This window comes from Salmo salar, chromosome 17 (genome assembly GCF_965601325.2).
Source record: "Salmo salar chromosome 17, fSalSal1, whole genome shotgun sequence".
Classification (NCBI taxonomy): Eukaryota; Metazoa; Chordata; class Actinopteri; order Salmoniformes; family Salmonidae; genus Salmo; species Salmo salar.
Genome location: NC_138307.1, coordinates 5727261 through 5871439, shown reverse-complemented (window position 1 = coordinate 5871439; position 144179 = coordinate 5727261). Strand labels below are relative to the sequence as shown.

The following is a 144179-nucleotide window of genomic DNA, read 5'->3' as shown; positions in this document are numbered from 1 at the left end:
ATTTCAACATCATAGATTTAGCCGGTGGTAATTTGTGGAATAGACACCGGTTGGAATGCGGTTTTAACCAATCAGGGCCCAGGATTAGACCCACCTGTTGTATAAACTGTAGCACTCAACAGTTTCTCTGGAAACGTACATTTAAAAGTAAAGGCAGGAGACGTTCAGTCAAATAATTGAATTGAAGTATTTTGTTCACAATAGTAACAATGGAACAGCTGTAGTAAGAAGGAATATAAGTGAAGTCTATGTGCTATTGGATAACGTGAACCTGACTTGTACAGGCCTACAGTACGGCCTGTAACAAATGCCAACCCAGTTGAAAATATAAAATTAAATCAAACATGGAATATTCACAATAGCATCCAAATCCTCATAAAATACCTAAAATGAGATGATCTGTCCTGTTTACGGTTTATTGAGGCGATGCCAGTAGTCTTTAGCATAATGACAGATTAATGAAAAAGAGCTTTTGGTGAAAAGAACCTTTGACATGTAATACATTTTATCCAACTGGCTACATTTTTTTCCATCTCAGAAAGCAATCAGACATACAGTACTGAATCACACAGTTATGGATGGTAGCTATAGACACTCACAAACACGAATGCCATAGGAAATGTTATCGTTATTTGTTTTGTTTCATTGTATAGCAACTAACATGTAGAATGATTCATGACCGTCTCCCAAATGACACCCTATTCCCTATATAGTGCTCTACTTTTTTACCAGAGCCCAATGGCCCCTGATCAAAATTAGTACACTATGTAGGGAATAGGGCTCCATTTGGGATGGAGACTGTGGCTCTTGTACTGTTTTATTTTTATCAAACAGACAGCTCTTAAACACACAATTCACATCCCAGACCTATCGCCTAGGCTATTTGTTGGATGACGGAGAGAGTTTTCAGTCCTGTGAAATATACTGTAGCACTCAACAGTGGGTGGGCTCCCGGGTGGCACAGCGGTCTAAGGCAATGCCTCTCAGTGCTAGAGGCGTCACTATAGACCCTGGTTCGATTCCAGGCTGTATCACAACCAGGCCGTAATTGGGAGTTCCAGCGCACAATTGGCCCAGCATCATCTGGGTTTGGCTAGAGTATGCTGTCATTGTAAACAATAATTTGTTCTTAATAAACAAATTAGGCACATTTGGGCAGTCTTGATACAACATTTTGTACAGAAATGCAATGGTTCATTGGATCAGTCTAAAACTTTGCACATGCACTACTGCCATCTAGTGGCCAAAATCTAAATTGCACCTGGGTTGGAATAATACATGATGGCTTTTCTCTTGCATTTCAAAGATGATGGTACCAAAATAAAAAATAAAAACGGTTGGTATTTTCTTGGTATTATTGTTTACCTGATCTAATTTGTTATATTCTCCTACATTCCTTTTACATTTCCTCAAACTTCAAAGTGTTTCCTTTCAAATGGTACCAAGAATATGCCTATCCTTTCTTCAGGGCCCGAGCTACAGGCAGTTAGATTTGGGTATGTCATTTTAGGTGAAAATTGAAAAAAAGGGTCAGATCCTTAAGACTTGCCTACTTAAATAAAGGTTCAATTTAAAAAAATTATAATAATAAACAGTTTCTCTGTAAAGGCTTTCATAGCATGCTAAAAGCAGGAGACATTCAGTCAAATAATTTAAATAAGGTGTTTTGTTCACAACAGTAACAATGGAACAGCTGCAGTAAGAATTAATATACAGTGTATTGGTAAAGTATTCAGACCCTTTGACTTTTTCCACATTTTGTTACTTTACAGCCGTATTCTAAAATGGACTAAATAAAAAAAAATCCTCAGCAATCTACACACAATACCTCACAATGACAAAGCGAAAACAAATTTTTTAGAAATGTTTGCTAATTTATTTAAAAAAAAACAGAAATACCTTATTTACATAAGTATTCAGACGGTTTGCTATGAAATTGAGATCTGGTGCATCGTGTTTCCATTGATCGTCCTTGATATGTTTCTACAACTTGTTTGGAGTCCACCTGTGGAAAATTCAATTGATTTGGACATGATTTGTAAAAGCACACACCTGTCTATATAAGTTCCCACAGTTGACAGTGCATGTCAGAGCAAAAACCAATCCATGAGATGGAAGGAATTGTCCATAGAGCTCCGAAAAAGGATTGTGTCGATGCACAGATCTGGGGAAGGGTACCAAAAAATATCTGAACACAAGAACACGGTGGCCTCCATCATTCTTAAATGGAAGAAGTTTGGACCATGCTTCACTGTGGGGATGGTGTTCTCGGGTGATGGGAGGTGTTAGGTTTGCGCCAGACATAGCGTTTTCCTTGATGGCCAAAAAGCAACATTTTAGGCTCATCTGACCAGAGTACCTTCTTCCATATTTTCGGGAGTATCCCACATGCCTTTTGGCGAACACCAAACATGTTTGCTTATTTTCTCTGGCCACTCTTCCATAAAGCCAAGCTCTGTGGAGTGTACGGCAGTGGTCCTATGTACAGATACTCCAATCTCCGCTGTGGAGCTTTGCAGCTACTTCAGGGTTATCTTTGGTCTCTTTGTTGCCTCTCTGATTAATGCCCTCCTTGCCTGGTCCATGAGTTTTGGTGGGCGGCCCCCTCTTGGCAGGTTTGTTGTGGTGCCAAATTCTTTCAATTTTTTAATAATGGATTTAATGGTGCTATGTGGGATGTTCAAAGTTTTGGATATTTTTTTATAACCCAACCCTGATCCAACCCTGATCCCTGACCTGTTTGGAGAGCACCTCAGTCTTCATAGTGTCGCTTGCTTGGTGGTGCCCCTTGCTTAGTGGTGTTGCAGACTCTGGGGCCTTTCAGAACAGGCGTATATATACTGAGATCATGTGACAGATCATGTGACACTTAGATTGCGCACCGATGGACTTTATTTAACTATTTATGTGACTTCTGAAGGTAATTGGTTGCACCAGACCTTATTTAGAGGCTTCATAGCAAAGGGGGTGAATACATATGCACGCACCTGTCACGACTTCTGCCAAAGTCGGTTCCTCTCCTTGTTCGGGCGGTGTTCAGCGGTTGACGTCACCAGTCTTCTAGCCATCGCCGATCCATTTTTCTATTTCCATTGGTTTTGTCTTGTTTTCCCACACACCTGGTTTTCATTCCCTCATTACTTGTTGTGTATTTAACCCTCTGTTCCCCCAATGTCTTTGTGTGGTATTGTTTATTGTAAGTGCTTGTGCACATGTTGACTGGTGCACGACGGGTTTTGTACCCATGTCTTGTTACTCTTTATGCCATTGGTTTTGCTATTAAACTGCTTCGGCTATTACTTAGTTCTGCTCTCCTGCGTCTGACTTTCCTGCCACCGGCTACGCACCCCTTACAGAATACCACACCTGAATATGGAGTCAGCAGGAGCAGGTGCCCCTGGTATGGGGTCAAGGAGCGCGTCCAGGAACACACAGCGATGCTCCACCATCTCGGCGCCGCCATGGACCGCATCGTCCAAGCTATGGACCGCTGGGAGAGACGGAGAGTTCCTTCAGCACCTCCACCAGCACAACAGGGGCCTCCACTACTTGCTCCCCCTGCACCCTTTTCCAGTGGGATTTGCCTCGTCCTCCCCGGGGAGTACGATGGGACGGCTGCCCACTGCTAGGGTTTCCTGCTGTGGTTGGAGTTATACCTGGCAACCGTCCACCCGCCTCCTTCGGGCCGTGAAAGGGTGTCCACCCTCGTCTCATGCCTCTCGGGGAAAGCCCTGGAGTGGGCCAACGCTGTGTGGGTGGAAGGAGATGCGGTGCTGGACCACTTTGAGGAGTTCACCTGTCATTTCCGGGAAGTCTTCGACCACCCGCCCGAGGGTAGAGCGGCGGGTGAATGTCTTTTCCACCTGTGGCAGGGGATGAGGAGCGCACAGGAGTTCACTTTGGACTTTCGGACCCTGGCCGCCGGAGCGGGATGGAACTACAGGGCCCTGATCGACCACTATTGCTGCAGTTTGCGTGAGGACGTCCGTCGAGAGTTGGCCTGCTGGGACACCACCCTCACATTCGACCAGCTGGTGGACCTGTTCATTCGGCTGGTTAACCTGCTGGCTACCCGCGGACAACCAGATCGGGGTCTGTCAGTTCCATCCCCCATCCGCCCATGTAGCGGGGAGGTGCTGCGCTCAGGGAGACCGGAGGAGGTTCCGTCTCGTGCACCATCTGTGGCCGCAGAGGTCACACTGCCGGTCGGTGATTAGGGAGGCCACCGCTCCTCTGGGCATGGTGACGCAGGGGGGGGGGGTCACACGGAGAGAATCAGTCTCTTTCTCATTGACTCTCCTGCATTTCCCGTGGTGCTAGGCCTACCCTGGTTATCTTGTCATGACCCCACTGTTTCATGGCAACGGAGGGCTCTCACGGGGTGGTCACGAGTGCTCGGGGAGGTGTTTAGGGGTTTCCGTAGGTGCTACTACGGTGGAAAGTCCAGACCAGGTCTCCACCGTGCGCATTCCCCCCGAATATGTCGATTTGGCTCTCGCATTCTCCAAAAAGAAGGTGACTCAATTACCACCCCATCGACGGGGGGATTGTGCGATAAATCTCCTGGTAGACGCCGCACTTCCCAGGAGTCACGTGTATCCCCTGTCACAGGCGGAGACGGTGGCTATGGAAACATATGTCTCCTAATCCCTGCTTCAGGGGTACATTCGGTCCTCCACTTCATCCGCCTCCTCGAGTTTCTTTTTTGTGAAGAAGAAGGAGGGAGGTCTTCGCCCGTGTATTGACTATTGAGGCTTTAATCAGAAAACTGTGAGGTACAGTTAACCGTTACCTCTTATCGCCATGGCGATTGAGGAAATGCACGGGGCGCACTTCTTCACCAAACTTGATCACAGGAGTGCTTACAACCTGGTGCGTATCTGGGAGGGAGACAAGTGGAAGACTGCGTTCAGTACGACCTCAGGGGATTATGAGTACCTCGTCATGATGTACGGGTTGATGAATGCAACATCAGTCTTCCAAGCCTTTGTAGACAAGATTTTCAGGGACCTGCACGGGCAGGATGTAGTGGTGTATATTGATGACATTCTGATATACTCCGCTACATGCGCTGAGCATGTGTCCCTGGTGCGCAAGGTGCTTGGTCGACTGATGGAGCATGACCTGTAACGCCAAGGCTGAAAAATGCCTGTTCTTCCAACAGTCCGTCTCCTTCCTAGGGTACCGCATTTCCACCTCAGGGGTGGAGATGGAGAGTGACCGCATCTCAGCCATGCATAATTGGCCGACTCCCACCACGGTAAAGGAGGTGCAGCGGTTTCTTGGGTTTGCCAATTACTACCGGAGGTTTATCCGGGGTTTTGGCCAGGTAGTGGCTCCCATTACCTCACTGCTGAAGGGGGGACCGGTACGTTTGCAGTGGTCGGCTGAGGCGGACATTGCTTTTGGTGACCTGAGGGCTCTGTTTACCTCGGCTCCCGTGCTGGCCCATCCGGATCCCTCTTTGGCGTTCATAGTGGAGGTGGACACGTCCGAGGCTGGGATAGGAGCCGTGCTCTCTCAGTGCTCGGGTACGCCACCAAAGCTCCGCCCCTGTGCCTTCATCTCGAGGAAGATCAGCCCGGCGGAGCGAAACTATGACGTGGGGGACCGGGAGTTGTTGGCTGTCGTCAAGGCTTTGAAGGCGGGAGACATTGACTTGAGGGGGCTAAACACCCTTTTCTCATCTGGACTGACCACCGCAATCTGGAGAACATCCAGGCGGCGAGGAGACTGAACCCTCGCCAGGCAAGGTGGGCCATGTTTTATACCCGTTTTGTTTTCACCCTCTCTTACAGACCAGGTTCCCAGAACGCTAAGGCAGACGCACTGTTCCAGTTGTATGACACAGAGGAGTGGCCCATGGATCCCAACCCCATTGGGATCCCCTCCAGTGTCCCGCTGGGCGTCTGCACATTCCGTCAGCTGTCCATGACCAGCTGATCTATTGGGCCCAGACGTCACCCTCCTCTGGTCATCCAGGCATCGGTCGGACGGTGCGCTGTCTGAGTGGGAACTACTGGTGGCCCACTTTGGCTAAGGACATGAGGGTTTATGTTTCCTCCTGCTCAGTGTGCGCCCAGTGCAAGGCTCCTAGGCACCTGCCCAGAGGTAAGGTACACCCCTTACCCGTTCCACAATGGCCTTGGTCGCACCTGTCGGTGGATTTCCTTACCGATCTACCTCCCTCACAGGGTAACACCATGATCCTGGTCGTTGTGGACCGTTTTTCTATGTCCTGCCGTCTCCTCCCGCTGCCCGGTCTCCCTACGGCCCTACAGACTGCGGAGGCCTTGTTCACACATGTCTTCCGGCCCTACAGGGTGCCTGAGGATATAGTGTCTGATCGGGGTCCCCAGTTCTCTTCGAGGGTCTGGAGGGCGCTCATGAAACGTCTGGGGGTCTCGATCAGCCTTACCTCGGGTTTTCACCCCGAGAGTAACGGGCAGGGGGAGAGAGTTAACCAGGATGTGGGTAGGTTTCTGAGGTCTTATTGCCAGGACCGTCCGGGGGAGTGGGCAGCGTTCGTGCCTGGGCAGAGATGGCCCAGAACTCGCTCTGCCACTCCTCCACTAACCTCTCCCCCCCAGTGCATACTGGGGTATCAGCCGGTTCTGGCTCCTTGGCATCAGAGTCAGACCGAGGCTCCTGCAGTGGACGACTGGTTCCGGCGTGCAGAGGAAACACGGGACACCGCCCATGTTCACCTTCAGCGCGCCGTGCTGACCGTCACCGCAGTGAGGCCCCGGTTGTTCGCACCAGGGGACCGTGTCTGGCTCTCGACCCGAAACCTGCCCCTCAGCCTGCCCTGCCGGAAGCTGGGTCCGCGGTTTGTGGGGCCATTTAAAGTCCTGAGGAGACTGAACGATGTGAGTTACAGGTTACAACTTCCCACTGATTACCGTATTTACCCCTCATTGCATGTGTCTCTCCTCAGGCCAGTGGTGGCTGGCCCGCTCCAGGAGTCGGAGGTATGGGAGGTTCCTCCGCACCCTCTGGACATCGAGGGGGCCCCGGCATACTCCGTTCGTTCCATACTGGATTCGAGGCGTCGGGCGAGGGTTCTTCAGTACCATGTGGACTGGGAGGGGTATGGTCCGGAGGAGAGATGCTGGGTTCCGGTGGAGGATGTGTTGGACCCTTCAATGCTGCGGGAGTTCCACCGTGTCCGTCCGGATCGCCCTGCACCTTGCCCTCTGGGTCGTCCCCGAGGCCGGTGTCGGCGCGCTGCTGGAGCCGTGCGTCAAGGGGGGGTATTGTCACGACTTCTGCTGAAGTCGGTTCCTCTCCTTGTTCGGGTGGGGTTCGGCGGTCGACATCACCGGTCTTCTAGCCATCGCCGATCCATTATTCATTTTCCATTGGTTTTGTCTTGTTTTCCCACACACCTGGTTTTCATTCCCTCATTACTTGTTGTGTATTTAACCCTCTGTTCCCCCAATGTCTTTGTGTGGTATTGTTTATTGTAAGTGCTTGTGCACATGTTGACTGGTGCGAGACGGGTTTTGTACCCATGTCTTGTTACTATTTATGCCGTTGGTTTTGCTATTAAACTGCTTCGGCTATTACTTAGTTCTGCTCTCCTACGTCTGACTTCCCTGCCACCGGTTACACACCCCTTACTTTTTACATTTTTTATTTTTTCAAATTTTTTGAAACAAGTAATTTTTTGCATGTCACTACACCAATTTGGACTATTTTGTGTATGTCCATTACATTTCATCCAAATAAAAATCTATTTAAATTACAGGTTGTAATGCAACAAAATAGGAAAAATGCCAAGGAGGGTGAATACTTTTACAAGGCATTGTACAGAAGATAGCCCTGTTTGGTAAAAGACCAAGTCCATATTATGGCAACAGCTCAAATAAGCAAAGAGAAATGACAGTTCATCATTACTTTAAGACATGAAGGTCAGTCAATGCGGAGAATTTCAAGAATTTTGAAAGTTACTTCAAGTGCAGACGCAAGAACCATCGAACGCAATTATGAAACTGGCTCTCATGAGGAACGCCACAGGAAAGGAAGACCCAGAGTTACCTCTGCTGCAGAGGATAAATTCATTAGGGTTAACTGCACCTCAGATTGCAGCCCAAATAAATGCTTCACAGAGTTCAAGTAACAGACACATCTCAACATGAACTGTTCAGAGTAGACTGCGTGAATCAGGCCTTCATAGTTGAATTGCTGCAAAGAAACCACTACTAAAGGACACCAATAACAAGAAGAGACTTGCTTGGGCCAAGAAACACGAGCAATGGACATTAGACCGGTGGAAATCTGTCCTTTGGGATATTTGAGATATTTGGTTCTAACCCTAACCCTAACCCCAGTGTCTTTGTGAGACGCAGATTAAGTGAACAGATAATCTCTGCATTTGTGGTTCCCACAGTGAAGCATGGAGGAGGAGGTGTGATGGTGTGGGGGTGCTTTGCTGGTGATACTGTCTATGATTTATACCCTGCATGGCTACCACAGCATTCTGCAACGATACGCTGCATTTATTTTTCAACAGGAAAATGACCTGGCCTCCACAATCTACCGACCTCAACCCAATTGAGAGGGTTTGGGATGAGTTGGACCGCAGAGTGTGGGAAAAGCAGCCAGCAAGTGCTAAGCATAATGTGGGAACTCCTTCAAGACTATTGAAAAAGCATTCCAGGTGAAGCTGGTTGAGAGAATGCCAAGAGTGTGCAACTCTGTCATCAAGGCAAGGGGTGGCTACTTTGAAGAATCTAAAATAAAGAAAAACCCCTGAATGAGTAGGGGTGTCCAAACTTTTACTGGTACTTTATACAGTATGAAGTGAAGTCTACGTTCTGTGACACTCTGGATAAGTTGAACCTGACTTCTACAGGCCTACAGTATGGCCTGTAACAAATTCCAACCCAGTTGAAAATCAAGCAAATATGAAATGAATTCAAAACATGGAATATTCACAATTGCAACTAAATCCTCATATAATACCTAAGATGAGATAATCCATCCTGATTACAGTTTATTGAGGCGGTTTCAGTGGTCTTTAGCATAATGACAGATTAATGAAAAAGAGCTTTTGGTAAAAAGAACCTTTGACATGTAATACATTTTATCAACTCAATACATGTTCTCCATCTCAAAAAGCAATCAGACATACAGTACTGAATCATGCAGTTATGGATGGTAGCTATAGACACTCACAAACACGAATACCATAGGAAATGTTATCGTTATTTGTTTTGTTTCATTGTATAGCAAGTAACATGTAGAATGATTTATATCTGCGTCCCAAATGGCACCCCTTCCCTATATAGCGCTCTACTTTTGAACAGAGCCCTGTGGGAATAGGGTGCCATTTGGGACATAGCTTATATTATTTTATATATATGGCGCAGTGGTCTAAGGCGCTGCATCTCAGTGCGTCACTACAGTCCCTGGTTCGACTCCAGGCTGAATCACATCCGGCCGTGATTGGAAGTCCCATAGGGCGGCACACAATTGGCCCAGCGTCATCCGGGTTTGGCCGGGGTAGGCCGTCATTGTAAATAAGAATTTGTTCTTAACTGACTTGCCTATAAAGGTTTAATAAAAATAAATAAATAAATACATATTAGAAGTATTGCACCCATAGAGTATGGCGCTGCATACTAAATGTCCAGTGTGCTGATATGGGCAGCAGAGGAATACTGTGACCCACATATTGCAGTCAGAAAACATACAGTAAAGCCACACACACACACACACACACACAGAGCTAAACCAGCTCCCCCTTCCCCACCATGCAGAGCCGCCTAAAATTCTGGAATATTAATCAAGCAGAATGCTGTTAGTGTGTGTGCATGTGCGTGTGCTCAGCCAACAAGCTGTCCACCTCCTATTCTACCTCCTCAATGCAATCGCTAGATTCAGAACATGTCATACCACGTTATATAAACTGTAGAATGGAACACAAACTAATACACTTATGGCAATATAAAATGTCTACCAGGAACAATACACTCAGAAAAAAAAGAGTTGCAAAAGGGTTACTCGGTTCTTCTTTTTTCTAAGAGTGTAGGTTTATCAGGAACTATATTCATAGAGCACCACCAGTAGGTGAGGGAATCTTATCTAACGTAACAGCATTCTAACAACATAAGGCCTCCTCTCAGAGCTAAAGGGTGAAAGAAACCACAGGCTGGGTGAGTAGGTAGGGAAGCCAGTTTTGTGGTGCTATTGTTGGTATACCAGCAGAGGGGGCTAGAAGTGCCAGAAAGCATAAGATTATTATGACATCAAAGAAACCGTGCATTGTCTTGTCTGAACACACAGATGACTCTGACTAGGGTAGGAAACAGCATGTACAGTATGAACAGATCGAGGTCTACCTGGAATCGATAATGCTGTGGGACGCTGCCACAGTGAAAAGGTTCCACATAGACCGTATAACAAGCCACGCCCTGTAAGACGGAGTAAGGGAAGGAGGAGGAGTGAACCATTTAAGGTTGGCGGACAACAAAGCTCACATGGTGGACTTTGGCATAAAGCTACCTGGATGAAGCTGAGAGAGCGTGGCTGTCACTCACCGGGTATTGATACAGCCATGATGCAAATAATGAAATTACCAAAAGTTCATTGCTCCCTCCAGGCCTCCTCTCTTCCGGCAGCGCAGGCAGCATGGCAGGCCCTGGGTGCATTTCACAGTGCACTCTATTCCCTATGTAGTGCACTACTTTTGACCAGGGTTTATTCCAACGAATATGTCTATGCTAAGAGATTGAACAATTAGATGATAGTCTAGCACAGATAATGTCATTGTTTTGCAACACATTCGTCAACACCTTTGGGGAAGGATAATGATCATTATTAAGACTGGAGAGGCTGTTATCACTAATCTGATGGATTAAAATGGGATTCTGTCTTTTTATGACATCTGGAGGACCTTTAGAAAAGGAAGGAGTGAATAAAGCAAGTACACAATGAGGATTGTTAACGAAATCAAATCAAATCATCAAATCAAATCTTATTTGTCACAAACACATGGTTAGCAGATGTTAATGTGAGTGTAGCAAAATGCTTGTGCTTCTAGTTCTGACCATGCATTAATATCTAACAAGTAATCTAACAATTTCACAACAAATACCTTATACACACAAGTGTAAAGGAATGAACAAGAATATGTACATAAAAATATATGGATGAGCGATGGCCGAACGGCATAGGCAGGATGCAGTAGATGATATAGAGTACAGTATATACATATGAGATGAGTAATGTAGGTTATGTAAACATTATATAAAGTGGCATTGCTTAAAGTGGCTAGTGATACATTACATCAGGATGGCAGGATGCAGAAGATGATATAGAGCACAGTATATACATATGATATGAGTAATGTAGGTTATGTAAACATTATACTATATAAAGTGGCATTGTTTAAAATGGCTAGTGATACATTTATTACATCCAATTTTTAATTATTAAAGTGGCTAGAGATTTGAGTCAGTATGTTGGCAGCAGCCACTCAATGTTAGTGATGGCTGTTTAACAGTCTGATGGCCTTGAGATAGAAGCTGTTTTTCAGTCTCTCGGTCCCAGCTTTGATGCACCTGTACTGACCTCGCCTTCTGGATGATAGCGGGGTGAACAGGCAGTGGCTCAGGTGGTTGTTGTCCTTGATGATTTTTTTGGCATTCCTGTGACATCGGGTGGTGTAGGTGTCCTGGAGGGCAGGTAGTTTGCCCCTGGTGATGTGTTGTGCAGACCTCACTACCCTCTGGAGAGCATTATGGTTGTGGGCGGAGCAGTTGCCGTACCAGGCGACCAGGGAGTTCAAACGTTATCATATGTGATAATATATATGTCTGTAGATACTGAACAATATCTTATCTTCCTCTATATCTTCTTATCTATATATCCATACCTACTTTATACAGTTGAAGTCGGAAGATTACATACACCTTAGCCAAATCCATTTAAACTCAGTTTTCACAATTCATGACATTTAATCCTAGTAAAAAAATCCCTTTCTTAGGTCAGTTAGGATGACCACTTTATTTTAAGAATGTGAAATGTCAGAATAATAGTAGAGAGAATGATTTATTTCAGCTTTTATTTCTTTCATCACATTCAAAGTAGGTCAGAAGTTTACATACACTCAATTAGTATTTGGTAGCATTGCCTTTAAATTGTTTAACTTGCGTGAAACGTTTCGGGTAGCCTTCCACAAGCTTCCCACAATCAGTTGGGTGAATTTTGGCCCATTCCTCCTGACAGAGCTGGTGTAACTGAGTCAGGTTTGTAGGCCTCCTTGCTCGCACATGCTTTTTCAGTTCTGACCACAAATTTTCTATGGGATTGAGGTCAGGGTTTTATGATGGCCACGCCAAAACCTTGACTTTGTTGTCCTTAAGCCATTTTGCCACAACTTTGGAAGCATGCTTGGGTCATTGTCCATTTGGAAGACCTATTTGCGACCAAGCTTTAACTTCCTGACTGATGTCTTAAAACCTGTTGTGGATAGGGGGCAGTATTTTCACGGCCGGATAAAAAACATACCCGAATTAATCTGGTTACTACTCTTGCCCAGAAACTAGAATATGCATATAATTAGTAGATCTGGATAGAAATCACTCTAAAGTTTCTAAAACTGTTTGAATGGTGTCTGTGAGTATAACAGAACTCATATGGTAGGCAAAAACCTGAGAAGATTCCATGCAGGAAGTGGCCTGTCTGACAATTTGTAGTCCTTCTGTTTCATCTCTATCGAAATTACAGCATCTGAGCTGTTACGTGACACTTTCTAAGGCTTCCATTGGCTCTCTAAAGCCTTCAGAAAGAGGACGCGCCTCCTGTCTCTGAGCAGATAACAGGAGCAGAGTTTGTAAGTGGTCTGCCTGGGGACAGAGAGACTGAGGATGCGCGTTCACGAGACCTTGCCATTTTTTTCTTTCCCTCTTTGAATGAATACAACGTTGTCCGGTTGGAATATTATCGCTATTTTACGAGAAAAATAGCATAAAAATTGATTTTATACAGCGTTTGACATGCTTCTAAGTACGGTAATGGAATATTTAAAAACAAAATGTCATTAAGATGTTGCTTCAATATATCCACATAATTTTCCTTCCCTCATGATGCCATCTATTTTGTGAAGGGCACCAGTCCCTCCTGCAGCAAAGCACGCCCACAACATGATGCTGCCACCCCCGAGCTTCACGGTTGGGATGGTGTTCTTCGGCTTGCAAGCCTCCCCGTTTCCTCCAAACATAACGATGGTCATTATGCCAAACAGTTCTATTTTTGTTTCATCAGACAAGAGGACATTTCTCTAAAAAGTACGATCTTTGTCCCCATGTGCAGTTGCAAACCGTGGTCTGGCTTTTTTATGGCGGTTTTGGAGCAATGGCTTCTTACTTCCTGAGCGACCTTTCAGGTTATGTCGATATACAGTAGGACTCGTTTTACTGTAGATATAGATACCTTGGTACCTGTTTCCTCCAGCATCTTCACAAGGTCCTTTGTTGTTGTTCTGGGATTGATTTGCACTTTTCGCACCAAGGTACGTTCATCTCTAGGAGACAGAATGCATCTCCTTCCTGAGTGGTATGACGGCTGTGTGGTCCCATGGTGTTTATACTTGCGTACTATTGTTTGTACAGACGAACGTGGTACCTTCAGGCATTTGGAAATTGCTCCCAAGGATGAACCAGACTTGTGGAGGTCTACAATTTTTGTAAACCTCCTGAGATCTTGGCTGATTTATTTTGATTTTCCCATGTTGTCAAGCAAAGTGGCACTGGGTTTGAAGGTAGACCTTGAAATATATCCACAGGTAAACCTCCAATTGACTCAAAGGATGTCAATTAGCCTATCAGAAGCTTCTAAAGCCATGACATAATTTTCTTGAATTTCCCAAGCTGTTTAAAGGCACAGTCAACTTAGTGTATGCAAACTTCTGACCCACTGGAATTGTGATACAGTGAATGATAAGTGAAATAATCTGTCTGTAAACAATTGTTGGAAAAATTACTTGTGTCATGCACAAAGTAGATGTCGTAACCCACTTGCCAAAACTATAGTTTGTTAACACGAAGTTTGTGGAGTGGTTGAAAAACGTGTTTTAATGACTCCAACCTAAGTGTATGTAAACTTCCGACTTCAACTGTATGTCTACATACAGTGCCTTCAGAAAGTATTCATACCCCTTGTGTCACGACTTCCGCCGAAGTCAGTTCCTCTCCTTGTTCGGGCGGCGCTCGGTGGTCGACGTCGCCGGTCTTCTAGCCATCTGCCACGCCCTGACCATAGAGAGCCCTTGGTTCTCTAAGTTATAGTAGGTCAGGGTGTGACTAGGGGGTGTTCTAGGTTTATTAGTTCTATGTTGGTGTGCTTGGTATGGTTCCCAATTAGATGCAGCTGGTAATCGTTGCCTCTAATTGGGGATCATATTTAGGTAGCCTGTTTCCCACCTGTGTTTTGTGGGATATTGTTTTGAGTTTAGTGCATGTAGCACCTCTGATGTCACGGTTTGTTGTTTGTTTCTTTTGGTTTGGAAGTTTCGCTTTTAATTAAAGATGTGGAACTCAAGACACGCTGCGCTTTGGTCCCGTTCTTACAACAACTGTGACAGAATATCCCACCAAACCAGGACCAAGCAGCGTGCCCAGGAGGAGAAGGTATCCTGGGCTTGGGAGGAGATCAAGGAGGAGAAGACATCCTGGACATGGGAGGAAATCATGGAGGGACACAAAAGCCTTCCTTGGAAGCAGACGCAGGGAGATAAGGGAGGACAGCGACGACGCCGGGGTTCGCGGCCACAGAAAGCCCAAAGACAATGGCAAGATTTTTGGGGGGGGGGCACAAGGGGTGGCCGGTCGAGCCGAGGAGAGTGCCAGAGCCCGAATGGCAAACTCTGGAGGAGCGTGTTGTCAGACCACGGCCACAGAAACCCCAAGTTTTTTTTTCGGGGGGGGGGGGCACATGGAGCTGGCGGCTGAGCAGAGGGAAGAGCCAAAGACCACCTGAGAAGAGATAGAGACGTGGTCAGTCGACCCAAGGAGAGTACCAGAGTCCTCCTGGGATTCGATGGAACAGTGCGAGGAGGGATACCGGAGAATGGAGTTGGCTAGGAGTATGCGGCAACGCAGGCGTTTGGAGGAACGTGTCATCAGTCCGTTGAAACCTGGGACGGCTCCACGTATCTGGCCTCCAGTGCGCCTCCCCAGTCCGGTACGTCCTGTGTCTCCTCCTCGCACTCTCCCTGAAGTGCGTGTTCCCAGTCCGGTGCCACCTGTGCCGGCTCCATGCGCCAGGCCTCCAGTGCACCTCCCCAGTCCGGTCCGTCCTGTGCCTACTCCCTGCACTCGCCCTGAAGTGCGTGTCACCAGTCCGGTGCCACCTGTACCAGCTTCACGCACTAGGCCTCCAGTGCACATTCACAGTCCAGAGCTTCCGGCGATGGTTCACATTCCAGAGCTTCTGGCGACAGTTCCCAGACCAGAGCTTCCGGTGACGGTTCCCAGTCCAGAGCTTCCGGCGATGGTTCCCAGTCCAGAGCTTCCCGGCGACGATTCACAGTCCAGAACCTCCTATGACGGTCCACAGTCCGGAACCTGCTGCGATGGTCCACAGTCTGGAACCTCCTGCGACGGTCCACAGTCCGGAACCTCCTGCAACGGTCCACAGTCCGGAACCTCCTGCGACGGTCAACGGTCCGGAGATTCCAGGCACGGCGTCCAACCCAGCTCCAAGGCCAGAGCCTTCCTCTGCGCCGGTGGCCAGTCCAGGCACGGTGTCCAGTCCCACTCCATGGCGGGAGCCTTCCTCTGCGCTGATGCCCAGTTCAGGCACGGCGTCCAACCCAGCTACATGGCCGGAGCCCTCCTTTGCACCAGTGCCCAGTCCAGGCACGGCGTCCAACCCAGCTCCATGGCCGGAGCCCTCCTTTGTGCCGATGCCTAGTCCAGGCACGGCATTCAGCCCGGCGCTATGGCCGGATCCGGGGTCTGGGCGGGGGCTATGACCTGTACCGGAGCCGCCACCGACACTTATCACCCCCCCTACCCTCCCCAGTTAGTTTCAGGTTTTGCGGCCGGAGTCCGCACCTTTGGTTCTCTATGGTAGAGCCCTTGGTTCTCTATGGTATAGTAGGTCAGGGCGTGACTAGGGGGTGTTCTAGGTTTATTATTTCTATGTTGGTGTGCTTGGTATGGTTCCCAATTAGAGGCAGCTGGTAATCGTTGCCTCTAATTGGGGATCATATTTTGTTAGCTTTTTTCCCACCTGTGTTTTGTGGGATATTGTTTTGAGTTTAGTGCATGTAGCACCTCTGATGTCACGGTTCGTTGTTTGTTTCTTTTTGTTTGGAAGTTTCGCTTTTAATTAAAGATGAGGAACTCATGACACGCTGCGCTTTGGTCCCATTCTTACGACAATTGTGACACCATCGCCGATCCACTTTTCATTTTCCATTGGTTTTGTCATTGTTTCCCACACACCTGGTTTTCATTTCCCAATTACTGGTCATGTATTTAACCCTCTGTGTCCACCATGTCTTTGTGTGTGATTGTTTATTGTTAAGGCCGGTACGTTTCTGACAGTTTTTTTCCAGGTGCTGTTTTCACCCGTGTTTTGTGACAACCGTTATTGTTCGCACATTGGTATTGTTACTTTGTGCTATTTTCTTAAGTAAAGTGCGTTGTTCACTCATCTCTGCTCTCCTGCGCCTGACTTCATGCACCAGCTACACCCACCGCCTGACACCTGGATTTATTCCACATTTTGTTCTGAATTCAAAATAGATTAAATAAATACAAAATGACACAATACCCCATAATGACAAAGTGAAAACATGTTTTTAGACATTTTAGAGAATGTTTTGAAAATGAAATACAGACATATCAATAATTTGTCCATTTTTTGTCAATACTTTGTCGAAGCACATTTGGCAGTGATCACATATGTAAGTCTTTATGGGTAAGTCTCTAAGTGCTTTCCACACCGGGGTTGTGCAACATTTGTCCATTATTATTTTCAAAATTCTACAAGCTCTGTCAAATTGGTTATTGGTCATTGCTAGACAACCATTTTCAGGCCATATATTTTCAAGTAGATTTAAGTCACAACTGTTGGGAACATTCACTGTCTTCTTGTTTAGCAACTCCAGTGTACCGTAGATTTGGCCTTGTGTTTTATGTTATTGTCCTGCTGAGAGGTTAATTCATCTCCCAGTGTCTGGTGGAAAGCAGACAACCAGGTCCATAACAATTACAAACATATCCATCACTTGATGCAGCACCACCATGCATGACAATATGGAGAGTGGTACTCAGTAATGTGTTGTATTGGATTTGCCCCAAACATAACACTTCGTGTTCAGGACAAAAAGTAAATTGCTTTGCCACATTTTTTGCAGTACTACTTTAGTGCCTTGTTGCAAACAGGATGCATGTTTTGGAATATTTGTATTCTGTACAGGCTTCCCTCTTTTCGCTCAGTCAATTAGGTTATTATTATGGAGTAACTACATTGTTGTTGATCCATCCTCAGTTTTCTCCTATCTCAGCCATTAATAAAACTGTTTTAAAGTCACCATTGGCCTCATGGTGAAATCCCTGAGCGGTTTCCTTCCTCTCTGGCAACTGAGTTAGGAAAGAGGCCTGTATCTTTGTAGTGACTGGGTGATACACCATCCAAAGTGTAATTAAGAACTTCACCATGCTCAAAGGGATATTCAATGTCTGCTTTTTTTCTTCTACCCATCTACCAATCGGTGCCATTCTTTGTATTTGTGGACTCCGCAAGGCAGTTCTCACTTCTCTCTGTATTGCATATTCACCAGTGACAGTCTGTCCTTGCCTGCAGAGATGGAGAGAGAGTAGTCAGTAGATTTCTCCTGCTTCTTCTCTGTTTTTCACATTACATAATGCCTCCCTCAGGCCCAATGTTCAAGGGTAATAATGTTATCAGGCACTAAATTACTTTTCATCACGCCAAATGCTGCCTGTAAAATTACTCCAGGACTATTGATGTTTAGATGGGCTGCTTATGAAACTGGAGACGAGAGGTGTGGGGCTAGCCTTAAAAGTGTCCAGACAGCCATGGAGGACTAGCGTGATCATCTGATCCTGTCTAAATCTCTCTCTCTCTCTCTCACAAACAAACAAACAAACAAACAAACAAACAAACAAACAAACAAACAAACAAACAAACAAACAAACAAACAAACAAACAAACAAACAAACAAACAAACACACACACACACACACACACACACACACACACACACACACACACACACACACACACACACACAGAGAGAGTTGTGTATATACTGTATCACACAATATAAGTGTTTTACTGCAGTGTGCGTTTAATCTTCCATATTTAACAACTTGGTCCTATTTCGTGAGCTTGGGGAACTGCATTTGCTTAATTACAGTAGAGCCGAGACTAGAGAGTGCGGTCTGGGACCTGGGAAGCTGGGTAGAGGGGGGGGGGGGGGTGAGGGACTCTGCTGTGCTCCGACCTCTTCAGAGAAAAGTGTCTCATTATGGTTTTGTTGGAGAAACGAGGACTTCAGGAAACCTTCATGCTCTGCAGGCATGCTCTATTCATTGGATCATTTCTCATATTATTGACTTTTTTATATACTATTTCTAAGCATCAGCTCTCCTCTTGAACATTACTAACAGCTGTAACAAACTGTCTGTATCCTGTCTGTAAGTAAGTACTGCTGTGAATGACCTGACAAAGGAAAACCCATTCTCAGAGTGAAAGGGCAATGCTCACCACTGGAAAATAGGCTATCTACTGTTCAGTGCTCAGACAAGGTAGCCAATCTTCAGGATGTCTGGGGTAGCCATTTCCTGAACACATTAGCTGTCTGAAGGAAGGATCCTCTCTCCACTTCACCCCAGGAGGTTTTCCTCATTGACTTAGCAGCAGCGTACAATACATCACTGCCATGCCTGGCTGGATCTCCACACACGCACATACACAAACACGCGTGTGCGTGCACACACTGAGAAACACACATACGCATGCACAGAAAAACAAAGGACACATGCAGACGCACACACATGCAGACGCACACACACACACATACAAGACCTTTACATCACTGTGACACTGTCAGAAACAGAAACAGCTTGGAAAGTAATCTGCTATGAGGTAAAGACATGTAGGTTCAACAACGGACCTTCATTTCATTCATTACTATAGGCTGTGGGTAATGGTACTGTACAGTAAGCAGTAAACTAGAACCATTAGAAGCAATTCCCAAAGAAAACCACTCCAATATTATCCTTAAAAGATCACTAGAGAGAAGTAAGCACTAGTCTTGTTGCTGACTGCTTTCTGTCACGTCCTGACCAGCAGATGGAGCTGGTGTAGTAGTTTGGGGGTCAGGACGTGGCAGTCTGGTGTGTGTCTTGTGACTCCTGATCAGGAACAGCTGGGAATCGTTGTTCCTGATTGGGAGTCACATATGTAGGAGTTGTTTGTCACTGGGGTTTGTGGGTAATTGTTTCTTGTTTAGTGTGTTTGCACCTGACAGGACTGTTGGCTGTCAGTTTCCTTGTTTTGTTTGTTATAGTGTTCTTTCTAATTAAATTGAAAGATGAATACTAACTCTGCTGCATTTTGGTCCATTCCTGAAGACAGCCGTTACACTTTCTTTGTTAACTTTTCATTTTTGGGGGGGATTGATTACAGTAGGGCTGGTGTTTGCAGATGTCACACGAATGAACATCCACTGGGCTCTGGGAGAGAAATATTATACTATATGAGGAAAAACATTTTGTTTCAGGTGGGCACGAAAAAAAGAAAAAGCAGCATATCACTAGTCTACAATACCTGCCCAAATTGCACTGCATAAAATTGTATTGTAGGCCTACTGAAAGGCTGTGAAATACAGACACTTAGTAATGAAAGATTTCCCAGGCTGGAAGGCTAGCTTCTCGTCAGTCTTTGTGCTCTCCTGAGATGGCTGTAATTGATTACTGTGACAACACCTCGGAAAGCCAAGCATCTCTGCAGGATTCTTTCCTCAGAAGTGCTTGTATTCTAAGTGTGCAATGTAAGCCAATCTTTCCCACTGGGCATAGACATCAATACGTCAATCTATTCCACGTTGGTTCAACATCATTTAAATGAAATGACGTGGAAACAACGTTGATTCAACCAGGTTGTGCCCAGTGGGTTGTCTGCAGATGATACACACACATGTGCACGCACAAACACACACGGAACACAGAATCCCAGAAACTTCCAAAAGAAAGGACATACTGTGTTAACCCATATTTACAGTGACAGACCATTGGTAGCAGCAGGCATATATTACTGAGGCCCAGTGTTGGGGATCCCCCTCTTTTTCCCCCTGCAACCTCAGATCTCCATCAGTCCCAGACAATTGTTCTTTCTCTCTGGATAAACATGAAGAGGCTGTTTATGACCAGGTCCTGCCAAAGGACATGGAGGAGGAGAAGAGAGGGAACACTTTGGGAACTCTTTTTAGGAAACTGGCTTGCCTTCCAGGAAAATTTCACTCTGGTAATTCATATACAGTACATCCAAACACACAAGCATGCAAACAAATGCAGAAACACACTCATACTGCACATGTACAAGGTAAGACTCCACGTCCGGCTGTTGATTGATCCAGCAACACACGGTCTTAAAGGTCCAATACAACCATTTTAATCTCAATATCAAATCATTTCTGGGTAACAATGAAGTACCTTATTGTGATTGTTTTCAATTATAGTGAACAAAAATGCAAATGGAGCATGCAACAAAGATTTTACTGAGTTACACTTCATAGAAGGAAATCAGTCAGTTGAAATAAATTCCTTAGGCCCTAATCTATGTTTTTCACATGACTGGACAGGGGCACAGCCATGGGTGGGCCAGAGAGGGCATAAGCCCACCCACTTGGGAGTCAGGTCCACCCACTGGGGAGCCAGGCCCAGCCAATCAGAATTAGTCCCCCCACCCCCACCCCCACCCCCCCGCAGGTGAAGAAGACAGATGTGGAAGTCCTGGGCTGGCGTAGTAACACGGGGTCTGCGGTTGTGAGGCCAGTTGGACGTACTGCCAAATTCTCTAAAATAACGTTGGAGGCCAGCTTATGGTAGAGAAATTTACATTAAATTCTCTGGCAACAGCTCTGTTGGACATTCCTGCAGTCAGCATTCCAATTGCAAAACTTGAGACATCTGTGGCATTGTGTTGTGTGACAAAACTGCACATTTAGAGTGGCATTTTATTGTCCCCAGTACAGGGTGTACCTGTGTAATGAACATGCTGTTTAATCAGCTTCTTGATATGCCACAACTGTCAGGTGGATGGATTATCTTGGCAAAGGAGAAATACTCACAATTATATTAAAAAAAAAAAAAAAAAAACTTTATTTAACTAGGCAAGTCAGTTAAGAACAAATGTTTATTTACAATGAAGGCCTACCAAAAGGCAAAAGACCTCCTGCGGGGACGGGGGCTGGGACTTAATAATAATAAAATAATAATAAAAAAATAAAAAACAAATATAGGACAAAACACACATTACGACAAGAGAGACAACACAATACTACATAAAGAGAAACCTAAGACAACAACATAGCAAGGCAGCAACACAGGACAACACAGCATGGTAGCAACACAACATGACAACAACATGGAAGCAACATAACATGGTAGCAGCACAAAACATGGTACAAACAACGGCACAAAGGGCAAGAAGATAGAGACAACAATACATCATGCAAAGCGGCCACAACTGTCAGTAAGTGTTCATGATTGAGTCTTTGAATGAAGAGATTGAGATAAAACTGTCCAGTTTGAGTGTTTGTTGCAGCTCGTTCCAGTTGCTAGCTGCAGCGAACTGAAAAGACGAGCGACCCAGGGATGTGTGTGCTTTGGGGACATTTAACAGAATGTGACTGGCAGAATGGGTGTTGTACGTGGAGAATGAGGGCTGCAGTAGATATCTTAGATAGGCGGGAGTGAGGCCTAAGAGGTTTTTATAAATAAGCATCAACCAGTGGGTCTTGCGATGGGTATACAGAGATGACCAGTTTACAGAGGAGTATAGAGTGCAGTGATGTGTCCTATAAGGAGCATTGGTGGCAAATCTGATGACCGAATGGTAAAGAACATCTAGCCGCTCGAGAGCACCCTTACCTGCTGATCTATAAATTATGTCTCCGTAATCTAGCATGGGTAGGATGGTCATCTGAATCAGGGTTAGTTTGGCAGCTGGGATGAAATAGGAGCGATTACGATAGAAGAAACCAAGTCTAGATTTAACTTTAGCCTGCAGCTTTGATATGTACAACAAAGATGTAAACAAATTTGTGCACAAAATTTGAGAGAAATAAGCTTTTCGTGCATATGGAACATTTCTGTGATATTTTATTTCAGCTCATGATAAATGGCACCAACACTTTACATTTTGCATTTATTTTTTTATGGCATATAAAATGGTCCAAAAGAAACAAAAATAGCTTCTTAGCAAAGAGCCATTTCTCAAGCAAAAATATTGCTCGGACTTTCCGAGAGTGGTCTAAAAACTATCTGTTATTGGCGGAGAGGTTTGGAACTCTCTTTCTTATTGGTCTATTAACTAATTTATCACGAGGCAGGGCAAAACTCCATCCCACCAAAACAGGCTGAAATGTCAGGCAGTCTTTTCAAACAACTCGTACACTAAAAGGGCATTATCATAAATTTTCACAATTTCACAGTATTATTCAAACCTCATAGTGTGAAAATATACACTGAGTATACAAAACATTAAGAGCATGACATAGACTGACCAGGTGAAGGAAGGTGAAAGCTATGATCCCTTATTGATATCACTTAACCACTTCAGTCAGTGTAGATGAAGAGGAGGAGACAGGTTATAGAAGGAGTTTTAAGCCTTGAGACAATTGAGACATGGATATTTACCAGGCAAGACAAAAGAAATCTCAGTGCCTTTGAACGGGGTATGGTAGTAGGTGCCAGGCACACTGGTTTGTGTCAAGAACTGCAACGTTGCTGGGTTTTACACGCTCAACAGTTTCCTGTGTGTATCAAGAATGGTCCGCCACCCAAAGGACATCCAGCCAACTTGACACAACTATGGAAAGCATTGGAGTCAACATGGGTCAGCGTCCCTGTGGAACACTTTCGCACCTTGTAGAGTCCATGCCCTGACGAATTGACCCTGTTTGGAGGGCAGAAAGGGCGGGGGGGGGGGTGCAATTCCATATTAGGAATGTGTTCCTATTATTTGGTATAATCAGTGTACATTAAACAGAGGAAAATCACGTTTTTAACTGCACTGGGCCTGTAAAGAAATATCTGGCATGTCCATGCCTGACCACACTCTACTTCCACAGCATCTACTTTTGGGAAGATCTCTACATTTAACTAGTCTCCCTAGGCAGACTTGTTGCCCAAGGTGGGATTTATGAGACTAACATTTAACAGGGTCCCACCACCGATCATTTCACACTTATTAAAAGCAAGATTGCTTTTTTCTAACATCGAGGAGTCTTACTGAGCTGAGCTTTAAGAGTATCAATCTCCTGTGTTAAAGAGTGTGTAGGTTTCAGGGTTAGGGTGAATTCCATTTATTTTCCAGCCAATTCAGGAAATGTACTGAAGTTCTTCACTGCTTTTCAATGAGACCATTTTTGAATTGGAATTGGAATCTAGTTTACTTTCTGAATTGACTGGAATTTAAATGGAATAGACCTCAACCTAGGTAGGTTTAAGATTCCAAAATCATTCACCACCTGCCACTTATCACTTTACATGGACAGATAATAATTTTAATCTATAAAGAAAAATCTCAACCTCCTCTCTTTTTTGTTCCCAGTACTGTATATCACTCTAATCATACAGGATAATATACAGGCGAACATGATGCCCGAACCTGATACATGATACTACACTCTCTCTCTCTCGCGCTCTTTCGCTCTCTCTCTCTGTCTCTTGCTCTCTCTCTCTTTCTCTCTCTCTGTGCAAAACTGACGGACCTTTAAACGCCCACACATAGTGATTCTTGGTGGTCCGCACTCCATAGCAGTCGGGGTGTCTGATTTCAAGGGCAGTGAAAGATTTGTGGTCTCTTTAAAACCCCTGGGCTGGCTGGCGCCTCTCATTCCAGCTCATTGAAAGAGAGCAGCGCAGCTCCAAACCCCAATCGACAATTACTGTACAGCAGAGGTGCAGGGTCATTAAGAGAAATCTAGGATAGATGAATTAAAATGCTCCCTGTTAGAATTAGAACGAAAATATCTGCCTGACACACATAACATCTTCACTGAAAATTATAGCAACAATGCATCGGAACAGAATCCCCGAGTGAATAAATATTTTAAGAGGTCATCTCTGAATACAGAGTTTGGCCCTAGCAACACCAGGGTTGTGGATTCAATTCCCACACTGATCACATGCTAAAAATGTATGTACACACTGTACTGTAAATCGCTTTGGATAAATGCCTTTCCTGCTGCTAGCATAAATTCCTGTGCATAGAGGCATGGAGCAGGGAACCAGAGCAAAACATAAGCATCAATTCACCTGATGTGAAAAGTGGGTCATATCCCTCTTATGGAGGACACAGTGTTCTTGAATGCAGCAGACAGCCATTGACTTCCCTCACCATAACACTGTTGCATTATACAACGGATTTAATTACATCTCCTGATGGGAACCAGTGATGTATGGAGGGAGAAAGAGAGCGAGAGAGAGAGAAGAGAGAGAGAGAAAGAGAAGGAGAGACAGCGAGAGAAAGAGGGAGAAAGGGAGGCAGAGGTGTGTGGGAGAGAGAGCGAGCGAGAAAGAAAAGAGAGAGAGAGAAAGAGGGAGCGAGAGAGACAGTGAGAGAATAAGGGAGAGAGAGAGAGAGGGAGGCAGAAGTGTGTGTGCGAGAGAGAGAGAGAAAGAGAGAGAGAGAAAGAGACAGCGAGAGAAAGAGGGAGAGAGAGAGAGGCAGAGGTAGAGGCGTGTGAGAGAGAGAGAACTACATTGTGTCACCATATATGTTTCATATTACATGGTGAAGGGGAAGGTGGTTCTTTCAGTACTGTTCATGCCAAACTCACAGCTGTATTGAGACATCTGCCTCATCCTTTCATTTGGATGAACCGGTTCAGAACGCTATTGTGGCAATGGTTTGACCCTGTCTTCTTCTCTGAGCAATTCTCTGTCTTTCTTTCCCACATTATTAGAAAGCCCATGAGGAGAAAATGATCCACTGAAGAACATTGAGTTTCTTTGGTTTCAGTCGTTGGTTTTCCCCAGGTTGCCATAGTGGTATTATTAGTAAACCCAAAAACACACCAATCAATTTATACCCAGAGACTGCTATATGGAGATTATTTTAATGCATGGCTTTGAATTACAGTAAGACGAGTCCACTAGGATAAGCTAATGCATAGTAGATACAGATAGCAGTGTGCAAAGTGCTGTTTGAAAATCCATTTGTTGACCACAGAAATATACAGTCCACAAACCAATGAGTCATCAAGGATGAAGTAAACTGGTTCTCTGTTGAATCATTTTATTAAAAGTTCCCAGAGAACCTGAAAGAGAACATATGGATAACAACAAGATAACAAACACCCTAATAGAAACATACTCTTCAAATGAAGCACACCACTATGTTTAGTTAGTCTCACATCCCAGCGCTCGGTCGCACATCCGCCTCCACACCAGAGAGGTGTCTAAGGAGGATCGGAAACTGCTTATCGGATCTTCTCTTCATTTAAAATCACTGTGAACAGATGAACAGGTGGCAAGACTCAGCCGTCCCTCTTCTGAGCCTCCGCTAGACCTTACTTACGGCTGAACGTTCAAGGTTAGAAAATGAACATTAGGCAATGAGCAACGCCAACCTACGTGAATAACATCTGTAGAGCGTTGACTGCGCCTCCTCTGGAAACCAGTCGACCCAAAGAAAAATGCCGAGCTGTTCTGCCAACATATAAAGGGAAGTCAGTAGTATTAACTAATTTCGAAGTCGATCCAGTGGGGCAGAATTCTTCCTTACACAGGTATGGGCGACAGCCGATTGGCTACTACTTGACTTGGCTGAAGATAATTGCCCTGTGTACGACCTACAAAGACACCCTGCCAGGATATATGTTGAGTGTGGCCACCCTGGAAAGGCTTCAGCTGTAGCTGTGAAGGGACCTAGCTGCCACTAAATGCTATGGAGCTGGGGAACACATCCTCTTCCTCAGCCACAACAACTCTGTCAGCCGCAACAGATGGCCCACACACACACCACCACCCCCTCCTCTCAAGAGACCCAGCCACTGGGTAAGCCTCGGACAGCAACATGACCCACTCCACTCAAACCCCATCGTTTACCAGTTTGTCCTGTTTTGTGGGAATACTTGGCATTTTTGGTGTGCGGCCTGCGAGACTAAGGGAAGGGTCGAGTGAAATGGGCCATGTCCAGAGATTGTGAGAGAGAGAAACTAAGGGGAGGGCCGAGAGAGATCGCTGTCGGGCTGGCGCCACTTTATCTACAGCAGGATCTCAGACTGCCCAGCAGTTTCCTGAATGAGTCGCTACTGCTTCCCAAATGAGGTTTAGGTGGCTGTGTTAAAAAACTATCTCTGAGCTGGGCCACACCACAGAGCTGGAGTTAGACAGAGCAAGTGCTCTGAAAGACAGCAACATTCCAGTGATCCTCTCCACAATAATCTGACAACCTATGTGTGTTCGTATGTGTGTCTTGGACTAATTTCCATTCCCCTGTGAGTTAGTTATCTTTTTCTTCTTCTTATCAGACTCCAGGGCTACCTGGAGTAAATCTCCAGGGCTGTTCTGAAGTAAATCCCATTAACTCATCCTGGAAGTGTAAACTGCTTCTATATAGTACAGCTAGCCATCACAGCATGGTAGAACAGCAGCAGAACAGAGGGCGCTTGAATAAACCCTTCCTGTTTACCCGTTTTGCCTTTCTCCCCCTGCCTCTTGACAGATATTGTAGTTAGCAGCATGGTCCTCAGAGACCCAGACTATCTCTCTCTCTGTCTGTCTGTCTGTCTCCACCCCCCAACAGGGTATAATGCTTCATGTTTACCCTGCAGTGGCAGCTCCCTGCTCCCCACCCATCACCCTCCCTCCGCCACGCTATGGATTAGCTTGACAACAACACTTTCAATGCCTCCTGTCTGACTAGACAGAAAAGGACAGAAAGGACCGGGGTAAATCCCCTTTAGTCTGGAAATATGCAAATGCTGATGGTTGCAGGATTCTGGCAGAACTCAATGGGTACAGAACGTAGCAGGCCTATGTGGCGGACTGGCTAGCGGATGAAAGGACCCGGACGATGTTTGAGCGAGCAGGGTTCTCTGCTGCTCAGGCTAGCACAATGCCTGGCTGCTGTCTGTGTCAGTGTGTCTGTCTGCGTGTCTGTCTGTCTGTCTGTCTGTCTGTCTGTCTGTCTGTCTGTCTGTCTGTCTGTCTGTCTGCCTGCCTGATTGCCTGTCTGTGGGGCCAGGGCAGCTATGTGAATGTACTGTCATGTTCAAAACATGTTTGATCATCTACCAACCAAAGCAAAACTGATATTCTTCTCAAATTAGCCCTCATGAGAGGAGCTTTACAAAAATAACAGTGCATATTTCGGGTGGTGATGGACTAAGTATAGAGCTGTCAATGCTCAGTCTGTCGTGCTGTCATCTCCCCAATGAGAGGTAACAACATGCCTGTGTCCCAATTGGCACCCCATTCCCATATAGTGCACTACAAGACAGCCTACACGTAAAAAAAAGTAGCACACTTGGGAATAGGGTGCCATTTGGGACCCCTTATTTCAGGAGTAGGTCTATATGTGAACAGCCATCACATGCTGATTAATACTCTAATGTGGTAACTGAGGTCGCATTTGCTGGAGATATCACAAAACTCAGCATGAGGTTGAACCCTAAATTGGGAGCAGCACCAATAAGTGTCCTCTCAACACCAGTGGGCTCCTAATTTAGGGGCGCCTTTAGGCCCCGTTGACAGGCTAACGCTAGAGGAGAAGTATTTCAGCGTGACACCAGAAGCAGCTGGAGAGGAGGAGCACCTACTGTAGACCAAAGACAGCAACATACAGTAGTGTATGACATATTTATGACCCTGTTGCCCTTACAATGATTTATTATGGCTTTGCAATTTGCCGATACTGTATGTATATTGTGTCATTTTACATGGACGACATAAAGAGAGACCTTTCCACAATGTCAATATATCTCATAACATTGCGAGTTCATTATAGGGCAAATCCATCAACCCACGCTTTGATTTGAGAGAAGACGGATCCTGTGGTCAAATAACTCCGACTGCACATACATTATGATGGCACTGCCAAACACAACCATCGTCTATTGAAGGATGTGGCTTTTCAATGCAGTGTCACGCAGTTTGCATATCTAACATTTAGTATATCAAAATGAACTTCAGAAGTCTGCCACTATACATGCATTAACACCCAAGGTTCTTAGAAAGAAAAGTGAATGTGTGAATTCAAATTCCATGCAAGGATACGCAAGGATACGAATTCATGAAAGGCTGGTGAGTAATAACCTTCATTACCATACGTAAACTCAAATAATTGATTGCTTTCATCTTTAGACGCAATTATGTTTCAGTGGATCCCTGGAATATGAAAAGAAAGATGTTAATTTGTTCTAATAAAGACAGGTTGAATTAAAAGGTGAATAGGCCTATGGGTGGGTAGGCCTTCATCTACCTGATGGATGGCCTTACAGTAAAATCCCTTGATGCCATGAATGGCGATGGAACAGAAAGCATAAAGAGATGAAGACGAGAAGAAGATGGCATGAACTGATGCTGAGAATCCGTTGACCCCTATCAACTTGTTTCTGGTACATTTTGGAGTGAATTGAAATGACAGTGGCTGTGCAAAAATGGCCAACTTGGAAAGTGTGCTCCAATGCTCACACAATTGTGTACACACAAACAGTTTTGTGCTTTCAAGAGTAAAATCCTTCTCGACTCAAAACTCTAGTCGTATCGAAAAATGTGTCATCAGATTCTTTGGGAAGATCTTCGCACTGTACCAGGAAAAAGTCTAGGTAATTGAAACACTTTAAAAGCCTTATATTGATACAGATATAATGCCTGCAATCATTTATCCCTGCCTGTCCTGGCAATGCCTGGTAAATAAATATGTCTTGCCTGTCTATCTAGAGTGCAACAGGGGCAACAGTAGCTAATGCTGGGCAGGTTAAGATTAAAGAGACACGAATACATGCTTTGCTTTAAAAAGCACTGAGCTTGCCAGCTTTAATGTTGAGCATGTTCATCAATGCCTCCCTGCACAGAGGGACAGAGAGAGGGAAGGAAGGAAGGAAGGAAGGAAGGAAGGAAGGAAGGAAGGAAGGAAGGAAGGAAGGAAGGAAGGAAGGAAGGAAGGAAGGAAGGAAGGAAGGAAGGAAGGAAGGAAGGAAGGAAGGAAGGAAGGAAGGAAGGAAGGAAGGAAGGAAGGAAGGAAGGAAGGAGAAAGAAAGAAAGAAAGAAAGAAAGAAAGCAGAGAGAGAAGAGAGAGACGAAGAGAGAAAGCAGAGATAGGGAGATAGAAAGAGAGAGAGAGACAGAGCGAGACAGAGCGAGGTGGAGGGAGAGAGAGAAAGAGAGAGAGAATGAGAGAGCGAGAAAGATGGAGAGGGAGAGAGAGAGAGGCAGAGAGAGATAGAAAGAGAGAGAGAGGTGGAGAGAGAGAAAGATGGTGTCTGGGTTCATGTAAGGACATGAGGAGAGCAGTGCCAGATAAAAGCAGGAATTGGGACAGCATCCACATAGGCTTTGGGTTTCAGATGCAGTCCCGCCCCTCTTACAGGGATGAGGAGCAAAGCTGTCAATGATACCATCACTCATGTCAAGCGCCATGGAGTGCTGGTGTAGAGGAGAAACAGATTCTGCCTGCTTTGACAAATAGGGGAAAGAGAGACCCAGAAATACCATAATAACTATTTTGGATGGTTTGCTCGGTGTAGGTGTGAGACATGTATGTGTGAAACATGTAGCACGCACAAAAAAATGATTTAATAAACCTAGTATTGTAGTATGGTGTCACAGGAGGCTGCTGAGGGGAGGACGGCTCATAATAATGGCCGGAACGGAGCGATTGGAACGGCATCAAACTCATGGAAACCATGTGTCTGATGTCTTCAATACCATTCCAGTGATTCTGCTCCAGCCATTACCACGAGCCCGTCCGCCCCAATTAAGGTGCCACCAATCTCCTGCGTATGGTAGGTAGCCTGTAAGCCCGATGTCAACAAAACATCAATCAGAAAACCAAGCAAAAAATGTTTTTTTGAGACGCTGAAATTGAAGTCGCTATTATGTGTCAACTTAATCAGACAGTGGAGTACGAGGCCTCTAAAAATCACTCCCGAGATATTCACTGAAAACTGTTGCTGCATAAGTGTCCAGTCCACTCTTTGCTGGAGAGGCTGAAGTGAGGCACATGCCTGCTCTGTACGTACATTTAAGGACATACTTGCAGTATGCCAATCACGAACAACCTAACTAACTAGCATCATCATATGCAATGGCTGGATGTGTAATGCTGTTACAGGAGATTTTGTTTCCTAATGAGATTATGAGGACGGTAATACTGCGTTCCAAATGACACCCTATTCCCTATATAACCCTATGGGCCCTGGTCAAAAGCGGTGCACTTGGTTGGGAATAGGGTGTCAATTGGGACACATCGGGTGCCAGTAGGATGCAGCCTATATGTCTTGTGATGTATGTTATCTCTATGCCATGTAGCCTATGCCTGTACTTCATTTCAAATAACATTTTCCTATGGGATATACTATTCTATTCTTCCTTCCCGCACATTGCTCCTCTACTCAAGAAGAGAAAAAAGAAAGGGGAAAAAGATACTTGTGATGTGAAAGACGGAGGAAAGGAGGACAACTTGACTATGCTATGTGGAAAAGGCTGTTAGCCTTACACAATGTACTCCATCTAATCCTATACAATTTTATCCTGGGGCCTGGGACTATAGGATAGTAATGGCTTTGGCAGAAATCAGCCGCAGGCAGGTGGCAACAATTACCAGGTGTGAATAAGATCAGGTGTGTCAATGGATTAAGCTGTTTAGAATCTGCTTCTGATCCAAACGGACATCCTGTCACCACTTACATTTACATTTACATTTTAGTCATTTAGCAGACGCTCTTATCCAGAGTGACTTACAGTAGTGAATGCATACATTTCATAAAAAATGTTTTTCTGTGCTGGCCCCCCGTGGGAATCGAACCCACAACCCTGGTGTTGCAAACACCATGCTCTACCAACTGAGCTACAGTCTTTGACTTTAATATTTAGCAACGTCGTCAGTGGGCATTACAAGGCAGTAACTAAGCGACATATATTCAGTTTACTTCCAGATCAAATTTCCATATCTCGCTATTGAATACTGGCCTGTTCATACTGGCTGTAAGGGTGCTATATTCCACACTACTGAAGCTAATTTGTTCTCCCTAAATGTTTTGGATAAAATAATTTAACAAGCCAGGACATTGGCAAGTGCCCTTCTCAAGTGATTACTTTTATTACACACACATGGCTTATATAGCAAGCTCTAGGCTAGGGATAGGAATGCAGACAGTTTGTCAGAGCAGTACCGTGCTGTATGAAGAATTTCACATTCCCTAACAAAAACCTAAATATAAACAAACAGCCAACTCTGAAGGCTGTCCTTCCTTTTCATCCTTCAAATACATTATTTTTTTTATTTTAAAAGGAAGAGAATATCCCCAAACTGGAATACAGGGTGTTGGTGAACTTGGTAAGTTATAGGAAGGAGAAGTATCCAAGGTTTGTGGAGAAGTTCTCACAAAGATATTAAAACAAGGAATATTTGGACAAGTGGGGGATGAGGAAAAAGGCTATTTTAGGCTTAGGAGTTAGGTTTAGGGTTACAATTATGGTTAGAGGTTAGGGGTTAGGGAGGGCTCCCGAGTAGCGCACCGGTCAAAGGAACTGCATCTCAGTGCTTGAGGTGTCACTACAAACAACCTGGTTGAATCCAGGTTGTATCACAACTGGCCGTGATTGGGAGTCCCATAGGGCGTCGCCCGGGTTTGGCCGGTGTAGGCCGTCATTGTAAATAATAATTTGTTCTTAACTGGCTTGCCTAGTTAAATAAAGGTTAATAAAAAAATTGGTTTAGGGGTTAGGGGAAATAGGATTTTGAATGGAAATCAATTGTTTGGTCCCCACAAGGATAGTAAAACAAATGTGTGTGTCTCTGTGCGTGTGTGTGTGAGAGCGGTGGGAGAGAATTTATCTTAGTGGCATACTGTAATCTCTCCTGTGCCAAGATCCCTGGCCTTGTTTGGCGGTTGGCCCATTTGGCATGTGGAATTGTTTCAAATCTTAAATTGTTGGTTCCGGTTGTGCTCTTGACATACATTTATATAGACTGCTGCTTGACTACAACTGACAAAGAAAGTGTTCTAGGTGTACAATGGGGGTCCTCAAACCAGTGGCCCTACTGTAACATTAGCAGGAGGACATCCATACTCTATTCACCTCACATTGTACTCTGAGCATACTACGTAACAGCAGGAGGACATAGCTGCCCAGTTGGGTCATAGTTGAATTCCTGTGTGACCTCTTGGCGTTTTTACCTAAGAACTAGTCCTCATGTAATTAGGATACGCTGCTCTAGTCCAATTACAGTCTCTTATGCAGCCAGAGATTGGGATTGGGAGTGAGAACACATCCCAAATTTAAGTGCATGCGTGTGCCTATGACCTATTGGGTCAGAATCTTTCAAACCAGAACAATAAACACTTGAGCAATAATCCATAATAATCCAAATACTTCATGTTAAAAGGTATTTCTACTGGCTACTGTAGCGCTCCTACAACACAATGCTACTGTATTTTTCCTGGCAACAAAGTACCTAATACACAGCGGTGTTATATTTGTGTAGGTATGACAACCTCACTATGACAAATCACTGTTGACATCAAAGAATTCCAACTATCCCAAACACTGAGCCTTATGTGTTACAGTAGCACACAAGTAGAATGGGTACAACATAGCAGATGCCTTTGTGTGTTGAGGGAGAGAGAGGGGTGGGGGAGAGAGGGGAGGGGGGCACTGTTGCCTGAGTACATTAATCATAGCCTAATCCATCAAAACCAATTTAGCCTGATAGATCACCTTGTGCAGTCAGATAAATCCTTCAGCTACCAACATGCAGGAGGCAAATACATTCATTGCCTTGAGACACAGGGTTTATGGGTAAATGAACTCAGTCATACACAATCCTTTCCTCTTCCCATATTACTCACATACACTGTATGTTAATAAATAAGCATTTCAATGCATTGTTTACACCTGCTGTAAACTGGGTACGTGACAAATACAATTTGATTAGATTTTTTTGGAAATACAATGGGAACACTATTATAAGCCTCGGGAGGCTGTGGTCATGAGACAAATGCTCATGCAAGCACAGCACATCTGGCTCTGATGACTTCTTTCACCACATATCAGTATCCACCAGTCCACCATCATGAAATTGTAAAGAACATGATCCTGCTTATGGTAGGCCTACACCTTTCCTTGCTCCACTACCATTGATTTTCCAATCAACTCCAGGGGGGTTAGCTGTCTAAACTCCACTCCATGGTGAAGGAAGTGGAGCAGAGACCAGCCTTTGTGGAATTCAGCTCCGACTACATCAATTCGCCCAACATCAGTACTTAAGAAATTGTTGCATGCCTTTCTTTGTAGTTGCGTGCCTTTTCCTCTGTAGTTGCGTGCCTTTCTTTTTTGCTGAAATCCATACTTTTTCAATAAACGTGTTGCATGTGGCAATTGAATCTCAACAAGGAAGCAGTCTGTGGTAATATTTGATTAACGTTTATTGAAAAAGTATGAATTTCAGCAAACGAAAAAGGCACGCAACTACAGAGGACAAACATAGTTACAAGGTAAGCGTTTCATCATTAAAATGTTGAAGTATTGACCTTGGGTGAATTGATATAGTCGGAAGCGAGAGGTTTTACTCTGCCCAAAATCTGTCCATGAAAATAAGCCCAAGAAAGAGGGTTTTAAACAAAATTGGTTTTGGGAGGCTGGCTTCTTGACTGGAGGTTTTACTGAGTTTCAAGTGGAGGGAGTACAGGGCTTAGCATGTCTCTCTCTCTCTCTCTCTCTCTCTCTCTCTCTCTCTCTCTCTCTCTCTCTCTCTCTCTCTCTCTCTCTCTCTCTCTCTCTCTCTCTCTCTCTCTCTCTCTCTCTCTCTCTCTCTCTCTCTCTCTCTCTCTCTCTCTCTCTCTCTCTCTCTCTCTCTCTCTCTCTCTCTCTCTCTCTCTCTCTCTCTCTCTCTCTCTCTCTCTCTCTCTCTCTCTCTCTCTCGAGGATGCTACAAAGAGATTTCGGCTTGGAAAAGTTACATATTTCAGAAGGAGTCAAAGCTTGCAAATCATTACAGACTACAAAGGGAAGCACAGCCGAGAACTGCCCAGTGACACGAGCCTCCAGATGAGTTAAACTACTTCTATGCTCGCATCTAGGCAAATAACACTGAAACATGCATGAGAGCACCAGCTATTCTGGAAGACTGTGTGATCACGCTCTCCGCAGTAGATGTGAGTAAGACCTTTAAACAGGTCAACATTCACAAGACCACAGGGCCAGACGGATTACCAGGATGTGTACTGCGAGCATGCGCTGACCAACTGACAAGTGTAGTCAGAGACATTTTCAACCTCTCCCTGTCCGAGTCTGTAATACCAACATGTTTTAAGCAGACCACCATAGTGCCTGTGCCCAAGAACACTAAGGTAACCTGCCTAAATGACTATCGATCAGTAGCACTCACGTCTGTAGCCATGAAGTGCTTCGAAAGGCTGGTCACGGCTCACATCAACACCATTATCCCAGAAACCCTAGACCAACCCTAATTTGCATACCGCCCCAAAAGATCCACAGATGATGCAATCTCTATTGCACTCCACACTGCCCTTTCCCACCTGGACAAAAGGAACACCTACGTGAGAATGCTAGTCATTGACTACAGCTCAGCGTTCAACACAATAGTGTCCTCAAAGCTCATCAATAAGCTAAGGACCCTGGGACTAAACACCTCCCTCTGCAACTGGATCCTGGACTTCCTGACGGGCAACCCCCAGGTGGCAAGGGTAGGTAACAACACATCCGCCACACTGATCCTCAACACATGGGGCCCTCAGGGGTGCGTGCTCAGTCCCCTCCTGTACTCCCTGTTCACTCAATACTGCACAGCCAGGCACAACTCCAACACCATCATTAAGTTTGCCGATGACACAACAGTGTTAGGCCTGATCACCGACAACGATGAGACAGCCTATAGGGAGGAGGTCAGAGACCTGGCCATGTGGTGCCAGGACAACAACCTCTCCCTCAACGTGATGAAGACAAAGGAGATGATTGTGGACAACAGGAAAAAGAGGACCGAGCACGCCCCCATTCTTTTCGACAGGGCTGCAGTGGAGCAGGTTGAGAGCTTCAAGTTCCTTGGTGTCCAAATCACCAACAAACTAACCTGGTGCAAGCACACCAAGACAGTCGTGAAGAGGGCACGACAAAACCTTTTCCCCCTCAGGAGACTGAAAAGATTTGGCATGGGTCCTCAGATCCTCAAAAGGTTCTAAAGCTGCACCATTGAGAGCATCCTAACTGGTTGCATCACTGCCTGGTATGGCAATTACTCGGCCTACGACCACAAGGTACTACAGAGGGTAGTGCGAATGGCCCAGTACACCACTGGGGCCAAGCTTCCTGCCATCCAGGACCTCTATACCAGGCGGTGTCAGAAGAAGGCCCTAAAAATTGTCAAAGACTCCAGCCACCCTAGTCATAGACTGTTCTCTCTGCTACCGCACGGCAAGCGGTACAGGAGTGCCAAGTCTAGGTCCAAGAGGCTTCTAAACAGCTTCTACCCCCAAGCCATAAGACTCCTGAACAACTAATCAAATGGCTACACAGACTATTTGCATTGCCCTCCCCCCTCTTTTACACCCCCACTGCTACTCTCTGTTTATTATCTATGCATAGTCACTTTAATAACTCTACCTACATGTTCATATTACCTCAATTAACCGGTGCCCCCACACATTGACTCTGTACCGGTACCCCCCTGTGTATAGTCTTGCTTTTGTTATTTTACTGCTGCTCTTTAATTACTTGCTAATTTTATTTCTTATTCTTATCCATATATATTTTTTTAAACTGCATTGTTGGGTAGGGGCTCGTAAGTAAGCATTTCACTGCAAGGTCTACACCTGTTGTAGTCGGCGCATGTGACTAATAACATTTGGTTTGATTTGGTTTGAAATAGATGTTGTGGTGGCAGCTGCAGAGAAGTACTTGGGGTTTACGAGAGTTGACTTCAGAAGAGTTACAGGGTGTGTTGAGTGGTAGTGTCCCGTCCTCTCAGGTCGTTGTCCTGGGTTAGGATCAGATAGGGTTAAAGTAGTGGAATAAGATGGTGGGTTTTAATGAGTGTAGGGTTAGTTGATAGGGTAATTAAAAATATATATTACATTTTAAATTACATTTTTCCTATTTCCCCTTTTGTATCACAACTATAGTTCATTTGCAACCTGTAATGCAACATATTGGATGCCAACTGCTGGTAAAAAAAGAAGAAGAAGTTGCATGGAGGTCAATGAGAGTGTTGAATTTGGTCAACAAATATTGTAATTGCTAATTTGCTACGTGAGGCGTATTTGATCGAAGAGACGTTTTATAATGGTTAGGTTGTTACGAATGCACTGATATAAGTGGACACACGTGGCACTTTGGCAACTTTGAAGAAAAATAAAAAACTACTTTATACAGTATCTGAGTTTTGCCTGTCATAAATAGAGGACTCATCATGGATATAACCTGTTTGAGCATGGACATTGCCATTGAGGGCTTCCACCATTTTAAAGTAGTCATTTGGGTGGGGATTACTATGAGTTGGGAGTAATCAGCCATTGATGAAGAAGAAAATTGACAGTTTTAAAATAGTATTGTCCATGCTGTCACAAATGCTACAATGGCACAGATACAAAGATGAGTCTTCCATATATCTCTATGGCCTGTTGTTCACATGCGTTCACATGTGTATCTGCCCTCTCATTGGCTTGAATGGTCACACCTGATTTTGCCTCCTCCCGTTTGCTTTCCATCTTTGAAGACATGTATTTCCATTGTTAGAGCGGTCACTCAAATATCTTGTCAATATAATAGACAATATTTGTCTCCGCTCCTGGTGGAGTTCATCAAAACCCATTAAGCATTTACCAACGATGACATCTTTTGGAAGTCTTTTTTTTGGTCCTGTCTGGACGTCTTTTTTTGGAGCAGTCCGGACCGGCCTTGATTTCAACGTCCAAGGAGACGACTATATTTGGTTCAGATTTTGTCTCGTCTGGACCGGCATTGATTTAAACGTCTACAGACCTTTATTTGGCCCAAACATACAGTAAAGGTATATAATTGGTTCAGATTTGGTCCAGTCCGGATAGGCCAATATTTGGCCCAAACACAGACGTCTATAATTGGTTCAAATTTGGTCCGATTCAGACCGGCTTTGATTTGGCCCAAACATAGATGTACAGTTGAAGTCGGAAGTTTACATACACCTTAGCCAAATACATTTCAACCCAGTTTTTCACAAATCCTAGTAAAAATTCCCTGTCTTAGGTCAGTTAGGATCATCACTTTATTTTAAGAATATGAAATGTGAGAATAATAGCAGAGAGAATGATTTATTTTAGCTTTGATTTCTTTCATCACATTCCCAGTGGGTCAGAAGTCCAACTCATCCCAAACCATCTCAATTGGGTTGAGGTCGGGTGATTGTGGAGGCCAGGTCATCTGTTGCAGCACTCCATCACTCTCCTTCTTGGTCAAATAGCCCTTACACAGCATGGAGGTGTGTTGGGTCATTGTTGAAAAACAAATGATAGTCCCACTAAGCGTAAACCAGATGGGATTGTGTATAGCTGCAGAATGATGTGGTAGCCATGCTGGTTAAGTGTGCCTTGAATTCGAAATAAATGACAGACAGTGTCACCTTCAAAGCATCCCCACACCATCACACCTCTTCCTCCATGCTTCACGGTGGGAAGCACACATGCGGAGAGCATCCATTCACCCACTATGCATCTCACAAAGACACGGCGGTTGTAACCAAAAATCTAAAATTTGGACTCATCAGACCAAAGGACAGATTGCCACTGGTCTAATGTCCATTGCTCATGTTTCTTGGCCAAAGCAAGCCTCTTCTTCTTGTTGGTGTCCTTTAGTAGTGGTTTCTTTGCAGCAATTTAACCATGAAGGCCTGATTCATGCAGCCTCCTCTGAACAGTTGATGTTGAGATGTGTCTGTTACTTTAACTACGTGAAGCAATTATTTGCGCTGCAATTTCTGAGGCTGGTAACTCTAATGAATGTATCCTTTACAACAGAGGTAACTTTGGGTCTTCCTTTCCTGTGGCGGTCCTCATGAGAGCCAGTTTCATCATAGCGCTTGATGGTTTTTGCAACTGCACTTGAATAAAGTTCTTGAAATTCTCCGGATTGACTGATCATCATGTCTTAAAGTAATGATGGACTGTCGTTTCTCTTTGCTCATTTGAGCTGTTCTTGCCATAATATGGACTTTTACCAAATAGGGCTATCTTCTGTATTCCACCCCTACCTTGTCACAACACAACCGATTGGCTCAAACGCATTAAGAAAGAAAGAAACTCCACAAATGAACTGTTAACAAGGCACACCTGTTAATTAAAATGCATTCCAGGTAACTATCTCATGAAGCTGGTTGAGAGAATGCCAAGAGTGTGCAAAGCTGTCATCAAGGCAAAGGGTGGCTGCTTTGAAGAATCTCAAATATATATATATTTTTTGATTTGTTGAACAGTTTTATGTTTACTACATAATTCCATGTGTTATTTCATAGTGTTGATGTCTTCACTATTATTCTACAATGTAGAAAATAGTAAAAATAAAGAAAATCCATTGAATGAGTAGGTGTGTCCAAACTTTGACTGGTACTGTATGTGCAGTTGAAATTTGGCCATAGAATCAATATCTATTTTCACCTTTCATTCAGCATATAAAATGCACCTGATTTCAACATCCTTAAAATATGTATTTTCAACGTCCACAAAATAAAAAAATTCGATGTCTAGAAAAGGCGTATGTATTTTCAACATCAGGAAAATACGTATTTTCTAAGTCCGTAAAATATGTATTTTCACATCCAGAATATATGTATTTTTAATGTCCACAAAATATGTATTTGCGATGTTTAGAAAAGGCGTATTTTCGATATCCGGAAAATAGATATTTCCAACGTCTGTTAAATATGTATTTTCGACATCCGGGAAATACGTATTTGTTACTTACGGAAAATACGTCTTTCACTTTTCATTCTGCACCTAAAACACACCTGACGTCGACATCTGGAAAATACATCTAAGACATATTTTCAACATATTTTGCTTACTGGGAAAATTGCTTCATGGAGTTTAGTTTAGTCAGCTAGGGGATATATTTCTTTTTGACTTTGACTCTCTTCCTTTATGGGTTGATCTGAAAATGAACAGGACAGATAAAACACCTTCCTTTAAGAATACATCATATTTATTTCACTTATCAAATGTTTTCCGATCTGAGCAGATGAAGGAGAGGACATAAAAGGAGGAATCAACTAGGCTATTGAGATGTATCCCAAATATGAATGGTTCTCTTTCTCTCTGATTGGATTCCAGTCATCTTTAGGCTGCCCGAGCTCGCTTTCGATTTGATAAGAGGGGGTTCGAGTAAACGGAGGGGAGGGGTCTGAGGGTGGAGTAAAGAAAAAAACAAAGACAATCCTCACCAAACGCCATCTTGAAACTGTGGCACTGGTCACAGAAGAGGAAAACGTTGAGAATACTGCACGCTTGGGAAAATGCTGTACTGCCGTTCTTGTCTTGGATACGCTCATGATTTGACAGCAGCGTGTTGACTAAACGAATTAACTGTTGATCTCATGTGTGTTTCCCAACGACGTTTCTGATTAAATCTTGGTTGCTCCAAAGCTGCAATTGGATACGATTTTTACAGACACTGCTTGCCAGCTTTTACCGAATGCATAACTAGCTCGCAAAAGTCAACGGACAGAACACGTTGCAATCCATTGGGAAGGGAAAATACAATGTTTCTGTTTGGAATCGGATTATGCGCTAGCATAAACGTTACATTTTGGAAGGTGAAGACAGCGTTGTGAGGACCAAGAAATTAGATGTATCAAATATAACGTTAGTCCACGACATGCGGTGTATTGAAACGTCTTATTTAGCTAACGTTAGATAATTTACGATGACTAGAAAACTGTGTCATTTAAACTACCTGATGCTAGCTAACGTACACATTTTAAGATTGAGGGTTAATTAGCTATGTTCCATGAGATTGTTGCTAAATTTACCTGGTTTAGTCTAATTAGGTAAAATAACAATGTTAAACAATTGGAAATCGTTAGTAATATTGCTAGCTACTAGTAGTACTGTAACATGCTAACTAACGTTAGACCAACCTGCAACAAGTCAGTCAATAGCTATGGTTTAAACCATTTTGTAGTCTCTAGCTAGCTACACAAGTATCACCTCTTCCATATTTGTGGACATAATTCGTCAGGACCTTCAACGGTGTAACGTAGTAGCAAGCCTCTTGGCTGGCCAGTGGATATTTTGGACTGGGTCTTCTCAACAAACACCTGTCAGCTGGAAAGTCAGTGTCAATACCACACTATGTTGTTGACAATACTAGCTTGCAAACTAGCTGGCTAGTTACGTTTTGTCTTTTTTTGTTTTTGTTGCACAGACCTTCATAACACACAGTGGAGGAGCAAACCTTTGCAGCTGTGTGTTGTGTTTATTTCCCGGAAATAAAAGGATTTCAATTGGATTGAAAATGGGAGCCGCTAGCGAGCTGGCGTTTGCTGTTTTTCTCATCTCGTTTTCCTCAGGTGGGTGGATATCTGTTGGTAAAATAACTGGCTTTGTATGTATGGTTGTGTTAGAAATACTGTACTACTGTACACAGTCAATGATACAATGCGCCTTGGCTTTTGACAGTGACACTTGCCTCGTTTTAAAGTTTATTACACTTTGCTTGAACAGAGATCCGATTTGTTTGTCTTTCTCATTAACAAGTATACTGACACCTCCTGTAATGTAAATAGGCAATTTGTTGCATGGCAAACAGGCTGTGCAACAGCGGTAATAGGGATTGAATACTTTAATGCACTTGGGTGTCTTCTCAGTCAGGGCCTTGTATAAGTGGGAAGGTATCTGTTGATTCGTAATGTAAGAGGAATCACTGTGTGTGGATATACCTGGAATATGCCTTTTCCTCAGTGTGTGCAGCATTACATTTCCAGTGCGCCAAGACCACTGACAAAACAAAGAAAATCATGAAGAAGCATCCATGGTGCTATCATCTGAGGGGAACTAGCCATAAATCACATACTTAGCTAAGCAATCTACCATTTTGTGGAGTGTTAGGGGTCAAATTGAAACTGGTTATGGTGTTATACTTTGTATTCCTTGTCATATAGAAGCTTCTCAGGAAAACAACACTTTATTTCATGAGGATAGGACTTACCTTTGCTGAGATCTTGTTTTCAAGTGATCGGAAAAGGTCAAAAGGTTGTGGCTGGTCAATGTTAATCCCTAGTCAATAATGGCACTAAATCACCTGTCTGGATCCTTACATTCAACATGTTTTTTTCTCAATAAGATGGGGTGGTCATATTGTTATTACATTTTTAGGGCTGGTGTGGAACAGAGATGATTCAAATAAATTGTATTAAATTAAAATGCAGTATTATGCAAATGTTGCACTTAATATGCAAATGAGACCGTACGGTGTACATAATTACAGTAACATAAGACCAATAATTTAAGGTAAGTTGGTCATATTAACAAATGATCATGCTTTATGCAAAACTGAGATTGTGTAAAAATATGAACTAATTTATGAAATTAGAATGCAACTTGTTATACTACTTTATGCAAGGTATATATGTAATATGCTAATTAGTATGTGCACAATTGAAGAAATACAGCATGTTAAGCCCATTCATTTAAAGTAAAATGGTCATATTGTTAACATATATTGATGTTTTATGCAGAACTGGGAGGTTGTAACAATTTAATAAAGCAATACCAAATGTATTTTTAATTTTTTTTTATTGGGAATTGTTTTCCCAATTAGCCTCCCAGTTCCATTCACTTAAATGGGATTTATAATTTTTTTACGTTTCTGCTCTTAAACCTTTTAAGCTAGACACATCAAACTAACTTTAAAAATGATTACGTGGCTGCATGTGTGTGCATATTTATGGTACCAGTCAAACGTTTGGACACCTACTCATTCAAGGGTTTTTCCTTATTTTTACTATGTACTAAGAAATCAAGCTATGAAATAACACATGGAATCATGTAGTAACCAAAAAAGTGTTAAACAAATCAAAATATATTTTAGATTTGAGATTCTTCAAAGCTGCCACCCTTTGCCTTGATGACAGCTTTGCACACTCTTGGCATTCTCACAACCAGCTTCATGAGGTAGTCACCTGGAATGCATTTCAATTAACAGGTGTGCCTTGTTAAATTGTGGAATTTCTTTCCTTCTTAATGTGTTTGAGCCAATCAGTTGTGTTGTGACAAGGTAGGGGTGGTATAGAGAAGATAGCCCTATTTGGTAGAAGACCAAGTCCATATTATGTTAAGAACAGCTCAAATAAGAAAGAGAAACTGCAGTCCATCATTACTTTAAACATGAAGGTCAGTCAATCCTGGAAATTTCAAGAACTTTTAAAGTTTCTTCAATTGCAGTCGAAAAAACCATTAAGCGCTATGATGAAACTGGCTCTCATCTGTAAGGCCCTGTTGTATTTGGCGCATGTGACAAATAACATTTGGTTTAAATTTGTTTAACACTTTTTTGGTGACTACATGATTCCATATGTGTTATTTAGTAGTTGTGATGTCTTCACTATTATTCTACAATGTAGAAAATAGTAAAAATAAAGAAAAACCCTTGAATGAGTAGGTGTGTCCAAACTTTTGACGGGTACTCTATGCATGTATTTGATAAAACCTGAATGTTTTATTTCATATTATGAGGCATGTCTTACTTTGCTTCAAAGCTGCCTATAAGAAAAATCTGACCATGGAAACTGGGAGGCAATTATTTTATAAAGACTTCATAGGCGGCGCATGAGTTTCAAGTTTGAGGAAGCTTACAATATATCCAACCATTTCCACTGTTCTGCGTGCTGGTAATGATTTTCATACGCACATTTTCGTGGAACAAATCATCACCTATATCTTCGCGACACACCCCTCTTCTTGTCGCAACATTTCAAAGCTGCAATATGTAACTTTTTGGGCTACCTGACCAAATTCACATAGAAATTTAAGTATATAGATATGTCATTCTCATTGAAAGCAAGTCTAAGAAGCAATAGATCTGTTCTATGTGCACTATTTCTACGCTTCCTGTTTATTTTTGTTGCGTCTTTTTACTTTTTGTACACCAGCTGCAAATACAATATTTTTGGTTATTGAAAAGACATTTCACAGCTTAGTGCACCTTTTTAAATTATACTCAAGTCACATTTTCACACACATTTTAGATGCTTGTCACTGACAGCCGCAAATAGGCGTAGGCCTAGGAGCTTGTGATTTGAGACAATACACAGGTATTATTTTTTTTATTTTTTTTAAGAAGCTAATGATTCTCGATTCCTCTGCGGCTAAGTCATGCTTTCTGGTGAAGCATTTTGAATAATATTATTTATTTTAGCATATTTATTTCATTTAAACTTTATTTTGTTGTCCAGAAGCCAAAGGCACAATCCTAGTCATATTGGCAACCCATCCTAGTTATTGCGTCTTTAGATTCACTGTTTTTGTAAGTTTCTAACAGATAGTTTAATCTATGTCACATATGGAAGCGCCATCAGGTGCGCTGTTTAGAATGGTGTTTTCCTGCGAATTGCATTTTGGCAAATGTTTGAAAAGAATGTTTTATTGGCTGTTTATTACATGAGTTGCATGTTCTGTTAAGATGCGTTACCAGAATTTAAATGCAATTTCTGTCATTCTGATCACCGTGGGTGGACGCCCTAATTAACTGACTTGCCTAGTTAAATAAAGGTTAAATATATTTTAAAAAATGGGTTATGCACCCAATGACCGCTAAATTTAAATCTCCCCGGGTCACTTTGTTCAGCGCCACATTTTCCTAAACGAAAGCCTGATACAGCCACTGCAGAGCAGCGCTGCCTCTCGCACAGAGCATTACCTCAGCGAATGGCGTCAAGCCAACATACTCCCTCATACAGCTAGCTAGCATCTTGTCATGAGAACAGGTGGCGAAATGTGAATTTTGACTTATCTCTGACACCCCATACACCAAAATGTAGATACAAAGCTCTACTTTGTAACCTGTTGTGTTTTTTAGTGTCTCTGAAAACATCTGAATGACCGAAGCGAAGAAAAAACATTTAACCTTATATTTCAGTCCAAGGACGTCTGTTGACCGTAAAACACCCTCAGAACGTTCCCATACTTGTTGGCAATACAATGTCACATTAATCTTACTCTGGAAGAGTGAGTAATACCTATGGCAAAGAACAAATATGAGCACAGGGGTTTCATGAAGGCTGTCCCACAGATTTGACTGTTTTCAGCACGGCACTTTACATTTGGGCTCATCACGTAAATAAAACGTACATTATTGGGATTTTTAGACATGGTTAACTTCCACATTCATGCTTTCAAATGATTTTATGTATTTTAACGAAGACATTTAGTGAAAGTGTATTTGATTACGCATAGCATCCGTTGTTTCTCCTGTCACCTAACACCCTACATTTTGCCAGCTAAGTACCCACTGTCAATATATGGTATCTTAGATGGGAAATACCATCCTGACCTGTACTGTTTTCATTTGAGTGTTGTGCCACTGTTTTGTCATACTGTGGCATCACATAACCTCTAGGCCTATACTGGAAATGCAAAATAACACCATAAATGAGAAAAGGTGCCATACATATCTTAATGTAAAGTTATTTTAACTTGGTCCTCATTTCATTGGGGTCTATATGTTTTTGTCTGGTGGTGGTGGACCTCGTGCATCTTTGTCTCATTTAATAAAGACTACAACTTGCTGACTTGAGACTATATGGAATTAAATGCAGAATCCTCACTGGGGAGCAAGCTGCCTAGATAATCCTGTATGCTGTCTGCTTTTGAAAGCTTCTGCTGCCCTTACAGTTGGTCGGTCAAGCAGTGTTTCCACTATATTAATTTAGCAGCTGAGACGTGCTTTTAAAGGGATAGTCATTGGCTCAATGACTGGAAGTCTATGCGAACAGCTACCCTTCTACCTTTGCCACTGCTGAAAAAATCCTAGGGGAAATACTGTCAAGGTTATATTTTCAAGGTTTGGTGACATGTAAAAGTATTAACTATTCTGGCCAACTTACATATTTACATTGTTTCATCTGCATCTTTCGTTCTGTGTTAAACCTGAATATCTGTCACTAAACGTGGGTGTTTGTATACTGAAGTGAGTAGGAATTATGAGGACAGTAAATATGCATACCCTAGACCCTGAAGAATGTACTGCAGTGTGACGCTCAATAAAGAATTCAAATGGTGTAGCCTCAAACAGTCCTTTGATTCTGATTTGGGACAAAGGCCCATGTAGAGTTTGATCCTCTTTAAAACAAGGCTAAAGAGGTTAGGCTACACAGCCATATGCTGAGGGTAAAGTAGCTCTAGTCGCTTAAACCCTCAGCTCAAAAATGTGTAATGACTTATGTTGGCTTCACCAAAGCCAAGCAACAGCACTATAATTGAATCACACTCATCTTGACATGTCATGTACAGTAATACAGACATGCTCTGCTGGACTTTAGTTGTGTTACTAAAACTGAAACCAAACTCTGCTCTGACTGACTGAAGTGGTTGAGGTTTGGTGTCCTCGGTGTGGAATAATAAACCGCTCAGATGCTGTCGTTTGCCTGCCCATGGCCCATTCCTTTCCAGGCTTTGGATCCGGTTCAGGTTACCTGCTGCCTCGCTCTCTAGAGTCTGGACTTGGGTTCAAATAATATTTGAAATCATTCAAGCCTAATCTGTGTTTGATTAAGCTTGCCTGGTGCATCAGGGCCAATGGAATAGTCCCCTAAATGCAAACTCCACTCCATTTCATATACTCCAGGCAGGCTCAAAGTAAACACTCAAAGCATTCTCAAGAGGCCAAATACTATTTGAACCCAGGTCTGCTAGCGTCCCTCGGATTCACCAGTCTCCAGGGAACCCTGGAGGCCCCAGAGTGGAGCCCAGGCATTCCTCACCGTGTCAGTTAGTGAAAAAGAGCATGCTCCCACCCCTACCAGGGCTCATGTTGACACTGTCAACCACCAGCAACCCAAACCAGACTAGAGAAATGATGAAGCCAGACAGATGTAGCAGGCCTAGGTCTCCCCCTTCCCCTCACAGGCTCCATTAGGTCCAGGCTTCAGGATGGATGGATGGATGGATGGCACAGCTGGAGAACATCTTAGCTAGCACAGTTTTTGAGAAGCAAGGGGAGTTGCACTAAAGTTCTTCACATGTCCAAAAATGTTGAACTCGTTCCAAACTTTTACAGTTTGTTATTTGGGTTAAAGTCTTTCTCTCATCTGCAATATTTTGGTCGCTCACAGTTTAAGGAGCTGCTGGAGTTGACTGGCACTGTGTCCCAGTTTTCTTCTTGTGACCTTCCTGAATAATTAGGGCCCTATAAAATCTGTGATGCGGACAGAATCACGGAATCCAAACATTAAAACTGAATTCAACAATATTCAAAAATGTATTGAATTTAGTAGGAAAACCACTAAATGCAAGCCGAGATCTACCGGTTAGATTTTTTTTTTTTAACATGACTTAAGAAACGTAAGCATATGCAATATTAACCAATAAGCAATGAGGTTTGTGCAGTAAACTGTAGACTATAAACTATACTTATCACCGCATATTGGCTTTGCATGAACTGCCCTGCCAATGCATTGTTGTTCGGGCCATTTTTAAAAATTATATTTGAGGTAGGCTATATTATCACACTAGTAATATATCGGTTGTTGTATTACTTGTGAAACACAGCTGAGTGAGTATACATTTAAATAATTAGCTTTTTTGTTTTACTGGGCTGATGGTGCCTGCATCTGATGGTCATTCATTCTCACCAGAGGTAGAGAGCAGCAGACTGAGTGTCCACCTCTCAACATCCCTCCGCTCTCCTTTTCCTCCACTGACACTGACCAAAAAGGGACACCGTCTTCCAGATGATGGAAACTCAAGTCGCACCGCATTATTTCTGCTTCATGCACAAATTAATGTTGCTACTCCTATGAACACAGAAAGTGAAATATTCCTTGATATTAACAAAGACCCAAGCCGCTAATAATAACAGCAACGCAAGCCTATAGATGCTCATTCATTACTGCTGCAGTGCTTGTTGTAGCACAGAGTGGAAATAGGAAGAACGTGCATTTTATGGCTTATAAAAGTGTTGAATACAAAGTGTTGACAGTGCTGAGTAACAACTTAAACATGAACTCTCATAAAAACGGCATCTCTTTGCTGTATTCGTTGACAGTCTCTGCAGTCATGGTTTTAAACATTCTGAAATCTCACAATATCAACTTTGCTGTAGCTTTCTTTTACACCTGCTACATTACTGCAGACACAATCATCTGAGCCATCCGATTGGCCAGTGGTAGGCCTATAGTGCACATGATTTTCTCTCTGGGCCCGCCGGGAAGGCAGAGTTTTTGTACCTGCAGACACATGAAATGGTTCAAAATGGCAACAGTTCGCCTACCTGGCGCGCAGGGCATCTCAATCGGGTGTATCTACCGCCAACAGCCCAAGACGAATACAAAAAAATAGGAACACAAGGATTTATAGTTGGGTTTTTTACAACAAATGTTTGGCGATCGTCTAGGAATGCCTTGGAGATCGACCTGTCGATCGCAATCGACCGGTTGGTGACAACTGCTAGAAAGTTGAATGAAGTTCAATCTCTTGCATCTCTCAGTGGGCGGATATTTCTGCTATGCATTCTCGGGGCTACTGCGCACAGATTAAAGTGAATATAGGTTATCAAATAAAACAAATATTTTATTAAAGTAATGTGAATAAATGATAGTTATTAAGTGATGAGCATTAATTGGCAGTCACTATCATCATGGAACTTTTATTGTTTTACTCCTTGTTGTTTAAAGCATTCACCCACATAATGCATAGTGCATTTAATGTCAATTTCTTTATGGAAATCAAAAACCCCAATTTAATTTTTAATAACCGAACCGACCTCAAAAAGCACAATAAAATAATTCCCCAGCCTGTGTGTATGCGTTTGTCTACTTTGTATAGCCGTTAACAATGATGCTAATGATTACCGTCTTTTGGTAGATGGAAAGGCTTTCCCAAAAACCTTCTAAATTAAATGTTAACTACAAAGTTGCCTCTGCTTACCTGGCAGAATGGCATCGGGATTATTTTAATCAATCCAGTGGCAATTTGTTTAGCAAACTCTGCAATCACATGTGCACTACAGAAACACCGCTAACCAAACAATTCTACTGCCGTGTACTTGAATTAAAGGGTATCTAACACCCAAAAATGAAAATTTCTTAGATTTTTCCCAGACCTCAGAAGTGGTCTCCTGATGTGTTTTAAGCATCATTTTTGGTTTTTCTATTTTAAAAAAGTGAGATTTTGAGAGCAGTCTTCAGCATTCAAAAGTTTGGAAAATAGCCTGTGCAATTTTAGGCTTTATTAGTTGAGTGACAACCATTGTAATTTGCTAGGTTATTGTTATCAAATATGCTGTTGATAAAAATGGTGTTTTACAAAGTAGCCTAAGCAACTGCCTGAGACGACTCTCATCTGGCTATATAGCCTAACTGCTGATCATTCTGATTTATTTTGATGGTGCAGGTTCTCCATCGTCAATAGTTTTGGTAGTTTTGCTTTAAACCACAGTGGTCATTTTTAGATACAGTGCATTCGGAAAGTATTCAGACCCCTTCACCATTTCCACATTTTGTTATATTACAGCCTTATTCTAAAATTGATTCCATTTTTTATTTTTATCAATCTACACACAATATCCCATAATAAAAAAGCGAAAACAGGTTTAGACATTTTTGCAAATGTATAAAAAACAAAGAACCCATTGCTACGAGACTGGAAATTGAGCACAGGTGCATCCTATTTCCATTGATCATCCTTGAGATGTTTCTACAACTTGGAGTCCACCTGTGCTAAATTCAATTGATTGGAAAGGCACACACCTGTCTATATAAGGTCCCACAGTTGACAGTGCATGTCAGAGAATAAACCAAGCCATGAGGTCAAAGGAATTGTCCGTAAAGCGCCGAGACAGGATTGTGTCAAAGGCACAGATCTGGGGAAGGGTACCAAAACATTTCTGCAACATTGAAGGTCCCCAAGAACACAGTGGCCTCCATCATTCTTTAATGGAAGAAGTTTGGAATCACCAAGACTCGTCCTAGAGCTGGCCGCCCAGCCAAACTGAGCAATCAGGGTTGAAGGGCCGAAGGGAACTCGATGGTCACTCTAACAGAGTGACCATCAAGAAGGACAACCATCTGTGGCCAGACGGAAGCCACTCCTCAGTAAAGGGTATTTGGAGTTTGCCAAAAGGCACCTGAAGGACTCTCAGACCATGAGAAACAAGATTCTCTTGTCTGATGAAACCAAGATTGAACTCTTTGGCCTGAATGTCAAGCGTCACTTCTGGAGGAAACCTGGCACCATCCCTACGGTGAAGAATGGTGATGTTTTTCAGCGGCATGGACTGGGAGACTAGTCAAGATCGAGGGAAAGATGAACAGATCAAAATACAGAGAGATCCTTGATGAAAACCTGCTCCAGAGCGCTCAGGACCTCAAACTGGGGCGAAGGTTTACCTTCCAACAGGACAATGACCCTAAGAACACAGCCAAGACAACGCAGCGACGCTCCCCATCCAACCTGAAAGAGCTTGAGAGGATCTGCAGAGAAGAATGGGAGAAACTCCCCAAATACAGGTGTGCCAGGCTTGTAGCGTTATACCCAAGAAGACTCGAGGCTGTAATCGCTGCCAAAGGTGGTTCAACAAAGTACTGAGTAAAGGGTCTGAGTACTTATGTAAATGTTATATTTCAGTAGGATATTTTTTTAATAAATTTGCACACATTTCTAAAAACCTGTTTTTGCTTTGTCATTATGGGGTATTGTGTGTAGATTGATGAAAGATATATTTTTAATTCATTTTAGTATAAGGCTGTAACAAAGTGGAAAAAGTCAAGGGGTCTGAATACTTTCCGAATGCACTGTATACAGGGTAAAGTTGATAATTTCATAACAAGGACAACAATCACTTTTTCTACCTGCACTGGACGGTTGAAGCAGGAGGAAAAGAAACCTTCCAATCGGTCTTAACCCATTTTGAGCAGAAATTCTATATGCATATATTCATTATGCTATATCATAGCTCATTTTTGGAGATAAATACTGATTCATTACTACCTCAAACTCTTGGAACCTGCAGAAATGACTAATTAGTAATAATAATAATTTGTACATTTGTACAGCATTATAGAAGAACAATCTTAGTGCATAAAATACAAGTAAAAAAAATCACATTTATACTGAACAAAAATAGAAACAGAACATGCAACAAGTTCAATGGTTTTACTGAGTTACAGTTCCTATAAGGAAATCAGTCAATTTAAATAATTTCATTAGGCCCTAATCTATGGATTTCACGACTGGGTACAGCCATGGGTGGGCCTGGGAGGGCATAGACCCACACACTTGGGAGCAAGGCCCACCCTCTGCGGGTCCAGCCAGTCAGAATGATTTTTTCCCCCACAAAACAGCTTTATTACAGACAGAAAGACTCCTCAGTTTCATCAGCTGTCCGGGTGGCTGGTTTCAGACGATCCTGCAGGTGAAGAAGCCGGACGTGGAGGTCCTGGGGTGGCGTGGTTACACGTGGTCTGCGGTTGTGAGGTCGGTTGGACGTACTGCCAAATTCTCTAAAGCGACATTGGAGGTGGCTTATGGTAGAGAAATTAACATTTGATTCCCTATCAACAGCTCTGGTGGACATTCCTGCAGTCAGCATGCCAATTACACGCTCCCTCAACTTGACATCTGTGGCATTGTGTTGTGTAACAAAATGGCACATTTTAGAGTGGCCTTTAATTGTCCCCAACACAAGGTGCACATGTGTAATGATCATGCTTTTTAATCAGCTACTAGGTATGCCACACCGGTCAAGGGGATGGATTACCTTGGCAAAGGTGAAATGCTCAATAAAAGGGATATATACAAATTTGTGCACAAATATTGAGAGAAATAAGCTTTTTGTACGTATGGAACATTTCTGGGATCTTGTATTTCAGCTCATGAAACATGGAACCACCACTTTGTTGCGTTTATATTTTTGTTCAGTATAGGACCGTCTTGAAAGGGAGGGATGCACTTCCCATATTCTGTCAATTGGTGGAGTTACACCCACTTACAGTGGCAAGAAAAAATATGTGAACCCTTTGGAATTACCTGGATTTCTGCATAAATTGGTCATCAAATTTCATCTGATCTTCATCTAAGTCACAACAATAGACAAACATAGTGTGCTTAAACTAATAACACGCACATTTTTTTTCTCTCTTCTCTATATTGAATACATCATTTAAACATTCACAGTGTAGGTTGGAAAAAGTATGTGAACCCCTAGGCTAATGACTTCTCCAAAAGCTCATTGGAGTCAGTAGTCAGCAAACCTGGAGTCCAATCAATGAGACAAGATTGGAGATGTTGATTAGAGCTGCTTTGCCCTATAAAAAACTCACAAAATGTGAGTTTGCTGTTCACAAGAAGCATTGCCTGATGTGAACCATGCCTCGAACAAAAGAGATCTCAGAAGACCTAAGATTAAGAACTGTTGCCTTGCATAAAGCTGGAAAGGGTTACAAAAGTATCTCTAAAAGCCTTCATATTCATCAGTCCACAGTAAGACAAATTGTCTATACATGGAGAAAGTTCAGCACTGTTGCTACTCTCCCTAGGAGTGGCCGTCCTGCAAAGATGACTGCAAAAGCACAGCACAGAATGCTCTATGAGGTTAAGAAGAATCCTCGTGTCAGCTAAAGACTTAAAGAAATCTCTGGAGCATGCTAACATCTGTGTTGACGAGTCTATGATATGTAGAACACCACACAAGAATGGTGGTCATGGGAAGAAGCCACTGCTGTCCAAAAAAAACATTGCTGCACGTCGGTAGTTAGCAAAAGTGCACCTGGATGTTCCACAGCGCTACTGGAAAAATATTCTGTGGACAGATGAAACTACAGTTGAGTTGTCATTTTGCACTTTATCAAGACGTTTTGCAGGAGAATGTAAGGCTATTTGTCCGCTAATTGAAGCTCAACAGAAGTTGGGTGATGCAACAGGACAACAACCCAAAACACAGAAGTAAATCAACAACAGAATGGCTTCAACAGAAGAAAATACGCCTTCTGGATTGAGATGCTGTGGCATGACCTCGAGAGCAGTTCACACCAGACATCCCAAGAATATTGCTCAACTGAAACAGTTTTGTAAAGATGAATGGTCCAAAATTCCTGACCGTTGTGCAGGTCTGATCCGCAACTACAGAAAACATTTGCTTGAGGTTATTGCTGCCAAAGGAGGTTCAACCAATTATTAAATCCAAGGGTTCACATACTTTTTCCACCCTGCACTGTTAATGTTTACACGGTGTGTTCAATAAAGAAATTAAAACGTATAATTGTTTGTGTGTTATTAGTTTAAGCAGACTGTGTTTGTTGTGACCTTAGATGAAGATCAAATCACATTTTTATGACTAATTTATGCAGAAATCCAGATATTTCCAAAGGGATCACATACTTTTTCTTGCCACTGTATGTACTGTACACAAAGGTATGATGTGTATGGCAAGACGTGTGCATAATTAGGCTAAGGTTGCCATTAGTAAACCATGAGTTTCACTTTCAGCCCAGTGCAATTTTCTCAGCGCTCAGGACTCGGGAGGCCTAAAGTAAAAAGGGCTTAGTCCTAAGTGTAATTAATGTGTCCTGCAGATGTTGCCTTATGCTCCGCAGGACTGCAGTAGTCTAGACAGACTGGCTGCTCAGCGTACGGCCTTGCTTAGATCCAGGCTGATTAAAACTGGTATTTGTACATTTTATCATGTTCTGGTTTCAAGTCTCTCATGACTCTCTTTCCCCTTGCTATTTTTTGCTCCTGATAAGACTTCTCCCTCTCACTGACTCGGCCTCCAAAGCACAAAGGGAAGTCTGGGTTATATGTATCTGCTTGTTGAACAGACAGGTTGATTTGCTTCCAGTAGGGTAATGCACACTAAATGGTTAGATAGGGACCAATTACTAATAATCATGGCCTATTTAAAGACCTATTTGAAAATGTATGCTTTTCCTGTAGAACATGAGCACTGTGCAGGTAGGTACATTTACATTTTAGTCATTTAGCAGACGCTCTTATCCAGAGCGACTTACAGTAGTGAATGCATACATTTCATCATTTTTTTTGTACTGGCCCCCCGTGGGAATCGAACCCACAACCCTGGCGTTGCACACACCATGCTGGCGTTGCAAACACCATGTTCTACCAACTGAGCCATAAGTATTTTCGAGCCCTGTGGATGAAAGAAGCGACATAGAGTACAATAGTGTAGTAAAAGATGCTGGGGAAGACCTTTTTATCAACTAGGCCCCAAGTAGGCCTGAAATAGTCCTAGCTATAGGTGGTTGTGAGCAGTCATTTGCTTTTACGTGGTTGAATTGCTCTGAAGATAAACATAGAATTTTGCTTTCCCTATTCCCTTCTGGTCATAAATTATTCTTACCACAATTTTCCTCCAAGATAATTCCAGACAATTTAGCTAGCTGGGGTTAGTGCCCTTACCCCAACCCCCTGCCCCTACACCCAACACTGCTGAGGATAATTAGCTGTTTCAAATTGTATTTCCTTCATGTAGAATAAACTGTAAGAATGTACACTATGCACAGAGCTGGCTGTAGCCTATTAGGCTGGCGCAGGGCTCTGGAATATTGGTGCCTGTACAGTAGACTAGTTCATTCGGTGCAATGAATGCTGTAGCCTTGGCCGTAAGCAAAGCAACTGGCCATCAGCAGTATATTTGAAGTGGAGACTGATAGGCTGTCGGACATTCCAGCAAGGATTAAGGGGATTGGATGCTGTTGCTGAGTTTGCTGGTTTTACTGGCCTGTATGGAAAGACTGCAGGCTTTGTGACCGGGTCTAGCTAGCGACTAACCGGTTCAGTGTTCTTTGTTTGAAGTCAGTATCAACTTATTTTGAATAGAGAAATGATTTATATTGAATAACCAATAAGGATACATAAGCCATTTCCAAGTATTGTTAGTTGCTACTTAACAGTCACTAGAGATGCTGCTCGACATTTGGCCATAAGTGGCTGATTCCAAGGGTCCAGCATCCCTCACCCTGTCACAGTAAAGTGATTACACCAGGCAGGCAGAGTGGAGAGCAATATTTCTCCTGATGGGCTACAGTGGCACTTCTACTGTATATTATATAACTGTAACCGAATCCCTGGAAACCAGCCGCATAGGGGGTGTGTGTGTGTGTGTGTGTGTGTGTGTGTGTGTGTGTGTGTGTGTGTGTGTGTGTGTGTGTGTGTGTGTGTGTGTGTGTGTGTGTGTGTGTGTGTGTGTGTGTGTGTGTGTGTTGCAGCAGCAGGGTGCACAACCACATGATTCCGCCTGCAGTGAGTCTCCTGTCTCTAGTCATTGCATAATGCAAGCTGGCCGATAGTCAGCAGCAACCCTACACTGCAGCAGTTGCAGCTGTGTAGCTAGGCACTCCTGTCCCTCAGCCATATCACAGAGAGAGAGAAACTAGGCCCAGTGTTTTTCCATAGCTCCTCCTATGTCGTTGATCATCACGGGGCATGTTATTCGGTGGGTGCAATGTCCAGGATATAGTAGGTATATCTGTAGTCTCAATCGCCAGACTCCGGGTCCTCCACAGCGGCTGTGGTGAGAGACTAGTAGATCTGTAATGCATAGAACAGAACCAAAGGTTTTTTTTCTTAATCAGATAACGCTGCATCTTCATACTCAAGCTGGTTGTAATTGTGCAATACAGTTATTGGATTGAAGGAGTCAATTGAGTGTAACTGAGTAGTAACAAGTGGTTCTAGAAGTTGAACACTCCCCGGTGTCAGTAGAGCTGTTAGCTGTTTAAGGGACCCCTCTCTACACCCCATATCTTTTCCTGCCAGTTGTTGTTGGAATTGTAATAGGATGCCCCGGTACTCTCGACATAGCCGAGAAGAGAAAGAAAAACAATTTCTTCAGGCGTCTGCTGCTCTGCTTCTTGACACTGCTTTATTTATCTAAACTGGACCCTAAAATGCCTGACGTGTAAAGGGTTTTCCTAACGTCACGTGAAAGCATGATGGTCCTGGAAAAAGAAACATTAGGCTATATATAATTATGTCATTACAATTAGTGCTGACTCCGTAGGATCTCAGCTCTGCAGAAGTAAGCAGTGTTTCAACCAGGCAGCTCTAATGGGGCCTGGTCACTAGTAGTGCACTATATAGGGAAAAGGGTGCTAATTGCGATGCTTTCTACGTATCAGCTACGAGCCTCGGCAGCTGCTGTGCCTCCAATCAGACAAACAGCTGGCTGTAATTGCCCCAATTTTTCTGTTTGACAGACTGCAACAAGTCACTTTTCCAGCTAGAAAGTTATAGTCATAAAAGCTGCTCCTGGTCAACTGCAGAGAACCTCGGTTGTATTCAGTAGGAACAAAACGCTAGAACAAGATCCAAAGTAACTGAGTGAAACGGGGAGGTAGTATCTGAACTTGTCCAATAAGTATTTCTCAACCCATGTCCACTACTCTCCTCACCAAGCCAGTGGTAAGTCTCGTGAGACCTCTGCACTCTTGCCTTTGGCTAGCTCCAGTGCTTTTGGAGGTAAAATCAATACCGTTTAACTTCTTGCCATTCCTGTACACTAGCAGCATTGCCTGAGGGGAGGTTACCTGAAGGCTTGGTAAGCTGAACATTAACCTCTCTAGGGTAGGGGGCAGTATTTTCACGGCCGGATGAAAAACGTACCCAAATTAAACAGCCTACTACTCAGGCCCAGGAACTAGAATATGCATATTATAATATGCATATAAAATGTCACGACGAAAAGTTTAAAAAAAAGTTATATTTACGTTCGTTCAAACATGTCAAATGTTGTATAGCATCAATCTTTAGGGCCTTTTTAACTTAGAACTTCAATAATATTCCAACCGGACGATTCCAATGTCTTGAAAAACGTTTTGGAACACAGCTACCCCTCATGTGAAAGCGTGCCAATGAACTCATCTGCTTTCCTGAGTCAACAACGTTCAACTTCCTCTGTTCGCTCTCTGTTCACCATAGACGCCTCAAACAACTTTTTAAAGACTGTTGACATCTAGTGGAAGCCTTAGGATGTGCAAAATGAACCCTAAGTCACTGTGTGTTCGATAGGCAATGACTTGAAAGGACTGCAAGCACCAGATTTCCCACTTCCTGGTTAGATTTTTCTCAGGTTTTTGCCTGCCATATGAGTTCTGTTATACTCACAGACATCATTCAAACAGTTTTAGAAACTTCAGAGCGTTTTCTATCAAAATCTACTAATAATATGCATATTCTAGTTCCTGGGCCTGAGTAGTAGGCCATTTAATTTGGGTACGTTTTTCGTCCGGCCGTGAAAATACTGCCCCCTACCCAAGAGAGGTTAAGCGAGCAGTGTGTCAAGAAGCAGTGCGGCTTGGCAGGGTCGTGTTTCAGAGGACGTATGGCTCTTGACCTTCGCCTCTCCCGAGTCCGTACGGGAGTTGCAGCAATGGGACAAGACTGTAACTACCAATTGGATGTCATGAAATTGGGGAGAAAAAGGGGTAAAAAATATATTCTTCACTCCAGTTTATCCTGGAGTGACCCCTGAAATCAGTCCATTGTAAAGGCTGGTGTATTGTTGTACTCTGGGAGCGACTGAATTAATGACTCACTGGCGATTTCTCAAATGAATTCCCTTTCACTTCGTCTTAGCGCTGGGCACCATCACGAGAACAGGGATTGTTGTTTTTAAGGGTAAAGATGCACCCAGCTTGAAGCAATTCTATGTGGAGTTCTGTCGGCCAATCTCTCACAAAATCAACCAGCGAATCGTCAATAATCATTATTCGTTAGGATATTTGCTCTGTGTCTTTGTGCCGATTTAATATTCTTGCAAGATTCCAACATCATAACCTACGGTCTCTGAACAAACGCATCCCAGCTAATCATTTTAATCTCTGCTTACGGCAGTTAGTAAATGATTTATTTCATTTCGTCAACGACATGAGCAATTCCACCCTGTGCTATGACTATGCCAAGTGTTTAATGAATAGTTTGGTTTACACACACACACGGCAGTACAGGAGGTCCCCCATGCAGGGCCGGTTCCAGACGTAAGAGACATAAGGGACATTTCTGTGAGGTTAAGGAACTCAGTCAGGGTCTCAACTTACTGTTGAGAGTAAGAATAGTAGAATACACCAAGTGCAATTTCGAAATGTGGTTGTGTATCAGCAGTTTTTCTCTTACGTCACTCAATTAGTCATGTCGACTAACAATTTTTAGATTGGTAGTTAGTCTGGCCAGCTATCCAAACTTGTATTAATCATGGCCGAATACCAACCGGGCACCTGCCCAGGGGCCATAATCTCTAGGGGGGCCACGTTGATTTTGTTAGTCATTCTCATTCAGATATATTAACATGGCATAAGCCATTACAGAATGTGTAGAATTGCCTCAAATCTTCAGATGCTGCTCTCTCTCACCCTCTCTCTCTCCTCCTCCACTATCGCCCTCTCGCCCATCCATCCATGCTGCCTGTCTGTCTCTCAGACCCGTCCCAGAGCCACTGGACTGAGCGGAGCCCTTTAACTCTGAAATGCTCCGGGCCTCAAGCTCATATGATTACCTTGTCAGTCCCAGCATCACCTTTTGGTTTCTGGACAGGCAGCAAGTCAGGAAGGCAGGGTGTCGGGGAGCCTTTGGTGAGGCTGCCAAGTCCAGACTCACTTCCTGTACTGTAGTCCACCAGCCTGCCAGTCAGTCAGTGTGCTGTACATAAAAGGCAATGGCCCTGTCTATCTAAACCATGACATTTGATTGCATTTAGGTTGAGTGGGGAATGGGAGGTCGTCTGGTGGGCAATGTTCACTTTGCATCTGCTTGTACTGAAAGTAGCCAATTAATGTTCCCTTGACCTTAGTTAATGTTTATACTGTGGGCATGTTTCAGTACATCTAAGGACAAAGATGTTCTCCAAGCTAGAAATGGAGGGCACTCAGGGCAGAGTGATAGTTAGGCTACACTCTGAGCAGGAGGCAAATCAGAGTAAGCATTGTTGTGAGCAACGCTGGTCTCTCTCCATGTACAGTAGTAGTACCACCATGTCTTCTGTAGCGCAAAGACCTCTGTATATTGACATTTCCTCCGACGTTGTGTTATCTTAACACTTCAACTACAGCTCCTTCTAACAAGGGATCATGAGTTGACAGAGGTTTGCGGGTTAGCTCATTGTAAACCTGCGGTGAGGGATGTTTTTGTTAAGTCTGAATGCCTGGCTCTCGAATGTTGTTTTGGCTAACCACAAAAAACAGCTCCGATTATGATGAGGCTTGAAACCATATGGTTCCTCCAGGCTAGTTTTGCAAAGTGTTGTGACTATTCTGTTACGTGCTTTGTGGATTACATTAATTCCGGCCGATGACTTTCGTTAAACAGGATGAACTACTTTCATTGAAAACATGTCACACGTATCTGTTCTGTTTAACAGAGGCTTGTGGTTAGGAAAGGTTTGGTTTTAAACAGTGAGCCTGGACTGCACTCATTCTTTAGTTTTTCCTCTGAACTTCAATCTCTGGATATTAGGTTTATAAACTATTTGGTTTGTTTTCAGGCTGTTTGTTTTATTGCGGCCTGTTTATTCTGTTGAATGTTTATTCATTCCCATGCCTGCCCAGAAATCCTCATTGCAGTATTTCGTAAGGAAATGGCATGACGCTATAAACATCCACCCATCATTTGTTTAATCTTGAGTTTAACCTGAATCCCACAAATCACTTGAGTCATTACTAATTGACTCATTCTGAAATTCTTTGAGATGTTTCCGAGAAGTTTCTCACTCCCACCCATATATTATCTCTCTGCAGACAAACAAATCATCCTTTTTCAACACTTTTGATGTTGTTCTAACAAAGCGTTGTTCTGTACCATAAAGCTAAATTGTGTCACAAATGGCACCCTATTCCCTACATAGCGCATTACTTTTGACCAGAGGCCCTGGTCAAAAATAGCGCGCTATGTAGGGAATAGGGTGCCATTTGAGACGCAGAGCTGCTGTGTGCTATTTGTGTGGGAGGGAATGTGTTCTTAAGGCATATCTGCCGCTTTGTGTGGGCTATGCTATGCACTCACCCTGATTGGTATCTGAAGGAGCTGTAACTAGCGATCGAGTCAGAAGATTGATTGAGCATTTCTGTTGGAAGTGTTTTGCTTCCATTCTGTTCAGTAGTCTAGTGTTCAACTTAGCCTATGGGATGCAGGAACATTGTGTGCAATATTGCTTAGTTTGCACTGTAGAGCTACATTGGCTAATTTATGTAAAGGGTATTTTCCATCTAAAAAGGACCAATGAGCACCAACGTGACGTTGATAGGAGCATGTCAAATTGGGTGTCAAATGAAAGCTAGTCTATATTTGAGAAGTTGAGGCATTTGTAGATTTTTCAAGCATTTTTTATCCTAAAAATGTGGAGTAAGGAAAGGCTTTGATTTCTGGTCAAACGAATGGAATAGGAGTCTTAGACGACATCATTGGTGTAAAGTACTTAAGTTAAAATACTTAAGTACTACTTAAGTCATTTTTTGGGGTATCTGTACTTTACTTTACTATTTATATTTTTGACAACTCTTACTACATTCCTGAAGAAAATTATGTACTTTTTACTCCATACATTCTCCCTGACACACAAAAGTACTCGTTACATTTTTAACGCTTAGCGGGACGGGGAAATGGTCTAATTCAGACACTTATCAAGAGAACATCCCTGGTCACCTCTACTGTCTCTGATCTAGCGGACTCACTAAACTCAAGCTTTGTTTGTGTTGATGTCTGACTGTAACCCTGGCTATCCATACATTTTTTTTAACTAGAAAATGGTGCAGGGGTTCAAACTGCAGAACCCAGTTTCTACATTTGAATATAATTTTTTTTTAAACAAACTATGCTACATTTTATCTCTGGGACCCTCAGGATGACAAATCAGAGCAAGATTACTGAATGTAAGTACATTATTTACCTTCAGAGGTGAGTTTATCGAATCAGTTGCCGTGATAAGTGTTTTGTTTTTGTACATTCTCTTCAAACAATAGCATGGTATTTTTTTCACTGTAATAGCTACTGTAAATTGGACACTGCAGTTAGATTAACAAGAATGTAAGATTTCTGCCCATATAAGACATGTCCATGTCCCGGAAAGTTGACTGTTGTTTACGACATCATTCTAGTCACAATAGCACATGTTAGCAACAACTGTCCCTGTTTAGAGACACCAATCCCGTAGAGGTTAAAGGCAGTGCAGTCGAAAATTTGATTTTATTGTGTTTTATATATATTTCCACACTAAGGTTGGAATAATATTGTGAAATTGTATAAAAGTCCCTTTTAGTGTAAGAGCGTTTTGAAAAGACTGCTAAAATTTCAGCCTGTTTTGGTGGGATGGAGTTTTTGCCTTCCATGGTGACATCACCATGTGTTTATTAGGCCAATAAGAAAGAGTTAAAAACCTCTCTGCCAAGAACAGCACATTTTCCCCCCCTCTCCACTCAAACCACTCCCGTCAGTCCTAGCAAAATTCTTGCTTGAGAAATTGCTCTTTGCTGAGATGCTATTTTTTATTACCATTTTACTTGAAAACAATCACAGTAAGGTGCCTTCAGAAAGTATTCATACCCCTTGATTTATTCCACATTTTGTTGTTACAGCCTGAATTCAAAATGGATGAAATATAATTTTTTTCTCACACACACACCTACCCCATAATGACAAATGAAAACATGTCTTTAGAAATGTTTGCAAATGTATTAAATGAAATACAGAAATATATCATTTACATAAGTATTGACACCCCTGAGTCAATACATGTTTGAATCACCTTTGGCAGCGATTACAGCTGTGAGTCTTTCTGGGTAAGTCCCTAAGAGCTTTGCACACCTGGATTTTACTATATATTTTCACATTATTATTTTAAAACTTATTCAAGCTCTGTCAAGTTGGTTGTTGATCATTGCTAGACAGCCTTTTTCAAGTCTTGCCAGAGATTTTAAAGCCATTTATGTCAAAACTGTAACTAGGCCACTCAGGAACATTCAATGTCTTCTTGGTAAGCAACTCCAGTGTATATTTTCCCTTGTGTTTTAGGTTATTGTCTTGCTGAAAGGTAAATTTATGTCCCAGTGTCAGTTGGAATGCTCTATTCCATTATTATTTTTATCCCAAACAAACTCCCTAGTCCTTGCCGATGATAAGCATACCCATAACATGATGCAGCCACCACCATGCTTGAAAATATGAAGAGTGGTACTCAGTGATGTGTTGTGTTGAATTTGCCCATAACATAATGCTTTGTATTAAGGAAAAGTTAATTTCTTTGCCACATTTTTTGCAGGTTTACTTTAGTGCCTTATTGCAAACACGATGCATGTTTTGGAATATTTTTATTCTGTACAGGCTTCCTTCTTCTCACTCTGTCATTTAGGTTAGTATTGTGGAGTAACTACAATGTTGTGGATCCATCCTCAGTTTTCTTTACAGCCATTAAACTCTGTAACTGTTTTAAAGTCACCGTTGGCCTGATGGTGAAATCCCTGAGCGGTTTCCTTCCTCTCCAGCAACTGCATTAGGAAGGAGGCCTTTTATTTTTCTAGTGACTGGGTGATACACCATCCAAAGCGTAATAACTTCACCATGCTCAAAGGGATATTCAGTGTCTTTTATGCCCTCCTTTGCGAGGCATTGGAAAACCTCCCTGGTCTTTGTGGTTGAATCTGTGTTTGAAATTCACTGCTTGACTGAGGAACCTTACAATTATCTGTATGTGTGGGGTACAGAGATGAGGTAGTCATTCAAAAATCATGTTAAACACTATTATTACACACAGTGAGTCCATACAACGTCTTGTTACTTGTTAAGCACATTTTTACTCCTGAACTTATTTAGGCTTGCCATTACAAAGGGGTTGAATACCTATTGACTAAAGACATTTCAGCTTGTATTAATTTGCAAGCATTTCTAAAAACATAATTCCACTTTGACATAATGGGGTATTGTGTGTAGGGCAGTGACACAATCTCAATTGAATCCATTTTAATTTCAGGCTGTAACACAACAAAATGTAGAAAAAGTCAAGGACTGTGAATACTTTCTGTCGTCACTGTAGTTGTTACCCAGAAATGATTTGATATTGAGATAAAAACGCCTGCATTGGATCTTTTTAAGATATTTTCACATTTCTCTCTCTCTCTCTCATGAAGAGGGAGGATCATGAAAGTTCACAGAAGTAACAAGGGAAGGTAGACCTACCAATTAGTTATAGTGTTTTAACTGATATCAAATGTGTTTTATTAATTATTAGGCTGTGATTAAAACTGGTAATTTTGTTTCCAAATCAGTAGCAGAATTAACAGAAATCATAGTAGCCACAAACCACAGTTGGGTTACCTGCTACTGTCCTCACTTCCACTGGCACACTGTTATGTTCAGCTCATAACTGTTTTTTTCTTCTTCTGTTGTCTGGTGGTCAACGCAAGTCTGTGAAAACCGTCTGGACAACCTCCCACTCTCCCTCTCTCTCTTTCTGCCTCTCTCGTAATTCCGTTAACGGATGTAAATCCACTTACTACCTACCGTAGTTCAATAACCAAAATAAATTGGTGCCATGTCATAGCTGACACCACATTCTTTCTGCAGACATTTTGCAATCTTCATTCGGAGCAGATATTTAAGAGTTTTTGGAAAATGTGCATAAACAGAGGGAGATTCTACCATAGTTCTCTTACCAATCTTTGCATCATTCTTAACAGTAAATTCGTTTTTTTTTTAAATTGTGGAAATTGTTAAATGTAGACCTTGTACATAGAGTTGTATGGCTTGTTAAACTTTGAAATCAATGTTTTTTGTTTAGCATACATTTTAAGTGAAAACTCTGAGTCAAAGCGTAATTCCGTAACCATGGAATTGCCCAAAGGCTTCCATAAAACAGCATATTCTTGTATACAGGAAGAGAGAACCACCTGCATCTGATTCCCAGCATTGCCTTTCGTCCCTGCGAGGAGAGAGGGAGAGAGTTTGGCCTCCCACCCACACACAGCAGCCCTGGCAGGCTGTGAGTGAGGCAGTGACATGGTGTTGTTGAGCCCAGGTCTGCCAAGCCGAGCCAGGGTATGAGATACCAGAGAGGCAGGCTGCCAGGGGATACAAACGGCCCTACAACAGCCTACAGCCTGGGCACAGAGCAGCACAGCCCACTGCCAGAGCTGTTCTTAGCTCCTGAGTGACAGAACCAACCAGAGCAAGCTGAAGCGGCAGGAGGACCAGGGCCGGGTCAGTTTCAGGCTGGGCCAACTCAAGCCAAGGGAGAGAGGGCTGGGAGTCTGGTTCCCGAACATGGGTCTTCTCAGGGTTTTGAGGCGGGAATTAGAGGATTCCCACTGGAAGAATGGTAGCTAAGAGCAGTAGGACAGAGCATTGAGTGCAGTGCTCCTTCTCTTACCCGCTGGAACAATTTTGTTTCACCTGTTTAATAGGTGGTAACTGAGGTCTGTTTGTATGGAATCATCTTTTTTTGACCACTTGTAAATCGAATTAACAAATCCCCCATGCATCAGATGCAAAGCTCCTTCCTTAATGATTATTGCTGGACTTTGGCCCTTCCTGTGTGTGCAGTTCTCTAACTGTGTGAGGCAAGTGCAAAGCACACCAAAGGCGAGGATTGGATTTAAATAGCGCCTTCCTACGAACGGAGGTACCCAAAGCACTTTACATAGTAAGGGGGAAACTCACCTTAACCAGCACCATTTTGTTAGAATGTGCCCTCAGCCTGGATGCTGTTTACGTTGTAGTTTAAAACGACCTACCACCGCAGCATGACTCTGGCCAAAAGCACTTGACTTCTGTAGCCCTTTTTATTTCAGCCTGCCGGATTCAGTCAGTGCCCTGCTGAAAAATACATGACGTAGCTAAAGTTAGACCCCTACCTCAGTTACATGGAAGCTGCTGTACACATCAATAGCCTAGCTGTTCTATTTCAAAATGCACGTGTTGTTTTCCCGTGTGTGCACGGCATCTGTCTGTGTCTTTTAAGGACACGTAGGCTGTAATCAGAATGCCACATTTAGCCTCCCGTCAGTTAATCAATCAGTCAGATAGTAAAAGCAGACCTGTTTGACATCTGTACACTACTGTCCAGTGAACTGAACAAATGACACGAATGAACACTAGTTGAGGCATTTCCTGCCCTGTTATGAGCTCTGTTAGCTTGTGTTGTACAGTGCATTCGTTAAGTATTCAGACACATTGTCTTATTCCACATTTTGTTTACATGACAGCCTTATTCTAACATTTATTTAATCGTTTTTTTCCCCTTCATCAATCTACGCACAAAACACCATAATTACAAAGCAAAAACATGTTTTTAGAGTAAAAAACCCCTGAAATATCATCTTTACATAAATATTCAGACTCTTTACTCAGTATTTGGTTGAAACACCTTTTGACAGTGATTACAGCCTTGAATCTTCTTGGGTATGACCCTACAAGCTTGGCACACCTGTATTTGGGGAGTTTCTCCCATTCTCTGTCAGGTTGGCTGGGGAGCGTCGCTGCACAGCTATATTCAGGTCTCGCCAGAGATGTTCAATCAGGTGCAAGTCCGAGCTCTGGATGGGCCACTCAAGGACATTCAGAGACTTGTCCCGAAGCCGTTGTCCAGAGAATCTTGTTTCTCATGGTATGAGAGTCCTTTGGGTACCTTTAGGCAAACTCCAAGCAGGCTGTCATGTGCCTTTTACTGAGGAGTGGCTTCGGTCTGGCCACTCTACCTTAAAGGCCTGATTGTTGGAGTGCTGCAGAGATGGTTGTCCTTCTGGAAGGTTCTCCCATCTCCACAGAGGAGCTCTGAAACTCCGGAGCTCTGTCAGAGTGACCATCGAGTTCTTGCTCACATCCCTGACCAAGGCCCTTCTCCCCCGACTGCTCAGTTTGGCAGGGCGGCCAGCTGTAGGAAGAGGCTTGGTGGTTCCAAACTTCCATTTAAGAATGGTGGAAGACACTGTGTTCTTGGGGACCTTCAATGCTGCAGAACATTTTGGGTACCCTTCCCCAGATCTGTGCCTCGACACAATGCTTTCTCTGAGCTCTACAGACAATTCCTTCATCCTCATGGCTTGGTTTTTTTCTCTGTCATGCACTGTCAACTGTGGGACCTTTTATAGTGTGTGCCTTTCCAAATCATGTCCAATCAATTGAATTCACCACAAGTGGACTCCAATCAAGTTGTAGAAACATCTCAAGGATGATCAATGGAAACAGGATACACCTGAGCTCAATTTCGAGACTCATAGCAAAAGGTCTGAATACTTATTTAAATAAGGTATTTTTGTATTTAAAAAAAATGTGCTAACAATTCGAAAAAAACAGTTTTTGCTTTGACATTATGGGGTATTGTGTGTAGATTGATTTAATCAATTTGGAATAAGGCTGTGACGTATGTAGAATACAGGCTGTGAATGACTTGTTCTGCTGGTGTGTCTCTTGCTATGTCCTATAGGTGCAATCCTGGGTCGCTCTGAGACACAGGAGTGCGTTTACTACAACTCTAGCTGGGAGAAGGAGCGAACCAACCGCAGTGGCATCGAGCCTTGCTACGGAGACAAGGACAAGAGGCTCCACTGCTTCGCCACCTGGAAAAACACTTCGGGAACCATCGAGATCGTCAAGCAGGGCTGCTGGCTGGACGATGTCAACTGCTATGACAGGTTAGGTAGTGTCTTATTCTGAGGCAAGACGGTAGACTTAGGGCTTAGTGGTCCTCTGTAACTCAGTTAGTAGAGCATGGCGCTTGTAATGCCAGGATAGTGGGTTTGATTCCCGGGACCTCCGGTATATGAAAATGTATTCACGAAAAAAGTCACTTTGGATCAAAGCGTTTGCTAAATGGCATATATTATTATTAGACTTAGGGCTAGTGGTTAAGTTTAAGGGTTGGTGGTCTGAAGCACTGTACTTCAGTACTTTCTTGCAGATAGTGACTAACACTTATTCGTTTTGGTCATACTGTCCTTTGTATGACGGTTGACTTAGTACATTTTTTAAAGGCACTGCGTGGTCAATCCGACGTCTGCATTGGCCGTGCAGAATTTACGGTGATACGGCCACTGCAGAAGTCAGGGCAATCACACTTCTTGCGCTTCACCGAGCAGCCCAAAGCTGTTTTGATAGGAAGTGAGTTTGTGTTTATACAGGACCTCCCGCCCTCACCTACCGTCAACCAATCATGTCAATGCGGAGCCATACGGAGCCCCTCCGCGTTGTTACAGAATTTGAGAGGCCCATGGCAATGCGGTACGGAGCTCAATTTGGCCTCTGCGTGCCTCCGGAGGCTCCGCGATTGCGTCATGCCATCCATACGGCGCCTCCGACCACATTTTCGGGATCAAGCATGAATTGGCTTTTAGAGTGGTTGTCTGTCCCTTCCTGTAAAGATGTAGTTCGTCCTCCCCAGAGAGAGAAAGAGGGGGATCGGTTCAGTGGAGGGCTGCCAGCACTCATCTCTCTACCTTTGTGACAGAGGTGTTCTTTTCTTTCTTCTGTCTTTCTCTCTCTCTCTCTCTCTCTCTCTCTCTCTCTCTCGCTGCAGTAGTGAATGTGTGGAGACGAAAGAGAGTCCGGACGTTTTCTTCTGCTGCTGCGAAGGCAACATGTGTAACGAGAAGTTCCTATACAGCCCCGACACGCAGGCTGTCCAAAGTAAGTCATCATGTAAGTTCACACACAGGAAGCTGATGTTATGTCACATCCTCCTCTGTCAGTTTTCCAGCCGAACGCAGACGATCAGTCAGTATGAATAACCCAACCTAACCCAAGAGGCACTGGGGCACATTCCCTCACAAACACCAGAGACACAAGGTGTTCTGCTTTACCAGGGCCCAGAGATCTACTGCTTTACCAGGGCCCAGAGATCTACTGCTTTCATTTGAAACTCTGTGTCCTCTCTATGGGGGCCAGCAGGGACCTGTCTGCGCCCAGTCAGAGTGTAGCAACTAGTGGGGTCCGTCGGGGCCACCAAGCCCAGCCCCAGACAACCTGTGTCACAGGAAGGGAAACCACAGCAATAATGCAATCCAGCCGTGACTGTGATGGCAGAGAACTGTGATGGCAGAGAACTGTGATGGCATAGCAGTGGCTGATCACATCAAATACTACATCTTTGTGATATGACAAGGGGGTGCACTGTACAGTAAGGCTTAGCTATTTGTTTTTTGGGTCACTTGGTTGTTTCGGTGGTTATTTTTGGCTGCTGGCTTACGGTCTCATGAACTGCATGTAACTATTAATCTCACTATTTAGAGGATTTTGTTGCAGCGACCCAGATGTGTTGAGCTTTGTTGGAACTATTTTTAGAGTGTTGCGCTACTAGTCTTCTGATACCATTGTGTATGGTGTGATGAAAATATGAGGGGAACAAAGTACATTTGCATACCTGTATAAAGGTGTATTCTCTCTCCATCTCCCTGCCCCCTCCTCGCCAACCCCCTTTCCTCTCTTTCCACCATCCTCCCCGTTCTCGCACCTTTATGTACCCCTTACCTCTCATTTTCTCCCCTCTTCCCCCTCCTCCCCATTACCGCCTTCTCCCCCCGGTCCCCCGTCCACAGCGACCTCCAACCCGTTTACCCAGAAGCCTCAGCTGTTCAACACCCTGCTGTACGCTCTGGTGCCCATTATGGGTGTCGCCGCCATCATCCTCTTCTCTTTCTGGATGTACCGGCATCACAAGCTGGCATACCCGCCCGTCCTGGTGCCAACACAGGTAAGACTGAAGAGAGAGAGAGTGTGTGTCTGTGTCGTGTGTGTGTGTGTGTGTGTGTGTGTGTGTGTGTGTGTGTGTGTGTGTGTGTGTGTGTGTGTGTGTGTGTGTGTGTGTGTGTGTGTGTGTGTGTGTGTGTGTGTGTGTGTGTGTGTGTGTGTGTGTGTGCGATGTCCGATGATTCGTCATACTTGTCTCGGCTGTACAGAAAAAGCACAAGAAGTACCCCTCGCTGCTTGGAATTTTAATCTTGATATAGGAGTGACTCACCAACATTGGCAAGAAAAACGGATGCAAAACAATGGATAGCAGAAGAGAACATTGGAACTTGCTGATCTGAAGCAAACACAAATGTGATTCGCTGAAGAGTGACAGGAAGCCTAGCCCCAACTCAGACTGCGTGCGGCAGTGTGTGTGTGTGTGTGCGTGCGGTCCCTGCAGTGTACATGGGCACAGCCTGCCACTAATACTGTGAAATGTGTATCTGCTTAGCGCTCCAGCCATTACTGTGGCCATACACACAGGCACACGACGGACACACACAAAGCTTTCGTTTGTTCACCCTGGTTAGGCTCACTGAGGATAGGGCTCAGTGGTCGTAGGTCGGAGAAGGGTGGCTCTCTCAAGCCTGCTCCTGTACAGCTCTTTGTAAACTGCCGTTCAATCAACACACATATCACCAGCACACTGCCACTGCCTTCCCTCCGCCTGTTGCCCTTTGCAGTGTGTTCGAGAGGGAGCCCGCGATGCCGTGAAATGTTTGGTTACTGTGCTTGATTACTGCGTCATACAGAACAGTGTGTCCTGACCCCACTCCTCCACCTCCATCCCAGGGCCAGGCAGGCTCCCTGTGTTTGTCATCTATTTCTGGGGTGAGCTGGAACTGTTCTGGCCTCGCTAGCCCAGCACTACGTGGCTACGATACCATGGAGGAGATAGCACCCTGGGTGCGGTTTTGGCCTGAAAGGGAAAGTGAGGGGGAAAAGCACAAACAAATAAATAATGCAGTCAGGCTCTCTCCCTCTTTCTCCCCCGTTCCTCTCTCTTCCTCCCTCCTTCCCCTGGAGGCTGGCTCTAACCCTGGGCCCTTAAAGCATCCATGTTTAATCCATAACACATCTCCTTTGAACAGAAGTGCTGATTGCCGTGCCTTGCGAGCAGCTGATCTCTGACACCGGACTAAACTCGCCCACCTCGACTCTTAATCACCGTGTCATGTCTGATTTGTTACAACAAGCGCCCCCTCCGTATCATTTGCCCTCACGTGGGTTTATTTAAAGCTCTGCTGTAGCCAGACGAGCAGCCGTGACACACAGGTGAGGTGAGCCTGGAGAATGTGCATTAAGAGCATCCGTCTATTCGTTATGAATACAACAATGGAATACAGGAAACGCTAGGAAACTGTTAGCCTATGTCCTAGAGGTTGCCAAAGAGTCTAGCAGCAGTACTGTACATGCATACATGGCCTCAGGACTAGTTCTGAGAGGGACGTAATTTAGGACTGTCCTGCTTGGGCACTGCAGCCACTCTCCTAACCACCTGTCTTACTGTATAGAACATGAGCTGAGGCATCTCCATTATTAATGAGCCTTTTTAAAGGTGAACACTTAACTGTGCTTTGTTACAGAGTGAGAGTGAGCGAGACGGGATGGCAACCTTTCAAGGGACGCCACAATCACGATCGCGTCCAGGTGTGGTATCTTAATTTGAGCCAGTATGCTACTGCTGGAAAATAATCCTGCAGCAACAAGAAATGTAGATTATCATTAATTTACATTTTTGTAGGGGTTGATACATTTCTCGTTAGGGAAAAACAAGTCTGAAATTTCAAAGTGGACATTACAAACTTTTAAACCTTGCAGGAAAGATCTCCTGCAACAGGGTGATGAAATTAAGATCCTACATCTGTATGAAAACAGTTTGAGTATTTAAAAAAAAGGCTCAGGCAGAAAAGGAGATGGCCGCTCTATTATTATTATTTTAACTTCTATACTAGCCTGCACTGAGTGTACAAAACATTAAGAATACCTTCCTAATATTGAGTTGCATCTCCTCCCTTTTGCCCTCAGAACAGCCTCAATTCGTCAGGGCATGGACTCTACAAGGTGTCGAAAGCGTTCCACAGGGATGCTGGCCCATGTTGACTCCAATGCTTCCCACAGTTGTCAAGTTGGCTGGAAGGTCCTTTGGGAGGTGGACCATTCTTGATACACACGGGAAACTGTTGAGCGTGAAAGACCCAGCAGTGTTGCATTTGACACATCGGTGCGCCTGGCACCTACCACCAAGCCCTGTTCAAGGCTTAAAAACCCTGATTTAACCTGTCTCCTCCCTTTCATCTACACTGATTGAAGTGGATTTAACAAGTGGCATCAATAAGGAGTCATAGCTTTAACCTGGACTCACTGGTCAGTCTCTGTCATGGAAAGATGTTTCGTATTCTCAGTATATATTCACTTTCCCACACAAGCACAAACACATGGTCATCACATGCTGCGGCGCCAGGCGATACTGTCCACATATTTGTTATCAGGGCTCTATTTTTCACACAGCCATGAGAGGTCATGGGAAGCTGGAATTGATTCAGGAGCTGACTACACACACAGGTCAACATCTTTCACATGCCAGACCCAGGAGGAGAGAGAGGGGCGAGAGAGAAGAAAAGGGAGGAGGCCCACAGCTTTCACACCACAGGCCCAAGAGGAAAGCGGGAGAGAGAGAGTCATCTGTCATCCGGGATGCGACTGCTGCTCCTTTATCTACCCCCATTTCACTCCCACTGAAAACAATCCTTTCTTTTTGCCTCTTTTCTATCCTATAACAAGCACGCCTTTCATATAATGATAGAGGTAAGATATGTTTAATTAAACTCCAACACTTTTCAATTTCAGCGGGTTTTGGTTGGGAGGGAGCTTGATAACTGAGCCCATTTCATTTCTGACTGCTTCCCGATCGTTGTTTTTATTTCTTTGGGATGGGTTTATTTTTTTTAATGTATTTTTGAAATGTCCTCTGTATGTGAGTCATCGTTGCTTTTATGGATTTTTTTTAATTCTATTTTTGCATGGACGTCATGTGTTTTTTTTTAAATCCTTTGTCATGCAAAATACAATGGAATCAACCAATGACCAATCAAAGTGCATGAATCGGTCAATGTAGAAAATGCATTCTATGAGCATGGATGTCCACTTTGGATGGTAATATTTAGCACTTTTTGCCTGTTGCAATGCAACCAACTAAGATGTCTTGTGCCGACATGTACATGAAAGAGGGGTTGGAATCCACTGAATACGGAAAGGCTGCCTCTGAAATGAAACCTTATTCCCGAAACACCGCAATACTTTTGCCCATGGGCCGTAGGGTTCTGGTCAAAAGTAGTGCACTATGTAGGGAATACAGTGCCTTTTGGGACGCAGCCTGTGTCTTGTGCTAATACATGGATGAAAGAGGCATTGGACCAATTTAAATACAAAATATGGCCTTTGATGTGACACTGGTCAACATTTAGCCAACGTTTCGCAACGAAGGACTATTGTTAACCCCCAGCAGCATGTGGTGCTTTCAATGTCATATGTCAATTGCTGTAATTGAAGTAGCGGAGATGTTGGCTTGTTTGAAGGCCTCATGCATCAGATCTGGGTGGGTTTGTGCAGATGACGTCAGATATTTTTTTTACATTTCCTGTGGCACGGTGTGGTGTGCTGACAAAGTGTAATGCATGACATTCAGCCGCCCAGCCACCTGGTGAACGGAGCCTGGGTCAGGTGACACTGTGACTGACTGGTCACTGTGCACAGCCAAGGGGATCATAACAGTTCTAGAGAAAGAGATGCCGCTCCTGCTTTTGTAGTGCTTTACTTGAACAGTCTGCCACTGATGCAGGCCTAGGAGTGCGTCCCAATTGGCACCCTATTCCCTAAATAGCGCACTACTTTTGACCGGGGGCCCATCATCCATGTGTTCGCACAAGACATGAACTACGCGCCAGTTGGCACCCCTATTCCCTAAATAGTGCACTATTTTGGACCAGAGCTCGTGGGCCCCAGTCAAAAATAGTGCACTTTAATAGGGAATATAGGGTGCCATTTCATACTCCTCCTAGGTCTTTAGAGTGGATCTGTGGTCAGTGGATCTGATGGAATTGCCCTCACCTCACTAACAGGGTTAGCTAGGCTTACCTCTTCCCAATTGTCCTGTGGTACAGCTGGTATCTATTGTGAATGGTCCTTAGCCTCCTTGGCTGTGTCATGGTTCCTGAGGACTTAGGCTTTTAGAAACAAAACACTCCTTCAATGTGATCACTCCTTGTCGCATGTGTCACTACAGTGCTAGACAAGGATGCCTCCGAAATGACACCCTATCCCCTATAGTGTGCCCTACTTTTAACCAGGGCCCATATGGCTCTGGTTAAAAGTAGTGCACTATATAGCGAATAGGGAGCCAATCTGGTCACACACCACGATTCATAACCGTCTTACCACCACCAAGGACGGACCAGATCGTAAATTGGCCGTAAATAAACAACACAATTGTTTATTTAATTTCATTTATATCTGGGTACTGTATCACATGATTATTGTCGTGCGATATAAATGGGGTGGAATATCATAAACGGGGTGGAATTCTATTGAGGGCCTTTTATTAGTGCCCAGGGGCGTCTCTCCACCCAGGGGCGTCTCTCCACCCAGGGGCGTCTCTCCACCCAGGGGCGTCTCTCCACCCAGGGGCGTCTCTCCATTAAACACAATATGGTTTTCAAACCTGCTTTTACGACTCAGCATTCAAGCGTCTGATTAATTATTGAAACTATGGGGAAATCCAGGCGTAAGCGTGTAGGGCAGGATGACGTCTGGTGTGTTTACTGAGACCGTGTTCAATGTCGGAGTCTGCCCCAACCTCCCTCTCACCATTCCTCAGCTCTGCAGAACACCCCTCACTTGTTCCGCTTTCCATCAGTGGTTGCCATTGAACCAGCCACTACGTATTGTTCGGTTCTGGGGCCCCACATCGATGGTGACATCTTTTACTCCCTCACTCTCTCTCGAAAGTCACACGTGGAAGTGGTTCGTTTTAATCCAGAGGACCAGCTGACTTGACCCATTTTATATTTGGAACACACACACACACACACACAATTTGTAACACTGGCTCCCTCTATCACGTTGTTGATATGAGACTAACCCTGCCCTAAGCCATCACCAGAGGGAGAGGCTTGACCCATCCAGGCCACTCGTATCATGTTGCTCTTCATGCGATACACTACCCAGATATAAATATGCTATATACATGGCATTACTTCTGACAGCAGCCACTGCCACGCCCTCCTTGTTTTCAACCCTGCCGATCACGCCGGCTTCCCAAATGGCCCCCTATTGCATATATAATGCACTACTTTTGGCCAGAACCATATAGGCCTTGGTCAGAATTAGTTCAGAAAATAGAGAGCCATTTGGACGCATCACAATAATCTAAGGCTGAAGGCTCCCTCCCCTCTCTTTATTACCTAGCTTCATCTAAGTCCCAGACCTCTCTTCTCCTCTCTCTTATTTCCTCTATATTTTATGTGGGAGGATTGGTAAAAGATACCCTTGGTCTTCAAATAGACCTGTAATAACATGGAAAGATCTAATTGAAAGCGGACGTTGGTCCATTTCTTTGAAGAGACGGTAGGACTGACAGAGCTAATGCCCTGTGAAGGCCTTGAGATATCTTTGGGAAGACTCTGGGTGCGGCCCCAAAAGGCACCCTTTCCCCTATATAGTGCACTACTTTTGACCGGAGTCCTATGGGCCCTGGTCAAAAGTAGTGCACCACGTAGGGAGGCATCCTCTATCACCGTTGCGTTCAGCTTATAGCGTTTTAGTTATTTATCAGACGGTCTTATCCAGAGCGACCTTCTGTCTCAATCATTTAGTAGCTTCTCTCGCAGGCAGTTCAGGGAGGACAATACTTTCCTGGTTAGCCATTGTCACTAGTATGTACAGAGGCCCTTGAGATTTTTTCGTACTGGTCCCCTGTGTGAATCGAATTCACATCCTTGGCGTTGCAAGTGCCATGCTCTACCAACTGAGCCGCATAACTGAAGTAGAATACAGCAATGGCCTCTCCTTGTCCTGGAATGATCCCTGCAGACGGTGTTTAAAACGTCCACACCACTCTGTGTCTGGACTAACGAATACAGTTTTCCACGATAGAAATCTGATGAATCTCATCAGGTTCTCACCAATGTCTTGTCTAGTCTGGACTCTTTATAATAATGATCTGTCTTCCCAAGTGTGTGCCCAGCAATTACACAGCTTTTAGGGTTTAAAAATGCTGCTCCTGTTAGCGCAATGACGGCACAAATTAGATACAATAAAATGATATCCGGTGTGTCGGCATCACGTGGGGACTGAATACCGTGAGGACGTGCACCTGTTCTCTCTCCGCTATTCTCAACTGAGAAGCAATGATGGAAATTAGAATTGGCATTTCAATTTACCTCCTGAATCAATTGACTGAATTGAAATGGAATTGAGCCCAACACCGAGTATGTAGCCTCTATGGCACAGGGCTAGTACAGAGTGTATGAGTGTTTTCATTGATCCCCGTACCAACCTGCTGTCTATCTCCCTGTCTGCCCTCTGCTACAGGAACAACTGGGGCCCCACACCCCTCCCTCGCCCATCATGGGGCAGAAGCCATTGCAGTTGATCGAGATCAAAGCCAGGGGCCGCTTCGGCTGTGTGTGGAAGGCTCAGCTCCTCAACGACTACGTGGCTGTCAAGGTCTTCCCCATTCAGGTATGAGTTGGAAGTTGAGGTACACCGTTGATATAAAAATGACTTTATATAAATAATTGAGGTTTAGCTCTATTAGTTATCGTGTTTCGTTTATGTCATATTTGTACATCACACAAGGTGAAATGGCTAATATATGCCATTTAGCAGACGCTTTTATCCAAAGCGACTTAGTCATGTGTGCAAGCATTTTACGTATGGGTGGTCCCGGGGATCAAACCCACAATTCTGCCGTAGTAAGTGCCATCCTCTACCAACTGAGCTACGGAGAACCTAATGTTGTGTGTTGGGGTGTCGCCTGCAGGACAAGCTGTCATGGCAGAACGAGTATGAGATCTACAGCCTGAGTGGGATGAAACACGAGAACCTGCTCCACTTTATCGGTGTGGAGAAGAGAGGCAACAACATGGACATAGACCTCTGGCTCATCACAGCCTATCACGACAATGTACGAATATGTAAACTTGATTGTCCGTTGAAATTTACATTTGTCTATTTCAGGGATCATGAACTAGATTCAGCTGCGGGCCGATTTTTTCTTGACAGGATGGTCAGTGGGCTTGAACATTAATTACAAATCATTTGTAGACTGCAAATTGACCACAAGAAGCCCAAACAGATATATTTGGCAAAAAAATGTATAATTTGAAACCTTGCTTACATTTGTATACAATCACATATCTCTCTATTATGCGTGAGAATACTTTGGAAGAGATTTCCCAAATTAAAATCACTTGGGCTGGCCCCCCTGCCAGACAACTTGGGGGGAGAAAATAAAATTAGCCAGCGGGTCGCAAATAAAATTGGCCTGCTGGTCGCCGGTTGGGGAACCCTGGTCTATTTGTTCTTAAAACTCCAGCTGACCAGACACCACACACCACAGGAGGCTGCTGGGAGGAGCTATAGGGGTACGGACTATTGGAACAACTGGAATGGAATAAATGGTTCCACATCAAACATATGGCAACCACTTGTTTCACTCCGTTCCATGAATTCCATTCCAGCCATTACAATAAGCCCGTCCCCCTATAGCTCCTCTCACCAGCCTCCTCTGCCACACATGTAACAAGAGGCTGGAAGCAGCACAGGATCGGCCCCTGAAGCAGGTTTCCAATGACTGGCAACGACAGGTTGTCTGCCCTCCAGTGGTTGGACAGTCCTACTACAACTACTTTACCCCCCTCCATGTCACAGCTGTAGCAGGATCAGAGATGTCCTCATTTTCCTGTGTACAATCCTGCAGGGTGAATAGAAAAAAGACAGACACTAATTGTGTTTCCCCCACAGGGCTCTCTGACTGATTACCTGAAGGCCAACGCGGTGTCGTGGAACGAGCTGTGCCACATCGCCCAGACCTTGGCCCGTGGCCTGGCCTATCTCCACGAGGACATCCCTGGGCTGAAGGACGGACACAAGCCCGCCGTCGCACACAGGTGGGTGGGGGGTGGGATCGTCCCGGCCCTACCTTGAATCAAAAACGGAACGAATTGCAAAAATCCCTGAAGTTGGAGACGTATATCTCCCTCACTAACTTCAAGCATCGGCTGTCAGAGCAGCTTACCGATCGCTGCAGCTGTACACAGCCCATCCAACCAACTACCTACCTCACCCCCATATTTGTTTTTTTCTGCTCTTTTGCACACCAGTATTTCTACCTGCACATCCTCACCTGCACATCTATCACTCCAGTGTTAATTGCTCAATTGTAATTGGTTCGCCACTATTGGCCTATTTATTGCCTTACCTCCTTACTTCATTTGCACACACTGTGTACAGATTTTTCTATTGTGTTATTGACTGTACGTTTATTTTATTCCATGTGTAACTCTGTGTTGTTGTTTTTGTCGCACTGCTTTGCTTTATCTTGGCCAGGTCGCAGTTGTAAATGAGAACTTGTTCTCAACTGGCCTACCTGGTTAAATAAAGTTGAAATTAAATAAATCAGTAAATGTTATTGTTTCGGTTGGGGGGGGGGGGGGGGGTTGTCACCAGCGTAGGACACAGGGACAAAAACACACACAAGCATATATGTTACAGCTGGTAGAATGAATACATTCCATCACATCAATATAATTGAGGCCCACTCCCCTTGTTCCTCTGTCTGCTGTTTACTTATCCCTCTCTCTATCGCTCTCTTTCTGGCTCCAACAGGGACATGAAGAGCAAGAACGTGCTTCTGAAGAACAACCTGACAGCCTGCATAGCGGACTTCGGCCTGGCCCTGAAGTTTGAAGCTGGGAAGTCAGCAGGAGACACCCACGGACAGGTAAAATAATGACGCTGGTTATTCTGATGCTGTATTAACCTGCAGAAAAGAGCAGAATTGGTGAATACATTATCCGCAAATGTAGTGATACTGTAGTTCACTCCAAAATCAAATACATGTTCAGACTTCAAAATCTATGTAATATCCCACGTTGAGGCCCGTAAGAGGTGTGTAAATATCGGACAACCGTTGATTTCGGAGTGAACTATGACCTTAGGGCAGTGTGTTGTTGACACGAGACAGAGTGTAACCTTGTAGCCTTGTGTTGTACTTCTCCAGGTGGGCACGAGGCGCTACATGGCCCCTGAGGTGCTGGAAGGTGCCATCAACTTCCAGAGAGACTCCTTCCTGAGGATAGACATGTACGCCATGGGGTTGGTGCTGTGGGAGCTGGCCGCTCGCTGCACCGCTGCAGACGGTGAGAGAAAAACGTGTGTGTGTGTCCTCGTGTGTTTGCAACGGGTGTGTTGACCTTGTGCGTCTCAGTAAGGATCAGTGACTCGGGGACACGGCCGACTGCTGACTCCATGTGGAGCTGACGGAAGTGACCAGAATACTTACAGTGCCGAATGTGATCCCAAAGGAGTGTGTGTGTGTGTGTGTGTGGTTTCTCTGCTGGTGTGTTTGTGTGGTGTGTGTGTGGTTTCTCTGTATTCTCACGCAGTGTGTGTGTGTTTTGTTTGCAGGTCCTGTGGATGAGTACACACTGCCCTTCGAAGAGGAGGTCGGCCAACACCCGTCTCTAGAGGACATGCAGGAGGTGGTCGTCCACAAGAAGCTACGGCCCTGCCTCAGAGAGTGCTGGCAGAAACACACAGTGAGTGAAGACCAGTGGTGGGAAAAAGTACTCAATTGTCATACTTGAGTAAAAGTAAAGATACCTTTTAATAGAAAATGACTCAAGTAAAAGTGAAAGTCACCCAGTAAAAACTGAGCAAAAGTCTAAAAGTATTTGGTTTTAAATATGCTTAAGTATCAAAAGTAAATGGAATTGCTAAAATATACTTAAGTATTAAGAGTAAAAATGGTTTCACATTTTAAGCAAACCATTTTCCTGTCAAAATGTAATGAGTACTTTTGGGTGTCAGGGAAAATGGATGGAGTATAAAGTACATTATTTTCTTTAAGAATGTAGTGAAGTAAAAGTTGGCAAAAATATAAATAGTAAAGTACAGATACCGCAAAAAACGACCTAAATAGTACTTTCAAGTATTTTTACTGAGGTACTTTACACCACTGGTGAGGACACACTGTCACATGAAAAGTGTATAGTGAAGTAAGTACACACTAGGAGTATAGTGGGTTTGCTGGGGGTGTTACTGGATAGGATGACCATTCAAACGTACTCCGGGCAGAGCAAAATTCAGTTGTTGATACAGTAACCGAAAAAGGTTGGAAACCAATGGGTTAGAACATAGAGCTAGCAACATCAGGGTTATGGGTTCAAGTCCTGCGTGTGTCAATGTTGACGGTTCTGTGAGTTGCTTGGGATAAAAGCTTCTGCTTAAATGACCATATATATGCTCTTATGCCTGTCCCAGGGCCTGGTGATGCTCTGTGAGACCATCGAGGAGTGCTGGGATCACGAGGCCGAGGCGCGGCTCTCGGCGGGCTGCGTGGAGGAACGCATCATACAGATGCAACGCCAGACCAACATCATCGCCCCCGAGGAGATTGTCACCGTCGTCACCATGGTGACCAACGTGGACTTCCCTCCCAAAGAGTCCAGCCTATGAATGGACGGACATTGACTGGACGTGTCAGGTGGTGGACATGGAGCTATTTTGATTGGATGTTTTCAGGTATACATTGATCGACCAGAGTGGCCCATTCAGGATCATGAACTCTGGATGATCCCGGGTTAATCTCTGACCCCTGACCCCCTCAGATGGGCGTGCTGGCATGGCGTGGTGTGTTTTAGTGCTGGGCGCTACACTACTGTCATTCAGGAAATACCTGGCTGTGCCCACCGACACTGGTTTGGTTTCTACCCACTTCATAGTATCATGATGTGTTGGATTCAGTTGGACTCCCATAGCGAGCCTCAAACTGTAAAACAGAATCCTTCAAAAGAACAACACTAGGTCGTAACGAACCCTGTGAGTTGGGCAAAAGGGATATTTTATATATGAAGAAAACACTAGGACCTCCTAACAGACTTCTGTTCTATTTTCTAAGAAAAAGAAGAGGAAGAGGATGGACTCTACAAGACGAACTGTCACGGCTCAGTAAAGAAAAAAGGGCAACTTGTTTTAAAATTCCTTTGCTGTTTTCTTTCTGTGTTTATATGATAATGATAATGACAGTTGTAATGCCAATAAGAAACAGCTTCTGAATGTCACGTGTACTTCTGCTGTACATAATATCAAAACAAGGGTAATCGAGGTTTGTTTTAGGGGGGGGATCCATTTCCAAGCGTTACTACTTTGAAAGCAAAACCATAGACCTCCCTCAAATCAACAAGGTATACCTCAGTTCCATCTTCATTACAACACTGCGACTCTAGAAACAGAACTACTATTGTTTCTAGTTCTATTAAGTATATTTCTATGACGACAACAACCTCTGTAAACCACATCATTACTTTGGTATTATTGAGCTGTATACTGTACAGCTGTGGCAGGTGAAAATAGAATCATTATCACCACACTTTTTAAAACTAGTCCACCAAGAGATGTATGACCATACATTTACACACGTATATCTGCCTTCTTGTTTTTCTTCTTTGCAATATATTTTTTGGGGGTGCATTATTTTGTCCTTCCTTGCGGTTTTAATTAGTTTTTTATTGAAAACATGTTAATCCTATATTTTAAGAGTATTTCAATAACCCCCTAACTCATTGAAAAAGATTTTTAAAAAGCACTTCCTTATTTTGGCTTGCTGTGTCAACCGAGTATTTAATGATGTGAGCATGCCTTTTGGTTATCCTTTGGTCTTCTTTTTAAAAAAAAGCTCAGGAAGCTACTCTTCTGTCTCTCTTGACTCCCTAGTTATTACCTATCTGCATCACCCAGTCCCTAGCTACTTCTCCAGTCCCTTGCTACTACCCCTCTGTCTCTTCTTGTCCATAGTTACTACCCTTCTGCCTCTCCAGTCCCTAGCTACTACCCTTCTGCTTTGAGATGCGGGTGACCTTTCACACTGACTCTCTCTCTTCCTGGTGCCATCTCAAACATAGTGTTAAAACATCTCTACTTCTAGCCTCTCTATCATCTCAACTCGGTTGAGCCTTTAATCAGTGTGACGACATGACTACTGTAGACCCACCCCGGGCCAAACAAGGATGTCTCTCGTCGTCCTTCCGGAATTAGATTTGTGAATGTGTTCTATATTCCATTTCTAGCTTGTTGTATGAGCTCAGACTTGTCTCCTGGGTGACATTGACACTGATGATGATGCGTTCATCTTTGCGTTCTCTCTTTTCACACCTAGTCAGTGTTTTAACTGGAACTACAACATCTTCAACAACGTTCAGGGATTCAATACTATGCTTTTCAGTAATTACTACAGTATATGCAACCCGTGCAGAATCGTGCAAGTGCGTACGTACTTGCATTGCTGCAGGAGCGACTTTCACACCACTGTAGCATTTTCTAAACAGTTCATCTTGTCTATTGATGTTTTATTGATTTGTTGAGCTGAGCTTTTGGGTATTAGACAGAGAGCAGGTGGGCAGGTGCCAACTCAAACAATTATTACTTTACCTCTATCTGAAAGACAGTGGAACGGACTTAGGGAAGGCCCAACTGTATTACTAGATTGTGTCTGTACTCTTGGGGGTAAAGGCTGCATTTGGCCAGTGGTCTCGCAGCGGATGTAGGCTCTTATCGCTATTCGTCTTTCCTTGATTCCTCACATCCCATCTCCTTGCCTAATATGGTTGAGGAGGAGGAGAGGGGATGCGAAGATTCAAGGACATTTGAATTGAGAAAGCCATAGAATGGTGGCCGTTACTGTGAATCCCTCCCTCGCTACACACTGGAACCCTGTAGTGCTCAGCAATAGCAACTAGCAAGCAAAGGGCATTGGAGGAAGAGTGGAAGGGGCACAAGTTTCCAAGCAGTTAGTGGTGAACCAACAGTCTGATATACAATCACTACACTACTACTGCATTATTTTGATTGTCGTATGTGCTTCTGAGAAGAAGAATAAAATATGTAGCCATGTTGTGATCCTCTGATGATTTCTGGTATTTTGAGGGTATAATTTTGTGTACCTGATTTTATTTTTATACCACAGCTACTTGTACAGAGCTGATTTCACTGTACAGACGTTTTAAACCCCCGAACCACACTACAATCTTCTTAGTTGATCAGACCTTGGCCTTCTTGTGAGAGTTGATTTCTTTCAGATAAACTTCAGAAAGCCCAATAACATTTGAGTTCAGATTGACTGGAATATTGAAATGCACATTATGTAAATATACATGTCATTTTTAGATTGTAGATGATGGATATAGCATGAGGTTGTTTCTATTGTTTTTAGAATATATCACAAAGAAGAAAAAAAAATCCCTGATAAAATAATTATTAAATAATAAGATTGTACCTGTTTATTTTGTATATCTATGTTTTTAAATTGTATCAATTTATGGCCCAAATGGCCCGAAACGGTCACTCTTCCTTCCCCAGATGAGACTAATTTCTTTCTAAGGTGGTCTGATGAAAATTCCCTCAAATGGAACCCTGAATCAACAGTTATACCATTTTCACACTACTGAGTTGAGCCTAACTAAGCCGAACCGAGTCGGTCTGGGGTGGCCTGGTTAAGCATCCACCATAGTTGCTGGAAGAAAGCTGAAAATGACAATGTGATCGGAAAATATCAGAGCCAGCAAAGTATGGTTTGGGTTGGCTCAGTAGTGTGAAAATAGTCATTGTTTTACCTCAGACATCCTAGCTCAGACCCTTATGTTACACTACAGCATTGAGATACCATTGCTACAATGTTCCAGCAGTGTTGCAAGAATGTTATCCCTTGTATGTGACCAGCAGACAGTGTTTTCTGTAACACACTTCCTCTCAAAACAACCCTAAAGCTAAACCTAGGTTAGCTTCGGTTCTGTATTTGCTGATAGTCGAACAGTCTGACTTGGCACAAATGACTGTTCTATTGGCAAGTGGACTTGCCAATAATTTTTATGCTTTGCAAGTTTATTTAACAAACTTTTTCAGATGCCTGGTTGGAAGTGGATGTTAAATATTGTACAGAGAAATTGTATGCTATTGTCCCTCAAATAAAGTATAGTGACTGCTCATTGCTGATGTTGTCTATCTGAAATCATCTATGAATTGTTTTTACCTAATAATGTTGGTTCCAGAACAGACCACTAGATGGCAGCGTTTAGCACTGAATGGTTCTTAGGTTTTATTTTATTTACACACAGGGAATATACACATGCCAGAAACATTTTGATCAGGTCATTCATTGTCAGTCCATGAGGGGATTGGTTTGGGGTCCCATGTCTTTCAGTGGTTGTCCAAAACCAACCCTCAAACTGGACCCAATATTAAAGAATATTACCTTTGACAAGTATATCGACTCTCTTCAAACTGAAAGAAGACCTTTCTTCATTGTTGACGCAGATACCTTAAGAATGATCTATAGAAACATAAAAACATATGATGGATAGTGTGTAGGAAATTGGGTTCTACAGAGATGATAATGATGTCATGCGGACCCACATTGATGACAACTTGCCTGTCAAAATTATGTATAGAATGGGAGTTCCTCAGGAGGAACTACAAAACGAAAGAAAATGTGGCGTAAATGTATGTACTGTAATTCCCAGCAATAATATGCCCGCTTTTGCGTAGCCTTCTGTTCATACATCCTTACCATCGTGAACCATTTGTAGATGTCATTCAAGTGTTTTATCGCAATTATCAGGCAAAGTTCATGAATGGACAGACCTGGGGGGAAAATCCGGCCAAATCATTAAGATAGTAACCCTGCCTCACAATCTTTCAAAGAAATCCTAAAAACAAATGTTTACTCATTCACTATGATAACTCTGAAGTTCTGAGCTCAACACAGTCTTGCTCACTGTCTCATAACTACAGCACCAGTAAGCAGTGGTGGAAAAAGTATAGTGATATTAGTAGCAGGCTTTAAATGACCATGGAGTATGATTGCTTTGGAGTCCACCATACACAGCAGACCGGGCAGAAAATAAATGTACTTTGTCGTTTATTTCAAATGCCAACTTAGAGAATCAACTGAAGGCAACTATTGGCAACTATTTCCTTTGATATTCGAATACAGGTCTCAGAAAAACAAATAATATTTGAAAGTATTTTGAATACCTCTCAGAAAGATAAATCATATTCGAAGGTATTTGAATATATGCAAGTTATTTCAAAATATATATGATCATTAGCACATGGTTTGGAGGGCTTTCTGTTATGAATCTTAATGTATAGCCTACAATTAAATTTTTAATGATTAAAGAAAATTGAAGAAGGGAAAAAATGTACATGTTAAACGAGCATTTATCAATTGAAATAATGGAAAGTAATACAAATGTAAACCAAACAGATTTTATTGTTGAATTGTTTTTCTTCCGAATTTCTTTACATCATGGTCATATCCTATGGTTCTTTAATGGTACATTTAGATAGTGGTTAATCATTTAAGATGGTGATTGCGTTTGATAAACATCCATCGCAAATGTTTTGTCACTCATTGAGCAACGGTCAGGCCTGAATGTTCTACTAGTGATGCTGAAGACCCATTCCACTGGGTCTGAGGATGCAGGGACATGGAGATACATTGCAGTCAACTTTGATAGGTTCGGGTAACGGGGGCGTTGTCCTTCCAGAACACAAGGGGATCTGACATTTCCAGCAGGCAAGGAGCAGAGAGGTAGTTTGATACCTCTGTGGGGACAACAGCAGGTGTGGGGTTGAGGGGTAAGAACAAAGCTAAAAACTTGCTTGCCTTTGCAGGTGGTTCTTGTGCAATGGCAGGCTGGGGAGGTTGTGGAGCAAAGTTGGTTACTGCCGGTAGCCTACCTGCTCTGGGCATCAGAAGGCCTTGAAGCGAGGATCAAGAAGAGCTGACAGCTTCTTAGACAAACGTTTCCTTAAAAGGAGAGAGATGCTTCTCCACAGACACCTTAGAGAGAATGGTTTTTACCGTTCTTCACCAAAACATTGTACAAGTTGTAGCAACAAGCTGAATTGCAAGTACAACTGGTTTATCATTTAACAAAAAAATGATAAACAAAATATACAAGGGTAGCACTTTATAATAGCTCCACACAATAAAGCAATTATAATGGATTAGTAAAACGTTTATTGTTAATGTATTGCTCCATTCATAAGACGTTTAATATAGGTCCTTATAAACCATTTACTAAATCATTAGTTATGTATTTTTGTGTGGCCTTTATACTTTACTTTATTAATAGTTTTCTACTAATGTTTTGAGTGACCAGTGTAATTTCTCACCAAATGATGGACATGCCATTCGTTGACATTCCAGGAGTACCTGATGCTCCTTAACGTCTGAAAATAGCCTAAAACATATCAATGCGCGTTCACGTCATGTCGGAAACTCAGGACCTCCGAGTTAAAATTAAATGAAGTTATTTGCTTGACTTCCTATTTGTTGATTCCGATGCTTCCCAAGTGGGAAACTCGGGTATCGTCTTTCTACAACGAGTAAGCAAGTCAGAAATGTCTGAGTTTCCGACATGACGTGAAAGGGCTCGTTCAGAGAAATGGCGAGTTCCACAGCTAAGGCAAGACGATGCAACAACCAATGGTTGCATGCCACGTCATCGACTGTGTCATAGACTGACAAATTGCTTTAACATATGATGTGGTGAGATGATACTTAAAATAGATATCCATTATACAGTAGTTTCTCACTTGTAACTCTGACTTGGAGGGTCAATCAAGTGAAATTTCCCAGTCGGAACTAGGAACTCAGTTAAATTTGTAACCAAATAATTGTCTATTTAAATATATATATATATATATATTTCACCTTCATAGGTAGGCCAGTTGAGAACAAGTTCTCATTTACAACTGCAACCTGGCCAAGATAAAGCAAAGCAGTGTGACAAAAACAACAACACAGAGTTACACATGGAATAAACAATCGTACAGTCAAAAACACAATAGAAAATTCTGTATACAGTGCGTGCAAATTAAGTAAGGAGGTAAGGCAATAAATAGGCCAATAGTGGCGAAGTAATTAAAATTTAGCAATTTACACTGGAGTGGTATATGTGCAGATGAGGATGTGCAAGTAGAAATACTGGTGTGCAGAAGAACAGAAAAACAAAAACAAATATGGGGATGAGGTAGGTAGTTGGTTGGATGGATGGGCTATTTACAGATGAGCTGTGTACAGCTGCAGCGATCAGTAAGCTGCTCTGACAGCTGACGCTTAAAGTTAGTGAGGGAGATATAAGTCTCCAACTTCAGTGATTTTTGCAATTCGTTCCAGCCATTGGCAGCAGAGAACTGGAAGGAAAGGTGGCCAAAGTAGGTGTTGGCTTCCGGGATGACCAGTGAAATATACCTGCTGGAGAGCGTGCTACGGGTGGGTGTTGCTATGGTGACCAGTGAGCTGAGATAAGGCGGAGCTATACCTAGCAAAGACTTATAGATGACCTGGAGCCAGTGGGTTTGGCGACGAATATGTAGTGAGGACCAGCCAACGAGAGCATACAGGTCGCAGTGGTGGGTAGTATATGGGGCTTTGGTGGCACACATTGTGTGAGAAATTGGCAGTGAAAAAAACCCCCAATGACAAATAACATTATAAATAGACAGGAAGTTGCAAATAGCTTATTAGCAGCATGAATTATGCTGTGTTAATGGCACTAGTCGGAACTAAGAAACTCTGAAATGTCCACCTTGATACGATTGTGATATGTTGTTGTCTCACCTACGTAGCTATCTTAAGATGAATGCACTAATTGTAAGTTGCTCTGGATAAGAGCGTCTGCTAAATGACTAAAATGTAAAATGTTAAAATGAATATGTTCAAAGAGTCATCCAACCAGGTTTCATCTATCAACATTGAGGAATATACACTGAGTATACAAAACATTGCTCTTTCCATGACACAGACTGACCAGGTGAATCCAGGTGAAAGCTATGATCCCTTATTGATGCCACTTATCAAATCCACTTCAATCAGTGTAGATGAAGGGGAGGAGACAAGTTAAAGAAGGATTTTTAAGCCTTGAGACATTTGAGGAATGGATTGCGTATGTGTGCCATTCAGAGGGTGACTGGGCAAGACAAAATATTTAAACCCCCTAGGGTCGATGTCCGCGTCCCCGCTGAAATCAATTTAGCATGATAAAAAGGTCCCCATAAAAATCTGTCAATTTAAGCTTTAGATACACTACCGTTCAAAAGTTTGGGGTCACTTAGAAATGTCCTTGTTTTTTAAAGAAAAGCCCATTTTTATCCATTAAAATAACATCAAATTGATCAGAAATACAGTGTAGACATTGTTAATGTTGTAAATGACTATTGTAGCTGGAAACGTCAGTTTTTTTATGGAATATCTACATAGGTGTACAGAGGCCCATTATCAGCAACCATCACTCCTGTGTCCCAACGGCATGTTGTGTTAGCTAATCCAAGTGTATCATTTTAAAGGGCAATTTTATAATTAGAAAACCCTTTTGCAATTATGTTAGCACAGCTGAAAACCATTGTTCTAATTAAATAATCAATATAACTGGCCTTTTTTTTTGACTAGTTGAGTGTCTGGAGCATCAGCATTTGTGGGTTTGATTACAGGCTCAAAATAGCCAGAAACAAAGACTTTCTTCTGAAACTCGTCAGTCTATTCTTGTTCTGAGAAATGAAGGCTATTCCATGCGAGAAATTGCCAAGAAACTGAAGATCTCGTACAACGCTGTGTACTACTCCCTTCACAGAACAGCGCAAACTGGCTCTAACCAGAATAGAAAGAGGAGTGGGAGGCCCCGGTGCACAACTGAGCAAGAGGACAAGTACATTAGAGTCTCTAGTTTGAGAAACAGATGCCTCACAAGTCCTCAACTGGCAGCTTCATTAAATAGTACCCGCAAAACACCAGTCTCAACATCAACAGTGAAGAGGCGACTCCGGCCTTCTAGGCAGAGTTCCTCTGTCCAGTGTCTGTGTTCTTTAACAAATATTGTGGTTCAACTCAAATATACTAATTGAAGAATATTATTTTTTTCACAAAAAAAGTATAAATTAGGTATAATCTTTGTAAATTATATCATAAATGGGACTGGTAGAGTTATGTCACACATGCAGCTAACACAGATTTATGGAAATGTCTGCTCTACCCAAAATTACAGCCAACTAATTGCAGCATTACCACAAAAATAGAAGAAGCAAGTGGAAAGGGGAAAAAGTAAGGAACTTGTCTGTCGGCCCTGCATTAAAGACCAAAATTGGTTAAAGAAAATTGGGATAATTAAAAATATATACCAGTTTCATTTTAAGAACCAAATAAATGACAGCTGTACCATTTAAATTGCAAAATAGTTGGGAAGAGATTTTCGATGTACCAATTCCATGGCACATGGTTTATAAATTGACACACAAAATGGACCCGGATTCCAAAACTTAGAATTTTTCAGCTTAAATGACTATACAAAATTCTTGCAACCTATAGAATGTTATTTATATGCGGGATACAACCTTCCCAGCTCTGCAGATTTTGCTGTGAGGAGGCAGAGTCATTAGATAATTTATTTTGGTACTGTCCATATGAACTGTAGCTCGTTTTTGATCACAGGTCCAGGAATGGATGAAGAATTGTAATATTTACCTAGATCTAATGCTGCAGTGTCACGTCCTGACCATAATAAGATGTTATTTTCTGTGGTAGAGTAGGTCAGGGTGTAACAGGGGGTGTTTTGTGTTTTTGTTGTCTATGTTTTCTATATCTATGTTTAGTTCTAGTTTTCTATTTCTATGTTGTTGTTTTTTGGGTTGATCTCCAATTGGAGGCAGCTGGTCCTCGTTGTCTCTAATTGGAGATCATATTTAAGTAGGGGTTTTTCTTCCTGGGTTTTGTGGGTTATTATTATTTTGAGCAGTGTTTGTTTCTCGCTGCATCACGGTTTGTTGTTTTGTCATATTCAGTTATTTATGTATTGCAAAGTTTCATGGATTAAATAAAATGTGGAACTACAACCACGCTGCACTTTGGTCCGCTCCTTTCGACAGCCGTGACATGCAGATAGCAATACTGGGTGATTTAAAAAGTCATAGTCAATCAATAACATAAAAATTATTTTAGCAAAAAAATTTATCTTTAATTTACAATCTGTAGAAACAATGAGAATAGAAAGGTTCAGAACTTTTATGAAGCATCACAACACAGTTGAAAAATATATGGCAAATAGAAATCCAATATGGATGGTGTTAAGGGATAGATGGGAGGGGTTGAATGGAGCTGAAGGGTGGGACTAATAAGAACAAGAGAACCAATGTAAAACATACAGGGTCTGTAAAATGTATATAGGTTCAGAGCTTTTTTGTAATAGCACAGTTACAAATATATGGCAAATAGAAATCAAACTGGATGTACATCAGACAAAGAGGGAGGCCAGGACTAAAAACAAACAAAATATAACTGTTGTAAAATAGATTGTGTCCGTAAAATATATATATAGTGTGTACAGTTGAAGTTGGAAATTTACATACACCTTAGCCAAATACATTCAAACTCAGTATTTCACAATTCCTGACATTTAATCCTAGTAAAAAAATCACTGTCTTAAGTCAGTTAGGATGACCACGTTATTGTAAGAATATGAAATGTCAGAATAATAGAGAGAATGATTTAGTTCAGCTTTTATTTATTTCATCACATTCCCAGTGGCAACAGAAGTTTACATACACTCAATTAGTATTTGGTAGCATTGCCTTTAAATTGTTTAACTTGGGTCAAACGTTTCGGGTAGCCTTCCACAAGCTTCCCACAATCAGTTGGGTGAATTTTGGCCCAATCCTCCTGACAGAGCTGGTGTAACTGAGTCAGGTTTGTAGGCCTCCTTGCTCGCACACGCTTTTCAGTTCTGCCCACATATTTTCTATAGGATTGAGGTCAGGGCTTTGTGATGGCCACTGCAACACCTTAACTTTGTTGTCCTTAAGCCATTTTGCCACAACTTTGAAGTATGCTTGGGGTCATTGTCCATTTGGAAGACCCATTTGCGACCAAGCTTTAACTTCCTGACTGATGTCTTGAGATGTTGCTTCAATATATCCAAATAATTTTCCTCCTTCATGATGCCATCTATTTTGTGAAGTGCACCAGTCCCTCCTGCAGCAAAGCACCCCCACAACATGATGCTGCCACCCCCGTGCTTCACGGTTGGGATGGTGTTCTTCGGCTTGCAAGCCCCCCTTTTTCCTCCAAACACAATGATGGTCATTATGGCCAAACAGTTCAATTTTTGTTTCATCAGACCAGAGGACATTTCTCCAAAAAGTACGGTCTTTGTACCCATGTGCAGTTGCAAACTTTTTCATGGTGGCTTTGGAGCAGTGGCTTCTTCCTTGCTGAGCGGCCTTTCAGGTTATGTCGATATAGGACTCGTTTTACTGTGGATATAGATACTTTAGTACCGGTTTCCTCCAGCATCTTCACAAGGTCCTTTGCTGATGTTCTGGGATTAATTTGCACTTTTTGCACCAAATTACGTTCATCTCTAGGAGACAGAACGCGTCTCCTTCCTGAACGGTATGACGGCTGCGATGTCCCATGGTGTTTATACTTGCGTACTATTGTTTGCACAGATGAACGTGGTACCTTCAGGCGTTTGGAAATTGCTCCCAAGGATGATCCAGACTTGTGGAGGTATACAATTGTTTTTCTGAGGTCTTGGCTAATTTCTTTTGATTTTCCCATGATGTCAAGCAAAGAGGCACTGAGTTTGAAGGTCGGCCTTGAAATACATCCACAGGTACACCTCCAATTGACACAAAGTATGTCAATTAGCCTATCAGAAGCTTCTAAAGCCATGACATCATTTTCTGGAATTTTCCAAGCTGTTTAAAGGCACAATCAACTTGATGTATGTAAACTTCTGACCCACTTGAATTGTGATACAGTGAGTTATAAGTGAAATAATCTGTCTGTAAACAATTGTTGGAAAAATGACTTGTGTAACGCACAAAGTAGATGTCCTAACCGACTTGCCAAAATCATAGTTTGTTAACAAGAAATTTGTGGAGTGGTTGAAAAACGAGTTTTAATAACTCCAACCTAAGTGTATGTAAACTTCTGACTTCAACTGTATATAGTTTAATATGATAAGATGGTGCCGAAAAGGATGGCTGATGTTTTACATGCTCCTAACAAACTGTAATATTTTGTTCTTTTTTTACGTTGTTTGTAACATTTTTTTTATTACTTATTTTGTACATAATGTTGCCGCTACCGTCTCTTATGACCAAAAATAACTTCTGGCCATCTGAACAGCGATTACTCACCTCAAACTGGAATAATCTTTTTCCTTTAACGAGTCTGACGAGAAGGATATACTGCTTTCCTGGGAACAGGCCCAAATCCCTGTCATTTGCGTAAAGAAAAGACGGCGAAAAAGGGAACGGAGGTTGGGATGCCTTCTGAGAATTCATAGGCGAGCGAGTAAACTCCCACTGCCATCCGTTCTATTGGCTACGTGCAATCATTGGAAAATAAAATTGATGACCTACGATTAAGATTATCCTACCAACGGGCCATTAAAAACTGTAATATCTTATGTTTCACCGAGTCGTTATGGAACGACGACATGGATAATATAGAGCTGGCGTGATTTTCCATGCACCGGCAGAACAGAGAAGCTACGTCTGGTAGGACGAGGGGTGGGGGTGTGTGTCTATTTATCAATAACAGCTGGTGCGCGATGTCTAATATTAAAGAAGTTTCGAGGTATTACTCGCCTGAGGTAGAGTACCTTATGATAAGCTGTAGACCACACTATCTACCAAGAGAGTTCTCATCTATATTATTCGTAGCCGTCTATTTACCACCACAGACCAATGCTGGCACTAAGACCGCACCCAACCAACTCTATAAGGCCATAAACAAACAAGAAAATGCTCACCCAGAAGCAGATCTCCTAGTGGCCGGGGACTTTAATGCAGGTTTAAATCAGTTTTACCAAATTTTTATGTGCAACCAGAGGAAAAAAAAACTCTAGACCACCTTTACTCCACACACAGAGATGCATACAAAGCTCTCCCCCGCCCTCCATTTGGCAAATCTGACCATAATTCTATCCTCCTGATTCCTGCTTACAAGCAAAAACTTAAGCAGGAAGTACCAGTGACTCGCTCAATACGGAAGTGGTCATATGATGCGAATGCTACGCTACAGGACTGTTTTGCTAGCACAGACTGGAATATGTTCCGGGATTCATCCAATGAGATTGAGGAGTATACCACCTCAGTCATCGGCTTCATCAATAAGTGCATCGACGATGTCGTCCCCACAGTGACCATACGTACATATCCCAACCAGAAGCCATGGATTACAGGCAACATCCGCATCGAGCTAAAGGCAAGAGCTCCTGCTTTCAAGGAGCGGGACAGTAATCCAGACACTTATAAGTAATCCCGCTATGCCCTCAGACGAACCATCAAACAGGCAAAGCGTCAATACAGGATTAAGATTGAATCCTACTACACCGGCTCTGACGCTCGTCGGATGTGGCAGGGCTTGAAAACTATTACAGACAACAAAGGGAAACCCAGACGCAAGCTACCCTGTGACGCGAGCCTGCCAGACAAGCTAAATGCTTTTTATGCTCGCTTCGAGGTAAGCAACACTGAAGCATGCACGAGAGCACTAGCTGTTCTGGATGACTGTGTGATAACGCTCTCGGTAGCCGATGTGAGCAAGACTATTAAACAGGTCAACATTCACAAAGCCGCGGGGCTAGACGGATTACCAGGATGTGTACTCAAAGCATGCGTGGACCAACTGGCAAGTGTCTTCACTGACATTTTCAACCTCTCCCTGACCGACTCTGTAATACCTACATGTTTCAAGCAGACCACTATAGTCCCTGTGCCCAAGGAAGCGAAGGTAACCTGCCTAAATGATTACCGCCCCGTAGCACTCACGTCGGTAGCCAAGAAGTGCTTGAAAGGGTGATCATGGCTAACATCAACAGCATCCTCCCGGATACCCTAGACCCACTCCAATTCGCATACCGTCCCAACAGATCCACAGATGACGCAATCTCAATCGCACTCCACATGGCCCTTTCCCACCTGGACAAAAGGAACACGTATGTGAGAATGCTGTTCATTGACTACAGCTCAGTGTTCAACACCATAGTGCCCACGATGCTCATCACTAAGCTAAGGACCCTGGGACTAAGTAACTCCCTCTGCAACTGGATCCTGGACTTCCTGACGGGCCGCCCCCAGGTGGTAAGGGTAGGCATCAAGGGTAGTAAGGGTAGGCAACAAGGGTAGTAAGGTTAGTCTGCCACGCTGATCCTCAACACTGGGGCCCTTCAGGGAGGTGTACTTAGTACCCTCCTGTACTCCCTGTTCACCCACGACTGCGTGGCCAAACACGACTCTGACACCGTCATTAAGTTTGCTGACGACACACCAGTGGTAGGCCTGATCACCGACAATGATGAGACAGCCTATAGGTAGGAGGTCAGAGTGTGGTGCCAGGACAACAACCTCTCCCTCAATGTGAGCAAGACAAAGGAGCTGATCGTGGACTACAGGAAATATCAGGTCGAACAGGCCCCCATTAACATCGACGGGGCTGTAGTGGAGCAGGTCGAGAATTTCAAGTTCCTTGGTGTCCACATCACCAACAAACTATCATGGTCCAAACTAGAGGTCGACCAAGGTAAGTTGCTAGCTAGCATTAAACTTAACTTATTAAAAACAATCAATCTTCACATAATCACTAGTTAACTACACATGGTTGATGATATTACTATGTTAACTAGCTTGTCCTCCAATGCATATAATCAATGCGGTGCCTGTTAATTTATCATCGAATCACAGCCTACTTCAACTTCGCCAAACCGGTGATGATTTAACAAAAGCGCATTCGCAAAAAAAGCACATTCGTTGCAGAAATGTACCTAACCATAAACATCAATGCCTTTCTTAAAATCAACACACAGAAGTATATATTTTAAACCTGCATATTTAGTTCAAATAAATGCATGTTAGCAGGCAGTATTAACTAGGGAAATTGTGTCCCTTCTCTTGCGTTCAGTGCATGCAGAGTCAGGGTATAGTCAACAGTTTGTTTTTTCCTATCAAAGACAAAGGCCGTAATTATTTTGCCACAATTTTACATAATTATGACATAACATTGAAGGTTGAGCAATGTAACAGCAATATTTAGACTTAGGGTTGCCACCCATTTGACAAAATATGGAATGGTTCCGTATTTCACTGAAAGAATAAACATTTTGTTTTCGAAATGATAGTTCCCGGATTTTACCATATTAATGACCAATATGATATTTGATAGAGCAGTCTGACTGAGCGGTGGTAGGCAGCAGCAGGCTCGTAAGCATTCATTCAAACAGCACTTTACTGCGTTTGTGAGCAGCTCTTAGCAATGCTTGAAGCACAGCGCTGTTTATGAATTCAAGCTTATCAACTCCCGAGAATAGTCTGGAAATACTAAAGTGCCTATAAGAACATCCAATAGTCAAAGATATATGAAATACAAATGGTATAGAAATAAATAGTTGACGCATCATAATTACTATAATAACTACAACCTAAAACTTCTTAACTGGGAATATTGAAGAACTGGGAATATTGAACCACCAGCTTTCATATGTTCTGAGCAAGGAACTTAAACGTTAGCTTTTTTACATGGTACATATTGCTCTTTTACTTTCTTCTCCAACACTGTTTTTGCTTTATTTAAACCAAATTGAACATGTTTCATTAATTATTTGAGACTAAATAGATTTTATTTATGTATTATATTAAGTTAAAATAAAAGGGTTCATTGTTCATTCAGTATTGTTGTAATTGTCATTATTACAAATATACACTGCTCAAAAAAATAAAGGGAACACTTAAACAACACAGTGTAACTCCAAGTCAATCACACTTCTGTGAAATCAAACTGTCCACTTAGGAAGCAACACTGATTGACAATAAATTTCACATGCTGTTGTGCAAATGGAATAGACAACAGGTGTAAATTATAGGCAATTAGCAAGACCCCCCCAATAAAGGAGTGGTTCTGCAGGTGGGGACCACAGACCACTTCTCAGTTCCTATGCTTCCTGGCTGATGTTTTGGTCACTTTTGAATGCTGGCGGTGCTTTCACTCTAGTGGTAGCATGAGACGGAGTCTACAACCCACACAAGTGGCTCAGGTAGTGCAGCTCATCCAGGATGGCACATCAATGCGAGCTATGGCAAGAAGGTTTGCTGTGTCTGTCAGCGTAGTGTCCAGAGCATGGAGGCGCTGCCAGGAGACAGGCCAGTACATCAGGAGACGTGGAGGAGGCCGTAGGAGGGCAACAACCCAGCAGCAGGACCACTACCTCCGCCTTTGTGCAAGGAGGAGCAGGAGAAGCACTGCCAGAGCCCTGCAAAATGACCTCCAGCAGGTCACAAATGTGCATGTGTCTGCTCAAACGGTCAGAAACAGACTCCATGAGGGTGGTATGAGGGCCCGACGTCCACAGGTGGGGGTTGTGCTTACAGCCCAACACCATGCAGGACGTTTGGCATTTGTCAGAGAACACCAAGATTGGCAAATTCGCCACTGGAGCCCTGTGCTCTTCACAGATGAAAGCAGGTTCACACTGAGCACGTGACAGACGTGACAGAGTCTGGAGACGCAGTGGAGAACGTTCTGCTGCCTGCAACATCCTCCAGCATGACCGGTTTGGCGGTGGGTCAGTCATGGTGTGGGGTGGCATTTCTTTGGGGGGCCGCACAGCCCTCCATGTGCTTGCCAGAGGTAGCCTGACTGCCATTAGGTACCGAGATGAGATCCTCAGACCCCTTGTGAGACCATATGCTGGTGCGGTTGGCCCTGGGTTCCTCCTAATGCAAGACAATGCTAGACCTCATGTGGCTGGAGTGTGTCAGCAGTTCCTGCAAGAGGAAGGCATTGATGCTATGGACTGGCCCGCCCGTTCCCCAGACCTGAATCCAATTGAGCACATCTGGGACATCATGTCTCGCTCCATCCACCAACGCCTCGTTGCACCACAGACTGTCCAGGAGTTGGCGGATGCTTTAGTCCAGGTCTGGGAGGAGATCCCTCAGGAGACCATCCGCCACCACATCAGGAGCATGCCCAGGCGTTGTAGGGAGGTCATACAGGCACGTGGAGGCCACACACACTACTGAGCCTCATTTTGACTTGTTTTAAGGACATTACATCAAAGTTGGATCAGCCAGTAGTGTGGTTTTCCACTTTAATTTTGAGTGTGACTCCAAATCCAGACCTCCATGGGTTGATAAATTGGATTTCCATTGATTCTTTTTGTGTGATTTTTTTGTCAGCACATTCAACTATGTAAAGAAAAAAGTATTTAATAAGATTATTTCTTTCATTCAGATCTAGGATGTGTTGTTTAAGTGTTCCCTTTATTTTTTTGAGCAGTATATATAAAATCCACCGATTAATCGGTATCAGCTTTTTTTGGTCCTCCAATAATCGGTATCAGCGTTGAAAAATCATAATCGGTCAACCTCTAGTCCAAACACACCAAAACAGTCGTGAAGAGAGCACGACAAAACCTTACCTCCTCAGGAGACTGAATAGATTTGGCATGGGTCCCCAGATCCTCAAAAAGTTCTATAGGTCCCACGCTTGGTGACGCGCTTGGAGTGGACTATGGTGTTAAACACAGAGCTGTAGTCAATGAACAGCATTCTCACATATGTACTCTTCTTTAGGTGAGTAAGGGCAGTGTGGAGTGTAATTGAGATTGCATCGTCTATGGATCTGTTGGGTGTGAGTGCTACAGGGTGATAGTCATTGTGGCAGGTAGCCATAGAGTTCTTGGGAACAGGAATGATGGTGTTCAGCTTGCGACATGTGGGGGATTACAGACTGGGACAAGGAGTGGTTGAAAATGATCATGAATATAACTGCCAGCTGTTCTACACATGCTCTGAGAAAGTGCCCTGGAATACTGTCCCGCCCCACGCCCTTTTGACCTGATTAACCTGTTGAGGACAGACAATCCGCTAGCGGAACCCCTTTCTGCCTGCGGAACCCCTAGCCAACAGCCAATGGCATCGCACGGCGCGAAGTACAAAAGCAACTAAAATACCACAATTCAATTTTCTCAAACAATCCACTTACAAACTCTGCTGTTGTACTTTGCCCAGAGACAGCAGACACCCCATTCCACTTTCTGGCGGCTTTAGAGAGCCAATGTAAGCCTTAGAAAGTGTCACGTTACAGCACAGATGCTGTAATGTTGATAGAGATGCAACAGAAGGACAACAAATTGTCAGACAGGGCGCTTCCTGTATGGAATCTTCTCAGGTTTAGGCCTGCCATATGAGTTCTGTTATACTCACAGACACCATTCAAACAGTTTTAGAAACTTTAGAGTGTTTTCTATCCAAATCTACTAATTATATGCATATTCTAGTTTCTGGGCAGGAGTAGTAACCAGATTAAATCGGGTACGGTTTTTATCCGGCCGTGAAAATACTGCCCACTATCCCAAAGAAGTTAAAAACCTTATTCACATCGGCCTCGGAGAGCGTGATCACCCAGTCCCCTGGGTCAGCGGGGGCCATTGTGTACTGCTCAGTGTTGTTTTTGTCGAAGCGTGTGTTTGTCTGGTAGAGAGGCATTGTTGGGTAGATCACAGCTCGGTCTTCCTTTGTAATCCAGAATGGACTGTAGCCCTTGCCATGTGTCGGGCGTCAGAGCTTGTGTAATAGGATTCCACCTTGTTCCTATATAGCTCTGCGGAGGTTGTAGTGGGAATTCTTGTACTTGTTCGTGTCCTCAGCCATAGCCTCGGGGTTGGCTGCGATAGCCATGCACAGTAGCCCTATCCTTTAATTTAGCACCAACCTCTGTGTTAATCCAGGGTTTTTGATTGGGGAAGCAGCGAACCTTCACTGTGGGGACAACGTCAGTGATGCATTTCCTAACAAAGCTGGTGACAGAGGTGCTTAGCTCGTCGAGGCTATGGCAGAGTCCCTGCACATCCAGTATTCCAGTCAGGGCTTGTAGCATAGCCTTCGATTTGGATGACCATTTCTCAACAGAGTGCGTCATGGGTACTTTCAATTGGAGCTACTGCTTGTAAACAGGAAGCAGGAGTACAGTGTCATCTGATTTGCCGAAGAGGGGACGAGGGAGGGCCTTGTATGCTTGCTTGTGGGTAGAGTAGCAATGGTCTAGGACTTTAACGCCCCTAGTGGCAAAGGAGACGTGTTGATGGAAGTTGGGCATTATGTGTCTTAATGACGTGGAATTAAAATCACTGGCAACAAGGAAAGCAGCCTCTGGGTGCATGGTTTCCTGCATGTTTATAGTCTTGTTCAGTTCATTAAGTGGCAGCTAGTTGTTTTTCTTGTCCTGAGGCTGAATATATACAGCAGTCACGATAACAGATAAACTCTCTGGAGCTAGAAGGATCGGCATTTGACCATCAGGTATTCCAAGATGGGTGAACAATGGGTTAAGGCTTCCACTGCGCTACAGTCAGCACACCATTTGCTGTTGATGAAGAGGCATACCCATCCCACTCTCGATTTCCCTGAATCCAATGTCCTGTCTACTCAGTGAATAGAGAATCCATCGAGTTGGATAGCAATAGGGGGTATCTTGTCCGAAAGCCATGTTTCAGAAAATCAGAGAATATTGCAGTTACGAGAGTCCGTTTGATAGCTTCCCCCTTTCGCCGCCGTTTACTCTTGGATAGCCTGAAAATTATGTCAGAATTACACAAAGATGCCAGGGAAGATGAGTCAAAGTCAAAGTTGAAGCCGGAAAAGACGTTAGTAACTGCCGATCTGATGTTCAAAAGTTCTTGCCGATCATGAAAAATGATAGCAGATACATTTAGTGCAAAAAAGGTCAAGATAAACACCAAAAGAATCATAAAATAGAAAAGTTGAGTCGGAGCTCACAAAACGACAGCCATACAGTATGGCGCTATCTTCCCAAGTGTCAATAACAATCCGGACATACCACAACCAAAAACATTGGATGAACGGAGACATCATTCAATGCCAGCAGAACAAACCCTCATGACTTGGTAGTGCGTGACGTGTACAAGGCAAGCAGGTAAGAGCACTGCAAATCCATTAGGGGCGCAAAAAGACAATACGGACTCAAACTTGAATTGATGTTCGACAACTCAGACTCGAGACACGTGGCAAAGAATACAGACTATCACAGATTACAAAGGCATATCCAGCTGTGTGGTGCCCACCGAAGCCTCCCAGATGAACTTAACACATTCTTTGCTCGCTTCGAGGCAAACAATACCGAGCCAATCAGGAAGACTCTCGCTGCTCCGGATGACCAGGTACTTTCCCGCTCTGAGGCTGGAGGAGAGAATGTACTTTCACGCTCCTATAGAGAGGAGGTAAGTGAACTGGCATTGTGGTACCAGGACAACAACCTCTCCCTCAACATCAGCAAAACAAAGGAGTTGATTGTTGACTTCAGGAAGCAGAGGGAAAAAGCCCTGATCCACGTCAATGGGACTGCAGTAGAAAGATGCAGTTTTAAGTTCCTCGGCGTCTACATGACTGAGTACTTGACATGGACCATGAACACTACCACTCTTGTCAAGAGGGCGCAACATTGTCTCTACTTCCTATGGCGGCTGAAGAAATTCTTCACGCCACCCCGGGTCCACTCCAAATACTATCGCTGCACCATCGAGAATGTCTGACCACGACTGCAAGGTCCTCCAGCGGGTACATCACTGAGGCTATGCTCCCAGTCATCCAGGACATACTGTATTTTCTGGATGTTGAGGAAGTCCAAAAGTATCATCAAGGACCCCACACACCCCAGCTACGAGATGTTTACTCCCTTACCATCGGGAAGATGTACCGGAACATGAGGTCTGATACCAAAAGGCTTAGAGACCGTTTCTATCTACAAGCCATCAAACTGCTTAACACTTGAACTGGACTGAACACCTGCACTGACTCTCCATACCTTAGCGCACCATATCTGTATTCCCAGTCATGTGAAATCCATAGATTAAGGCCTAATGAATTTGTTTCAATTGACTGATTTCCTTATATGAACTGTTACTCAGTAAAATCTTAGAAATTGTTGCATGTTGCGTTTATATTTTTGTTCAGTATAGTTAACTAAATAGCTACCCGGAATATCTGCATTGACCACTTTTGCACTAACTCGTTCTGACTATGCATACATACTGGACTCACATACTCACACATACTTACATTGACACTCCAACACACACACACACACACACACACACACACACACACACACACACGTACATTTTTGGGGGTATTTGTGGCCAACAGATCCATATCTGTATTCCCAGTCATGTGAAATCCATAGATTAAGGTCTAATGAATTTTTTTCAATTGACAGATTTCCTTATGTGAACTGTAACTCATTAAAATCTTAGAAACACACACACACACACACACATATTCACACATTTGCCACACGCACGCACACTGGGAACTCGGGGGGGGGGACGGGACGACGACGACGACGTCAAATCATGAACGCGGCATTACTCTCGTTGACTTTGTGCCGGATGTCGTCATCTTGTCAGGGACATACAGGAAATGAAAAAGGCCCCAATTCGATACAAGCAGAAATGTACAGCTCTGATAACAACACCAGTGATATTGTTCACTTTCAAATGGAGGACTAATGTTGACCCTCGGAATCCATGGAGGCCCATGAAGAAAAGCCAATAATCTACACCATGGAAAACAAGCCGATTGTGACATGTTAGTTAACCTGAGTTGTCTCGTTAACGTTAGCAATGTTAGTTTGCTTGGCTAGCTAGCTATAGTATACCTCTGGTTGCTGTGCTGTGTCAATCTGATTGACACCTCAACCAATGCAGTGGCCGCTGCAGATAATCTATTTTGTCTAACCGGCATGCTAGCCAGCTACTGTTTATCGTTGTTAAAGATTGTTTCAGAAGTCCTACATTGGCAATTTTTAAAAGGACATCGCTTGCTAGGCTAGTTAGTAGCTAACTAGCCAACAAAATAGCCTATTCCTCATGCAGCATTTCGACATCCCCTCGCTGTCTTCTTTTACATAGTCGGCTCGTGCTGTTTTAGCTAGCTAGTTAACAAGCTACTAATCAAACGAGGCCTGGATGATAATACCTACAAGTAGTACACTGCGCAAACTGTTCAAGTTTGAGGACTGTCAATGTATCAACGACAAGAGCTAGACAAGACCCTGACGGCGTTATTTCAAGAACATATTCTCTAGCTAGCTAGTGTAGTTCGCTATGATCTCAAAACACAAATAGTGCTGTTATGTTGCCTCTGTTGCAAACTCAACTGTTGCTCTGGGTGACGTAGCCTAAGGTGTGCAGTGAGACATAGCTAGATGGCTTGCTAATAAAATGGAACGAAACAAATGACCCCTAAAAATGGAATAAGATGCTGGTTGGAAGCACAGTGGTTGAACTATTTTGCCTGTCTGCTCTCTCTCCCTTGCGCTCTTCTTCACTACTCTGTCTCAACCCCGACACACAGGTGCTGGCGACCAGAGCCTGTTCACTTCTCTCTACACCTCTCTGGCACAGCAGTTACCCAGGGAGCCCATGGAGTGGAGGAGGTGAGCTATTGGGATGTTTGCACTTCGCTATCAGATGTGTGTGTGTGCACGCTTGCGCAACTGTGTGGTTTGTGCAAAGTTGTGGATGTGTGTACGTGTTTGAGCGTGTGTGCCCGACTGTGTTTTAAGTTGCTTTGTTTTCAATGCCATCGTCTCCTCGTCTGAAGGTCCTACGGACGCGCACCAAAGATGATTCACCTCGAGGCCAACTTTGTTCAGTTCAAAGAGGAGCTGCTTCCTAAGGATGGAAACAGAGCCCTGCTCACCTTCCCCTTCCTGCACATATACTGGACAGACTGTTGTGTGAGTAGTCACTATTTGATGTAGTAGGAACATATTGGACAGACCGGCATTGTTGTTGGTATCATAACATTCAACACTGTATTATGATTCACAAGAAAAACTTCAATAACCGTGTGTGTGTTTGTCTCATATGGGTGTGTTAATGCTATTTTTATTTCTAAATCTCAACATGTAAAGCGCGCCTCCTATTCGCCATTCTGCTGCATAGGCTATAGCCTGCCTACCATTGGCTATCAGCGCATCACCCATCACTATGCAATGGGAGCTTCAGGCAGTATAATTGTTTTAAACCTGAACGTTTTACTTTACTTCAAATAATGAGGCATGTCTTACCTTGCTTCAAAGTGGTCTTGCGAACTTCCTTCCATAGAAACGTGGAGGCAATTAAGTACAAGTAAGTACAATATAGCAAGTAAAACACTGGAATGGTAGATTTGCAGTGGAAGATAGTGCAAAGGAGCTAAATAAATACAGTAGGGGAAGAGGTAGTTGTTTGGGCTAAATTATAGATGGGCTATGTACAGGTGCAGTAATCTGTGAGCTGCTCTGACAGCTGGTGCTTAAAGCTAGTGAGGGAGATAAGTGTTTCCAGTTTCAGAGATTTTTGTAGTTCGTTCCAGTCATTGGCAGCAGAGAACTGGAAGGAGAGGCGGCCGAAGGAGGAATTGGCTTTGGGGGTGACCAGAGAGATATACCTGCTGGAGCGCGTGCTACAGGTGGGTGCTGCTATGGTGACCAGCGAGCTGAGATAAGGGGGAACTTTACCTAGCAGGGTCTTGTAGATGACCTGGAGCCAGTGGGTTTGGCGACGAGTATGAAGCGAAGGCCAGCCAACGAGAGCGTACAGGTCGCAAGTGGTGGGTAGTATATGGGACTTTGGTGACAAAACCGATGGCACTGTGATAGACTGCATCCAATTTATTGAGTAGGGTATTGGAGGCTATTTTGTAAATGACATCGCCGAAGTCAAGGATCGGTAGGATGGTCAGTTTTACGAGGGTATGTTTGGCAGCATGAGTGAAGGATGCTTTGTTGCGAAATAGGAAGCCAATTCTAGATTTAACTTTGGATTGGAGATGTTTGATGTGAGTCTGGAAGGAGAGTTTACAGTCTAACCAGACACCAAGGTATTTGTAGTTGTCCATATATTCTAAGTCAGAACCGTCCAGAGTAGTGATGCTGGACGGGCGGGCAGGTGCAGGCAGCGATCGGTTGAAGAGCATGCATTTAGTTTTACTTGTATTTAGGAGCAGTTGGAGGCCACGGAAGGAGAGTTGTATGGCATTGAAGCTCGTCTGGAGGGTAGTTAACAGTGTCCAAGGAAGGGCCAGTGTGGTCCCGTGTGGCTCAGTTGGTAGTGCATGGTGTTTGCAATGCCAGGGTTGTGGGTTCAATTCCCACGGGGGACCAGTACAGAGAAAAAAATGTATGAAATGTATGCATTCACTACTGTAAGTCGCTCTGGATAAGAGCGTCTGCTAAATGACTAAAATGTAAATGTAAAATGTATACAGAATGGTGTCGTCTGCGTAGAGGTGGATCAGAGACTCACCAGCAGCAAGAGCGACATCCATTGATGTATACAGAGAAAAGAGTCGGCCCAAGAATTGAACCCTGTGGCACCCCCATAGAGACTGCCAGAGGTCCGGACAACAGGCCCTCCGATTTGACACACTGAACTCTATCAGAGAAGTAGTTGGTGAACCAGGCGAGGCAATCATTTGAGAAACCGAAGCTGTTGAGTCAGCCGATGAGGATGTGGTGACAGTCGAAACCCTTGGCCAGGTCAATGAATACAACTGCACAGTATTGTTTCTTATCGATGGCGATTAAGATATCGTTTAGGACCTTGAGCGTGGCTGAGGTGCACCCGTGACCAGATCTGAAACCAGATTGCATAGCGGAGAAGGTGCGGTGGGATTCGAAATGGTCGGTAATCTGTTTGTTGACTTGGCTTTCGAAGACTTTAGAGAGGCAGGGTAGGATAGATATAGGTCTATAGCAGTTTGGGTCTAGAGTGTCCCCCCCTTTAAAGAGGGGGATGACCGCAGCTGCTTTCCAATCTTTGGGAATCTCAGATGACACGAGAGGTTGAACAGGCTAGTAATAGGGGTTGCAACAATTTCGGCAGATCATTTTTGAAAGAGAGGGTCCAGATTGTCTAGCCCGGCTGATTTGTAGGGGTCCAGATTTTGCAGCTCTTTCAGAACATCAGCTGACTGGATTTGGGAGAAGCAGAAATGGGGAAGGCTTGGGCGAGTTGCTGTGGGGGGGTGCAGTGCTGTTGACCGGGGTAGGGGTAGCCAGGTGGAAAGCATGGCCAGCTGTAGAAAAATGCTTATTGAAATTCTCAATTATAGTGGATTTATCGGTGGCGACAGAGTTTCCTATCCTCAGTGCAGTGGGCAGCTGGGAGGAGGTGCTTTTATGTCCCAGAACTTTTTTGAGTTTGTGTTGCAGGAAGCAAATTTCTGCTTGAAAAAGCTAGCCTTGGCTTTTCTAACTGCCTGTGTATATTGGTTTCTAACTTCCCTGAAAAGTTGCATATCACGGGGGCTGTTCGACGCTAATGCAGAACGCCACAGGATGTTTTTGTGTTGGTTAAGGGCAGTCAGGTCTGGAGAGAACCAAGGGCTATATCTGTTCCTGGTTCTAAATTTATTGAATGGGGCATGCTTATTTAAGATGGTGAGGAAAGCATTTAAAAAAAATAACCAGGCATCCTCTACTGAAGGGATGAGGTCAATATCCTTCCAGGATACCCGGGCAGGTCGATAAGAAAGGCCTGCTCGCTGAAGTGTTTCAGGGAGCGTTTGACAGTGATGAGTGGAGGTCGTTTGACCGCTGACCCATTACGGATGCAGGCAATGAGGCAATGATCGCTGAGATCTTGGTTGAAAACAGCAGAGGTGTATTTAGAGGGCAAGTTGGTTAGGATGATATCTATGAGGGTGCCCATGTTTACGGCTTTGGGGTGGTACCTGGTAGGTTCATTGATCATTTGTGTGAGATTGAGGGCATCAAGCTTATATTGTAGGATGGCTGGGGTGTTAAGTATGTCCCAGTTTTTAGGTCACCTAGCAGCACGAGCTCTGAAGATAGATGGGGGGAAATCAGTTCACATATGGTGTCCAGAGCACAGCTGGGGGCAGAGGGTGGTCTATAAAACAAACTTAGGGAGGAGGCTTCTAATGTTAACATGCATGAAACCAAGGCTATTACACTTTTGAGTGTAAGACGAAGGACTTGCTTTTGTTGCATGTTTCCATTAAGCTCTTAATGAAAAATGGCCAGTCCTTGTATGCATTAGAGGTTGACTGATTAATCGGACACCGATTTGGCAGAATTTTTTTTTTTTACACCTTTATTTAACTTCAAGTCAGTTAAGAACACATTCTTATTTTCAATGACGGCCTAGGAATGGTGGGTTAACTGCCTTGTTCAGGGGCAGAACGACAGATTTGTACCTTGTCAGCTTGGGGATTCAATCTTGCAACCTTACGGTTAACTCTCCTCTTCCCTGTCCCCACAACATACAATGTTCATGTCATTGTTCATTGACCCTGATGTTGAGAACTTCTGCAGGTCATGTTCATGTCATTGTTCATTGACCCTGATGTTGAGAACTTCTGCAGGTCATGTTCATGTCATTGTTCATTGACCCTGATGTTGAGAACTTCTGCAGGTCATGTTCATGTCATTGTTCATTGACCCTGATGTTGAGAACTTCTGCAGGTCATGTTCATGTCATTGTTCATTGACCCTGATGTTGAGAACTTCTGCAGGTCATGTTCATGTCATTGTTCATTGACCCTGATGTTGAGAACTTCTGCAGGTCATGTTCATGTCATTGTTCACTGAGCCTGATGTTTAACCTGGTGAGGTAAACGTGTAACATTTGTCTCTGTACAAGGAGTCAACATGGCCTGTTCTGGATCCAGTAGGACTCACTCTGACCTCGGTAGTGGGTTCAATCCCCGGGACCACCCATACCCAAAAATGTATGCACGCATGACTGTAAGTCGCTTTGGATAAAAGCGTCTGCTAAATGGCTTATTATTATTATTAACTAGGCCAACGCTCTAACCACCTGCCTTACATTGCACTCCACAAGGAGCCTGCCTGTTATGCGAATGCAGTAAGAAGCCACGGTAAGTTGCTAGCTAGAATTAAACTTATCTTATGCGAATGCAGTAAGAAGCCACGGTAAGTTGCTAGCTAGAATTAAACTTATCTTATAAAAAACAATCAATCAATCATAATCACTAGTTAACTACACATGGTTGATGATATTACTAGTTTATCTAGCGTGTCCTGCATTGCATATAATTGATGCAGTGCGCATTTGCGAAAAAGGACTGTCGTTGCTCCAACGTGTACCTAACCATAAACATCAATGCCTTTCTTAAAATCAATACACAAATATATATTTTTAAACCTGCATATTTAGTTAATGTTGCCTGCTAACATGAATTTCTTTTAACTAGGAAAATTGTGTCACTTCTCTTGCAACAGAGTCAGGGTATATGCAGCAGTTTGGGCCTCCTGGCTCGTTGCAAACTGTGAAGACTATTTCTTCCTAACAAAGACAGCCAACTTCGCCAAATGGGGGATGATTTAACAAAAGCGCAATCGTTGCACGACTGTACCTAACCATAAACATCAATGCCTTTCTTAAAATCAATACACAGAAGTATATATTTTTAAACCTGCATATTTAGCTAAAAGAAATCCAGGTTAGCAGGCAATATTAACCATAGTTTCCGGATTCTACCATATTAATGACCTCGTATTTCTGTGTGTTATTATGTTATAATTAAGTCTATGATTTGATAGAGCAGTCTGACTGAGCGGTGGTAGGCACCAGCAGGCTCGTAAGCATTCATTCAAACAGCACTTTCGTGCGTTTTGCCAGCAGCTCTTCGCAATGCTTCAACCATTGCACTGTTTATGACTTCAAGCCTATCAACTCCTGAGATTAGGCTGGTGTAACCGATGTGAAATGGTTAGCGGGGTGCGCGCTAATAGCGTTTCAAACGTCACTCGCTCTGAGACTTGGAGTAGTTGTTCCCCTTGCTCAGCATGGATAACGCTACTTCGAGGGTGGCTGTTGTCGATGTTTTCCTGGTTCAAGCCCAGGTAGGATCGAGGAGATGGACGGAAGCTATACTGTTACACTGGCAATACTAAAGTGCCTATAAGAACATCCAATAGTCAAAGGTATATGAAATACAAATCGTATAGAGAGAAATAGTCCTATAATTCCTATAATAAAACTTCTTACCTGGGAATATTGAAGACTCATGTTAAAAGGAACCACCAGCTTTCATATGTTCTCAAGGAACTTTAACATTAGCTTTCTTACATGGCACATATTGCACTTTTACTTTCTTCTCCAACACTTTGTTTTTGCATTATTTAAACCAAATTGAACATGTTTCATTATTTGAGGCTAAATTGATTTGATTGATGTATTATATTAAGTTAAAATAAGTGTTCGTTCAGTATTGTTGTAATTGTCATTATTACAAAGACATTTTAAAAATTGTCCGATTTTAATCGGTATCGGCTTTTTTTTGGTCCTCCAATAATCGGTATCGGCGTTGAAAAATCATAATCGGTTGACCTCTAGTAAGCATGCATCGTATCAGAGAGGAAGGGGCAAAGCTTATTTTGGGCCTAAGCTTGTCGCCTGCCTTCCCGCTTTGGGATGACTCCCATTGTTAGGGCTGAAACATAAGGATCTTGTCATTATATACAGGTCTCTGATAGTATTTTCTGTTGGGCACGTAATTTTACTGTTTGGAAAATGTTTTACCGTTTGTTGACCGGTTAATGAGGTTTGCATCCCTAGCATGGATCTATAAGGTGTCGAAGCGTTCCACAGGGATGCTGGCCCATGTTGACTCCAATGCTTCCCACTGTTGTGTCAAGTTAGCTGGATATCCTTTGGGTGGTGGACCATTCTTGATACACACAGGATATTGTTGAGCGTGAAAATCCCAGCAGTGTTGCAGTTCTTGACACAAACCGGTGCGCCTGGCACCTACTACCATACCCCGTTCAAAGGAACTTAAATCTTTTGTCTTGCCCATTCACCCTCTGAATGGCACACATACACAATCCATGTTTCAATTGTTTCAAGGCTTAAACATCCTTCTCTGACCTGTCTCCTCCCCTTCATCTAAACTGATTGCAGTGGATATAACAAGTGACATCAATAAGGGATCATAGCTTTCATCTGGTCAGGCTGTCATGGAAAGAGCAGGTGTTTTTAATGTTTTGTATACTGTGTGTGTGTCAGGACACCGAGATGTACAAGGCGTCGGTGAAGGATGACATGCTGCGGTGGCAGAGCACCCTGCGGCTGCACGGCTCGGTGGACTGGCTCATCGTGGTGGTGGAGAGCGAAGCCAAGAAGAAGAACAAGACCAACATCCTGCCGCGCACCTCCATCGTGGACAAGATCCGCAACGACTTCTGCAACAAGCAGAGCGACAGGTCAGCAACATCACCCCTCTCATCTCTTGTTATAACAGAATCTGAGCTCTTTTGTCTACCAGTCTTTTGATCCAACCCTGTTGTGTAACACACCAGATTCATCTTAACAAGGACCTGAGCAACTCATTTAGTAGAATCAGATGTGCTAGATGAGGGATAGCCCTAAAGCCTGCAGGAGTGTGGCTCTCCAGGAGGAGACTTGGGGACTTTTCCCTCTAATAGTCCCCCCCCCCCCCCCCCCCCCACTCTTTCTCTCTCCCCTCCCCGTGGTTCAGGTGTGTGGTTCTGTCGGACCCTCTGAAGGAGTCGTCTCGGTCCCAGGATTCGTGGAGCTCCTTCCTGACCAAGTTGCGCACCTTGCTGCTCATGTCCTTCACCAAGAACCTGGGCCGCTTCGAGGATGACATGCGCACGCTCCGCGAGAAACGCACCGAGCCCGGCTGGAGCTTCTGCGACTACTTCATGGTGCAGGTGGGTCACTCCCACCACCTGTCAATCATCCATGCTCTACTACAGGGGAAGCAGTTGTAACCTATTTAACCAACGGGGGTGTGTGTTGTGCAGGAGGAGTTGGCCTTTGTGTTTGAGATGCTGCAGCAGTTTGAGGATGCTCTGGTCCAGTACGACGAGCTGGACGCTCTCTTCACTCAGTATGTCCTCAACTTTGGGGCTGGAGGTACAGTGGCATTGTTTACTACCCCTACCGTGGCTCTACAGTGCGACCATTTTAATTGCATATGCGCCTAAATATTTAGCTGTGTGACCTGGAATTTTTATTTAGCAGCACCAGTGTGCTTAGAAAAATGAAGGATTCCACCTTTATTACCCCCAAAATGTTTCATTGTGCTTCAAAATGTATTTGTGTACGCCTACATTTTTCAACTTAGGTGCACACGTGCTCCTTGTAAAAAAGGTCAGCGTAGAGCCCTGCCTATCTTTACTATAGGCCTATTTGTGTTTGTTTACTGTACTACTCAGGGAAGAATCTTATTCTTGTGTCCATGTCTATTGTGTCTTTTTCTATGTTGTCTACGTTTTTCAGACGGGGCCAACTGGCTGGGCTCGTTCTGTGCCCCGGTGAAGCGCTGGAGCGGGCTGCTCCTGCGGCGGCCCATCGACATGGAGAAGCGCGAGCTGATCCAGCACGGCGAAGCCAGCCTGCTGGACCTGCGCAGCTACTTGTTCTCCCGCCAGTGCACCCTGCTCATCTTCCTCCAGAGGCCCTGGGAGGTCACCCAGCGAGCCCTGGAGCTGCTGCACAATTGTGTCCAGGAGCTGCGCCTGCTCGAGGTACAGTGTGTTTTTGAGTACTGTATTGCAGTCAGACTGGGCCGAACCGCTGACATACAAATCACCTTCGATCCCAAATTACTACTCATTATGTGATGAAGATGAACTATTCTCCAGTGCATCGCATCTTGCTCAAACTGATCCCCTCAAACACTCTGATTCTGGACACGGACTCTCCAGTGTTTCCCCTACCATTGTATAACTCTCTGTTGCCTCCCGCCAAAAGGAGTTTGGCTTCCTCTATTGGTGTGATATATTGGCTTTGGTTTGTGCATGAGCTGTGTGTTTGTGTGTGTGGCACGGGTGGAGAAGGTGCTTCTGATGTCCATGGTGTGACATTTTTGTATGTTTTGAAGAATTTTTCAAATTTGATTTGTGGATTCAAAAAAAAGTATATTAAATGTAAATCTAGAGATCCTCATTCTGTGTAGGTGTATGTGGTCCAGGGGGCGTTGGACTGCTGGGTGTTCCTCAGCTGTCTGGAAGTGCTCCACAGGATAGAGGGCTGCTGCGACCGCGCCCAGCTAGAGGCCAACTGCTCCCACACTGTCGGCCTGTGGACCTACGCCACAGAGAAGGTGGCCTACCTACCTACCTGCATATACAGTGCATTTGGAAAGTATTCAGACCCTTTGACTTTTTCCACATTTTGTTACAGTACAGTCTTATTCAAAAATGTATTAATTTTTTCATCATTCTACACAATACCCCATAATGACAAAGCAAAACAGGTTTTAGAAATTTTTGCAAAATGTATAAAAAATGGAAATATCATATATACATACACTATCAGTCAAATGTTTGGACACATCTACTCAGGGGTTTTTCTTTCATTTTACTTTTCTACATTGTAGAATGTTAGTGAAGACATCAAAGCTATGAAATAACACATATAGAATCATGTAGTAACCAAAAAAGTGTTAAACAAATCAAAATATATTTTATATTTCAGATTCTTCAAAGCAGCCACCCTTTGCCTTGATGACAACTTTGCACACTCTTGGCATTCGCTCAACCAGCTTCACCTGGAATGCTGTTCCAACAGTCTTGAAGGAGTTCCCACATATGCTGAGCACTTGTTGACTGCTTTTCCTTCACTCTGCGGTCCAACTCATCCAAAACCATCTCAATTGGGTTGAGGTCGGGTGATTGTGGAGGCCAGGTCATCTGATGCAGCACTCCATCACTCTCCTTGCTGAAATAGCATTTACACAGCCTGGAGGTGTGTTTTGGGTCATTGTCCTGTTGAAAAACAAATTATAGTCCCACTAAGAGCAAACCAGATGGAATTGTGTATCGCTGCAGAATGCTGTGGTAGCCGTGCTGGTTAAGTGTGCCTTGAATTCTAAATAAATCACAGACAGTGTCACCAGCAAAGCACCCCAACACCATCACACCTCCTCCATGCTTCACGGTGGGAACCACACATGTGGAGATCATCAGTTCACCTACTCTGCGTCTCACAAAGACACTGCGATTGGAACCAAAAATCTCAAATTTGGATTCATCAGAACAAAGGACGTATTTCCACCGGTCTAAGGTCCATTGCACGTGTTTTGTGGCCCAAGCAAGTCTTCATATCTTAAAGTAATGATGGACTATCATTTCTCTTTGCTTATTTGAGCAGAACGACCTTGTCAGCTTGGGGATTCAATCCAGCAACCTTTCGGTTACTGGCCCAACGCTCTAACCACTAGGCTACCTGCCGTCTCATGAAGCTGGTTGAGAGAATGCCAAGAGTGTGCAAAGCTGTCATCACGGCAAAGGTTGGCTGCTTTGAAGAACTCAAATATAAAATATGTTTTGATTTGTTTAACACTCTCTTTTGGTTACTAGCATCCATATGTGTTATGTAATGGTTTTGATGTCTTCGCTATTCTACAATGTAGAACATATTTAAAATAAAGAACAACCTTGAATGAGTTGTTGTGTCCAAACTTTTGACTGGTACTGTAAGTATTCAGACCCTTTACTCATTACTTTGTTGAACACCTTTGGCAAAGATGACAGCATCAAGTCTTCTTGGGTAGGACACTACAAGCTTGGCACACCTATATTTGGGAAGTTTCTCACATTGTTCTCTGCAGATCTTCTAAAGCTCTGTCAGGTTGGATGGGGAGCGTCGCTGCACAGCTATTTTCAGGTCTCCGGAGATGTTAGATATCGGATTTTGGCTGGGCCACTCAAGGACATTCAGAGACTTTTCCCGAAGCCACTCATGCGTTGTCTTGGCTGTGTGCTGAGGGACATTGTCCTGTTGGAAGATTAACCATTGACCAAGTCTGAGTTCCTGAGCGCTTTGGAACAGGTTTTCATCAGTGATCTCGCTATACTTTGCTCCGTTCATCTTTCCCTCGATCCTGACGAGTCTCCCAGCCTGCTGCTGAAAAACATCCCGACAGCATTCAGGCGAAAGAGTCCAATCTTGGTTTCATCAGACCAGAGAATCTGGGTTCTCATGGTCAGTCTTTAGGTGCCTTTTGCCAAACTCCAAGCAGGCTTTCATGTGCCTTTTACTGACGAGTGGCTTCCGTTTGGCCATTCTACCATGAAGGTCGGATTGGTGGAGTGCTGCAGAGATGGTTGTCCTTCTGGAAGGTTCTCCCATCACCACAGAAGAACTCTGGAGCTCTGTCAGAGTGACCATTGGGTTCTTGGTAACCTCCCTGACCAAAGCCCTTCTCCCCTGATTGCTCAGTTTGGCTGGGCGGCCAGCTCTAGAAAGAGTCTTGGTGGTTCCAAACTTCTTCCATTTAAGAATGATGGAGGTCACTGTGTGCTTGGGGACCTTCAATGCTGCAGAAATGTTTTGGTACCCTTCCCCAGATCTGTGACTCGACACAATCCTGTCTCTGAGCTCTATGGACAGTTCCTTCGTCCTCATGGCTTGGTTTTTGTTCTGACATGCACTGTCTGTCAACTGTGGGACCTTATATATATATATATATATAAGGTCCCACAGTTGACAGACAGTGCATGTCAGAACAAAAACCAAGCCATGAGGACGAAGGAACTGTCCATAGAGCTCAGAGACAGGATTGTGTCGAGTCACAGATCTGGGGAAGGGTACCAAAACATTTCTGCAGCATTGTGCCTTTCCAAATCATGTCCAGTCAATTGAATTTGCCATAGATGGACTCCAAGTTGTAGAAACATCTCCAAGGATGATCAATGGAAACTGAATGCACCTGGACTCCCGAGTGGCGCAGCGGTTTAAGGCACTGCATCTCAGTGCTAGAGGTGTCACTACAAACCCTGGTTCGATTCCAGGCTGTATCACAACCGTCCGTGATAGGGCGGCGCACAATTGGCCCAGCGTCGTCCGGGTTTGGCCGGGGTAGGCCGTGATTGTAATTAAGAATTTGTTCTTAACTGACTTGCCTAGTTAAAATAAATACATTTCGAGTCTCATAGCAAAGGGTCTGAATACTTATGCAAATAAGGTATTTCCGTTTTTTTGTAATATGGGGTTTTCATTATGGGGTATATTTTGTGTAGATTGATGGGAATTTAAAAAAAAATCAATTTTAGAGTAAAGCTGTAATATAACAAAATGTGGAAAAAGTCAACAGGTCTGAATACTTTCTGAATGCACTGTACCTACAGCACCTCTGACCTAACACACCATCACTGCTGGTACTCTGTGTTAGCCCTTGCCCTGGGGACCTACACCATTCTGAAGTCACAAGGTGCCTGCTTTCCGAAAGTATGCTCGATGGAGAATCACTGTTAAGTGCTTCTTAGTCCAAGACTAGGCTTTCTGTGTCTGCGAAAGCAAGGAGTTTTACCGGGTCAAGAAACTCTGACACACTTTCTGGTGATTGTCATTAGACTCCATTTCCAGCTTGTCACTGTGGCCCTATGTATGGTGTGATGCGTGTGTTGTTGTGTTCCCAGCTGAAGTCTCTGGGCTACCTGTGTGGTCTGGTGGCCGAGAAGGTCCCCACCTCCGAGGACCTAAACCGCACTGTGGACCTTCTGGCTGGCCTGGGGGAAGAGAGACCAGAGACGGGTATTACACACACACACACACACACACACACACACACACACACACACACACACACACACTAATGCCCTAGGCTTTAGCTCAGCTGACCCAGTTCGCTCACAATATGCCCTTGGTTATAAAGTAGTAAGACCTGAGCATCACATTAGAATGCTTAATGTTGGTGTTATTTGATAATGGTTGTGCTGTCTTGTATGCCACGTCAAAATCGCTTCGCCCTCTGTCGTGCAGATGACTCTCTATTTGAGGTTGAAGTGGGGTACTTTTACTGTCAACACAAAGAGGCTCACATTGTGAGGTCGTGGAAGTTCATTGCGCTAAGGAAAAAGCTGAAATGGTCTTTAGAGAAAGTCTAAGTGTCTCTCCTGTGTTCTCTCTTACAGTTAACAGCCTGCAGAGCCCTTACAAAAAACTCAATGAGGCCTTATCGTCTGTGGAGGCGTTTGAAAAACACTATCTGGTAAGTGCCATGTTGATTTAGTGGATAATGGTGTAGCCAGTAACAGTAGTCCTTGATAACAGCCTTGATTCTGCTTCATAATGTTGTGTGTGTGTGTGTGTGTGTGTGTGTGTGCGGGGGACACTCCCTAGACAGAGTGCCTCTGTTTATAGTCTTGGTATCTAGTTCATTGGGCCCCATTGCCCTCCAGGCCCACTCTCTTTAGGCACTGGGGCAGAAAGCCATCACAGAGCTAAACATTCTTATTTCGTGAATGCTGTCTTTGTCCTCTGATCTTTCTCTCTCTTTTCAGGAGCTGTCTCATGCTGCTATGGAGATGTACAGAGCCATAGGCAGGATGCGCTCTGCCCGGCTCATTGGGAAGAGTCTAGCTGAGTTTTACATGTAAGCCTTTCTTTCTCTCCTTCTATCCTTCTATCTATCCTTTCTCTCCTTCTATCCCTCTGCCTCTCACCCTCCATCTCTGAATGGTGTTTCCAAAGATGAAGGTTGCTTGGAAAAATGATTAGCCCCAGTCAGCTAAATGTGCTAATGACTAATGAATGAAAGAGTGTAGGGTTGCTCTAATTGATTGATGCTAAATGAATAAAAACGGTGTTAACTCTGTGTGTGGTTTGTGTGCGTAGGAAGAAAGGTGACCCGGAGAGAGCAGAGGGCTTCCTTGATGACTCTCTGAGGTCATACGTGGCAGAGGGGTGGAGCCTGCAGGTGACTCATACCAGGAAGCAGATGGCCGAGTGTCAGAAGCTCCTGCAGCAGACTGAAGAGTATCCTCCAAAAATGCAGCGTTCAAAACAACTGGGAACTCAGAAATCTCCGAGTTCAGTGCGTTCAAGACAACTGGGAACTCTGGGTGGGGGAACAAGCTCCGACTGGGGAAAAATTGTTTTGAATGGTCATCCAACTCGGGAACTCGAGCCTCTTTCTAGAGCTCTGACTTTCTGACTTGAAGATCACTGACCTCATGATTTGACCTCGTATTTTTCAGAGTTCCCAGTTGTCTTGAACACACCTGACAGAGGAGAGGAAACACTACTGCCAAGGGATCCTTCCCTTTGCAACGGGAAACAAAAACAAGTGTTTGTCATTGGACAAGTTCAGGTAGTCCCTCCCTGTTTCATTCTGTTTTCTTCCGTTTGGTGCCTAGTGTATACGACCCAATGTCAATCAGTCTCAATGGGCGCATTTGGCATTGCAACTGATTTTAAAGGCGAGTTGAGACTGACTACAAATCACCTTGCATCACAAATAGCTACTCAATGTTATTTGTAGGTCAGTCAGCCACAATTTACCCATAATACATCACGGTTTAGATGCTCTCGACACGGACAATGTCTTCATTGGTGTACATTCTATATGAGCCAGGGTCATGTTCAATAGGGCCAACCGTAACAACTATTTTTCAATGGAAAACGTGGGACTCCTATTGGACAGATAGTACCTCCCTGGTTTATACCGGTTCAAAGCATTATTCCCCCCCCCCCCCCATTTCGTGTCTACTGAACACAACCCAGTCTTCTGTGCTCTCACTTGTTTGAGAGGTCATCTGTTAAATGAGTGTGTGGACTAAAGATTTCCATCATGGGTAGCTAGGCGAATAATGACCTCAAAGGGAGGTTGGCTACTATTTCACCCCCATCCAATCCGCACGCTAGGTAGGGAATCCTTTCTGAAGGCTCTCTCTTCTTTCACTCTCCCATTGCATTGAAATAGGCAGGTGTCAGTCAAGATACAATCTTCTAGTTCAGGTTTCCTTGACTCACTGTGCCAGCTACCTGCAGACCAGTGCCTTGCTAGCGGGCGATGCCAACCTGACAGAGGAGGAGAGGAAGCACTTCTGCCAGGAGATCCTTACCTTCGCCAGCCAGCCCCCGGCACCCTCGGGTGAGCACACACACACACACACACACACACACACACACACTGCGTACACTCGAGACATGGCAGGAACAGTCAAAGCTGTTTGTTCTTGTCTACCTGCATCAATGAGTTGAAAGCTTCTAATTGCACAATGAAAAAGCCAAGGGTCCTTGTCTGGTTGTCTCAACTTCTGAGAGACTTGCCAACTAAACTGGTCAAACATGTAAATAGTGGCTATTTCTTTCTCCCAAGACTGATGAACATTCGCCTGGTCCCCAGATCTTTGTGCTTTTGTCTGCTCCATTGTCAAGCCTGACAATTGCATAAGGAGTTGGCAAGAGAACAGAAAGACTGGCACCCAGGCTAGACCAACATATCTCTGACTTCACAATGTGTAATGCCCTCTGTCACCTCCCTCTTTCATCCCCCTCTTCCTCCTCTCGTCTCTCCAGACCAGACTGTGGCTCTGAGCATGGCGGCGTTCGCCCAGCTGCGTCAGATGCAGTTCAGCCCGCCTGGCGCCGTGGTGCACGTGGGTGCCGCCTTGCAGCTGGAGCTGCGCGTACGCTGCCTGATGCCTGTGGCCGTGCAGGTGGAGCAGCTGGCTGCCACTCTCCACTTCAGCCTGGAGCAGGGCGGGGCGAGGGGCCGGGCGGGCAGCGCCCAGAGGAGGACGGGCCAGGGACCACAAGGTCATGGGGACGGGGTGGTCCTGTTCCCCCAGGGAAGCCCCCTAGCTGGGGTCGGGATGGGCGCTTTGCTACCCCCCGCCCTGGAGCTTTACGAAATGCAGGACCGCAGCCTGTCGGACAGCTCGCTCAACTCCACGGGGGTGGTGTGTAAGAACATGCACCTGCTGCTACGGCGCCACGACAGCTCAGCCTCCCTGGACACGCCCACCGCCGGGGCCCTCCCGGCAGCGGTCGCTGTGGACGACGGGGCCCAGATGTTAAGGGCACGCGACGTAACACTGCAGCCCGGCGACAACAGCATCTTGTTCACGGCCCCGGTACGTTTTCTTTCAGCCTCCTATAACGTCAACAGTCATGTCTCGAGTCCAAGTCCACCCCATGGCTCATTTTCAATTTGTCTAAAGAAATCTGTTCTCTTCTTGCCTCCTCTCCATTAAAACAGAATGGGGAATGCTGTTAAGTAGAGGTCAAGTGTCACTTTATCACTCCTTGTCGCTCTCTTTTTCTCTTCCCCCTCTCTCCACTCTCGCTCTTTTCTCTCAAGACTGGAGAACCGGGCTCGTACACGTTACGTCAGCTGTGCGGGAGCGTGGGGAGAGTCCAGTTTGTCCAGTCTCACATCTACCCTGTGGTGCAGTACGAGGTCTACTCCCAGGAGCCTCAGCTCACCATCGAGCCCCTCTCAGGTCCGTCTCTCTGGCCCTCTGTCCCCCTCTTTAGCCACAAACAATGAATGCTAATCGCTGCCTGTTTATATGTGGTTGGACCAGGTCATCCTTGTATTTTTACGTGTATCTGTGTTTTCCCTCCAGACAACCTGTTGGCAGGCATTCCCCAGAAGGTGAAGTTCACCATAGCAACAGGCCACTACAGTGTGAAGAAGGGTGATGCGCTGCAGCTTAGCAATACAGACTCCATGCCCATCCTCCACTCTAGCTGCTGCTCTGCTACCGTCCTGTCCAGCACGGGAGGTCAGCCTTCCTTCCATCCACTCTGGGTCAGAGGTCAAGGGTCAGAGAGGTTAAAGGGATAGTTCATCCAAATTGTTTCATTGCAAGTAGTCTATAGACGAGGAGAGACTGCAATCCAGCTGCTGCCTCCAATCACTAATATTAGCCCAGGCAGGTCTGGGGGTTACCATGGAGATCAATGACCCCCGGTCCATAGGGGGAGACACCTTTAACGTTCCATGCTGACTGCTTTTCCCTACTTCTGCTGTTGCTAACTTTTTTTCTGTTCTCGCTCTCTCGCACCCATCTGTTTGCAGAGCGCATGGGGGAGAGTGCTCTATCCATCCAGTCATCGGAGAAGGTGACCAGCATCTCCCTGCCCCCCACCCCTCCCTACCACACCCTGGAGTTCCAGCTGGAGGTGCTGTGCCACATCCCCCCCACGCCTTTCAAGCCCGACATCGAGCGTCTCACCAACGGCGAGGTCTGCCACCGGCCCAAGAGCCACAGCCACGCAGACAGTGGCATGATCAACATCGACCAGAAGGTTTGAAGACCGTTTGTTCTCCTAGCCTATAGGGTTAACCCCAGGACCACCTTTATATCATTTACTAGGGTCATGTTCATTGGCCACCCAATGGAAGACAACAGACTGAAACGGAGGGACTACCTGGATTTGTCCAATGAGTATTCCGCCTCAATGTTTGAAAGTGTTTTGTTACACTGTGCCTTAATGAACATGACCATGCCTATCCTATGTTTACAGCCCTGTGTGTTCTCTTTCTGTCGCCATAGGTCTCCATCGACTGTCCTTGGTCCATCTACTCCACTCTCATAGCCCTAACCTTCTATGTCCCTTTCAAAGCCAAGCACTCAATACTCTCTGCTGGGAAAAGGTAGGTCACACACACACACACTCCATCTGCTTTTACTATATGGGGGACATTTTTTGTCACGCAGTCACAGATGTGTGCAAAAAATACAGCATGATTTAATTTGAAACTTTTTTATTTACTGAGTGACGCGCCCAATGCAAATTCCAATTGCAGTATTTGGAACCCGCATTGGGTAATATACCTTCTCGTCTACAGGACTTTAAATGCATATAAAGTGTCTATTCAATGACATGTCTGCTCAGTCGTTCAGTAAGGAATCTATGGTGACGTTGAGAATGTAAATATTGATCTGACTCCTCTGACTGGTCACACAGGAAGTACATACAGGTGTGTCTCCAGAACGTGTCCGACACAAACTTCCACCTGGCAGACCCGGTCCTCACAGAGCGCCAGCCCGCGGTCTCGATGGAGCTGCTCTCACTCAATGTTAAAACACAACAGGTGAGTAACTGAAAATACACACACACACTTCATCTCTCTCTCTCTTTCACTCTCTCTCACACATTTCTCTCTACACACACACACACACACATACACACATCTGTTCTGATCCTCTTTGCCTCAGCCGGTGTGCAGTCAGCAGTCGGTGTTCTGCCTGTGGGAGATGCGTTGGGCCAAACCCCTCCCGCTGTGTCTGCAGTGTGCGTTCTCCGCGAGCTTCGCGCCCGTCTCCGCCTCGGACGCACACACAGCCTTCAGACCCTACCGCTACGAGTTCCAGCTGGACCGGGTCTCTGTGAGTATACGCAAGACCCACCTCTGGGTCCCATCATAAGACACCACATGGAGGAAAACACATTTTTTTGTTTTCCGTTGCAAAACGAATGAACACAACCCTGTTCTCGTCACAAACAAACGTCGTTCTGGGCTCGAACATCGCACAATGTTGCTAACCCTCCTCCCCAGACCCTTTACAGCTTGAAGGCCGAGATCTTGCCGCCGTCCGGCGACCAGCACTGTCGCACCGGCACCCTCTGTGGCCTCGAGGTGTCCATCACACGGCAGGCGGAGCCCAGCGAGACTGAAGGGGAGGAGGAGGAGTCTACAGAAATAGAGGGCCTGAGGACCACCAAGCTCATGTATGAAGGTAGGACACGGGAAGGTGTGTGTGTGTGTGTGTGTGTGTGTGTGTGTGTCCATGTCTGTTATTTACCTGTCTACCCTGGTGTGTGTTGTCTGCAGTGGTGGACAACAGCAGTAACTGGGCGGTGTGTGGCAAGAGCTCGGGGGTGGTGTCCATGCCCGTGGCTGCCAGCGCCACACACAGGGTTCAGATGGAGGTCATGCCCCTGTTCGCCGGTCACCTGCCCTTCCCCAACATCAAAGTGTTCAAGTACCTGCCCCACAGTGCCGTCCCAGCCATTCAGCCAGACACAGGTATGTAACCCACAGCTGCAGAACGGTCCTTAAGCTCAGTCCGTAGACATGTCTCCCATTACTGAACACAACGGTAGTCGATATTTTGTGCCATCTTTGTCAACCTCTTACATGCTGTTTAGATTATTTGCTTATAGGCATTATTACAGCACGTGTTGTACTCTCTCTCTCACACACACTCAGTCACATGCACTCACCTCTCTCTCTCTCTCTCTCTGGCCGCTCACAGACAGCTGCTTAGAGAACGACACCATATCCCTGCTGGACAAAGGGCTGGACGACCCGGGCGACACGGCCAGCATCCGCAGCCGAGGCAGCGTCCACTCGGTGGGCAGCGGGGAGCAGCAGCGGGAGCAGCAGAGGGGTCTCCCCATGCCCCGCCTGGAGCCCTTCAGTCCGGGACAGGTGTTCTATTGGAGCCAGGGGCGGCAGGTGCTGGTGCTGCCCGTTACTGACGACCACGTGATGGAGGTTAACGTCACATGACCCCTGTGGGCCGCTGCCGCACCCCCCCCATCACGCCTGGACCTCTGTGGTTTGGTTCCTGGCTGTGGTTCTGGAACCGGGAGGTGGCCCGGCAGCAGGGAACTGACACTGGCTCTCCTCTCAGGACTCATTGCTGGCCAGCCACTAGCCCTGCTCCCGTTCTGACCTGAGTTCCATCGGCTGTATTTTTATCTTGTCAATCTTTTTCATATGAAAAATAGCCCTCTCTCCCCCCACTGTCAGAGAAGAGGGTTTTGTGTACCTGTAAAACTAGATCTCTTATTGGTCCTTGCTCCGTGGACACAGTAAACCTCTTAACTGTTCTGCGTAGAACCCCCCACGCACCTGTGATCGGGCTTTCTGGTTCCACTGATCGTCAACACAACCTTCTGTATGAGGCACGCATGGACACACTAATGTGTGTTTGGACAGGGGTGCTTCGGTTTGTGGTTGTTTGTATCGGTTCGTGTGTGTCTATGCATGACACGGCAAGTTGTGATGGATGAAGGGAAAGAGCGGGGCCAGTTAATCGTGTGTGTGTGAGCAATATCTACTCCACTTTTCCTCTTGACTCACTTCCAGCCCCAAACCCTGCTGAATCCTCTTTCCTTTGCTGTAGTCATAGCGCCACCTTCTGGCCACTGTACAAACTGTTCAATAAGTACATATTATTCCAGAGGAATCACTGTACTGACTGTGCAAAGGCTGCACCAAAAACAGTGTCTCAAAGGAATATGTTAGAGAGAAATATACGTTTTGTTTTCGAGCAGGTGTGAGACGTACTAACGAACACTTGCTTTTGGCTTTGTTCAGGTTTTAGAGTTCACTGAAATTCACTTATTTAAGTATCGGTGAAATCTGAGAACAATGGGAGGAAATTGTACTTGGTTGTTTTCAGTGACTTTTTGGCTGAAAGTGACCTTCTGTTTGAAGTGTTACCATCATGTGTTCTGTCTGACTTTGTGGTTTACTTGAATGCTGAGCAGGTAAATTCTATGTTTAGTAAATGTGGTGTCTGATTTTTTTTTAAATCATTTTTTTCAGACATTCGCTGTTGCTAACGGTAACTGTCAGGAAGAGCACTTTCTTATCATAGCACAATTCTTTAACAAAAACAACTTGGAAGGAGGGGAAATTCGCTTGTGTAAATGCGGTGTTCATTCGTTTATTGACCTCTATTTTTGTACTGTGTCGCCGGACAAGTTCTGGTTGTTGCTCTGTTGGTGTGGTTGGTTGGTATCTACTGGAGGCCTATGAGGGCTTTGGGCCTGAGGCCTAAGCACAACCTGTAGCACACCCCTTCAGCTATACTGTCCTGTATTCCTCCACCTCTGGGCTTGTATCTAGCATAATCCCACAAACAAACTAGTGCTCACCGCCAGGACGAAAGGCGGAAGACTCGTTCCCTCGATCTGGCCAGCTTAATGAAAAAGAACCCCTTCCACTCAGACTCCACCTACAAAACGTACAATGGCAAGAAAAAGTATGTGAACCCTTTTGGAATTACCTGGATTTCTGCTTAAATTGGTCATCAAATTTGATCTGATCTTCATCTAAGTCACAACAATAGACAAACACAGTCTGCTTAAACTAATAACACACAATTATACGTTTTCATGTCTTTATTGAACACGTTGTGTAAACATTCACAGTGCAGGGTGGGGAAAGTATGTGAACCCTTTGGATTTAATAACTGGTTGACCCTCCTTTGGCAGCAATAACCTCAACCAAAAGTTTTCTGTAGTTGCGGAACAGACCTGCACAACGGTCAGGAGGAATTTTGCTAGCAAGCTGTCCAGGCCCTGAGGCAGCAAAGCAGCCCCAAACCGTGATGCTCCCTCCACCATACTTTACAGTTGGGATGAGATGTTGGTGTGCTGTGCATTTTTTTTTCTCCACACATAGTGTTGTGTGTTCCTTCCAAACAACTCAACTGTAGCTTTCCCTGTGGCTCAGTTGGTAGAGCATGGTGTGTGCAACGCCAGGGTTGTGGATTTGATTCCCACGGGGGGCCAGTACACAAAAAAAAAGTATGAAATGTATGCATTCACTACTGTAAGTTGCTCTGGATAAGAGCGTCTGCTAGATGACTAAAATGTCAAATGTAAAAATGTTTCATCTGTCCACAGAATATTTTGCCAGTAGTCCTGTGGAACATCCATGTGCTCTTTTGCGAACTTCAGACGTGCAGCAATGTTCTTTTGTTGTTGACAGCGGTGGCTTCTTCCGTGGTGTCCTCCCATGAACACCATTCTTGTTTAATGTTTTACATGTCAGACTCGTCAACAGAGACGTTAGCATGTTCCAGAGATTTCTGTCAGTCTTTAGCTGAGACTCTAGGATTCTTCTTAAACCTCATTGAGCATTCTGAGCTGTGCTTTTGCAGGCATCTTTGCAGGAAGGCCACTCCTAGGGAGAGTAGCAACCGTGCGGAACTTTCTCCATGTATAGACAATTTGTCTTACCGTGGACTGATGAACATCAAGGCTTTTAGAGATACTTTTGTAACCCTTTCCAGCTTTATGCAAGTCAACAATTCTTAATCTGAGATCTCTTTTGTTCGAGGCATGGTTCACATCAGGCAATGCTTCTTGTGAATAGCAAACTCACATTTTGTGAGTTTATTTTTTTTTTTGTAGGGCAAAGCAGCTCTAATCAACATCTCCAATCTTGTCTCATTGATTGGACTCCAGGTTAGCTGACTCCTAACTCCAATTAGCTTTTGGAGAAGTCATTAGACTAGGGGTTCACATACTTTTTCCATCCTACACTGTGAATGTTTAAATGTATTCAATATAGACAAGAAAAATACCATAATTTGTGTATTATTAGTTTACACACTGTCTATTGTTGTGACTTAGATGACCAATTTATGCAGAAATCCAGGTAATTCCAAAGGGTTTACATACTTTTTCTTGCCACTGTACATACCCGATCCTACAGCAACATGGGCCTGTGTTTGCAACGTCCATGTGTCCTCGTGTGTGTGTGTGAGAGAGGTTGTCTAACTGGTCAGAAACTATAATATTTGAAGACTAGAGTATCAGTGCTCGTCTATGTACACATCTCATTTTATGTCCAGCTGTATTTATTGTCTTATTTTTTTTAATATATGATTTAACGGCAAATAGCTGGAAGGGACGGAATCATCAATCACTCTTACAGAAATAAAGACATTGGGAATTGTCTGGTGATTTGTTTTTATTGTCTTTCATTGGTCACTGAAATCAAATAAATGTGTATGTAAATGATTCCATGGGAGTTCAGTACCATTGATTGTATTCAGATGAATTATTTAAACTAATCATATGTATGCATTATACAGTTGAAATTAAATATAGCTATGTTTTAATGTGTCTGTGTACTCCGTTCTGGTGCTCAGTGAAGTATTTGTGTGAAGAGAAACTTGACGGTTTTTGGGCTGGCTCAAATGAAACAAGGCCTGTATGGTATCAACTAACTTGATCCTCAATGTGTTTCCTCACTTCTACAAAGTCACATGCAATTTTGTCAAACTCATCGCTTTTGTATTTGAAAGGTGAGAAGTCCAAGTCTGAGGAACAGAGACAGAAGGAGGGGGCAAGCCATGGAGGAACTTGTAGGTGAGCATGAGGCTCTTAGGTGGTAGGGATCCAATGTAAGGTTGGGACACGTCTTACATTTTCAGTAGCCTTATATATAGAAGAAATCCTCAGATACAGGGCTATTGGGGCAAGTTATGTAAAGCAGTTCCATAAAAAAAAGTATTGGTGTAGGCCTAACACTTCAATACAATACTTTTTTTTTTTACTGAACTGCTTTACAATACCTGCCACAGTAGCCCTGTAAAACAGTGTGCTATATTAGCCCTTGTGTGCTGCGCCTCGGGCTGTTGTGGTGACTGTATTACCGTCCCACCTGAAGGCAGTCAAATAGTCACGGTAATTAGGCTTATCCCATCAGCTTTCTATAGGCTAGAAATACATTTATTTGTCAACATTTCTAATGTTAAGCACATTGCTTATCATTACAACAGGAGTATAGCCTACCTGGCTGGCATGAAAATAAACCACGGGAAAAGCATCCTCCATTCACTATTTAAGTGCACAGAAGATGTTTTTTTCCCCTGCTGCCCCTGTTTCGAAACAAGTGCATGATGGTCCATTCTAAATCAAAACTAATTTCACACTTACATTATTTAGTATATGTGAAGACAAGATTAAATCAAGAAGAGCAACAATCTATCCACAATATTAAAGCTGATCCACCCCATAATTTTTTTTAACGAATACCAAAATAAAGAGCAATCTGATGGGTGACAATATTAGCCTATACTTGTGAATGATGCCCAGCATAATGGAACATTCGCGCTTATAGCCTACTGCTGTGTGCGCATCGATGCGTTATAATGTGAAGAAATAGCCTAATAGTTGATCAACATTTTAACGCTAAACATTCTGATCTGTTGCGTCAGCCACATTGCGTAAAAAAAATGTTTTTGATGCTAGTGGTTGTATTAAATTCGGGATCTATGTATCCCCAACTGTCCCAGGCTATGTTTGGAATATTCATTTATTGCACAGAATAGAATAGGTCAACTATTGTACTATAGGGGATAGTAGATTGACATAGGCTAGTGCTTTTGCTGTTCGTTAGGCCTACTCATCTTGTTGGCTGACGAAAAGTAAATGTGTAGTTCTTCCAATATCTTCAATGTGCACCTCGGAATTGTATAAGGACATTGTGTCCACGATGTGTCTGTCTTCACTTGTAGCCTGTGGAACTCATTTTCGGAGCAAGCTTAAATTGGCTTTTACTCTTTGTTGATGTCAGTATTGCAGCTTTGTTCATGTATACATGAGCTTTCTGATACCGCATAAGTAACGCTGTCTCTGGGTGTTGCAGATGGAAAGTGTATGCGCAGTGAGAAAAAAAACGAGCATTGTGCTTTCTCGTGGGCGCCGATTGACGAGAACGGTTTCTCATCGGTCTTGTATGTGTAGTCTATTACGTGGACGTATATGCCTAGTACAATTATTTATCTATGATGACTGAATGGCAAAATGATCATGAAATTCTATTTATTTATGGAAGACCTATTTGAAACTGAAGGGGTTTCAGCCACTATAGGCTACTGACTATGCTAAACCTACTAGCCTACAGTTAATAGGCTACTATAGCCCAGTAGGCCTAGTTGTCTATTGTTATATTTATTTGAAGATTAACTGGTGTTTTCTCTGGGGCTGCCTCCACCCTGGAATGTGTTTTTGTGTAGGTGTGTGTGTTTCTAGGTTGCCACACTGCCCGAGGAATGGACACCAGCCACCAATCGCACCACTCCCGAACCATGTATTTCTCACGACTCCTACATCTCTGTGTGTGGAGTAGGCCTACCTGTTTTCCCCACGTTAATGGTTTTTCCCATACCTTCATGTCCTGGAAGAAGCCCTGCTCCACACCCGGATTGCAGCATCCATGCCCAGGTCTACAGGTTGAGCATTGCTGTCAATGCTGTCTGTCGACGACCTCCAGGAAGCTCAGGCCCTGCAGATAAGAACTAATCACAGCGCTCAGTGGGAATTTATTAACGTTTTTTTGCATAATTGGCCATGTGCATGTAATTGTGATGGAAGTTGTAGGAGAGAGGAATAACGTCGTGGGAGAGACAAAAAGTGAATAAAAAACACCCTAAATATGTTTAGAACTACAAATGAACTTTCTTCTGTCGATTCTTGTTTTTTTTATGTCACAATTCCAACCCTCCTTTATCTGGGCTTGGGACCGGCAAAAGTGACCCAAAAGAGACACTCTGGCGGAGTTACTTAGTTTTTTATTTTATATTTTAATTTTAATTTTTTTAGTTTGGTTTTCTTAATTTGGTTTGGTTTTTAACCTTATGGTCCACTTAGCAGCCTACAACAAGTCACAGTAAAACATTAAAATGTTTAACCATAAAATGTTTTACATTTTTTTGTATACAATCTACATTAACAATGTAAATGGAACAAAAAGACACAATAGAAAAAACTGTCAATTTTCTCACATTGCCATTATGGTAACTAGACTGGCCCTAATTCAGGTAATTTTGAAAATATTTTTATGTAAACCGGGGCGGGATCAGCCAGTGGCGGCTTCCTGCGTGCACGTTTCATTTGCAGTCTGGATGCAGAGGGATGAACATCTCCTGCTCTGACTGCAGCTGGGAGGGACTGCTGCGTGAGGACTGGGCTGCCTGTGCGTGCTTTGGGACGGGGCCCACGGCAGCACCCGCTGCTCGTTGAGAAGAGTAAGAACTATACGTGCTTTCACGTCAGAGTCTCCAATAACACCAGAAAACGTCGCTAGATTTGTCGCTAGTCGCTTTTTTGAAAATGTGTCGCTAGAGGAGTCTGAATACTCGCTAAATTGGCAACACTGAGTGTGATGTTGTTCCCCTAGATTATGCACAAAGTTGCACACAAGGACCAATTCAAATAGGCCAGGTCAAGAGGGGATGTTAATAATTTGATTATAATAATAAGAATTCAGTGTGTTTAAATGTTTTTTTAATTACAGCCGCATAGCTAATGTTATTTTTTGGTGTACAAACACTTTTTCATATCTATATTGCACATACACGTGATTGTAAAAGTTTTGTATGTTTTGGTTTGGTCCATCGAGGGTTATCTGTATTTCTGTACCCCTTTATTGTTCTCTTTTGCCTGACCTTCAGCTAGCGAGGTATGTTGTCCTTGGCTCCGCAATTGTTCAATATAAAACCGTGGTAATGTTACACAATGTGCTGTTATGCAACCAAAAGTTTTGTTACAATGTGGACAATATAAAGATTTATGTTAACAAGTTTCACCGAGCTTGCTAACTAGGGTATCTATTGTAACTTGTGGGTACTTGGGACAGTGTTTGAGTGAGTTTCCATGTGCTCGCGCAGGTGCTAAAATATTGTGTGTTGTCTCTTCGTGTGCAGGTATGTCTTTTATTTGGTCCGAATTATGTTGTATGTCATTTTACTTGTATTGTATGGTGTGCTGTTGTGCACTGAATGTGTGCACGCATCACCTGTTATTTCTTTTTGGCGCGCTCTTTTGCCTGACTTTCGGCTAGCGAGGTGCCTGAGAGCTGTGACTGCGCCAAGGGCTAAAATATTTTCTGTTGTCTCTCTGTGTGCAGGGCAAATAAAAATAATCCAACCAGCAGACTCCAGTTGTGGCAGTGTCCTAATTAAATCACACAACGAACCACGCTACGCTAGCAGTAAGTCTTCTTAACTTATAATCATAGTCACAGTGCTTTCTTTGTGACTGATAGTTGTTGTTTTTGTTTACTATTCATTTTGCTCAGCACTAGTGCAAATCATCTTTTAAATGTTTTATTATCTTTGTCATTTTGTCTCAGGTCAAATTCAAGAACCACCTTTGTGAGTTTTCACTGACAGGCAACTTCAGTAACATCCGTATGTTAATACACCTTCTTTGTGACCTTTAATCAAGAGTAAAAGAGAGCTAATGTCAAATCTATCTTACTGTATCATTATAGTGAAAGGAGAAAAGCTGGAACAGTGTTACAGCAAAGTTCTTAAAGAGAAGAACGAGGCACTTCTCCAGATAGCGGACCTCAAATACATGGTGATTTTCACAAGCGATTGTCATTTATACTGATGACTTCAATGTCATACGGGTAGCATATGAATCCAATCGTGTAGACGCTACCATTTGATGTGTCATCATACTGAATGTATTTTTTTCTGTCTCTATCTACCATGAGACTTTTCATCTATATTATTCGTAGCCATCTATTTACCACAAACCGATGCTGGCACTAAGACCACACTCAAGGAGCTGTATAAGGCCATAAGCAAACAAGAAAATGCTCATCTAGAAGCGGCGCTCCTAGTGGCTGGGGACTTTAAATCAGGCAAACTTGAATCAGTTTGACCTAATTTCTACCAGCATGTCGCATGTGCAACAAGAGGGAAAAAATTCTAGATCACCTTTACTCCACACACAGAGACGCATACAAAGCTCTCCATTTGGCAAATCTGACCATAATTCTATCCTCCTGATTCCTGCTTACAAGCAAAAACTAAAGCAGGAAGTACCAGTGACTTGCTCAATACGGAAGTGGTCAGATGATGCGAATGCTACGACCGACAGGACTGTTTTGCTAGCACAGACTGGAATATGTTCCGGGATTCATCCAATGGCACTGAGGAGTATAACACCTCAGTCAGCGGCTTCATCAATAAGTGCATCGACGATGTCGTCCCCACAGTGACTGTAGGTACATATCCCAACCAGAAGCCATGGATTACAGGCAACATCCTCACCGAGCTAAAGGCTAGAGCTGCCACTTTCAAGGAGTGGGACACTAATCCGGACACTTATAAGAAATCCTGCTACGCCCTCAGACAAACCATCAAACAGGCAAAGCGTCAATACAGGATTAAGATTGAATCGTACTAAACCGTCTCTGACGCTCATCTGATGTGGCAGGGCTTGCAAACTTTTATAGACTACAAAAGGAAACCCACTCATGAGCTGCCCAGTGACGCGAGCCTACCAAACGAGCTAAATGCCTTTTATGCTCGCTTCGAGGTGAGCAGCACTGAAGCATGAATGAGAGCACCAGCTGTTACGGACGACTATGTCATCACGCTCTCCATGGCCGATGTGAGCAAGACCTTTAACAAGGTCAACATTCACAAGGCTGCGGGGCCAGACGGATTACCAGGACGTGTACTCAGAGCATGCACAGACAAACTGGCAAGTGTCTTCACTGACATTTTCAACCTCTCCCTGACCGAGTCTGTTATACCTTTCAAGCAGACCACCATAGTCCCTGTGCCCAAGAAAGCAAAGATAACCTTCCTAAATGACTATCGTGCCCCGCAGCACTCACGTTGGTTGCCATAAAGTGCTTTGAAAGACGGGTCATGACTCACATCAACACCACCATCCCGGAAACGCAGACATATTCCAATTTGCATACCGCCCCAACAGATCCACAGATGGTGCAATCTTAATTGCACTCCACACTGCCCTTTCCCACCTGGATAAAAGGAACACCTATGTGAGAATGCTGTTCATTGATTACAGCTCAGCGTTCAACACCATCGTGCCCACAAAGCTCATCACTAAGCTAAGGACCCTAAGGACCCTAAGCTAAACACCTCACTCTGCAACTGGATCCTGGACTTCCTGAAGGGCCGCCCCCAGGTGGTAAGAGTAGGTAACAACACATCTGCTATGCTGATCCTCAACACTGGGGCCCCCCCAGGGTGCGTGCTTAGTCCCCTCCTGTACACGACTGCGTGGCCAAGCACGACTTCAACACCATCATTATGTTTGCTGACTACACAACAGTGGTTGGCCTGATCACTGACAATGATGAGACATCCTATAGGGAGGAGGTCAGAGACCTGGCAGTGTGGTGCAAGGACAACAACCTCTCCCTCAATGTGAGCAAGACAAAGGAGCTGATTGTGGACTACAGGAAAAGGAGGGCCAAACCGGCCCCCCTTAACATCGATGGGGCTGTAGTGGAGCAGGTCGAGAGTTTCAAGTTCCTTGGTGTCCACATCACCAACGAACTATCATGGTCCAAACATACCAAGACAGTCGTGAAGAGGGCACGACAAAACTTTTTTCCCCTCAGGAGACTGAAAAGATTTGGCATGGGTCCCCAGATCCTCAAAAAGTTCTACAGCTGCACCATCGAGAGCATCCCTACCGGTTGCATCACCGCCTGGTATGGCAACTGCTCTGCCTCCGACAGCAAGGCACTATAGAGGGTAGTGTGTACGGCCCAGTAGTGTGTACGGCCCAGTGTACGGCCCAAGCTTCCTGCCATCCAGGACCTCTATACCAAGCGGTGTCAGAGGAGGACCCTAAAATTGTCAAAGACTCCAGCCACCCTAGTCATAGGGTCTAGGTCCAAGAGGCTAGATCCAAGAGGCTTCTAGGTCCAAGAGGCTTCTAAACAGCTTCTACCCCCAAGCCATAAGACTCCTGAACATCTAATCAAATGACTACACAGACTATTTGCATTGCACCCCCACCCCTCTTTAATAACTGTATCTGCATGTACATATTAATCAAAATCAAAATCAAATCAAATTTATTTTTATATAGCCCTTCGTACATCAGCTGATATTCTCAAAGTGCTGTACAGAAACCCAGCCTAAAACCCCAAACAGCAAGCAAAGCATGTGAAAGAAGCACGGTGGCTAGGAAAAACTCCCTAGGAAAAACTCCCTAGAAAGGCCAAAAACCTAGGAAGAAACCTAGAGAGGAACCAGGCTATGAGGGGTGGCCAGTCCTCTTCTGGCTGTGCAGGGTGGATATTATAACAGAACATGGTCAAGATGTTAAAATGTTCATAAATGACCAGCATGGTCAAATAATAATAATCATAGTAGTTGTCGAGGGTGCAACAAGCACGTCCGGTGAACAGGTCAGGGTTCCATAGCCGCAGGCAGAACAGTTGAAACTGGAGCAGCAGCACGGCCAGGTGGACTGGGGACAGCAAGGAGTCATCATACCAGGTAGTCCTGAGGCATGGTCCTAGGGCTCAGGTCCTCCGAGAGAAAGACAGAAAGAGAGAAAGAGAGAATTAGAGAGAGCATATTTAAATACACACAGGACACCGGATAAGACAAGAGAAATACTCCAGATGTAACAGACTGACCCTAGCCCCCCGACACAAACTACTGCAGCATAAATACTGGAGGCTGAGACAGGAGGGATCAGAAGACACTGTGGCCCCATCCGATGATACCCCCGGACAGGGCCAAACAGGCAGGATATAACCCCACCCACTTTGCCAAAGCACAGCCCCCACACCACTAGAGGGATGTCTCCAACCACCAACTTACCGTCCTAAGACAAGGCCGAGTATAGCCCACAACGATCTCCGCCATGGCACAACCCAAGGGGGGGCGCCAACCCAGACAGGAAGACCACGTCAGTGACTCAACCCACTCAAGTGACGCACCCCTCCCATGGACGGCATGGAAGAACACCAGTAGTCCAGTGACTCAGCCCCTGTAAAAGGGTTAGAGGCAGAGAATCCCAGTGGAAAGAGGGGAACCGGCAAGGCAGAGACAGCAAGGGCGGTTCGTTGCTCCAGCCTTTCCGTTCACCTTCACACTCCTGGGCCAGACTATACTTAATCATAGGACCTACTGAAGAGATAAGTCTTCAGTAAAGACTTAAAGGTTGAGACTGAGTCTGCGTCTCTCACATTGGTAGGTAGACCATTCCATAAAAATGGAGCTCTATAGGAGAAAGCCCTACCTCCAGCCGTTTGCTTAGAAATTCTAGGGACAATTAGGAGGCCTGCGTCTTGTGACCGTAGCGTACGTGTAGGTATGTACGGCAGGACCAAATCGGAAAGATAGGTAGGAGCAAGCCCATGTAATGCTTTGTAGGTTAGCAGTAAAACCTTGAAATCAGCCCTTGCCTTAACAGCAAGCCAGTGTAGGGAGGCTAGCACTGGAGTAATATGATCAAATTTTTTGGTTCTAGTCAGGATTCTAGCAGCCGTATTTAGCACTAACTGAAGTTTATTTAGTGCTTTATCCGGGTAGCCGGAAAGTAGAGCATTGCAGTAGTCCAGCCTAGAAGTAACAAAAGCATGGATTAATTTTTCTGCGTCATTTTTGGCCAGAAAATTTCTGATTTTTGCAATGTTACGTAGATGGAAAAAAGCTGTCCTTGAAACAGTCTTGATATGTTCTTCAAAAGAGAGATCAGGGTCCAGAGTAACGCCAAGGTCCTTCACAGTTTTATTTGAGACGACTGTACAACCATCCAGATTAATTGTCAGATTCAACAGAAGATCTCTTTGTTTCTTGGGACCTAGAACAAGCATCTCTGTTTTGTCCGAGTTTAAAAGTAGAAAGTTTGCAGCCATCCACTTCTTTATGTCTGAAACACAGGCTTCTAGCGAGGGCAATTTTGGGGCTTCACCATGTTTCATTGAAATGTACAGCTGTGTGTCGTCCGCATAGCAGTGAAATTTAACATTATGTTTTCAAATGACATCCCCAAGAGGTAAAATATATAGTGAAAACAATAGTGGTCCTAAAACGGAACCTTGAGGAACACCGAAATTTACAATTGATTTGTCAGAGGACAAACCATTCACAGAGACAAACTGATATCTTTCCGACAGATAAGATCTAAACCAGGCCAGAACTTGTCCATGTAGACCAATTTGGGTTTCCAATCTCTCCAAAAGAATGTGGTGATCGATGGTATCAAAAGCGGCACTAAGATCTAGGAGCACGAGGACAGATGCAGAGTCTCGGTCTGACGTCATTAAAAGGTCATTTACCACCTTCACAAGTGCAGTCTCAGTGCTATGATGGGGTCTAAAACCAGACTGAAGCGTTTCGTATACATTGTTTGTCTTCAGGAAGGCAGTGAGTTGCTGTGCAACAGCTTTTTATCAAATTTTTGAGAGGAATGGAAGATTCGATATAGGCCGATAGTTTTTTATAATTTCTGGATCAAGATTCGGCTTTTTCAAGAGAGGCTTTATTACTGCCACTTTTAGTGAGCTTGGTACACATCCGGTGGATAGAGAGCCGTTTATTATGTTCAACATAGGAGGGCCAAGCACAGGAAGCAGCTCTTTCAGTAGTTTAGTTGGAATAGGGTCCAGTATGCAGCTTGAGGGTTTGGAGGCCATGATTATTTTCATCATTGCGTCAAGAGATATAGTACTAAAACACTTTAGTATCTCCCTTGATCCTAGGTCCTGGCAGAGTTGTGTAGACTCAGGACAATGGAGCTTTGGAGGAATACCCAGATTTAAAGAGGAGTCTGTAATTTGCTTTCTAATGATCATGATCTTTTCCTCAAAGAAGTTCATAAATTTATTACTGCTGAAGTGAAAGCCATCCTCCATTTGCGAAGGCTGCTTTTTAGTTAGCTTTGCGACAGTATCAAAAAGAAATTTCGGATTGTTCTTATTTTCCTCAATTAAGTTGGAAAAATAGGATGATCGAGCAGCAGTGAGGGCTCTTCGATACTGCACGGTACTGTCTTTCCAAGCTAGTCGGAAGACTTCCAGTTTGGTGTGGCGCCATTTCCGTTCCAATTTTCTGGAAGCTTGCTTCAGAGCTCGTGTATTTTCTGTATACCAGGGAGCTAGTTTCTTATGACAGATGTTTTTAGTTTTTAGGGGTGCAACTGCATCTAGGGTATTGCGCATGGTTAAATTGAGTTCCTCGGTTAGGTGGTTAACTGATTTTTGTCCTCTGACGTCCTTGGGTAGGCAGAGGCAGTCTGGAAGGGCATCAAGGAATCTTTGGGTTGTCTGAGAATTTATAGCACGACTTTTATTACCTCAATTACCACGACTAACCGGTTCCCCCGCACATTGACTCTGTACCGGTACCCCCTGTATAAAGCCTTGCTATTGTTATTTTACTGCTGCTCTTTAATTATCTGTTACTTTTCTATATATCTATTTTTTTAAACAGTATTGTTTTTTAAGGGCTTGTAAGTAAGCATTTCACTGTAAGGTCTACACCTGTTGTATTCGGCGCATGTGACAAATGCGATTTGATTTGATCACTGGGCCCAAGCTTCCTGCCATCCATGACCTGGTGACAGAGGAAGGGCCAAAAAATAGTCAAAGACTCCAGTTTCCCAAGTCATAGACTGTTCTCTCTGCTACCGCATGGCAAGCAGTACTGGAGCGCAGTGTTTTTACACTGCTGCTACTCGCTGTTTACCCCTACCTACATGTACAAATTACTTCGACTAACCTGTACCTCCGCACATTGACTCTGTACTGGTACCCCGTGTATATAGCCTCGTTATTGTTATTTTATTGTTACTTTTTATTACATTTTTTACTTTTGTTTATTTAGTCAATCTTTTCTTAACTCTTTCTTGAACTGCATTGTTGGTTAAGGGCTTGTCAGTAAGCATTTCATGGTAAGGTTGTATCCTGTTGTATTCGGCGCAAGTGATAAATAACATTTGATTTGATTTTGATTTGAAAAAGCTCTGGGCTCTTCTGAAGGAGGCCAGACTCCTCAGCTCTGAGAGAAAAGCCACAGAGCCGGATGTGAGCAGGTTATACAATGTGTATACATGAACATGTCAAGTGTTCTGCTAGCTATGAAGTAGAGCTTTAACGTGTAGACATCGGTGAGGTTACTCAGACCTGTAATGCTCCAAAGCTGTAATGCTGTCATAATCAGCTTGGTATGAATTTCTCTTTTGACTGACTAGGTGATTCATTAAAATAAAGAACTGGCCAAGGTTGGCAGTCATTACATCATGAGCCCCTAATATTAATTCTCCAATATCATACTTTTCCAGAAAGCCAAATAGACATATTTTCAATTTTGGCCTAAAATGACATACCCAGATCTAAGTGCCTGTAGCTCAGGACCTGAAGCAAGGATATGCATATTCTTGATACCATTTGAAAGGGACACTTTGAAGTTTGTGGAAATATGACATTAATGTAGGAGAATATAACACAATTGATCTGGTAAAAAATAATACAAACCAAAAAATATTTTTTTCATCATCTTTGAAACGCAAGTAAAAGACCGTACACTCAATATAATTTTAGATGTAATTTAGATGTTGTCCACAAGATGCCAGCAGTGTGTGTGGAAAGTTTCAGTCTGATCCTGTGAAGAATTACATCATTACACAACATTTTGTATCAAGTCTGCCAGGAGTTTGCCCAAATGTGCCGAATTGGTCAATTTATACATTTTCAAGTACATACCTATAGAGAACATACATTATTTATTACTGTGTCGTTTTTGTAAGTTTACACACTCCTAGGATTGTCATACATGATGGATCATTAGCTTCCCTACAGAAAATACACTAACCTAGACACATCCAGATGGCCAGGCTGGGGGGTGTGGAGCCAGAGACAACAGTGTGGTTAAACTCTGGAACCCATTTCCTACATTTTAAAAATAGATTTTTTCAAACAAAACTACATTACATTTTATCTCTGGGACCCCTAGGATGACAAATCAGAGCAAGATTACTGAATGTAAGTACATTATTTACCTTCAGAGAGGAATGTATCAAACCAGTTGCTATGATAAGTGTTTTGTTGTTGTGCACTATCCTCAAACAATGGCATGTTATTTTTGTTGTTGTAATAGACTGTAAATTGGTCACTGCGGTTAAATGAACAAGAATGTAAGCTTTCTGCCCATATAAGACATGTCTATGTCCCAGAGTTGGCTGTTGTTTACAACATCATTCTAGTCACATTATCGCATATTGAGCAACAACCGTCCCGGTTTAGGGATACCGATTTAACAGCTGACTTAATACATTTTTTTTTCATAGCATCAGCCAATCGAGAAAAGGTTTGTTGATGCCTCAACCGAGCCCACCACTCTTTTAACTAGAGACACCTTTGGTGAGTCACCTGAGGCTGTGACATTGTCACGTTGACCGTTAGATGCTTTGCAGGTGTGAAGCTCACAAACAGTTCATACATTATACACCAAATGTTAACTTGATACTGTAAGTATAAGGAAGGATCTTTACAGTTACACATTAAGTTATTCACTACAAATATCTGTGATAACATTGTTTGTGTTTGCTTCAGATTTATAGTTCAAGGCAAGTCATTTAAAGTAACTTCTGGATTTCACCCTCATAGGTGTTAGGTTGTTAGTAAGAGGTATTCAGAAGTTATTCTTGGAAGTTTTGAGCTTAAGTGAGATTGGTGCACAGGACATGCTTCTAAGTTTCATTGACTGAAAATACTATTGTGATATCATTAAATTACTTGCATAACTGATTTCGCAAAGGTTTTTAAACGTGTAATTTTTGCACAAGTGCAAGTTGTCTCACAGCCAAGCGCAGCGAGAGAATTAGGCCGACTTCTCCAAAGAACTAGATGTGGTCAAGGTCTGGAAACAAAGGATGGAGGAAATGGACAAAAAAATATATATAAGCAAGGCTGGCAGTCTCGCTCAAACATATTCAAGCTTTTTGCTAGACCTTTAAGAGAACACCTATGGGTAAATCCTAAATTCAGTTTAAGTCAAATTGACATATCCCATTGACATCAATGCAGTACTAAGTGAAAATCGGTTAGTTAGGATTCAACCCTTAATGAATACTGGCACATTAAACCCTGGTTCAATCACGTCTGGGTCAAATTAAGCAGAAATGTTTTATTTACGTTTGTTACTTGTTTTTCTGGCAGATTAAGAACCTCGAGGACCAATTGGAGAAGCGTGTGGTCAGTCAAGACATTTAGCAAAAGAAAATGTTATGTGGACTTTAAAGGCACAGTGCAGTCAAATACGTGATTTCCTGTGTTCTACATATATTCCACACTATGAGCTTGGAATAATACTGTGAAATTATGAAAATGATTATAATACCCTTTTAGTGTAAGAGCTGTTTGAAAAGAGCCTGTTTTTGGCCTTCCATGGTGACATCACCATGCGGTAAATTAATTAACAGACCAATAACAAATAGTGTTCCAAACTTCTCTGCCAATACCATCTAATTAAAAATGTTCCCTTCCCCACTTGAGAAATTGCCCTTTGCTAAGAAGCTATTTTAGTAAAAATGTTTGGATTCTTATTACCCCTTTTTTTCTCCCCAATTGGTAGTTACAGTCTTGTCCCATCGCTGCAACTCCCGTACGGACTCGGGAGAGGCGAAGGTCGTTAGCCATGTGTCCTCAGAAACACGACCCAGCCAAGCCGCACTGCTTCTTGACACAATGCCCACTTAACCCGGAAGCCAGCCACACCAATGTGTTGGAGGAAACACCATACAACTGGCGACCAAGGTCAGTGTGCAGGCGCCCGGCCCGCCACAGCGCAATGGGACAAGGACATCGCTGGGCCAATTGTGCACTCCCTCATGGGTCTCCCGGTCATGGCCGGCTACAACACAGCCCGGGATCGAACCTGGTTCTGTAGTGACACCTCTAGCACTGCAATGCAGTGCCTTAGACCGCTTCACCACTCGCGAGGCCCTTTTATTTTTGTTTCTTTTGACCTTTTTCATTGAAAACAATCACAGTAATTGTTACCCAGAAGTGATTTGATATTCAGATAAAAATGGCTGCATTGGACCTTTAAAGTTGTAACCTAATTTATAGAATGAAGCATGTGCTGCTATGGATGTGTTGAGGGAGAGGGAAATGGCAAAAACCCTACTGAGCTTTGAAAGGCATCCTTCCACACATCTAGACCCCAGAGAGAGGATACATTCCTGCTCTATTTGATATCAGAAGTTCATACTCGGGTCAATAGAGCCTTCGCTTCCTTCAGACCAGAGGCCAGGGTCTTGGAAAATCGATAATACCCACACCAAGGTGGTAGTATGCAATGCTGTTTGTCTCTCCAGCCTGCTTTATGGCCCAGAGACCTGGACCCAATATAGGTAGCACAACAACATCCTGGAATCGTTCCACATCAGATGCCTCCAACCCATCTTAAGGCTAACCTGGGACAGAGTGAGTACCCTATAATGAGATCATCGCCAACACCAAGGGCTCAATTCAATCTGTAGTGCTGAAGAGCTGCGCTACAGCGCAATAAAAATGTAAAGGCAGTGTTCCCACGTTAGCGGAGACTGCGTTAGTGGAGACTGCATTCACGGTAAACGCTGCATATGTCGGCTCATTTGGAAATTACCTTCACATTTCAATCGGTCAATAGCGCTGAACCATTGTATTTGAAAACCAAGGTCTTGTTTTGGCTTCAAATAGATCAAACAGCTCACCCACATAAACTAATGTATTGATCTTTTTGTTTCCTTCAAATGTAGTCTATTTGGAGAAGAGACTGTGAGACCCTGTTTGAATGATTGATTGCTTTTTATTGACAGAAATCTGTCATGCAAATAAGTAAAAATTATAATCAAATGGATTGCTGAACATGCGTGCATTTGTCACAGATAAGAAAATCCATACTGTAAACCTGCTATTTCATACTAGGCGCTCTGTAGTCACCAAATCACCTTACTAGTTAAGGCTTGTACTGTGTATAACCCTCCCATGCAAAGTGAATGACAGTTAAATACTTTAGCTCTTAACTGTTTAAGAAATTATTTCTGACAACCAATCATCACAGTAACATACAAGTGCTCAATATAAAATCTTAAGTATGAACAGACGTACTTTCTTCGGAAGTAGCATTCGTTTTCATGATACAATATGCTGTTATGTCCATCAAACACATCCTGAGTGTACATACAGAGCGTGTTTCTAACTGTTCTGAGTCTCAGTGGTGGAGGGAGGTGGAGAGGTGGCATAGATGACCTGGAAGCTCTTGCCCTCGTCCATCAGGTCATCCATGCTGACCCCCAGGAAGCCCACAGCCTTCAGGGCCTGCATGTAAGGCTCAGGCTCCACCGTCACGCCTTTGAAGAAGCCCTGCTCCACCCCATGACGCAGGAAGCCCAGGTCACACGTTGCCAACATCCTCGCTCCTACCGGGAAGGAAGAAAAGGAGGGGGTTGTATTCATTAGAATGATCCTTCTACTTCTATGTTTGTATTAACCATCATACAGAGAGATACAACAACAACAGGTTCTGTGCACTGCAATACTGTCTTCTGTATAGGCTACTGTGATAACTCTATAGATATGCAGTGCCGTAGAGATGCAGTAAAGGTTTAGTGCATGTTGTAATACGACTTGTATAGTATGGCTCTGACTGCACTCAAATTGCCCTCTACTGTTTGCAATAAGTAATTGCATCTTGTGTGTGCATGTGGCATACGCATGTGCGTGCCGTGCTTCCACTAACCTGGCCTCATGACACGGAGCAGTTCGGCGGTGGCAGTGGCCATGTCCGGCCAGTAGAGATGGCAGTTGGAGTGGAAGACCCCGTCAATGCAGTGGTCCGGGAGGGGAATACACTCCACACTGCCCTGGAGCAGGTGGACCCTCCCCGAGGCCAGCTGAGGGCCCAGACGCTTCTGGGCCACCCTTTGCATGTACTCTGAGACGTCCAGGCCGAACAGCCTGCCCCTGGGCTCCGTTAGGTACTTGAAAGCCTCCTGGAGCCCCAGGCCTGGACCAAAGCCAACCTAGAGGACAGAGTGGATTTGATGGCACTAGATCAATTGTGTGTGTGTGTGTGTGTGTGTGTGTGTGTGTGTGTGTGTGTCTATAAAGTAATACCTCTTCATATACAGAACGAAATCCCACCTCTTTACTATCCCACCTTCTTTCTAGGGGAATGTTGTAAAAAAACAAGGTATATTATATCCCACCCCGAGACCGTGCCATGAAACCTACATTTTCACAGACCCTGTAACCAAAATACACGAATCGGGTCTGTGTGAATAGTTCTCAGCTTTTTTGCAGGTAAATTCATTAACACTTCCAAAGTTTAACACGTCCCTAATTTGAATTGCAAACGACCCCATGGTTTAACAACAGACCCCCTCGCCCCACCCCTCCCAATTGGCCAGTTACCAACTGATAGGTATGAGCTTCCCCAGCTAATGGCACACTTCCGCGTTGTGTGATGTTTGTTGCTACTTGGCTTAAAAAACATGAGCTGGCGCACACCCAGAACAATTTGTTCGCGTGAAAGTGCTGACTAACGGTGAATAAACTATAAACTATCAAAATAAATTAAGTCGCACACTCCATATATAAACTCCATAAATTTACAAACGTTTCGGCATCACTGTGCCTCCTCAGGGTGCTACTTGGCTACCTGCCAAAACGTTCGTTTTTATTAACCGTTTATTCAAAACTCTGCATTTAATACATTTACCAACGTCTTAGTTTTTTTCTAGCTCAACTTTTTTTCATTCAACTTTTTCACCTTTGACATGGTTCTAGAGAACTTCCACCAGCTGAAAAAGCTAACATTAACGCTATGCCATCTAATTGCAGTCGCTGTACAGGAGAACTATCGCCTTATGGTGAGGATAGCTGAGTTGCAAGCCCAGCTTCAGATGCAATCGTTAGGCAAGGGCAATTTAAGTGTAGGAAAGGATGAAGCAGCGTCTGTGCCACCAGTATGTACAGAAAGTAGTATAAATCCCCCCCCCCCCCCCCCCGCCCCCGCCCGCACGCACAGTCTCCGCAGCCGAGACAAATTTCTCAAGGCTTCTGGAAAGAAATGCTGTCGGCACGCTCAACCGGTGTCGCTCATTCAACTGACAGAAACTTTGAACCGGTCCTCCCCATTAAGCGGGGAGTCGGAGTCAGAGGCCGAGCCTTCTCAGGTCTCTCCTCCACCTGTTACGGGGTCTGAGCCTTCCACCATTAGCTCTGACAAATGGAAAACCCTAGTCACTGGCAACTCCATTAACCACAGTATTAGACTTAAAAAGAATCATCCAGTGATCCTACACTGTTTACCAGGGGGCAGGGCTAACCGACGTAAAGGTTAATCTGAAGAAGGTGCTGGTTAAGGCTAAAGCTGGCGGGTGTAGAGAGTATAGGGATATTGTTATCCACTTTGGCACCAACAATGTTAGGATAAAACAGTCAGAGGTCACCAAGCACCAGTGGCAACCCGTCATTCAGGGCAAGTCATTTTTTGGGGGGGTGGGGGCTTGCATGTTATTTTGTCATTAATACATGTCACATATCAGTTTGCAAACAATGAAAAAAAAAAATATATATATATATATAATTGAGTTAATAAAGCCACATACAACCATGGACTCTTTTTAGTTTTCTTGAGTAAAGCAGCTCCAAAATTGGGGTGGCAGGTAGCCTAGTGGTTAGAGCGTTGGGAGTGTATCGAAAGGTTGCTAGATCGAATCCCTGAGCTGACAAGGTAAAAATCTGTCTCCCTGAACAAGGCAGTTAACCCACTATTCGAAGGCTGTCATTTTAAATATGAATTTGTTCTTAATTGACTTGCCAAGTAAAATAAAAATGCAGGTGTTTCAGCCTAGCTCAGCACTTTCTGGGGTGGTGGGGCAGGCCAGCAGAAATTAGGAGCATTGCTCAGTATTCTGTCACTCATGGGGACTTTGTGCAATCGCCTGGCTTCAGTCCTTTAGTAAGAGTAGACATCCAAAATTTCAGTCCTTTGGGTCCTACCATAGTGTTATATTACAAGTGCCCTTCCAAGAAGGCTCAAGGTCATTGGCCACAGAAAATACGTCAATTCACGTTATATGCACAGTAGCTTTAGTTGGACTGATAATATCAACATCTTCATTTCACAATCTTAGCAGGCAGTCATCATCGTGAATCAAGTCTACTGGCAAACCCTTTTTAATCCATGTCATATGAAGAGATATAATAGTAGTGAGTGCTACGGGTAGGTAGTCATTTAGGCAGGTTACCTTAGTGTTCTTGGGCACAGGGACTATGGTGGTCTACTTGAAACATGTTGGTATTACAGACTCAGACAGGGAGAGGTCTTTCATCGGCTGCGGAAAGCATGATCACAAAGTCAACCGGAACAGCTGATGCTCTCATGCATGTTTCAGTGTTACTTGCCTCGAAGCGAGCATAGAAGTAATTTAGCTCATCTGGTAGGCTTGTGTCACTGGGCAGCTGTCGGCTGTGCTTCCCTTTGTAGTCTGTAATAGTTTGAAAGCCCCGCTCCTTGAAAGCGGCAGCTCTACTCTTTAGCTCAGTGCGGATCTTGCCTGTAATCCATGGCTTCTGGTTGGGGTATGTACATACAGTACAGTCACTGTGGCGATGACGTCATCGATGTACAGTTGAAGTCGGAAGTTAACATACACTTAGGTTGGAGTCATTAAACTCGTTTTTCAACCATTCCACAATTAACAAACTATAGTTTTGGCATGTCGGTTAGGACATCTACTTTGTGCATGAAACATGTAATTTTTCCAACAATTCAAATGTTTACAGACAGATTATTTCATTTATAATTCACTTTATCACAATGCCAGTCTGTCAGAAGTTTACATACACTAAGTTGACTGTGTCTTTAAACAGCTTGGAAAATTCCAGAAAATGATGTCATGGCTTTAGAAGGTTCTGATAGGCTAATTGACATAATTTGAGTCAATTGGAGGTGTACCTGTGGATGTATTTCAAGGCCTACCTTCAAACTCAAACTTTGCATTGACATCATGGGAAAATCAAAAGAAAATCAGCCAAGACCTCATAAAAAAATGGTAGACCTCCACAAGTCTGGTACATCCTTGGGAGAAATTTCCAAACGCCTGAAGGTACTGCGTTCATCTGTACAAACAACAGTACGCAAGTATAAACACCATGGGACCACGCAGCCGTCATACCGTTCAGGAAGGAGACACGTTCTGTCTCCTAGAGATGAACATACTCTGGTGCGAAAAGTGAAAATCAATCCCAGAACAACAGCAAAGGACCTTGTGAAGATGCTGGAGGAAACAGGTACAAAAGAATCTAAACTCAGCAAAAAAAGAAACGTTCTCTCACTGTCAACCGCGTTTATTTTCAGCAAACTTAACGTGTAAATATTTGTATGAACATAATATTCAACAACTGAGACATGAACTGAACAAGTTCCACAGACATGTGACTAACAGAAATGGAATAATGCATTAAGTACTGCAGTGCATCTCCTCCTCATGGACTGCACCAGATTTTCTAGTTCTTGCTGTGAGATTGTTACGGGAATTAAGTTATCAATGTTCTTAAACCGAACTTCAATTAAACTACTCAGTCTGCCCCCCAGATGGTGTAAGATTCTGGTTGAATGAAGCAGACGGTGAGCCAGTTTACAATTGGTCAGAATGTTGATTTACGAGAGCTCTGAAATCCTTACAATGTACAAAGCCTTTTATACTAAACACACACACACACACACACACACACACACACACACACACACACACACACACACACACACACAAACTTACATCAGTAGAGAACTCCACCCTGCTCTAAGCGGCTGTATTTTTCCACAGTACACATATATTCCTTATCAAACCTTGCCACCTGTCTTCTAATCTCCTGCCAACTAAGCAGTTCCCAGGCCGTTGTTTCTCTCCCTAACTTAGGGAGGTATCTTCTCCTGTTCCTTTCCCAAGGTCGTTTTATCAACTCTGCCCTGCTCATTTAGAAGTGGTAATAGTGTCTTAGTTTAAAACAGTCTACTCACCCACAGCCATAGCCTTTATCATTTCTAATACATTTCAACAGGTTATATGGTTTCTGAGTGAAATCATTTAGTCAAACCTTTAATCATATAATTTCCATTACAGAGATGCTAGCCCACTCTTCCACCAAGGCACCTGCAAGTTCCCGGACATTTCTGGGGGAAATGGCCCTAGGCCTCACGTTCTGATCCAACAGGTCTCAGGCATGCTCAATGGGATTGAGATCCGAGCTCTTCACTGGCCATGGCAGAACACTGACATTCCTGTCTTGCAGGAAATCACGCACAGAACGAGCAGTATGGTTGGTGGCATTGTCATGCTGGAGGGTCATGTCAGGATGAGCCTGCAGGAAGGGTACCACATGAGGGAGGAGGATGTCTTCCATGTAACGCACAGTGTTGAGATTGCCTGCAATGACAACATGCTCAGTCCGATGATGCTGTGACACACCGCCCCAGACCATGAAGGACCCTCCACCTCCAAATCGATCCCGCTCCAGAGTACAGGCCTCGGTGTAACGCTCATTCCTTCAATGATAAACGCGAATCCGACCATCACCCCTGGTGAGACAAAACCGCGACTCATCAGTTGTTGCCGGTGATGTCTGGTGAGGACCTGCCTTGCAACAGGCCTACAAGCCCTCAGTCCAGCCTCTCCCAGCCTATTGCGGGCAGTCTGAGTGCTGATGGATGGATTGTGCGTTCCTGGTGTAACTCAGGCAGTTGTTGTTGCCATCCTGTACCAGTCCCGGCAGGTGTGATGTTCGGATGTACCGGTCCTGTGCAGGTGTTGCTACACGTGGGCTGCCACTGCGAGGATGATCAGCTGCCCGTCCTGTCTCCCTGTAGCGCTGTCTTAGGCGTCTCACAGTACGGACATTGCAATTTATTGCCCTGGCCACATCTGCAGTCCTAAGGCACGTTCACGCAGATGAGCAGGGACCCTGGGCATCTTTCTTTTGGTGTTTTTCAGAGTCAGAAATAAGGCCTCCTGAGTGCCCTAAGTTTTCATAACTGTGACCTTAATTGCCTACCGTCTGTAAGCTGTTAGTGTCTTAACGACTGTTCCACAGGTGCATGTTCATTATTTTTTTATGGTTCATTGAACAAGCATGGGAAACAGTGTTTAAACCCTTTACAATGAAGATCTTT

General features: G+C 43.9%; 2 protein-coding genes across 8 annotated transcripts; both read left to right on the top strand.

Annotated features, from left to right (window-relative positions):
• The first annotated feature begins 39850 nt into the window (after positions 1–39850).
• On the top strand, positions 39851–82626 carry LOC106575234 (activin receptor type-2A). 7 transcript variants are annotated; one of them, XM_014151613.3, is made up of 13 exons: positions 39851–40242; positions 40854–40998; positions 66063–66270; positions 67155–67273; positions 68170–68324; positions 71147–71170; positions 74954–75103; positions 75405–75548; positions 76388–76533; positions 77252–77366; positions 77646–77784; positions 78053–78183; positions 78908–82626. In XM_014151613.3, the coding sequence occupies exons 1-13, from the start codon at positions 40189–40191 to the stop codon at positions 79100–79102; spliced, it is 1725 nt and encodes a 574-aa protein (XP_014007088.1). In that variant the 5' UTR covers positions 39851–40188; the 3' UTR covers positions 79103–82626. The 7 variants fall into 7 exon arrangements, with proteins under 7 accessions (XP_014007088.1, XP_014007090.1, XP_014007087.1 ...); XM_014151615.3 differs by having other exon boundaries at positions 39852–40242; positions 67155–67261; XM_014151612.3 differs by having other exon boundaries at positions 39852–40242; positions 67152–67273.
• A 17475-nt stretch (positions 82627–100101) lies between these two features.
• Positions 100102–123335, top strand: LOC106575235 (trafficking protein particle complex subunit 10). The gene is made up of 23 exons (XM_014151620.3): positions 100102–100309; positions 101078–101159; positions 101327–101462; positions 107767–107963; positions 108239–108434; positions 108528–108639; positions 109006–109253; positions 109685–109831; positions 113151–113265; positions 113646–113722; positions 114015–114106; positions 114349–114489; positions 115494–115606; positions 116035–116591; positions 116819–116960; positions 117087–117245; positions 117542–117771; positions 118020–118120; positions 118435–118561; positions 118686–118856; positions 119027–119207; positions 119303–119497; positions 119727–123335. Exons 1-23 carry the CDS (start codon positions 100249–100251, stop codon positions 119981–119983), a joined length of 3837 nt encoding a protein of 1278 aa, XP_014007095.3. The 5' UTR covers positions 100102–100248; the 3' UTR covers positions 119984–123335.
• The last annotated feature ends 20844 nt before the right edge of the window (positions 123336–144179 follow it).

Coding starts and splice junctions, on each gene's coding strand:
- LOC106575234 (XM_014151612.3), top strand. CDS start 40,189: ATGTTTCTGTTTGGAATCGGATTATGCGCTAGCATAAACGTTACATTT. Junction 40,999..66,062: donor TCTCATCTCGTTTTCCTCAG/GTGGGTGGATAT, acceptor TATGTCCTATAG/GTGCAATCCTGGGTCGCTCT. Junction 75,104..75,404: donor TCAAGGTCTTCCCCATTCAG/GTATGAGTTGGA, acceptor TGTCGCCTGCAG/GACAAGCTGTCATGGCAGAA.
- LOC106575235 (XM_014151620.3), top strand. CDS start 100,249: ATGGAGGCCCATGAAGAAAAGCCAATAATCTACACCATGGAAAACAAG. Junction 114,490..115,493: donor CTCCTGCAGCAGACTGAAGA/GTATCCTCCAAA, acceptor TCACTGTGCCAG/CTACCTGCAGACCAGTGCCT. Junction 117,772..118,019: donor TGATCAACATCGACCAGAAG/GTTTGAAGACCG, acceptor CTGTCGCCATAG/GTCTCCATCGACTGTCCTTG.